General features: G+C 36.9%; 9 protein-coding genes and 3 pseudogenes across 13 annotated transcripts in view; 9 read left to right on the top strand and 3 right to left on the bottom strand.

The window, feature by feature from the left end:
- The window catches only part of LOC145553567 (carboxy-terminal kinesin 2-like), a 2,054-nt gene extending 447 nt beyond the window's left edge, over window positions 1-1,607 (top strand). The window contains exons 2-5 of the mRNA XM_081612152.1: window positions 720-859; window positions 939-1,012; window positions 1,167-1,242; window positions 1,464-1,607. Coding sequence (XP_081468278.1) covers window positions 797-859; window positions 939-1,012; window positions 1,167-1,242; window positions 1,464-1,520 — 270 coding nt within the window. The 5' untranslated portion in view covers window positions 720-796 and the 3' untranslated portion in view covers window positions 1,521-1,607. The remainder of the gene's footprint in view (window positions 1-719; window positions 860-938; window positions 1,013-1,166; window positions 1,243-1,463) is intronic.
- A 460-nt stretch (window positions 1,608-2,067) lies between these two features.
- Window positions 2,068-11,815, top strand: LOC145553566 (zinc finger and BTB domain-containing protein 22-like). Its single transcript, XM_081612151.1, is given in 6 exon segments — window positions 2,068-2,786; window positions 3,885-4,100; window positions 5,395-5,841; window positions 5,844-6,095; window positions 6,424-6,702; window positions 7,577-11,815. Coding segments are annotated over 5 exon segments (2,217 nt in total). The 5' UTR covers window positions 2,068-2,786; the 3' UTR covers window positions 8,600-11,815.
- An 850-nt stretch (window positions 11,816-12,665) lies between these two features.
- LOC103472936 (uncharacterized) lies at window positions 12,666-31,068 on the bottom strand. The gene is made up of 19 exons (XM_081612864.1): window positions 30,716-31,068; window positions 29,344-29,535; window positions 28,391-28,639; window positions 27,335-27,694; window positions 26,487-26,810; window positions 25,712-25,813; window positions 25,562-25,590; window positions 25,449-25,456; window positions 23,945-23,958; window positions 22,522-22,769; window positions 21,050-21,493; window positions 20,808-20,939; window positions 19,974-20,090; window positions 19,634-19,865; window positions 18,660-18,808; window positions 18,285-18,429; window positions 17,008-17,524; window positions 16,722-16,857; window positions 12,666-15,014 (listed from the first exon to the last, which is right to left on the bottom strand). The coding sequence occupies exons 1-19, from the start codon at window positions 30,774-30,776 to the stop codon at window positions 14,955-14,957; spliced, it is 3,519 nt and encodes a 1,172-aa protein (XP_081468990.1). The 5' UTR covers window positions 30,777-31,068; the 3' UTR covers window positions 12,666-14,954.
- Window positions 31,069-35,141: 4,073 nt separating this feature from the next.
- On the top strand, window positions 35,142-43,216 carry LOC103472922 (major histocompatibility complex class I-related protein 1-like). Of its 2 annotated transcripts, none has more exons than XM_008422794.3 (7): window positions 35,142-35,300; window positions 36,216-36,482; window positions 37,705-37,983; window positions 38,121-38,429; window positions 39,013-39,107; window positions 39,445-39,485; window positions 42,731-43,216. In XM_008422794.3, the coding sequence occupies exons 1-5, from the start codon at window positions 35,237-35,239 to the stop codon at window positions 39,054-39,056; spliced, it is 963 nt and encodes a 320-aa protein (XP_008421016.2). In that variant the 5' UTR covers window positions 35,142-35,236; the 3' UTR covers window positions 39,057-39,107; window positions 39,445-39,485; window positions 42,731-43,216. The 2 variants fall into 2 exon arrangements, with proteins under 2 accessions (XP_008421016.2, XP_008421017.2); XM_008422795.2 differs by having other exon boundaries at window positions 35,159-35,319.
- Window positions 43,217-52,603: 9,387 nt separating this feature from the next.
- Window positions 52,604-58,825, top strand: LOC103472938 (BOLA class I histocompatibility antigen, alpha chain BL3-7-like; annotated as a pseudogene). Its single transcript, XR_014089885.1, has 8 exons — window positions 52,604-52,655; window positions 55,373-55,524; window positions 56,142-56,453; window positions 56,648-56,963; window positions 57,566-57,661; window positions 57,847-57,864; window positions 57,956-58,002; window positions 58,169-58,825. The product of XR_014089885.1 is annotated as a BOLA class I histocompatibility antigen, alpha chain BL3-7-like (transcript).
- Window positions 58,826-66,274: 7,449 nt separating this feature from the next.
- On the top strand, window positions 66,275-71,743 carry LOC103472924 (class I histocompatibility antigen, F10 alpha chain-like). Of its 3 annotated transcripts, none has more exons than XM_081612253.1 (5): window positions 66,275-66,346; window positions 66,836-67,114; window positions 67,412-67,711; window positions 68,161-68,280; window positions 70,724-71,740. In XM_081612253.1, the coding sequence occupies exons 2-5, from the start codon at window positions 66,856-66,858 to the stop codon at window positions 70,780-70,782; spliced, it is 738 nt and encodes a 245-aa protein (XP_081468379.1). In that variant the 5' UTR covers window positions 66,275-66,346; window positions 66,836-66,855; the 3' UTR covers window positions 70,783-71,740. The 3 variants fall into 3 exon arrangements, with proteins under 3 accessions (XP_081468379.1, XP_081468380.1, XP_081468378.1); XM_081612254.1 differs by lacking the exon at window positions 66,275-66,346 and adding an exon at window positions 66,356-66,451 and having other exon boundaries at window positions 68,164-68,280; window positions 70,724-71,743; XM_081612252.1 differs by lacking the exon at window positions 66,275-66,346 and adding an exon at window positions 66,357-66,451.
- A 2,847-nt stretch (window positions 71,744-74,590) lies between these two features.
- LOC103472939 (class I histocompatibility antigen, F10 alpha chain-like) lies at window positions 74,591-81,335 on the top strand (annotated as a pseudogene).
- A 7,339-nt stretch (window positions 81,336-88,674) lies between these two features.
- Window positions 88,675-96,082, top strand: LOC103472940 (major histocompatibility complex class I-related protein 1-like; annotated as a pseudogene).
- Window positions 96,083-101,954: 5,872 nt separating this feature from the next.
- LOC103472941 (major histocompatibility complex class I-related protein 1) lies at window positions 101,955-110,906 on the top strand. Its single transcript, XM_081612990.1, has 7 exons — window positions 101,955-102,212; window positions 104,723-104,983; window positions 106,842-107,120; window positions 107,926-108,228; window positions 108,618-108,719; window positions 108,987-109,007; window positions 109,146-110,906. The coding sequence occupies exons 1-7, from the start codon at window positions 102,161-102,163 to the stop codon at window positions 109,217-109,219; spliced, it is 1,092 nt and encodes a 363-aa protein (XP_081469116.1). The 5' UTR covers window positions 101,955-102,160; the 3' UTR covers window positions 109,220-110,906.
- A 9,565-nt stretch (window positions 110,907-120,471) lies between these two features.
- LOC103472945 (class I histocompatibility antigen, F10 alpha chain) lies at window positions 120,472-134,097 on the top strand. Its single transcript, XM_081612991.1, has 8 exons — window positions 120,472-120,610; window positions 121,878-122,138; window positions 129,532-129,810; window positions 130,013-130,315; window positions 130,801-130,896; window positions 131,928-131,945; window positions 132,090-132,162; window positions 133,361-134,097. The coding sequence occupies exons 1-7, from the start codon at window positions 120,520-120,522 to the stop codon at window positions 132,140-132,142; spliced, it is 1,101 nt and encodes a 366-aa protein (XP_081469117.1). The 5' UTR covers window positions 120,472-120,519; the 3' UTR covers window positions 132,143-132,162; window positions 133,361-134,097.
- A 4,693-nt stretch (window positions 134,098-138,790) lies between these two features.
- On the bottom strand, window positions 138,791-143,305 carry psmb8a (proteasome 20S subunit beta 8A). Its single transcript, XM_008422798.3, has 6 exons — window positions 142,910-143,305; window positions 142,499-142,640; window positions 141,596-141,707; window positions 140,286-140,415; window positions 139,249-139,453; window positions 138,791-138,889 (listed from the first exon to the last, which is right to left on the bottom strand). Exons 1-6 carry the CDS (start codon window positions 143,057-143,059, stop codon window positions 138,801-138,803), a joined length of 828 nt encoding a protein of 275 aa, XP_008421020.2. The 5' UTR covers window positions 143,060-143,305; the 3' UTR covers window positions 138,791-138,800.
- A 294-nt stretch (window positions 143,306-143,599) lies between these two features.
- Window positions 143,600-143,678, bottom strand: part of psmb13a (proteasome 20S subunit beta 13a) — a 2,384-nt gene continuing 2,305 nt past the window's right edge. The window contains exon 7 of the mRNA XM_081612397.1: window positions 143,600-143,678. This exon is cut by the window's right edge and continues 150 nt beyond it. The gene's annotated coding sequence lies outside the window, so the exon portion shown is untranslated.

Here is a 143,678-nt window from a genome sequence, read left to right as displayed (position 1 = left end):
GCTCATACCACTTCCCATGCTGGAGATTTTTAGTTTAATAGTAATAATAATAAATTACACAGGGGACATCAAGACCCAACAGTAGAGTCAGACGGTAATAAATTAATCTGGTTGTGTGTGTTATTGTCCTGCAAACTTTGCTTTAATTCTACTTTTTCTATTTAATCATAAAAATCATAGTCAGGCAGAAAGAGAGTCATGAAACGGGAAGAGCTGGTTTCCTGAAGAAAGGGGAAGTTTCTATCTTGCATCAGTATAAAAATAGTTATCAGACGTCCTTCATTTGGAAAAGCTGGAATCCTTTTGGAGATGTTGGAGTTTAGACATTTTAAATGATTATTGTTTTGTACTTGGACCAGAAAATGTATCCATACTCAATAAATATATTGAGTATGGGAAGATTGATTTGGTTATGCTAGCCACCATGCCAATGACTATTACTGCTAAATGATGATAAAAGATGATTAAGTTTTAACTTTAAAGCTTTTCTCTCCTTTGATTTCTACTCCTGATATAAATACCATAAAAAGAGAAATCATTTAAAAAGTTTATACGTTTCTGTATTAATCCTAAACAGAAATGTTGATATTGACAAATTAAAACTTTACAAAAACAGAGACTATAAATCGGCTCCTGAATTTAGCTGCTGCTCCTGTTCTGATGTTTTGAACCAAATAGTTTCCTGACTGATCCTCCTCGCGTTGTTTCCATGGTTACAGCCACTCTTTGCCTGGTGGACCTGGCCGGCAGCGAGCGACTGGTGAACAGTCAGTCTCAGGGAGAGCGCTTCAAGGAGATGACGTCCATCAACAGCTCCCTGTCCAACCTGGGCATCGTCATCACTTCTCTGGCCAACAAGGTGTGTGAGACCCGAAGTCATTTATTCACAACATGAGCCAGTTTCATTCTGCTTCTAAAACAAAAACTAACCGTTTCAGGAGAGCCACGTCCCATACAGGAACTCCAAGCTGACCTACCTGCTGCAGAACTGCCTGGGAGGAAACAGCAAAACGTGAGTTCTTCATCATCGACCCTGCAAAAGTCACTCATCTGTTTAAAAAAGGATTTATTTAAAAGATATTAATCAGATTAACTGTAGGAACATCGGTCGTGTTGTTGTGACTTTGAAAGCAGGTTTCTGATCACTTTTATTGTTTCGGCTCCAGGTTGATGTTCGTGAACATTTCTCCAGAGTCGGACAGCTTTGGAGAAACACTCAACTCTCTGAGGTTTGCCAGCAAGGTCAGTCAGTTTGGTCTGAATTATTTACCACAGACGTTATTTCACTAAAACATTAGTCAGTTTGTTGACACATGGCTGATATTGGGGCTTTTATTATTCAGTGATTCATAGTTGGATGAATCATGTTCATCACCATCCTGATGAGTTTCTGTTTAAATAGAGCTTCATGTTCAGTTCTGCCATAAAAGCTTTTTTTAATTTTTGTTTTGCTGTTTTTCCAGGTGAACGATTGCGTCATTGGGACAGCGAGTTCCAACAAGATCAAAGTTTTTACATAAACATGTCATTTCTTCTATTACTATAATCAATCTGTAAGATGTTTGCACTCCGTTTCTCTTTGTTGTTTTGAGTTTAATCTGGTGCCAAATTCATAAGAAATTAAAGCTTTGGTAAATTCTCAGGGCCTCTCAATAATCACTAACAGGTTTTAATGTTGTTTTTTCTCACCAATCTGTAAATTGTGCCTCATGTAAATATTTGTCTGTTTTTAACTGCTTGCATTAAATATCCATCACTGATGTTTTTAGGAAACGGGTCCATTTTATTTATTTCTGATCTTTTAAGTACAAATAAATGTATTGATGTCTTTACTCTTATCGTTCAATTTCTATAACTAATAGTCTGGTTCAACCTGCAGCAACAATAGATATTTATTACTAAACTAGATTTAAACTGTTGTAAAGTTTTTACTATTTGTGTTTTTCCATTTATAGTATGTTTGCTGTTATAAGAACTTTTTTTTTAATCAAATTCTGACTTATGTGCATCAAAAAATTGTCATTAAAATGTCCCACTTTGACTGGTTTTGAGTAAGACTTATTTTAACTAGAACATATTTAAAATATGTCATAACTCGTATGATCCCAATAACTGCTATATAACATGATTTTGCTCAGTTGTGGTTTAAACTGGAGCCATTTTTTTGACAAAGTATGAGATCTACATAACTCAAGAATTTTTAAATATAAATTGCAACATTAAAGGTTTTTACTTTCAAGAATAAAGTGGCTTTAACGGATTTCAAAACAAAAGTAAATTGAGGATTTATGTCGGATTTTAAAATATTTCACAACAAACTCAATGGTACAGATAAATAGTTGCAATATTTGATTTACAGGTGTAAAATAGAAGAGGGATGAATTTCTTTTTTTTTTTTTTTAATTCTGCAGCGGAAATCCGTACTTCTTTACCCAGCTGTAATTTTACTCTGGACATTTGTCAGTGGGAAGATCTGACTAGTTCCTTTAAAAATATGTGAAAATAAAATTCTTGGTGATAGTTTTATGTATTTCCATATTCTTTCTGATTATCAGGGTCTTTATTAAAGCTTACTTTAAATATGTGATTTTCTGTCGGCCAAAGTCTGGCCCGCCTGTCTGGAGTGGCCTTAAAGGCGTAGAGTTGCTGTCTGCAGCCGCAGGGATCCGACGGGCAGCGGGTTCGGTGAAAATGCGCCAGGAAGTTCTGGTTCTGGGTGACCTGGCAGCGGTTTCTGCCCTCGGCTCAACCACACCGGACCTCTGAGGGCTGCAGGGACTGAAACGGTGAGCCGAACCTGCTGCTTTTACCTCAGCCTGGTGAGCTAACTGCGGCTAGCAGGCTAACCTCACAGCTGTAGTGATGGAGTCTGACGCTGTTCCAGATGTTTCACAGATGTCTGTCTCTCTGTCAGACTGGAGCTGACAGTCTCACTCAGGACATGATAACAGCTCAGTCTGGGACGTGCAGCTCTCTAAGTGCCACTTGACTCTGGTTTTAGGCTGGTTTTCTCATGCACTCTGCAGTAAAGTGTTATTATCAGTGGAGAACCTGCAGAGATGTGCAGCTTTCTGTAAAGTCAACCTGTTCAACTAGAACAACACTGTGCTGTCAGTAAGTATGATCTGCTGCTTTGTGTCTGATGGGTGATGCATGACATGCAATAGAAATGAACATATTTGGCTGCAGGACATGAAACTCCTGATTATAAAGGAATGAGTCTGTTGATGAGTGATCATCTGCAGAATATTTCAGTTAAATGTTGATCATATTTAATATTAAGAACAGTTTGATTCTGTATATTTTGGTTAATGCAACCACAGAATGCATGCACTGGTTGGCGTTAAAAATTCTTCAGCTGAACTGAAGGAAACAATACTTTAGCTTCAAAGCAGCAATTATTTGTTTTGAAGCTTAATTTTCTAGTGGAAGAGACTGGCAGCTGAATAGGGATGGGAATGTAACTGAACAAATTCTGCATAAAGATTGCATGCTCTCCTTGTGCATGCATGGGTTCTCTCCAGGTACTCTAACGTCCTCTGTCGTCCGTAAACATGTCTCTTTCTTTAACTGGTTTCTTACAATTTATCTTAGAGATGAGTGTGAGTGGTGACCATTGCAAAGTGTAGCTGGCGTTTCGTACGATGACAAAGCTCAGGATCCCTTGTGATGAGATTGAAATGCAAACACAGGAGAAAAAACATGATGTGACACAAAGTAGAAGGAAAAACAAAAGGTGTATCAGAACAAAGCCTTGTGGTACGCCCCATGAGAGGTCAGGAGAAGAGAAAATAAAATCATTAATGCTGACTCATTAAAACTTCCAAGATTTTGAAGCTTGATGGTTTCAGACTCCAGGATCCTGACAGTTCTTCCTCCTGCAGATGCAGTCGGTTCCCATGGAGGTGGGGAGCAGCAGCAGCTCAGGCGGGTCACTGGTGGAGGTCAGCTTCCCCGGCGCTCAGACCTCGGTGCTGGACAGCCTCAACCGGCAGAGAGAGGACGGCAGTCTCTGCGATCTGTCCATCCACGTTCAGGGACACGTCTTCAAGGCGCACCGCTGCGTCCTGGCCGCGTCCTCGCCCTACTTCCATGATCAGGTGGGCGAGTTTGACCCAAATGGTTCTGAGACGTATCTCAGAACCATGTGGGAGCAAATAATAAAGGAAGATATGAATGCTAATAAGCAAATTAGTTGATTTTCTGCGAATCATAAATAAATGATAAGTTTTTATTCTTCTGGTGGTAATAAACTATGATCTGCTTTATTTTTCAACCATATTTACTTAAAATGAACATTTTTTAGGGCTGCACAGTGGCGCAGTTGGTAGAGCTGTTGCCTTGCAGCAAGAAGGTTCTGGGTTCGATTCCCGGCCCCGGTCTTTCTGCATGGAGTTTGCATGTTCTCCCTGTGCATGGTGGGTTTTCTCCGGGTACTCCGGTTTCCTCCCACAGTCCAAAAACATGACTGTTAGATTAATTGGCCTCTCCAAGTTGTCCCTAGGTGTGTGTGTGTGTGCATGGTTGTGTGTCCTGTGGGTCTCTGTGTTGCCCTGCAACAGACTGGTGACCTGTCCAGGGTGACCCCGCCTCTCGGAACGTTAGTCGGAGAGGCACCAGCAACCCTCCCGACCCCACTGAGGGACAAGGGTGCAAGAAAATGGATGGATGAACATTTTTTAAATAGGGCTGGAAGATATAAACCTAATTCTTTATCACAATATTTTATAGTAATATTGTGATGATACAAATTACAGTAAAAACTATTTATTGCTTATTTTATGTAACTATAGTTGAGACTGCATGATATAGCCTCACAATTACAAAGTTTTTTAAGACACCAGTCACATTAAGAAGTGTGATTTGTTTAAATAAAATCCACACATTTAATCATATTTTCATATTTATTGATACCCCTTCATAGAACAAACAGTATAAATAGTAAAACTAACTATATGACCAGTTTTGGGGGATTCTTAATATAATTAATTGGAATTTGTTGTGACAATGATAAATCAAACTATTCCAATAAATAATAAATGACATGATAAATTCCTACCTATAGTTGCCCCTTGTATGTTTTATCCTATTGATTTCATGCTAAACTTTTGTACATTCACAGAATATTTATCTAAATTATTTTTGCTATTTTCTAAATTTTTTTATTTCCAACCTTCGACTTTCCAATAAATGCTTTACAAATTTGGCGCCCTCTAGTGACGATAAAAATACTGACGTGGTTTTGGGGGAATGTAAACATCATTTATTGGAATTTATTGGGACAATAATAAATCAAATTCTTATCATGATAAATGTATTATAAATGATGAATACCCTCTCCTACCTTGAAGCAGCCTAACCCTGACCTTCTGACGACCTTCTGACCTTTTCCAGGTGCTGCTGAAGAACATGTCGACGGTCTCCATCCCCGCGGTGATGGACCCGCTGGCGTTCGAGAGCGTCCTGAGCTGCGCCTACACCGGCCAGCTGCGGATGCTGCGTGACGACATCGTTAACTACCTCACGGTGGGCAGCGTGCTGCAGATGTGGCACATCGTGGACAAATGCACCGAGCTGCTGAAGGAGGGCCGCGCCGCGGCGGCAGGAGGAGGAGGAGGAGCAGCGCAGGACGCAGCAGGTGGAGGCAGCAGCTCGGCCAATCCCGGCTGCAGCAGCAGCAACAGTGAAGCTGGTGGAACTGGGAGCACAGATGGCGTCCCGGTTGTAGAGCCCAACGACCCCCAGAGGGTCCCCCAACCATCCAGCCGGCCCTCGGTGAGCGAGAGCCAGTCGCCCAGCAGCACCAACTACTTCAGCCCCCGAGACGGGAGCAGCTTTCTGGGGGAGGAGCAGCGGCTGGGGGGGCCTCTGTGGATGGAGGCAGGGCCAGTAACACCCCCAGCTACTGCACCCCATCAGGGGGAGAGGAGGCCCTGCTCATAGAGGAGGAGGAGGAGGAGGAGGAAGAGGAGGAGGTCATGTACCACCACAGGAAGAGAGGAAGAGGAGGAGGCAGTGGGAGGAGGAAGAAAGTGAGCTCAGTGTTGGAGCAGGAGGTCGGAGTCAGCGACAGCTTCGGCGTTTCCTCCTATCAGGTCAAGTTTGAGTGAGACGCAGTAATTATGATTAATGAAATAATCTTTAACTAGTCAGTGCAGTAATTAAGAAATGTACCAAAAACACTAAAAGAATGCTGTTATTGCATTTTAGGCAATAAAATGTTCATTTTTCTTATTTAAAAGAGGAATTATTTGTTTATTGGCTTCTTTTAATGTATTTTTAATATTGTGTAAAAAGACTTAATTGAAAAATTTGCAGAATGTGGCAATTTATTTTGTCCCACTGATCATCAGAATAATCGATAACTAAAATAATCTTTACTTTAATAATAACTAACAGGCCGTATTTTCCGTCCCTCTGCAGGACGGGGAGGACTCTGAGGCGGCGCTGCAGAAGCGTCCCGCCTACAGCCAGCCCAGCATCATGCCACGCAAGCAGTGGGTGGTGGTGAAGACGGAGCGGACGGAGGACGACGACCTGATCGTCGTGTCCGGAGAGGAGGGCGGTGAGGATGAGGAGGACGAAGACGAGAGGGACATGGAGCTGGTTAGAGAGCGGGAGAGAGCGAACTTCAACATCTCCAACATCAGGAGCCTTTCAGCGGAGCTGGCGGTCCGAGCGGAGAGCGACATGGACTCACAGGTCAGCCGGTACCAGAGTCCGGTTCCTCCTGTAATCTGAAACTAATTGTAGATTATAATTTTGTGTTTACAAAAAACTATCTGAAAAGTGTGGCATTCTTTTTTATTCGGCCTCCTTTATTCTGATACCCCTGAAGTAAACAGAGACCATGTTTAGTTCTACACCATATTTTTTATTTTAGTTTGTGTAAGATAATCAAAACCTGGGAATTTAGTTAAATATTTTGAGGATGTACAAGATAATAATATCTTGCAATATGTAACTTTTATTTTAAAAAAGATTTTTACATATTTGTTAAAACTCTCCATGTTGTTACAGTTTGTTATGAGACAGATAATCTGTGAAAGATCGATTTCCTCCTTGAGCTACTGCCTGAAGCAAGGCACCGATCCCTACCAAAAACAACCAATCAGAGCCAGGAGGCGGGTCTTAGCGCCGTCAATCAATCTCGTGTACTCACTGCTCAACATGTTAATGGGAGAGAAACAATTTACCGTTACAAGAAAACTCCTCATCATTGGTGGCCATGCTAACTAGCCTGAGCATTCACAATAGGCTATGCTAGCAGTGACAAAGGGAGGGTGATTGACAGCGATAAGACCCGCCTCCTGGCTCTGATTGGTTGATTCTAGTTGGTGCTGGAAGAGTTAATATTTTTTCACAGATTATCTGTCTCATTCAACACTGACACAGCATGATGACAATTTCAACAAATATGTAAAAAACAATTTGTAGAAGTTACAGACTACAGCTTTAACGTGCCATCAGTATGGTGAAGCATGGCAGTGGCAGCATGATGCTGTGGGCCTGCTTTTCTAGAATCAGTTTTATAATTTCATTTGTAACAGATCTGACCTCTGACCTTTGCCTGCAGGTGGATTACTGCCAGTCATCAGAGGACTACCTAAAGTTTGAGGGCAGCCTGATCGAGCAGACGTTAGCCCAGCACCTCCATGACAGCGCTGTGGGTCAGAACCAGAGCGCCAACCGGGCCGTGTCGGCCCTGCTGGGTCAGGTCCAGTCCGCAGCCTCGGCCCGGGCACAGCTCTTCCCTCTGGACATGCAGGGGAACCAGATCCTGCTGTACAGCCAGGCGTCCGGCCTCGCTCTGGACCCGGCCGCGCCGCCGCTTGGCGTGGCCTCCGGCATGATGGGCGGAGCCTCTTTCAAAACGCCCGGCCTGGAGCACGGCGCCGTCCAGCTGCAGACCGGATTGGGTCCGGACGGTTCTGACAGTGGCGGGGTCGGAGGCGGAGCCGGCGGCGGCTCCGGGGGAACCACAAAGGTGTTCATGTGTCACTGTGGGAAAACCTTCACCCACAAGAGCATGCGGGACCGGCACATCAACATGCACCTGGACCTGCGGCCGTTCCACTGCCCCGTCTGCGCCAAGAAGTTCAAGATGAAGCACCACCTGACGGAGCACATGAAGACCCACACCGGCCTCAAGCCCTACGACTGCCTGGGCTGCGGCAAGAAGTTCATGTGGCGCGACAGCTTCATGAGGCACCGCTCGCACTGCGAGAGGCGCGGCGCCGACGGCGACACAGCAGGGGGTGGGGACGGAGGGAGGCGAGGTGGAGGAGGAGGAGAGGAGGGCCCGGACTTCAGCGCCTCCACCCACCTGCTGCTGTCTGCCATTGACGGAGGTCAGGGAGGAGCAGCCAGAGGAGGAGGAGCGTCTGCAGCTGCTGCTGGACAACATGGCGGCTCCTCCGGAGGAAGCAGTCACCATGGCAACAACATGGCCGCTGCTGCAGGGGCGATGCTGGGGGTCGTCTCCCAGAGTCTGGATCCGGATCACGGATCGGGAATGTTCGGAGGGCTGGGATTGGCTCGAGGTGTGTGTGAGGAAGACGTGTGTGAGGTCAGCGCAGACGGAAGCAGCGTGACTTAAACCGAAGCTGAGGGAGCCAATGGGAGCCCGGTTCTGATGGTTCTGATGGTTCCTGCTGGTTCTGAAGGTTCTGATGGTTCCTGCTGGTTCTGATGGTTCTGAAGGTTCTGATAGTTCTGAAGGTTCTGATGGTTCTGGTGGTTCTGATGGTTCCTGCTGGTTTTTAAACCTGAAAAAAGAGAAGAAGAGAAGAGAAAATGCACTTTGTTGAATCTCCTGTTGGAGAAACAATCTGAAGGACCAGAAGAACCTGGAGATTCGGATCGGCGGCCATCATGGTGGTTCAGTTTCAGTTACTTTTGATTTAATGACCCGGTTCTTTTGCACAAGCAGATTTGAAAAGTGGCCTCATCAGGACGGACCGTCGCCTCAGAATAAGCTGTTAGTTTCAAATATTCTAAGATGTTCTGAAAGTTTATTTTCTCTCTGTTGTTGAGGGGAAACCAGAACGCTGCTGGTTCCTGTGGGAAAACGTTCCAGATTGCTGTGATTCCTCTGCAGCTCCGTATTGTGACCTGTTGCTGTGCTCAGATAAAAACCTGAAAAACTCATTAGAAATAGAAACATTTACATTACATTCATGTTTTTATTATAAATCACGAAGCAGCAGGATTTTTCCTCTGCAGCCTCACTGCTCTCTGATTAAACTGATACTCATAATTCATCCAGATTCATCGCAGTTATGCCTTTTAATAGATTATTCTAAGATATTTTCCACAAAGGTTTGTGATTTTGTAAAGCATAAATTTTGATGATAAAACTGGAACAAAAAAAATCAAAACTATCCAACTTTACATGAATATAAATTGCTGCAGTTCCTAATTTTAACCTGTAGAGGGCGACAAAGCAACAGTTTTAACTTTCTTAATTTGTTCTTTCAGTTTTTGCACCTTTAAAATGATAATATTATTATTTCTATACATATTTGAATATATGTACTATACGCAGTTCATAGTTCAGTTTAATTCTGGTGTTTTTAACAAATGAACTGATTCCTTAATGTCAGCTGAATGTTCAGGAATTTTCAGTAAAGGAAAAAGAACTGTTCATTTAGAAGCATAAATTATTATTATTATTATTATTATTATTATTATTATTATTATTATTATTATTATTATTATTATTTACAACATGTTTCATAGTTTTTCTTGCTATATGTTCTAGACCAGACGTTTTTGACCTTCCAGTTGATTTTCAGGTCGTGTTTTAGTTCTGATTTGTTTACATCACCTGCACTGTATGTAAGCATATTCATTCTTTTAAAACATAGTATATATTCATTGGAAGTATATGGAAAACATAAGAAGAATAGATTTTTGTTTTTTTACATGCATAAATCTGCTTGTTTAAAAATAAATGTAATAAACTAGAATAATTATAATCACAAAACAGCCTACAGTATTTATAGTTTGCAGGCTGTTTGTTTCGATATTTGGCCTAATTAGAGAATCTAAGTAGATTCTTGTACCTTGTTTCAAATACATAATATACATAGTTATAATATAAACAAGATTTTATAAATTCTTTTGTGTTTTATTGTTCTTGTTTCGGTCATAATGACTGAATATCTGTTTATCTAAGTGCATTTTGATGGAAAAAGCTGTGATTTGGTTCCTTTTGAGTTCAAGTACGGATTCTGGTATGAAGAAATAATTTAATAATATATTTGAAGTCTAAAAGGTCACTTAAGCATCATTAAACTCAAAATTTAAAGGGTTTAATTAAAGAAAAAATGTGTCAGCTCTTAGGGAATGTTTAAAAATATTTTATCTCGTGTGTTTAGACACAAAGATAAAAACAAATCTGTTTTTTTTTTAAACACGTAACGAAACTAATCTGATTAAAATGTGATCTTATCGCTTCCCCAGCTCCGTTCTGGTAAGTTTATCATCCCTGTGCTGCATATTCAAGGAAACTGTGTTAAATTATAACTGGTGACATCAGACATTATTATAGTTATTGTGAGTTTTCTGTATCCGTTTCCATTACAAAATCAGTAATTAATTATCTTTATCACATTAATTAATCAGACACTGTTACATTAATTTTATTCATACATTGAATAATATCCATTCAAGTGCATAATTTAAGCACTATCATATTTAATAATTAGCATGCTAACCACGTCAAGACGTCAAAAGGAATGAATCTTTTCACCAGATTTAGTTTTGTACTTGTAGAGCCATAAGTCGTCCACCAGATGGCGCTGTTTAGTTATATTCACACAGATTCAGTCGGAGGAATCCGCTACATATAAAGACAGAAACGCGCTAATATATTAGCACATATCACACACATATCAACACTATTCGCATATTTAAAAAGCCGTTTTTCCTTTTTGTGTTTTATATTTTTCTTTGCAGAAGTCTGCCCCTTGTGGCCGTCGCTGGTACTGTTACTACCTGGAAATAGAAATGTGAAAATCATCTTTGAAAAATGTGATTTTTTTTCTTTTTTTATTAACACTAAGCAGAAACCAATTTCATGGTGTGGATGAAATATTATTTTTATTTTATAAATGACCTCTGAACACTTCTGAAGACTTTGAAGATGCTGTAAGTTTGTGTTTTACCTTCTGTGAAGGTTTAGTTTGGTTTACAGGTTTTGGTCGGAGCCTCAGTGTAACACCTGATGCTTGATTGGTGTGTTGGTGAATCTGATGTTCATCAGAGAGGAAACTGAATGTCTGAAATGTTTCTGATGAGTGCAGTGAACCTGTCATGTTGCACCAACACTGTTAACATTTGCATAAAGAGATTAATGTGAGTCATGATGCAAGCACAACATAATTTGTATATTTGGGTAAGAAGCGAAGTCAGATTAGTCAAAGTAAAACTGATATTTCTACACCATATGGAGTGTTTTAAATGCAGTAACAAAAATATATATTTAAAATCATAAAGATAAAACACCCTGAACCAAAGATAATTTGATCAGTTTAAGGTTAAAGGAACAATCTGAGAATATTTGTGCAGCTTGTTGTTTCAAAGATGTTCTAATGCAGACAGAGCACTCACTTCATAAAGCTAAAATCTGCCACTGAAAATCATAATAAATCATTTCATGTTTTTGTAAATTAATTCCTTCATTTGACCAGCTGATTGTTGTACAGAAAATCACAGAGTGGAACTAATCATGTGAAATATCCCAGTGCATCAATATTAAACCTCTTCCATGTACTGATATTATGGACTAATAAATTATTTTAAAAAATGATCTTTGATCTGCATTGATTTAATCGTTTTGACCTGGTAAAATCTGCTTTCTAACAGAAAATCCTACAGGAACGAATTCAAAAATCATGAAGCCCATTTGGTGCTAAATAATTATTTAAAGTTCATCTCTGAAGGGCTCAAAATATCCAAAATGAAGGTTTTAGAGTCTAATTGAAATGTTCTGTTAGACTAAACTGAACATTTCTGCGTTCTAAAATATCAGTGAATTACAGCAATTCTTCAAAGCAGAGCAAGTTAAAATTCCTCCAGACATATTTTGAATTAATGAGTTATAACATTTAATTTCCCGTTTGGATCAATAAAGTATTTTTCAATTTGAATAAAAAAAACTCATTACCAGTTATGGGCTGCACAGTGGCGCAGATGGTAGAGCTGTTGCCTTGCAGCAAGAAGGTTCTGGGTTTGATTCCCAGCCCCGGTCTTTCTGCATGTTCTCCCTGTGCATGGTGGGTTTTCTCCAGGTACTCTGGTTTCCTCCCACTGTCCAAAAACATGACTGTCAGGTTAAATGGCCTCTCCAAGTTGCCCCTAGGTGTGAGTGTGTGTGTGCATGGTTGTGTGTCTCTGTGTTGCCCTGCGACAGACTGGCGACCTGTCCAGGGTGACCCCGCCTCTCGCCCAGTAGACTGATATAATCTTAAGTTTTCAAAGTAGAAACATTGAAATGGGACAAAAAATGGGAAAAACAGCAGAAATCCACCACAGGGGTGAATATTTACATTTCCATTATTTAAGATGCTCCATCACTAATCAATTTGTAAATTTTCTTCAAACACCTCAATTGATTAATAAAATCTACCACACATTATTTAAGAATGAAAGACACAAAGTGTTTTATAGCATTTTTTATTATTTATCTTCATATCAAAGTAAAAAAAAGGAAAATATTTCACAGTGAATGAAAGAAAATTCCTCTGGACAGATGGAGAGTCTGTAGCAGAAACACTACGGTTCACATCTTCATCCTGACACTCTGAGAAGAGCTTTTACCCCCAAAAGGAGAAATTCACCTGCAAGGTGAAATCTAGTCAATAAAGAAAAAAAAAACAAGAATTACTGGGATAAAAACCCTGAAGACATTCAAACCCACCAGCAGACGCACAACAGCAGATCCAAAAATGACACTTTATTCATCGGGTTCTGAAAATGAAAATGCAAAAGTTTCAAAAATATTCCAGGGATAAAACAAAAACAAACACACAAACCAGAAAGTTCAGGTCTTTCAGCAGGACAGAATAAAAACACTTAAATATAAACAATAAAGGGATTTCTGATGATGGGGAAGAAATGTTTAACGTTTGGTAAAATAACAGTAATTAATATTTTTATTCCATCTGAGATCTTTAATAATCATTTAAGCTTCATTTAGATAAATAAACCATCATTTAGTGTCTGTATGAAATCTAAAATGTGATTTCTGCTGCCTTCCTTCAGCAAATGAATGTTTTCAAACTGTTTCTCTGTTTGAACTGCTGGATAAAAAAAATCCTGCATTTTGTATTAATGTGGCTGAAGAAGGTTTTTATTTTAAGCCCCCAAAAAGAAACTGATCCTCTGGAGATTTAACGTCTAATTTCTAATTTGCATAGAGATAAAGGATCATGAGGGATCAACATAATAGGTAAATTACTTTCCATCTGTTAACCAGATTTTAAGGAATATTTAATGCAAAGCATCCAGGAATAATTATTTTCTTACATTTAGTGTGAAAACATTCAGCTGCAAACATCCGTCAGCAGGTGGCAGTGTTGGCTACTTTTATGCTCTGAGTATCGGGGGCAGAAGGGAAAAGTACCACAAGTACCACGTTGTGTTCGGGTCATTGTTGATAGAAACAAAAGTCTACATTACCCAGAAAACATTTTATACATTTTTAGATTAAACCCAAAAATTTTCTTGAAAAACTTTGGAAATGTCTGAAAATTTCCCAAAAAACAAAGAAATCAGATTAATCTGAGATTAATCCCAGACATTTTCAAGTTTATTTCTAGAAAATTACTGGGTTTCAAAAGAAAAAGTCAGAAATTTTTAGATGAATCTCAGAAATTTTCTAGAAAAAAAAAAAAACACGAGAAAATTTTCCTAGAAAATTTCCCACATCTAAAGTTTTCGACTTTTGAAACTCCAAAAGTCCATTTCCAAGTTTTTTCTAGAAATTAGAGATTCATCTCAAGATTCCAGATTTTTTTCTGGAAAATTTTAAACTTTTCAAACTCAGAAATGTCTTGTTTTCCCCAGAAAATGTCTGAGATTGATCTCAAACTTTCTGAGTTTTTTGGCAAAAATATACTCCTTTTTCAATCTGCCTGATGCATCATCATCTCAGACAAGACATAAAAACAAGCTGAAAAAACAATTTGACAATATCCCTTCCTGTTAGTAAATACATTTTATTAATCAGATGCTTCCACAGACTGTTTTACATCAATAAACCTGATTTTTTTAATGTGCTTCAACGTATTTTTAAAAGAAGAACCAACAGAGGGAGAAAAAAGTCTGAAATCTACAGCAATTTAAAAATGTAAATGAAATATTTGATGAAAAAAGTTGAAATCTGATTGTTTTGGCCATCTTTCTGGAAGCCGTTTATGTGGCAAAATCTGCTTTCATGAGCCGAAAGGAAAGGAAAAAATGAAACTGTAGCGTATTTCTGCTGCCGTGTCAAACATCTGACCAATCACCTCGCAGTTTGTCGCCTCCAGCAGCACAAACAGGAAATCAGGAAAATGAAAATCAGAAATCCTTTTTATACAAACCCAAACCCGCCTGCTGAGGAAAATCAGAGTTGATGTAGAAAATGTAAACAGACGAGCTGCTCTGTGAACTGAGCTCCTTCCAGGAGGAAAACTCAACATGTCCGACCGTTCAGCTCACATCCTCGTCCTCCTCTTCATCACCGTCAGATGAAGAGTTCCTACCTGCAGAAACTGAAACTCGCATCATAAAATCCTCTCCACCAAAGTGTCAGCTGGTCTGCAGTGAAAACCAATCAGAGAGCGCCCCCTGCTGGCAGAAAACAGAGACTGCACCCTGATCATCATCCAGCTCCAGCTCCCCAGGGTCAGCAGAGGTCATCCCATTTTCAGGAGAGCCGATGGAAAATCGACGTGTTCCTGTTTTCACTCCGAGTCCGACAGGACGATGATCTCATCTGGGTCGCACTGAGTGGCAACGTTAACCTGAAAACAGAAAAAAGATTTATAATAAACAGATTGAGAAGGTGATGAAAGATGAAAACACGCCCCGTTTTTAAACAGAAAATCTGGAATTATTTACATTTGCTTTGTAGAAGAAAGAAAAACCAGGTTTGTTCCTTCGTTCTTTCTCTGATTTCATTTCAAATCTCACTGAAGTGTTGCTGTTAGAGCTGTGAGGTGTTCACTGACCTAAAAGAAAAAGGGTTTTTCCAGCTCCTAACCATTTGATCCCAGACTGCAGGTTTACAAACCGATTATTCGATACTTCTCTACTTTTGTCTCTTTTTGTTCACTTTAAATTGTAAAAACTGAAACACTAAGACCTGAATCTATAAAATCAAAGCTACAACCTTCATTTTTAGGGATGAGGAATTTGAAATAAAAGCAGGAATCTATAAACCTTCCAGTAAAATACAGTCATTTTATTGCTTTCTATTGAAAATATTTGCCGTTTTCTCTCTTATAACATGAGACAAGAACATTTAAGAATGGGAGCAAATTTATCTGAATTGGGTCAAATGAAGAATTAGAGCAGAAATGGAGACAAACAAACATCTAAAGCTGTAAAAATAATTTGATAAATATGATTTGATTGAATGTTTTAATCTGAGAAACTCCAGCATGTGTCAGTGAAACAGACAAAGATGCAGCTCAGGCTGATCCCCGTCTACAGACTATTAGCCGTCATCGGGGGTAAATTTGGCAGCTATTGCCTCCTTCAGTGACTCTGCAGAATCAGCAGCTGTTTATCAGCAGCAACACAAACACAGTCTGGGTCGATAAGATGATTCTGGGAGGTTCTGGACTCAGATGGTGGTTTCTCTTTTATCAGCAGAGCCAAACATGAAGGCAGTGAAGCTGGAAGACAGACAGACAGACAGACAGACAGACAGACAGACAGACAGACAGAGTCCTGGACAGTTTTCACATCTACAGTTTCTCCAGTGGTTCTGCTTCAAGTGAACCAGAACCGATCTAGTCTGTTTACTGGTCCAGAAGAACCAGATGTAAATATAAACACAGATGCTGCGATGATCTAAACCAATAAAACACAGAGAATATAATCCTGTTACTATTTCAGGCACTGAGAGGATTTTAAAAATATGTCTTAAAGGTTGCATGGAGTTTTACGCTTTAAGAAAGAGACGTGCAGCCTTTGCTTACGCTATCGCGTCCCACAATGCAACACGGCTACAGGAAGCCGTTTGACTCAAGCTGGAAGGAAACACCTGGCAGCTGAGTCGGATCACGTTTAAACGTAAACCAAACGCTCTGGAGTTCGACTGGTACCAGAAAGAGACGACGACCTCCAAACGGTCCAGACTAGAGCTGGACGATTCGGCTGGAAAACGTATCACCATGTAAACATTTTGTATCAGCTGATATCAATAATTACTGATCAGTTTTTTGCTTTAAATACTGTGAAACTGGCAGCGTGACTTTTCCTGTTTAGTCCAGTTTTCATGCCTTGTTCCTCTGATTTCAGCTCAAATCAAAACCAATAAAAATATGATGAATACAATTATTTTTGACAGATTTTCTTAAATATACTTTATTAAAAGTAATAAATAAAAAATATCTCCCGACTCAGTGAGTTACTGTGTAAAATAATCATGATTTCTACATTGACCAGGCTCTATGTGAGTATTTGTTTTCCTGTTTTTTTCATTTTGTCGGCCGTTTCTGCACCTTGTTCTTCTTGGGCGGCGGCGTCGACTGAACGCTGACCGTCGGGTTCTTGGCGGGAGAGTCGAATGCAGACGATTCCTCCTTCAGTGGAGAACTGCAGCAAATGACGCCCATGTCCAGAGGGATGTCTGCATCGCTGAGGAGGAGGAGGATGAGGATGAAGAACAAAACATAGAGAATCAGAAAACAAAGTGTCGATCAAGTTATGGAACATTTTCCTGACAGTTTATTCTGAAAGTTTCCAAAGATTTAAATATTTCTGGTCCATCTTCATCCTGCGTCCTACCTGTCGTAACTCATCTTCTGCTTTGTGCTTCTGGAGTTTGATGACATCATTTCCTCCCTCTTCCTCTTCTGGCTCCTCGTGGTTCTCGGGCCGGGGACCGGAGACGTGCCGTTGGTCGTCTGCGTGTCGCTTTGTTCCACTGTGACGGTTTTTTGCTCCGGCGAAGGATTCCCATTGGTTACTGCTGCTGCAGGGGATGATGGGAGATCTGTGGGGTCATCCTTTACAGGAACGCCTGACGCCTGATTGGACGAGTCTTCAGACTGCTGCAGAGCCGCTGGGCTCCCATTGGACGACGGCTGCTGTTCGTCGGTCTGCATGGACTCTGATTGGCTGGGGCTGTCTCTGAGCGACTGGACGTCGGACATCGGGGAGATCTGAGTTTCATCGGACGTCAGATCGTCTTCATCCTTTGCGCTTCCTGTCTCGTCTAAGGTTTGATCCTCCTTGTTGTCAGCGTCGTCGCCGGCTTCGTTTGCCTCGTTATCGTTGTCTTCCTCATTATCATCATCATCCTCTACAGAGAGAAGAGTTTTAAAGAGATTAAAGGGAACCTCACTAAATCATTCTGTGATGTATTTCGAACCCCTTTCAGAATGAACTGTTTTTTAATCCAATGGCTGAAAACAGATAAACATTTAGTTCAGAGTTCTGCTGATATGCTGCAAGTAAAAAAGATATTGAACAAGATATTCATCTTCTACATGGATCTATGATCTCCAACTATGTTTTAGAAATCCACAAAAATTCCCTTTTCTACATGTTACAGTAAAAAATGGGGAAGTGTAACAGCAACGCTGCTGTTTAATGAGTAGCTTAGAGAAAAACTTGAATCAAAAACAAGGGAATTAATGGAAACTGAAAAAGAAAAACAAAGATAGAACCTCACTGTGAAAATATGAATCAATTTGCCTCAAGAAACAATCTGTTCCTAAAGTTGACAGAATTAATAACCGATCTAGAACCTTCATGCAGATTCCTGCAGGATGAAAACTTCAACCTGTGGACTGGATGCTTACAGAGGTTCAAATAATCAAATCAATCTTTCATGACGAAAAAAAGTTTGATTCAGTGCAAAATGATTCATCTTAAGTCAAAATGATGCTTTGAAAAGAACGAATTAAAAAGTGAAATTGCCCATGACATCATGCATGTTTGTGGATTTACTGATACTAAATATGTCTTATTGTCTCTTCATGCAGGAAAACGTGCATCAGGTCATTACAGATCTAATCTAAAGCTCCAGGTGTGAAATCAGAATAAAGTTTGACTCTGACCTGCTCCGTGCTGCTGAGTGCTGGCCTCGATCTCGTCCTCTATGTCCGGGTCTGACGATTCATCCTCATCCTCCTCTTCATCCTCCTCATCCTGAGCCACACCGTTTGTCTGCTTGGTCTTTGATTTCTCTCCTACTTTTTCATTCTACAAATAGAGTAGATTCAGTTTTCTGCTGGATTTAAATTTGTTTTTGAACTAGTTCATGTTTTTCTATCTTTTTGTGACGTCATCTAATCCATCATCAGACAAAAACAAACACTACTCTTGATTTTAGAGTTATTACAGCAGCTTTGTCATAAATTCAAACTTTATGACGTTTGTTCCAATTAAAAAGGCCCAAACTAATTTGTAGATGTTCATGTTTCCTCCTTCACCTCCTTGTCCATCCTGAGCTTCTCCTTATCCTCTGTGTCCTGTTGCACGGCGTATTTATTGATGACTTCCTCCAGACGGGATAAAGCAACGATCCTGTTGGTGCGCAGCTTCTTCAACAGAGACGAGTCCATCAGAGCCGGGTCGGTCGCTACGGAGGGAGAGAGAGGGAAGAAAGAGATGATGAAGGGGAAAGCAAAACAGCAACAATAATACAAATAATAATACAAATGCTTTCATTAGAGGAAGCTGCATGTAGCTACCTCATGCTGGTAGCTGGATGAGCAGTAGCTGCATCCAGGGGTCATTTTTCGTTTTGCACATAGAGTCACTGGATTTCATATATTGTGCAATCAGTTCAAGAGTATCGTGACATAAAAGTGTCAGCATGACTCTTATTGCTGTCACTCTGCTCACTTGTTGCAACACAAGTCTGAGATAGAATCATTTCAGTTGAGGAAGTCGGATAAAGATTAAAATTCTCCTGCAGAACCTGCATTTGACCAAAGTATTTATAAATCAAATAAGTAGAAAATCATCTGAAAATATAAGAAAATTTAATCTTTGATGGATTAATTAGCTTTGAATCAAAACTGTTCAATCAGAGAAAAACTTTTTCTTTTGTTGGTATTTCATTATTTGCCGGTTGAGATGATTTTCCAAATGATTTAGACATTCAGTGAACTCCTGCTGTAAGGGTTAATAATTATATCAGATCCTTTTATCGTGGACATAAATATTCCAAGTGATTCCTCACAGACAAATAATTTGCTCTGACATCGCACTAATAACACAACCCTAATTCTGAAACAGCCACTGTTGCTAATTAAGGGATTTCTGGCCATAACTGTGACTCATTTCTTCATGGAAATCGTGATTTAAACTCAGTTTCTCTCCGTTGTGCTGATATGAAAAAGAAACACCAACGCTGCTGCTTCTTCTTCTTCTGCTCTATCAGACATCAGGATTAACTCACCAGGCTTGTAGGTGTCTGTGAGGCGCGAGCCGAAGTTGTAGACCAGGTCCAGGTGGCGCCGCTCCTGCACGCGTTTCCCCGTCTCCGTGAACGCCTCGCGGGCGACCTCTTCCCGCTGCTCCGCGGTCAGACAAAGGCCGTGGCGCTTGTTTGCTCGCACCACCTGATGCAGGATGTCTGAGTAATTTGGAGGGCCGTTGTGGGTCCCTGGGCTGTTGATGAAGCGCTCAATCTGTGCAGAACAAACAGGACCGTTACTAATGGAACTGGGATTATAATCCAGGGTATCAGTGAGGTTCTGTAGGATTTCTACTGGATGAAATGATTTCAGTCAGCTCACCCTCTTGTTGATTTCTGGGTAGCGGGTTCCAGCGTATCTGATCCTCTGTTCGATCACTCGGCCTGTTAGCGAGCTGCAGCCCTTCAGTTCACACAGCTTTTCATAAATCTTCATCATCTGCAGGAGAAACAAAGATGTAGTTAGATGATTTAAAACACCTGCTTAAGGTTCAGACAAACCAAACCCAGTTTTTTGGCCCAGATGCGACTCGTCACGGCAGTCTGACGGCCCAGTTATAAACTTTTCAGCCCCCAAAGAAAAATCCTATTTGTGCCACTTCTGATTGTTTTTATGTCACTGATGTGAGACAAACTTCTGCACCAGAAGAATCCAGACAATCTGGACGTAAACAATGGCTGAAAATTATGATCACAAACTTATGAAAGAAGTTTGTTTTACTATCAGGCCACTCTTGGTTCTGACTGCACATTCAAGTTACAGTAAATGCTCCACGAAAAGCTGCTGCTATTAGTTGGGCTTCATGTTTATTAGATTCCTTTGTCTTGTTATGATCTTGTGACGATACTGTTGGCTCTCATTGCTCAACAACTTTCAAATCAATCCATAAACAACTCCATACACTGTTGCTTCCATAAACAATGAGCTGGTGTGATGTAAACATGTTTTTTACATCACACCAGCTCTGCTCATGCGGGTCGCTTTAAAACCGTTCACACAGAAGCCAGATTCCAGATTGTGGTTGGATTTAATTAGCAGTATGAACGGCCATACAAAAAAAATCTGACTTTAGCGAAACACTGGAACTGAGCATCAGGATCTGCTGTGTGACTGTGGCAGGTCCTGATGAGTGAATCTATCTAAATGTCTGCAGACCTTCCGTTTGAGTTTGTGCTCCTGGATGTAGGTGGAGTCCTCCGTCTCCATGTCGTCTAAGCTGAGCTCCACCTGCTGCAGACGGTAGATCTCATCGTTGTAGAGCTTCAGCAGGTTTTCCAGGTACGCAATCTGAAATTCAAAACACACACAAAAACAATCCTTTTTGTTTTCATTCTTTTTATTCATTTTTCTGAAATAAAAAGTTACTTCATGCAGCCATGTTTAGGAGCAGATCTAACCTGTTTCCTTAGCGCCCTCCTGGCTTTCCTCTCAGCTTCTGGGTTTTCCTCTCTGGTTTCTCCCGGCTCTCCTGAGGTGGAAGGCTGCTCCTCTTCCTCTGACTGAACTCCATCTTCCTCCTCCCCCGTCCTGCCTTTCCTCTTGTCTTTGCTTTTGAGCGATGCAGAGGTAGACTGGTAACATCCTGACTCAGAAGCAGAGGGCTCCGCCTTGCTGAGGGTCTGCCTCTTCTTCACAGAGTGCTGCTTCAGCACGGTGCACAGTTCGTTAATGTAGACAAATGTTTTGCCGACGTTGCCCTGAGCTTGAGTCAGACATTGACCCAGAGCGTTCCTGAACTCCACGGAGCAGAGGTAGTCCGGACAGGCCTTGCTGTGTTTGGTTTGGAGGAAGGTCAGGACCTCTGGGCAGTCGTTGGTGTGAGGAGTGCAGTGCTGCACAAACTGGAGCAAACAGGAGAACTTTAATTAAAGAAATGTTTAAAATTCAATAAATTCAAACTCATTTTCACTTTGGGCCTCATCAAGATCATGAATTTCCTTAAAGAGACGATGGTGGGAAAAAAATATTAATAAAACTATTAAAACATTTAAAATATTCTCTGTATTCAATGAGTACTTCCTAAACTGAGTTATATGTAACATTTTTTCACATTAATGTATTTTGGCATCAATGTAAAAAACTGATTTGATTTGACTAATACAACTGTCATCTTGAATTTCTAGACATAATGGTCACATAAAGCTATGGTTGGCCAGAAAAAAGAATCACCAGTAATATTATTTTTCTATTTTTTTTTTTGTTTAATGTGAAGTCATTAAAGAAACTACAAGTAATGTGTTTTTTTTTCTAAAACATCAGATGTAGCAGGAAGCAGCTCCTTCAGTCAATCGTGTCGTTGAGATGAAAATAATGAGTTTGTTAGGAATTGACTTAAAGCTGAATTTTGTTTATCACGAATAAATAATCACTGCAACATCTTTGCATCCTGGATGTTGTCCTAATATCCTGCAGGCCAAATATGGAAAGTACTATTTAATTTACAGGAAGTCCAACCAGACAGATGAGGTGAGACGAAGTCAGTTTTTGTTTGCATTCACAGTAAAAACCATGTGAAACTAACATGCACACATTCTTGCAGAAACAGCTTTACAAACAATGAAACTCTTTACACACACAATTATATATTAACATGTTAAATAGTGATGTCTTATTAAAGAGTCGGTTAGAAAAACAAACAGCTTGAAGACTTTTGCTCCAAACTGCTGGCCCACCAGAACCTCTTACTAAAAACTTGACCTCATAATACAAACACCTTCCTCTAATGAATTCTGTTATTCTTTTTTAATATTTACAAGCGTAGTTCAGAGGCAGCTGTTCTATTTTTGTTATGCGCCTGTATGATGACAATAAAGAAAAAATTAAACCTCCATGGTGAATAAAAACTTAAGTATTTTAACGTTTTTCTCACCTCGTCGAACAGCTTCTGGTTCTCCACCTGCAGAGCTTTTGTACTCTTCTTCGCTGAGCTGAAAGGTGACTGCGCGATGTGGGTCTGTACCAGATGCTGATTTGTAGGTGGTGACACATTTCTGGCCCGATGCTCAGATGATGAAGGTTGAGGTCGCTGCTCTACGTCATGATCATCGTCATCATCAAGGACTATGATCTTATCGGCCATGGAGGCGGGAGCCACCGCCATCGAAGTACTGAATGGTTCTGCATCCAGGAAATGAAAGAGCCAGAAATGTATCAATGCAACAGTAAATGCAAGATGCCAAGCAAGCATCATATTATTGAATTCAATAATAACAGTCTGAAAATAGCTTTCTGAGATGGTGGACATATAACCTCCGTAATTAGGAAAAGATAACAATGATGGGACAGATTGTCCATCCTAGAGTGTAATTATTTCAGATTGTGAGTAATGAACTAAACAGAGTTTTGTAAATAGAGTTCATATGGTCAATTATTAAACAAAATCTTTAAGAACTCACATTACTAAATAACTCAATGAGAGAAAAAAACCCCCATAAAATCTTAAAATGTTATAGTTTAAAGGCAGACTATTCTGTGCTGCTTTATTGTATAACTGTTTTGGGTCATTTAAATAACATTTAAACTGACCATACAAAGGCAGATAATTCATGACAGATCTGTTGTTACACATTATAAAGCATCATCTAAGAGCTTATTGAAAGAAATCTAAATTTTGTGCCATATTTTTTTAGTTTCCAGTGCAGATTGAGACACATAATCCCTAGCATTTAAGCTCTTAAGACAAAAATGTGATTTTGTTACTGAATTTCTTAATTTGGACAAAAATAGACACAAAAAAATCTGTATACTTTGTAATTCCATTTTTTCCGACTGGATTTAAACTACCAACTCTATGAAGAAACATGCAGCCTGGTTGGTGCATCTCCTAAAATATTTATTTCATCAAAACAGCAGCAAAAAGAATTTAAACAAAAATATTGTCTTAGCTCAAATAAGTACAGGAAGTTAAAAAGAGTAAATATAATAGATTGATGTAAAACAAGATACATCTTGTGTGAATCTCTAAGCAGTTTCAATTTCAACAATGTGCAAATTCAATGTGCTGCAGAACATTTTTGTTTGTTTTTATGGAGACATCAAAAGTTAATTTGATTATGGAGATTTAAAAAAGGTTTATATAGCTGTTTACTCTGGGAGCTATAACTAATTCTGCATTTCTGTCAGAACGACAGTAAGGTCAATAATAATAATAATAACCCCAGAGACTTACAGATACAATAAGAAACAGAAACTTTGCTAAAAAGTGAAACTGGTGGAAGACTTAAAGACAACCTTTAATTATATAAAATGTACCGCTGATAAAGTTCGTTTGGGACACATTATAATGTACTCACCTGTTATTTGGGAGCTGTTTGAGATGACGATAAACGCAGAAACCGCTTCCCAGCATAGAATAAAAAGCTCCTAGTTAGCTCATATTAGCATTAGCAGCTAGTTAGCATTTTAACATACTCTGGCATAGAGGCGGTACTAAACTACAAAAACCGTGTTGATATTTGTGAATTGTAGAGTTAACTAATAAAATAAATACACAATATAATATTTAAATCCCATCAGAATTGCTACACTTACACACACTACTTGTAAACTTGGCTATGTTGTCAAGTCGAGACCCGCTAAACTACGGCAAACATCCAAGGCTCTGATTGGTGGATACATCAAACACAATGAGTAAAATAGCCCGTTATTGGACGGATGAGTAGAAGGGGTTGTTATTCTGAGTTCTATTTGGGGGTTCATTTCGCTCTAAACGTGCTTTACTGACACCTGCTGGAGAATATAAGGAACAGCACACCAGCTGGTAAAAGTAAATTAACTATATTTCGGCTAAGAAAAGTTTTAATTCAGAACCAAAAATATCCAATTTACTTTTTAGCGTTGTTTTTGATGTTTCATATCTTCTTAAAGGATTTTTCTGTTGATTGGAAGTCAAATGAGTCACTTTTAGTCACTTTAACACGCAAAAACCTGTAGCGTTTGAGAAATTTTAGATTTTTATTTTATCTGAACATTGGTGTCTTAAATGTTTCCCATTTTACCATACTTGTTCTATGTAGAATGATGGATTTGTAATATACCTCTATACCTCATTATTTGCAGAATGACAAGTTTTTCATTTTATATTTGAAATTTCTCTTTGTTTAAAACATGATTGTCATTGTGTCTCAAATAAAATGTTGCAAATTCATGACAACATTATCATACACTTTTTCTGCATTTAATCTTAAAAGGCTCAACCATGAAAGACTGGAAATTAGACAAGTGGTTGTTTCAAAAAACTTTTATTTCAGAGAAAATGCAGAATTCAAAAACAGCAAAAGTTTCCCTGAATTAAAATGATGAACTCTGTTTGTACAGTATTCTTCATATTTCTTCAATCACATCATGATGCTGCACTCAGCCGGTCAGAGCGTCAGTAAGGACCAATAAATTCAACATTATGTTATAAACTGAAGATAACCTTCAGTGAGTGGCCTTAAATTCACTAAATAAAGCTGAAAACATCAATCTAAATTATATTTTTTCCTTTGTGGCCAATTTCCAGTGTTTGTAACAAACTCAAAAAATAAAGGAGCAATTTTGCCAAATATATACATTTCAGTACAAATGTTAAAATATGAGGAATTTCCTCATTTCCCCTCACACAGGAAATTCTTACCACAAAACATTAGAAATATACAAGCATTAAATTCTGCACAGATGAAACACCAGACTGCAGGTTGTGAAAAAGTGAAAGAGAATCTGCATGAAGACGTGGAGCTGCTGCTAAAATCCCATCAAAGGGATGAAAAGTTTCACCAGTTTAACAAATTTCTAGTCGACTTCAGTCATCTTTACTTTGCTTTCTGTATGGAGAAGAAAAAACATGGTCACACCATGTAGCATAAAAAAGATGCACAGGCATATGGAAAAAAATATATTTTATAAAAACATGTTTTAAATTTTATTACCTTATCTTCTCCATCAGCTTTATTTGACCCTAAAAGCACAAAAAGAAAACATTAAAATAACCAAAGATTCAGAAAATGTAAATTAAGACCAAATAAAAAAAGTAAAACTGCTTTTTATTTTATTCAAGTAGCAGAAAACTGTTTTCCTACCGGATCCAGTAAAACTCCATGACACAAACTTGATGAGTCCGTAGAGAACCAGCGCCACGCCGACCATCGCCATGGAGTCCTCGATGGAGGGGCTGCTGAACCCTGAGAAGAAGAAAAACACAACATTTATTTAAATCCAAACTGATTTTAATGTTAATTAAGTTTATAAACAGTTTTATTTACTTAGAGACTTGTCTAATTTAGCTATAATGCAACTGATAATTACAATAGTGAATGTTAGTAGTTAGTAGTAATATTTAATAAACTGTTCTCTGTTCCCAAAACCAAACAAAAGACCTCAAACTATGAAGCCAAAGAGAAAAAGTGTGTATAAATTAGAAAGAATCACCTTTAACTCTGAATCGATTGATTCTATCAGTTTCTAAAGAGATTTTCAGCCTTTTTTTAAAATAAGTTTTTAGTTTATTGATATTTTCAGTCATGTTGCACAATAACTATTTTTATCTGATCAAATAGTTCAGCACTGCAAGAACACAAAGTACATTTGGTCGAGTTTCTAGTGGACATAAAACAAGTTGAAATAAAACAAACTAACTTACATGGAAAAATGTCTTGTTATAAGTGAAATAATCTGCCAATGAAGCTCCTACTTTTTATCAATATTATGGAATTATTGTCATAAAACAAGCTCATATTTCTTGCTAAAAAGTTATTTGTTTCATTTAAAGTGTGCTAAGATATTTGCACTAGAAGTTGGACAAAAATACTTGGTAAGATGTTTTATTTTAATGTAGGTGTTTCTATAAGTTTTTACCGATAACGTTGAGGGTCACGCTGGCCTGTCGAGTTCCTCCTGCGTGAACCGCCACACAGGTGACCTCTCCTCCTCGGCCCAGGTCCAGTTTGGACGTGTCCAGATCCAGCCGGCTGCTCTGGCTGAAGGTGCCGTCCCAGGCCTGCCGGTGTCCCGACATCCTGCCTGATCCCAGAGATCTGGACTTCCCGTCGGCTCCTTTAAACTCCCAGCTCAGCTCCAGAGGGAGGGGAGCGAAACCCGAAGCTTCACACTGGAGGTTCAGGGTTTGACCCGGAACAGCGAGGGGCAGCGGGGAAGGATGGATGGAGAGAGACGGAGGCTCTGGGAGGAGAGGAGAGGAAAGAGGGGGGAGTTATTTAAATGTTTTAAGAATATTTCAGTTAATTAATCATCAATTAACTAAAAAAAATAATCACATCATATTCTAGCACTGTGTGATTAATCATAATTAATCACTTTCCTTAACTTTGAAAGTTTAAAACGTAAAAATAAAAGTTTTCAAAAAATGTAAGAAAATCTTAAATTTTTGCCAAAAAAACATGGAAATTTCTGATTCTGAAAAATAAAAAATTTGCAAGAAAAACATCTGAAAATTTTAGATTAATCTCAGAAATTTTCTTTAAAAAAAGGCCCTAATACGCTGTGGCATGTTTGTGACTCTGCATTGTTGAGCAGAGTACAGGACCGTGTAACATGTTGTTTTTAACTAGGTGACCCTCTGTGGGCTTTTAGGTCAAAATGCAATTAATCTGCATTATGTAACATTAACTCATTAAACTTTTCAGATTAATCACATTAATGTTAACAGGTCTAATCTCTACTCATTGTCCAGGTGTTTCCCTCACCTACGATCTCCAGCTCCATCGCCACCTGAGCCAGCAGGTAGGGCAGGTAAATGGTGCAGATGTACGTCCCAGAGTGTCGGACTTTGGCCTCCTCCAGAACCAGGGAGGCGTTTCCTCTCTCATGCAGAGCCTCAAAGTCCAGAAACGCTCCAGTCTCATGAGTATCAGCCAGGCGGTCCAACTTCCCGTCGTAAGCCAGAACCAGCCGGCCGTCCCCTCTGGTCTGGTAGCGCCACTCCACCGCAAAACCCGACGCAGACAGAGGAGTGGACGGGTCGACCCAGAAGCTGCAGTCCAGAGTGACCGGTTCCCCGAGTCTGGACTTGGCTGACATGGTTCTGCTGGTGATGCTCAGGATGACTGAGGAAACAAGAAGCTCAAATGAATCAGAACTAAGTTGTGAACCATTAATTCTTGCATAATGATGAGAGGGGAATGTGGCCACAGGGGGAATTTATTATTTATTTTTTATTTAACTGTTTGTTGCAAGTTTATTTTTTAAAAATGGGACATTACATATTAATTAACAATTACATGCAAATACATGAGAACATAGTCAAGTGGCTAATTTCCATCTTTGGTCCCATTGGCAGATTGACATGATGTTTAATAAGGATAAGAAAAAGCTGCTTCAGACGACAGCACAAACACTTCATAATGGAGAAAAAAGGATAATTAAACAGTCGTTTACAAATTGTAGTCTATAGTAATTCAATAATATTCACTTTAAGTTGATAAATAAGTTGAATAAAGTTAGCATAAAGGTGCTAAAAATAGTTGTATACAGTTAAGCTATGCAAAACTAAACAAGCTAATTGTGTGACTGGAAAAATTAGCCCATATTCTATTGCACATTTTTTACATGCTAAGCAGATCCATGTGTTTTGTTTGGGTAAATAAATAGTTTTGTTATTGAAGTTTTTACCTACTGCTGGTTATAATCTAAAACTGCAGTGTATTTAGATAATATCACCATTTTACTGTTCCCCCTTCTACAGTTGTTTCCCCCCTAAGAATAAAAACCTAGACGTCCCTGGTGAGGAGGAAACTCGTTACCGTCGTGTTCTTTAGTTCCTGTTGCAGCTCTGGAGATGGTGGAGACGCCGAGCTGCTGGTTCAGGCCCTGGAAGGAGGATGAGAACCAGTCGGCCTGCAGGTAGACGGGGCTGAGGGCCGACTCTGTCAGGGAGGCGACCCATTTGAGGCTGGACGGCTGCGGCAGGAACGGGTTGATCTCACACTGCGGCTTCTGGATGGAGCCTCTGGGGGGGTTGAGAGAGGCGTGGCAGAGGTTGGCAGACGGGTCTGAGGGGAAAAGACTCAGGGTTAATGAAAAGGAACAGGAAATCTGCTCAGAACACTCTGGTTTGATCTCAGTGAGAAGATATTCTGTTTAGTTTTTGAAAACTAAATAAATAAATCGAAAATATTTCATTAGGATCCTTTTTGACAAGTGTAACTTATAGTACAGGATAATGGCAAAGTGGAACAAAACTGACATGATGTGGAATGAAATTTGTAATCAGAACCTCAGAAATGTTTTTCTTTGCAAAGCAACTCCATGATATAATCATTTGGATTTAGATCTGGGCTTTGACTAGGCTACATTAATATGCTTTAATGTAAACCATTTATTGTCGCTCTGGTTTCCTGCTAGAAAGCAAACATAAAACCTCCAACTCAAGTCTTTTCCAGTAATTAGCAGGTTTTCCTCTTGGATTTAGCAGAACAAACTTCAGATTTTTGCAGAAATATGGAGAATAAATATTAAATCAATGTTGCAGGCAGTGATGCTCAGGATGGTATGTAGCCATTTAATGACTCTCGGGAATAATTATAATCATGGAGAATAACAGCACATCTCTCAGAAATATATTAACCTTTCTCTAAGGTTTATGCAATTTTGTAATTTCAGAACATTTGTTATTTATGCACAAAACATAATCAGGGAGACAATGGAACCAAACAGACATTTGTTCTCAATAACTTTGGATTCATGTTGAACTGACCTGTTATAACATAAACTCTGCTGGGGTCGATGTCAGACGCATCACGCTGACTTCCTGTGACATCACTCTGTGTGTCGGTCCTGATGTGAAGCAGAGATTTCTCCTGTGTTGTGGCTCCTGTCAGTCCTCCTCCTCTGCCTGGTTTCTCCTGAACGAACCAGCACTCCATCACTGGACAGGAGCAGCTGCAGCCTTCACACAATTAGATTCAACAACGTTACTCTCAATGAGTTAAGACACTGTAAATATTAATCACCAAAAATATTCAGGAGTCTTCAAAAAGGGGGTCAATTTTATCAAAATCTTCATATTTAAATCAAGAAAAGAATGACTACACAAGAAAAAAAAAACTTTCGGATTGGCCTTTGGAGAGTTCATTGTAGATCTGATGTTGGCTTAAGATGGCTGCGGACATTAGATCAGCTCACAGTTCTGATGGAGTTCTGCCAGGTAGACTATGTAAATATTGACAAGTCAAGATGCTAAATGCTGAAATTAAGTCAAAAGAAGCACCAATAAAGGATTATTGGTGCATATAAACTTAAGCAACTCAGCTTTAAAAATACATATATATTTTATATCAAGGTCTTGAAAATGCAAATCTTTGTTTACATTTTATTAGTTGGTTGATAAATAAAATCTTTGGTAGACCAGTCAACCAGTCAATAGATGAACTGGAGATTAATAGCTGTTACAGGCAGTTCCTGGGGTAAAACTGTAATAAAATATATTGTCAGTTATAAATTTATCCCCAGCAATAAAAGCTGATCTTCAAAGAGAAAAGTAAAAGTGTAATTCTCTCCAGGCCAAAACCGTTTGATTTATTCCTTTCTGTTTTTACACTTTCCAAGTCCAGCTAGATTATCCTGCTTTTCCTGTTGAATATGTAATATAATATTTTATGTTTATTCTAATGTTTCTTTATAAATCTACAAAATAATTCTAATGACTTTAGAACAGATAAGGGGATATTTTTGGCACTAATAGACGCAGCTAACCAGACGTCATTCATAAGTACCCAATTTTACATATTAGTTACATTTAAAGCAAAAAAGCGAACTCCAGAGTAAGTCATTTTAGGTTTGTACAATTTTTGGGAGTGTTAGGCTTAATTCGGCAAACATATGGATCTTTGATATTAAACATTAATGCGTTGGTGCTTTTATTAATTTTGGGATGCTTTGCATTTCATGCAAACTGAGCGGTTCTGCATTACTTAGAATAAAGTGAAGTCAACCTAAGCTCGGTTTTTAATGGAATCAATATGTTTACCATGACATAGTGTCCAGTTACTGCATCCACAGACGTACTGACATGTTTCCTGAAATTCATCAGGTCAGTAAACCAGAAGAAAATACATTGTTTAGCTTACCTTGGATAAAGCCGATGAAGGCAATAATAGACAGTTTATAAATTGTAAAAAAGTCCGTCATGATTGACCCGTCTTTCTTTGCTCTCTGGTCTCCTTATTTACAACCAACACACGGAGAAAAGTACATTAAATGGCTGGTTTTCCCCCTGAAAACCCAGTAGCAGCATTTTTTACTTTCGCTTTCACTGCCAACGTCAGCTAGCTTCTAAGAAATGTTACATTATTAAAATGAATTGCTTACAATTAAAATTTAAACACGATTTATATAAAAAAAATAAGAGATTAAGAGAAAAATAAAATGCAGTAACACCAACTTTTAAGTTGATAATTCCATAATGACATGAAGTAGTTTTAAAACGCCACCAGTAGAGGGCGACGTTCCCCCACTATAAGTTTGTGGCAGACTCAGCTTTGGTCGCGTTCCGTACTTTCTTCCTTAATAACTCTTTAATTCCTTAGCTTGCTGTTGTGCTAATTAGCCTGGGAAAAATCAAATTTTATTTCAATTAATTTTCGTCTACATGTGTACAAATGCTTTGTATACTGCTACGCATTTTATTTAGAAGCGCGATATTAGGATGATGAGAAACGAGAGGGAACAAGGCATCCGGAGTGGAATCCGGCCTGAGCGAAATGAGGTGAAATAAGGACAAGAGAAACAGAAACAATGGGAAATTCTTAATTATTTCTGAGAACCAGGAAGAAAATACGATAATCACTTCGTTTAACTTTTAAATACAATACAACAAATTTCTACATGCGGATTTGTGTTTCTGCTATGGGGTGTTTTTGTTTATTTTCATATTTCATTGTATGTTATAGGGTTGTCGCATTCTAATTTTCAAGAAATACCTGTAAAACGTAAAAGTACATATTAATCCAGAAAATGTACATTAAAAATGATAAGGGAAGTATAACGTGCAATACTTTATATTGCAATAATTTTAGTAAATTTTAAGCAGGTTGGTGTTTTATTTATCAGTTTCCATTGAAGCTGGAGTTTATATTTTCTGTGCTTTGTTTCTGTCATTACTAGGGAAATGTGGCTTAACAAGACAGACAACAACCTTCTCTGTCCTGGCAAAGGTTAATCAGATAGTTACCAAGGTGACGAATACTTCCTCTTTTGTGTGCCAATATTTGCATGAATCATTTTGCCTTCATAGAAAAACAAAACCTAACAGAGATCATCTGGTTTCCCAGAATGAAGCCTAGAGGATGTTCCCAGGTAGCCCAGATGGTGGCGCTCTAACACAACCAGTAACAATAAGTTGATGTGCCAAGTACGTTTTTATAACCGTAGCTTTTGCTGAAGTCATGTCAGGTCAGTTGTTCTGCTGCATACCAGAGAAGCTGAATCAATATTTTCAAAGAAGAAAGGTTTCAATTTTGTTTCGTTAGAATTGAAGCAGCTTCATTGTGGCTCACTGATCTGAGAAATACAGCTTCTGTTTTTATTTGAAAAAATAAAGCCTTAAAGTTTTATTTTCAAGATTATAATATTAATATTTTTCCTTATACTACAAATGCTGTTGGTCTTTTACAAGTACAGAAATGTCACATGAGTCACAGTTGTTGTCTGTACGCCATTTTAGCGAGGCACAAAATGGCTGCATGGCTGCAGCGCCTTGATCACCTGTTACATCATATTTCCTTGTCTGAATCGCACCATGGCAATCTGTGTTTAGGAGCAAAATACCATAAAACTTCATTATGAACTACGTTTTTTTAAAAAAATGTTTTATCTGATTAAATTTAAATTTACTTTAAGAAACATTCTTAAGAAACAAAATGTTTATAATAAACATGTGTCACATGCTTTGTTTTGGAAACAAGTCTTTATAGTGACAGTAATTTAATAAATCTCTAATTTTGTCAGGGTGAAATTTGAGCAGCTCCATAAAACAAACAAAATCCTGAATGTGTCTTTATGAATTAACACATGGTGTTAGAACTGAATGAAATAAGAAATTAATAAAAATGGTATTGTTACTAGGGCTGCATAGTGGCGCAGCTGGTAGAGCTGTTGCCTTGCAGCAAGAAGGTTCTGGGTTCGATTCCCGGCCGGGGGTCTTTCTGCATGGAGTTTGCATGTTCTCCCTGTGCATGGTGGGTTTTCTCTGGGTACTCCGGTTTCCTCCCACAGTCCAAAAACATGACTGTCAGGTTAATTGGCCTCTCCAAATTGCCCCTAGGTGTGAGTGTGTGTGTGCCTGCCTGTGTGTCTCTGTGTTGCCCTGCGACAGACTGGCAACCTGTCCAGGGTGAACCCCGCCTCTCGCCCAGTTCGCTAGCTGGAGATGGGCACCAGCACCCCCCCCCCTGACCTCACCAAGAGACGAGGGTGCAAGAAAATGGATGGATGGTATTGTTGCTTTACATAGCATAGTTCACAGTGGAAGCTGCTTGGGATTGACTGTCATCTTTGTTCTGGTTTTAGTTTGTAGATAGGGAATAATTAGTGTCTAAGTTTGCTTGTATCTTGTGCTGATTTTAGTTAACAGACCTTGTGGTAGTTATTGTCATTCTTATTTAGTGGTTTAACATAGTTTAAGTTGTTAATTGTGAATGATTTTAAAACTTCAGCTTCTTTGTTGGAGCCAGTTCCTACCAGAATATTTCAGGACGTGTTTCCTTTAAAAAGTGCCCAGAATCTAGATATGATTATGATGATTACATGGATGGATATCACAGTCTTTTGAGCTTCTGTAAATAAACCTTTATATTTGTCTGACAGAGGGCAGCAATGTAAGGTATCTGACTATTCTGTCTGTATAGTTGGAATGAATTAACAATATGATTTTCAATATATGGTAAATTGTGTATTTTTGTGTAGTAAGGGGCCTTGAGATGACGCTTATTATCAATTGGCACTTACTAAACAAATTGGTTTAAAAACCAAACAATCCCCGGCAGAGTGAGAAAATAAGATAAGAGCTTAAACAGACAGAAAACCAGCTCAGACTCAGCTGTGCAACATTAACTTTGTCTAGAATAACCTGCACACAAGGTAAATACACAAACTGGTGTTGAATGGAAGATCAGGGCAGGTAAATGGTAAGGAACGTTTAGAGAGGAGTCTGGTCCAACTTTTGGACTTTTATAACAAGAAACTGGTGAGAAAGGCAGTGATGATTCTAATTAATAAAGCTATTGATACTTGATGAAAGTTTATAATGTAGATATAATTTCTCTTAAAACATCAGCCAGGAAGTTGAGGCGCAAATGGGTCTTCCAATTGGACAGTGACCAGAAGCAAGCAGCTAAACTGCTTACAAAATGGCTCAAAGATAACAAAGTTAGTGTTTTGGTGTGATCATTACAAAGTCCTGGTCTCAATCCTATCAGAAATGTATGGGTAAAACTGAAAAGGCGTGTACGAGCCAGACAGCCTACAAACATGACTCAGCTCCACCAGGTCTGTCAGGAGGAATGGGCCAAACTTCCTGAGAAGCTTGTGGAAGAAAATCAAAACATTTGATCCAAGATCCAAGTGATATAGTTTAAGGGTAACGGTACCAGATATTAATGAGCTATATTTAAACTTTTGAGTTTGAAGAATGTAATAAAAATTGCCTTAAAAAATTTGCTCACTCATTATTCTGGCATTTAGCAAATAGAAAAAAATTCTGAAGTCCTAAATGACCTAAAATGGAAAAAGTTTATTCTGATTTCATGTCAGACAGTGTGAAAAATGCATATGTCTTGTTATATATCAATCAATCTTTATTCCAGACACAAAAAGGTCCAGAGTGAAAAAAGGTTAAAAAAACACAAACAAAATAAGAGAAAAATAAAACTTTTCTCTTATATAGTGTATGTAAACATCTGATTTCAACTGTAACCCCAAAAAAACAAATGCTAAATGAATGTGAATGAACGAATAAGTGCTTATTTCTTCTGAAAAGTATGGATATAATTATAGCATTATATTTCAGATGTCAAACTGTGTGCACATTGTTTCACAGGAAACACTGTCCTGTGTGTATTTTTAAGGGGGCTTAATTATCATTGTCTTTAAAAGTCAGAACTGAATTAAGGAACATTCAGATGTCCATCCATCCATTTTCTTACATACTTATCCGATTGGGGTCTGGTGGGGGGTGTCTGTCTCCAGCTGTCAATGGGCAGGAGACGAGGTCATCCTGGCCGCAAAAAGATTTTTAATCTACATTTTCAATCATTCTTATTTAACGGGGGGTTGGTGGGGCTGCGGAAGGGCGTTATATTGAAACCACGCAAGTAATTTGCGTTTGATACGTTCTCAAAAAAAATCTGAATCACCAGAACAGAAAAAAGTCAGGTTCCAAATCCGTGTAACGTCAACTCAATTTACTTTCACTTTCGTTACCAAACCTCTCTAACACTGTTTTCCCCAGTTACAAGTGACGCTTACGCCCTGACGATCCCCTTGGCTCCAGTGAATGCGACGTCCGGGTGCATAGTGCTACTTCCTTGTTTTCAGAGTCTCTTCTCGGAAGAAGAATCAAGTTGTTTTTAAGTGGATGTACAAAACTTGACATGGCCGGTGAAAAACCGACCTTAATTTTTCTGATCCTTGTAGGAATACAAGGGTCTGCGGCAAGTGAGTTCAGAAACTAAAGGTCTAAAGATCTGCATTATTTTAACAACTTTGTGTTATTTTGAGGTTTAATCGATGACAGATCCTGATAATGTATCCTGACTTTTAAACATTTTACATATGCATTTAATAGAGAGTTGTCTAAAATTAAACAAAGTCCCTGCCAGCATAGGTGGGCCCCATGTGGGGGGAAAGGAGGGCAAACCATATGGGTCCCATATGGGTTTGTCCGCGGGTTCCACGATGGCCCCACATGGGTGTGCCCAAATGGGTTTGCCCATGTGGGAGTTTTTAAAAGCCTCAGGAATCTTTTGCAGGTGCTTAGAGTTACTTTGTTGATTCAGATGATGAGGTTAACTGCTCGTTCAGAGAAACTTTTCATGATATGCTAATTTTTTGAGACAGTGATTTTGGGTTTTCATGAGCTGTTTGCCAAAATCATCAGTATTAAAACAATAAAAGACCTGAAATATTTCAGTTGGTGTGCAATGAATCTAAAATATATGACAGTTTAATTTTTATCAATACATTATGGAAAATAACGAACGTTATCACAATATGCACATTTTTTTAGAAGGACCTGTATTATGATCTTTTCTATTTGGAAAAAGCACTTTTAGCTCATCTTAGTATAAGAACACCATATTATCCCACCGGTCACAGTTGTGACCGATCATAAAACACACTTTTTCGCATATTTTTCCACAATTTTTAAAATTATTTCCCCTTGATTAGTTCAAAGGGCTATCAATGACATCTGATTTTAATATTTTCATGTCTGGGAAAAATTTGGGATTAAATGGGTTAAAGCTAGAGTAAGTAAAAATTATTTTAAAATACTTTGGCTACATGGCTTTAAGAATATATGTTTTTATATTTCCTAAAACTAATCAAGTGCTTTTGTTTTTCTTTGCCTAGTTACTCACTCGCTGAAGTATTTCTACACTGCATCCTCTGGGATTCCAAATTTCCCAACGTACGTGTCTGTCGGGTTGGTGGATGATGTTCAGATTAGCCACTGTGACAGCATCACCAATAGAAACGAACCCAAACAGAACTGGATGAACAAAGCAGAAGAGGAGGATCCAGGGTACTGGGAGAGACAGACTCAGATATGTTTGGGGAATCAACCGAGCTTCAAAGCCGACATTGACATAGCAAACAGACGCTTCAACCAAACTGGAGGTTAGTTTATGTTTTAATGTATATTTGTACCTTTATGTTTATCTTATTTTTCTTTATTCAACTGCGTTTTTCATACTAAAATAAGAATTTATAACGAGGCTGTTTTGACTGGACACTAAGATATTTTGAGACTGCTTTATATTGAAAACTAAAAACCCCCAGAAATTATTGTCTTGAAATACAGATATGTAAATTAATTATGATCTTGTCTGTTACAACTTTAGTTTGTAAGTATTTTCTCAACATCCCTTGATTGAGGAATGCTATTTTTAATGTAATGGTGTTGCATTGCTATCAAAGATATTGCTGTCTGTTCTACTGAAAGAATGAGAGAAAAGTGGCAGCATGTTGAAGACCAAACTCATTAAAGGGGACTGAAAATTTCATCTTCATATTCTTATTTAACACAGACTTACAATACTGTTTGAAGAAATATTGTGGAAAAAAACTCAGCTTGGATTAGTTTTTAATGTAAATCTGTAAAAACAATTTAAAGTATCTGGATAATTATTTATTGAAAACAAACATTTGGCTGTAAGATGGTCTATTAATATTAGGACGAAACACAAGTTAGTTATTCTTTCATATCTTTATAAATTTAAAAAACTAAGGACATTGTTATGATTATATTATGAACATTGTGTCATATTCTGTCAAAAGTATTTATCCATTTATTGGGACATTCTACAATTGAAAAAAGAAACAGAAAAAAATTGGTAGAATATTGATTATAGCTTTTGTTGAGATTTACTAGTTTACAACTAAAGTGATTACAAATCACTGTGTATAGGTTTCATAACATAAAATAATTTCTTTAACCCTTGTGCGTGCGAGAAGTGAGGCAAACGTAGAGGACCGTGGCAAATGATACAAGTTTTATGTGGTTGGGGTCGGTTGGACTCCATTTCTAAACACAAGGGTTAAAGTGTTTAAGCACATTCTTGTGTGCCATATAAGCACACAAGAATGTGCTTAAACACTTTAACCCTTCTTGTTTATCCAGTATGGAGTCTGCTTTACAGTTTGGTTCTTCTTCCTACTACTTGCATTCTGTAATGCAAAACTAATTACACTATGTTTGTAGTAAAAGGCAAATAGGAACTGAAATGGGATTTTTGTTTGAATGAGAGACAGAAATCTGAACTTACTATCTGCACTTGTGGCCACTATTTGTGTTTATGCTTCAATACAGCTTACTGTACAATCACCTTTTGACTTTCAGGTGTGCATATAGTCCAGTTGATGTATGGCGTTGAGTGGGACGATGAGACAGAGAAGATTACTGGATTTCATCATTATGGTTATGATGGGGAAGACTTCATAGCATTGGACCTTGATACAAAGACATGGATTACTCCTATCTTTCAAGCTATCATCACCAAGTTCAAGTGGGACAGCAACAGGGCTAATACTGATTACTGGATCAATTACCATGCACAGATTGCTCCTGAATGGTTGAAGAAGTATCTGGACTATGGAAAGGACTCTCTGATGAGAACAGGTAGAATCGCGTAATCTGTTTTTGTGTGATAGACTTAATGTTGAATTGCCACGCTGTCAGTTTTCAACCAAATTAGCTGTCTTTTTTACACTAAATATTTGATAAAACCTCAACTGCTGCTTCTATCTGCTCTTCAGAGCTTCCCTCAGTGTCTCTCCTCCGCAAGTCTTCCTCCTCTCCAGTCAGCTGCTTCGCTACAGGTTTCTATCCTAACAGAGCTGAGATGTTTTGGAGGAAAGATGGAGAAGAGATCCATGAGGGGGTGGACAAAGGAGAGATCCTCCCCAACAATGATGGGACCTTCCAGATGAGTGCTGACCTGAAGCTTTCATCAGAAAACCCTGAGGAATGGGCAAAATACGAATGTGTGTTTCAGCTGTCTGGAGTCAAAGATGACGTCGTCACCAGACTGGAGAAAACAAAAACAAACATCAGGACTGAGCAAGGTGAGAATGAAATATTATGATATTAAAGTATGTTTGTTTTTCTCCCTGGTTTTGCTTATTTAACTAATTATATTCTTACCTTGATTAGACAAATTTGATTTTAAGTAATCTTTGTTTTATTATTTAATTTGTGTTAAACTGTGGAAAAGCCAACAGCTCTAATGAGTCCATTAAAGGAAGTTTTTAAGGAATGTTTTTTTTTGCTAATTTTATAAGTACTCTGAAACACTCAGAATTACTTTTGATTATTTTTTTCCCAGCCTAAAACCCTATCAGTACCAAGTAGTTTTGTCTTATATTTAACATCTTTTTTGTTTTTGCAACACCTTTCCAATTACATCTCCGTTCACTATAATAGGATAACATTCATTTAACCAAATTCAGTGTATTACCTCATACACAGATGTTTGGTTAAATGTCTACCTCTCATTAAAAATTCAGAGCTTAACTCAAAATTTGTTGCTGAATTTTACATCTAATTTTAGTATTATTCACTTAAAGACATTTTCTTTTCCTCTTTTATGTTTTCGCTAAATGTTCCGATGAATAAAATGTCTCAACAGTGTGAATTATTTTGTTTCAGGTTGCCTATTGAGGCTGTTATTGGAATTGTTGTGGGGCTGGTAATTCAGGTTGGCATCACTCCTGGAGTCGTCTGGTGGAAAAGAAAAAACAATGGTGAGCAACCAAAAAATAGTTTTCATTGCAAAACCTACCTTATTTACATAATGTTTGTTTTCATGTTACAACTATTTTTTATTGGTTTGTGCTCTTTATCAAACATGACATCTTGTGATTTTATGCTATGTGTCATTTAAATGCAAAGAATTATCCTTTTTAAAAAACAAAATTAAAAATATGCTGTTTTTGTGTTGCAGGGTTTCAAAAGACAAATAGTGATTATTCTTTTGCCTCTGGCTGGTTTAATAATATTAAATTGTTTATAGTTTCCTTGTAATACTCTAAGAGCCAAAAGGAGCCATTTCACATTATTATTTTTTATTTTATTTTGTAGCTTCTGAGACTTCGTCTTCTTCCACAGGAGATCCTAAGAATGTGAGTGAATTTATTATAAAACAGTCTTTCAAACGGTTACATGTTTAGGTTTAGTCTAACCTAGTTATGTGCTGTTGAGATTGAGATATTTCTACCTATTGCTTGTTGTCATCTCGTCTCCTCAGGTCCATTAATGTAAAAGTGTAGAAGTGAAAACACCAAGACAACAATGACAGTTTAGCTTCACAATCAACCAGAATTTATTCAAACAATCAAATGCATAAAAATCACACCAACAGCTCAACATGACCATCAAATCCCAAAACCACAAAGAAAACATTAGTTACTTTAGAAAAATGCAAAATACAAAGATGCAACTCCAAAGACGGCCGCGCGAGACAGAAAAAACAAGGCAGTCTCACTCCAGTGATCTGAATAGCTGTTTTAGCTCAATTACTTTAATATCAAAGTGCATCAATGCACTCGGACGTTATTTGTTTTAAAGGTGGACTCATAGAGGTGTGGACTGTGGCTGTGTGGGTAGAGTAGTCATGCGATCAGAAGGTTGTAGGTTAGATTCCAGCTTCCTCCTGCCATATGTCGATGTGGCCTGGGCAAGGCACTTCACCCTTCTAGACCAGAACGTGTCGCCGATGACACGGCCAAATTTTCAGTACCGTAATTCCGCCACACTTGGCACTACCTGAAAAATTCCACCGGTTTCTGAAAGGGGAGACGTTGTACTTTCCAGCCAATATCGGGTTATTACGGTAATTTCACAGCTGCAGCTGCAGAGAGTGTAAATTAATCCGGGGGGCACTCGTTTAATAGATGGTAAATTGAGAAAATAACTTGCTGGATATTGAAAGTTCCAGTTGTTATGGATACATGGGTAAATATATCATCTCATAGGTCTAGTGTAAAGCGCTTTGAGTGGTCAAAATGATTGGATACAGCGCTACATAAGTTCAGTCCATTTACCATTTATCTATTGCTGCAGGTGGCAAAGTATGAGACTTTTCTGTCCAAAAACAACGCAGGTGTTATGCTGCATAAAAACAACTCTACTGAAGGTCATGGAACCCAGAAAATTTGCTGTCTAAGCCATCCTCCCCTTGCAGTTTCCTAAGCTAAGAATAATCAATGTACTATTTCATGGGAAAACATATTTATCGGTTATCTGCACCTGCATCCTTTCAAATTGATTCAAACTGGTTTTTGGATCCGGAAGGAAGCCGATCAGACCTGGCAGGCCCAAACGTGTAGTGAGGGTCTGCTGGGAACATCTGGCGAAGTCCCCTGTGAGATGGAGCTTTAATTCTCATCTCCGGCAGAACATCGAACCCGTTCCGGGGGATGTGGGGGACATTGAGCCTGAGTGGACCATGTTCCATGCCTCCATTGCAGAGGCGGCTTATCGGAGCTGCGGCCACAAGGTTGTCGGTTGGTAGGGTAGGTTGCCTGTCACGGCGCCAACCCTCGAAAACCGTTGGAGGACACCTTCGGTGAGGGATGCTGTCAGGCTGAAGGAGTCCTATCGGGCCTTTTTGGCCTGTGGGACTCCAGAAGCAGCCAATGGGTACCGGTGGGCGAAGCAGCCTGCGGCTCGGGTGGTCGCTGAGGCAAAAACTCGGGCGTGAGAGGAGTTTGGAGAGGTCATGGAGAAAGACTTCCGTACAGCTTCGAGGCGATTCTGATCCACCATCGGCCGTCTCAGGAGGGGGAAACAGTACCGCACCAACACTGTTTATAGTGTGATGGTGCGGTGCTGACCTTGACTTAGGACGTTGTGGGTCGGTAGGCAGAATACTTCGAGTACCTCCTCAATCCCACCAACATGCCTTCTGTTGAGGAAGCTGAGCCTGGGGACACTGGGTTGGGCTCTCCAATCTCTGCAGACGAGGTCGCCGAGGTGGTTAAAAATCTCCTCGGTAGCAGGGCCCCGGGGGTGGATGAGATCCGCCCGGAGTTTCTTAAGGCTATGGATGTTGCAGGGTTGTGTTGGCAACTCTGCAATATCGCATGGACATCCGAGGCAGTTCCCTTGGATTGGCAGACGTGGGTGGTGGTCCCCCTGTTTAAAAAGGGGGACCGGAGGGTGTGCTCCAATTACAGGGGGATCACACTCTTAAGCCTCCCTGGTAAGGTCTATTCAGGGGTCCTGGAGAGGAGGGTCCGTTGGATAGTCGAACCTCGGATTCAGGAAGAGCAGTGTGGTTTTTGTCCTGGTCGTGGAACACTGGACCAGCTCTACACCCTCAGCAGGGTCCTGGAGGGTGCATGGGAGTTCGCCCAACCAGTCTACATGTGTTTTGTGGACTTGGAGAAGGCGTTCGACCGTGTCCCTTGGGGGGCCCTGTGGGGGGTACTCCGGGAGTATGGGGTACCGGGCCCTTTGATACGAGCTGTCCGGTCCCTGTATGACTGGTGTCAGAGTCTGGTCCGCCTTGCCGGCAGTAAGTCGGGCTCGTTTCTGGTGAGAGTTGGACTCCGCCAAGGCTGCCCTTTGTCACCGATTCTGTTCATTACCTTCATGGATAAAATTTCTAGGCGCAGCCGAGGTGTTGAGGGGATCCGTTTTGGTGGCCTTAGGATGGCATCTCTGCTTTTTGCGGATGATTTGGTCCTGTTGGCTTCATCGGAACGTGATCTGCAGCTCTCACTGGAGCGGTTCACAGCCGAGTGTGAAAACGGCCCTTTAAACCATTCAGGCTATGAACACAACAGAGACACAATCAAAACTGTCAGATGACTGATTACCCCGTGATAATAACTCAGAAATAGTCGAAATAGTTTGGATGTGTTTTTATTTCTTTCCTACTTACTGACATTTTCTGTTTATATCATAGGTTTGTGGTGAATTTCTATAATAAAAGGAAAACAATATAAAACTTCAGATATTCCACAATAACATATTACATGGAGAAACTTTACATAACCTTTTATTAAAGCAGAGAGTACGGCAGGCACCGTGAGAAAGGTGTACAGTGTTCAACTATGCCGCAGTACAGTATTGTGAAGGAACCGAATAAAAAATTTCCCCCGTGTTCCCTTAGGGCTCCGTAATATGTAGATTAAACCATGACTCTAAAGCTATACAAACTTCAGCTAAAAACAAACATAATCAATCTAATATTTCAACATTAGCTAAAATTAAACATAATTAAAAACTAGCATAATTAAACTAATGTTTACATTTGATTGTTGACTCTGATGAAGTCTGTTTGGAAATATTGAGTAAACTTTGGAAGCTGCCCTGAATTTTAAAATAATACAGCCTGTATGTTTATCAACTTTCTCAACAGGTGAACAGCGAACAGGAGAAGATGATGAAGACAATAAGTTGAATACAAAAACAGTCTGGCAACGTCTATTCATAAATTACGACATCAAGGCAAATTAAGATAACTGGGTGGAAACCAATCTTTCAATATGTATTGAAAGATTGGAATATGTATATATGTATTTCAATATGTATTGAAAAGTCACTTCAGAGACTTTTCTGTTTTACCTTTCATTATGATTTAATTTTTTAAAATATTTTTTATATTGCACTCCTGCTTTAGTGCATTAATTTGGGGTTTGATACAGCAGTTAAATAATATAATAAAAGTCAAGTTAAGCTTAGATTACATACTTGATGCAATAGTTAACACACTATAATGTATATTTTGATGCAGGTGTGGTAAATAATCATCAGTCTTCATTAATCTTGGCATTGTTTGTTTTCCATCTCATAGGTGTACAATAAAAATATTATAAATAAAGCTTATTTTTTGTTTGATTACAAAGGTTTGTTTTTACTGTTTCTTTGAATCCCTCTTCTTCAACATTCTGCCAATGGACCTTACCAGAAACGCCCCTTGAAAGTCCCGCGTGACTTCATGTCTGACATTAACCTCCTCGCAGAGCTAATAGCTTCTATGGGATTTTTCATTTCGACTGACTCTGCAGAGTATTTCTGAGTCGATTAGTTTAGCATTTCTGCCGGATTTTCACAAAATATCAGCCACGACAATGGACAAGGGAACCAACAAGTTCATGTCATCTTTTTTGGACGACATCAAGATGTTTTAGCCACGCGATGCCTCTAACATTGTGCGAGTTGCAGCAAAATGCTACCAGTCGATGAGGAAAACAGCAGATCCTCAGACTGTGGACAAGATCACTGATGCCTATTGTTCTTGCAAGGCTGGGTAAGTCGGGCATTGATGGTTTAGTGGGTTTGAATGTGCCTAGGACTTATACACGGTACTCTGTGCTAGCGTGGCTAACACGATTACAGTTTAGTAAAAAGCCTTTTCAGGTGAAATAAAATCTTTAATGTATGTCAGATATGGTACACATTGCATATTGATCTGTTCAGCTAACGTAAGACTGTAACAGACAGGCTTAAGGATGTAGAAGTTGTATCGGTACTGCCATTATACTGTACTTGGCTAAAAAGTTTTCATAGTGGATGTGTTTATTATTGACTTTCTTTTTTTTCATTCACTAAACACAAAGAAAGCAAAGCAATGATACTTACGCCAGCAGACAATCCTTTGGTCTTATTGATCCTACGACGGTTGAGCTGCAAATGCGGTCGTGCACAAGCTTTGATCCAAGCAAGGCTTTCCGTTAAAGATTTTTGAAATCTAGGGGTGCTTGAGCATCTGCCCTTTTTGCCCCTTGGCCCCCAGTGCCCTTTTGGGCCATTTTTATTTTTTTTGTATTATTATTTTCTAAGCCCTCTTCTGACACATAACATACTAAAATTATTATTATTATTATTTTTTTTTGTACAACATAATAAGCCCTCCGGTCACCTTGTTACCTTTGACCTTTTGCCCATGACGCAGTTGCCTCTCGCGCAGCGAGATAAGGCGGCTAACTGGAGCTCAATGTAGCGAACGTTCCAGATTACAGAACAGTTTTTGGTGAATAAAAAAAACCGTTTTTGGTGAATAAAGTGGAGTAGACTTGCTACTTGTCAGATGACGGAAAACGTTGAAGTATCGTTTCTGCTTCAGCTCGGAGTCGCGGTTTAAGCAGAGAGGTAATGAAATACAACAGACACTGACAGGCCTCTGCGTCTGCCTTTCTCTGAAGAACTACTGAGCGGGAGGAGACAGCCAGGTGAGGAAAAACTGTTCTTATCTATCTCAGTATTTCTATCATATAGACATTAGGTTGTTGTTGTGCTATAAGCTAGCTGCTAGCTAACGATTTTGCTAGCAAAGCAAGATAACTAAAAGCTTCTTCCTTGTATTGTTAATGATATCAGTCATTCTTCAGTATTTATTATGCAATAAGGGCTCATCGCCCGTCCAAAACCGATCATCTCCATAATGGATATATGTCCGATCTTCTAATTTCCTTTGTAATGTACATTTCATTTATTCTGGCGTGAGGTAAATGTATCTTGAAGGAAAATAACACTTAAATAAAGGTCCAACAAGGACATTCATTTAGAATTAAAAATAACTCACCCTGAATTACCATGATGGATATAATGAATGTAATAAAAGTGTGTAATTAATGAAGGGGAAAAAAACTCAACCGAGACTTTAAGTAAGTTTAGGGTCTGGTTCGCAGAGTATGAAGTTAATTTTTTTCCCAATTATTCAATGGGGGGAAAAAAAACTAACCTCAGTTAAGTAATATAAAATTGTAATCAAAATTTTTGGAATTGTAATGATTTAAAAAAAAAACAAATCGTTTTGTTTAAAAAAACTTTTTAACTAAATAACTATTTTTTGTCTTGTGAACATAAAAAGTTATTTGCCAAGCAAACTTTTATTTGCGCACATCAGAAATCTTTTATTGTGATTTTGGGTCCTGCCCACAACTCATGTGAGAATCACAAGCAAAACTTGCCATAGCAACGGCTGTGCTTAAATGACAGACAGAGAGTAAAAAGGTGCGAGTGGTTTAGAGTTGATCACCTGTTCAGGTTGTTTTTACCTTTTTTTTACTTTTGCAATGGCGCATCGCTGTAGTTTCTGAACGTTCAATAAACGACAAACTTGGCCTAATTACCTCGTTCTGTGTGAGTATAAGTCATTTACAACAAACATCAAACAGGGTAAATATGTTTCATTAAGTATTTAACAAACAAATGGCTTCTACCGCGATAATTATGTGAAATTAAATTAATTGTCTAATATAAAAAAATAATTTGGTGCTTTGAGCTCAGAGTCTGAGAGGCTTTTCCTTTATATCAAACAAATTTGTTTTGCCTCTTATTTAGTGGAAATATTGATGTTGATGAGATTTTCTCCAAAATAATAACCTTTTTCAACCTTTATAGCTCCACTGTTGAAAATGAGGCTCTAACATTCACAAATGACATTGAAATAAAATCCAGTCCAACATCTGGTTTGAGGTGATTCCTCTGGAACCTGTTGGAGGAAAAATATCCCAACTTCAGAAGATGAGCTTTTAACTTAACAGAGCTCTGTGGTTCCTCCTGTCAGTCTGAGAGTCACGGTGAGGAGCTGCAGGATTTTCAGAACAAACAGGTCATGATGCTGGGCTACTGATTATTCCTCTGTCTGGACACAGGATCAATTGAACCAGTTTAAAAGCTAAAATGAATGGTTATATGCCAGACATGAAAAACTGGGATGCTCTCCATGCCATGATGTCCAGAATTTAGGTCTTATGGTATCTCAAGGTGTGAACATTGCAGCCAGTGGGCTGAGGGAGGAAATACAGCTTTATTTTGTAGCAATTCAAGAGCTACCAGCTTTTATTGCTTCGCAAAAAAATAATCGGCACAGAAACTCCAAAGCACACAAAGCTTTAGTTTGGGGACCACCTAACCCAGGGGTCCCCAAACTACGGCCCGCAGGCCGGATCTGGCCTTCTCCACATTTGGTCCGGCCCCCTGAACACACACACACATATATATATATTTGTCATAGAACCCCCAAGAATTTAAAACTACTTTCATCCCTGCATATAATGTAAATAAAGTAGTTTTTTGTGGATGTATAACTTGTTCACCTTAGTTTGCCTGTTTTTGGTCAACATGTGCCTCAACATTTGGTTACTGGACCCACAATTTATCCTCCAGGACTAACAGTAGCACTTCAACATGTTTTTACTCAACGTAAAAAGTAGCTGAATAAGAAATTACACAAGAGTAAAGAAGCATTTGGTAAAAAGTTTATCAGTACTGAGTAACTGATCAAGTTATCAATTATTTCATATCTAAAAACAATTGCACAATTGAATATAACTGAAATATAAAGTTCAGTGGAAATTTTGGTATTTTAAAGACAAAATTAAAAATGTGTTTAAATAATAGTGATGCTTCATAAAATGACTTGAGTAAAAGTAAAAAGTTCAACATAGTAAGAGTATTCCTAAAAGTTCATTTGAGTTTTAAAAAGTTACTCAACTATATTTAAGTAAATGTAATTAGTCACTCCTAAACTCTGCCCTTCTGAGGAACAGGAGAAGGAACTGTTAAGGAAATAAATTAATCTTAAATTGATATTAAACATTGTTTCAATTAAGAAGTGAATCATAACACCCAGAACATATTCTGTTATGTTTATTCAAGGGTGAAGGAACAGAATGACTGTGGAGATTCTGGCTGAGAGGGACCAGGGCTGATACGGCGAACAGTGAGAAGAACCGTCTGCACTGTGAGCAGCACCAGAACTCCTGATGGGTCTCCTTCAGGAAGAAGCAGAGAGACGGCTGACCTCCACAGAGAAGAGTTCACCCAAACATCAGAGGAAAAATAAATGTGGCCCTGATTAAAAATGCCCCCGTCCGACCCCAAGGACATTAGCAGTATTCTACAACGACTTCAGTTTTTAGAAACGAAGATTCAATGGCTGGAGGTGAACTTTGAGATCAACGCTACCTGTGGATATGAAACAACTCTTCCTCAAATCAGCGGAGAGGTTGTACACCCCGCACCAAGCAGCTCACCCTGGATCACTCAGGGCGCCAAGCCAAAACAAAAGTCTCACACTGCAGATCCGATGAGACGACTAACGGGGAGAACCCCTCACCTGGACGAATCAGCGTGGCCGGCTCTGAGCCGAAAACCTCAACACCTGCTCCGCCAAAGAATAGCAAACAAGCAGCTGGAACCAAAACGGCACCACCGACCCCGCTCCCAAGGACAAAGCGACCAGCCCGAGCCTCAAAACATCCTGACTCCGTGGGAATCCCACTGAAAAACAGATTTTCTGCACTCCAGCCTGAGCCTCTGAGTGAAAACCCACCTTCAAACATCAGCAATGAGGCTAAACCAACGCATCCACCGCACAAAGCTCCGAAGGACAAAGTGACCACCAGGAAAACAAAAGGTTTTCCCCCCTCCCTCTCTGCTCCTACACTCAGTCACAAGAACAGAGTTTCTCAGGAAGTCAATTAATAGAGAGAGGCAGGCTGCACCTGAGCGGCCTGAAGATGCTGGTGGAGGATCCGGGTCAGAGAGGAAGACGGACGGACTCCTCTTCCTCCCAGCAGGATGGAATGGATGAACAGTTTTGCCTCGGCATGACTCTCCGCTGCTCTAACATAGCAGGCCTCACTTCATCTAAGCCACCTGCCTCTGACCTCCCTGAAGATCCAGCACTCTGCGTTTCTGAGGTCTGAGACCGGGGTCCAGATATTATCCTTACACCCGTCTTCCTCCAGAATGTGTCTGGCCCCCCAACATTGCATAGCAGGACATTACCTGTCCGGATCACTACAAGAACAGTTACAAAAAACAGGAATACAAAAAGCAGTGGTCTTAATTCAAATTTCATAATGATCACCTGCCTAAAGGAACCTCAGACTGAAGAACTTTCAGCCTCAAACTCACTTAAACTGGCTCTTTTAAATACCAGATCTCTCTGTGCTAAAGCTCTATTAATTAACAATTTCATCACTGAGCATAATATTGATGTTTTATTTCTGACAGAAACATGGCTGAATGACAATAATGAAGCAATCGTACTAATTGAATCAGCGCCTCCTTTTTTAAAGTGAGAATAGAAAACATAAAAAAGGAGGAGGCGTGGCTTCAATATTTAAGAATACCATAAACTGTAGTAAAATCTCTTTGGGTAATTTTATGTCTTTTGAATATTTTGGAATTGAGGTAAAAGGCCACAAACGAACTTTGACACTAACTCTATACAAAACACCAACATATGTGGAAAATTTCTTTGTGGACTTGAATGAGCTTCTATCTCTCATATGTATTGATTACGATTGTTTGATAATTGTCTGTGATTTCAACATTCATGTTGACAACCCCAAGACCGAGGGGCTAAAAAGCTCTGTAATATATTAGAGAGTTTTGGTTTAACACAACATGTCAAACAAGCAACACACACTCAGGGACACACACTGGACCTGGTTATCAGTAAGGGTGTGAATATTTCCAATGTCTCTGTAACTGATGTCGCCCTGTCGGATCACTTTGCTGTTTTCTTTGACAGTTCTTTATCCGTTAACCCACTTGGACAAAAAGCTACTATCACAAAACGTACTTTCACAGAAAACACAGCAGAAACATTTAATCAAATCTACTCTTCTTCCTCGTCCTTAAGCTATAATGATGTAGATAAGTTGGTGGATGATTTTCAGTGCAAACTTTCAAATATCATTGATTAAATTGCCCCCATTAAAGTGAAGGTTGTGACTGGTAGGAAGAAATCTCCATGGAGAAATGCACAAACAGTTCAATCTGCAAGACAACTCTGCTGTAGGGCCGAATGGACATGGCATAAAACTCAACTGCACGTTTATTGTGACATCTACAAGGAAAGACTACATAACTATCACACAACACTAAAACATGCAAGAGAGGCTTTCTTTGCAGATGTCATAAACAAAAACACTAACAATGCTCGAGGTTTATTTGCCACTGTTGACAGGCTCACAAATCCTCCGATGAAGTTGCCACCTGAACTTCAATCTATTGCCGCCTGCAACAAGTTCTCCAGTTTATTTTAAGAGAAATTAAAAAGATCAGAGGGACTTATTTAGGGACTTATAACACATTTTAGGATGTTAACTGTGAATAATGTTAAAGCTTCAACTTATTTGTTGGACTCATTTTCAATCAAATAATTTCAGGAAGTGTTCTCTTTAATTAGACACAGATTTTAGAACATTCTTTGAAAATGGATGCATATCGCAGTATTTTGGGTAACTGTAAATAAACCTTAATATTTGTCTGACGCATTCCAGTTTTTCATGTAAATGAAACATCTTATTTAAGCTCCAGGGTTATTTATGCAGTGCACGGTGCACCTGGTTCAGTACTTGGGTCAATTCTCTTTACTGTATTTCTGCTTGGTGTGGAATGGAATGTCAGACACAAACATGTTATTTAACTTCCATATTTTACAGAGTTCTAGGATTTCCTTTGTCTATCTCCAGAATATTGGCCAAATTAGAAATATCCTGTCTAGGAGTGATGCTGAAAAACTAGTCCATGCATTTGTTACTTCAAGGCTGGACTATTAACTTTTCACTATCAGAAAATCCACAAAATGCCGTTAAAAGCCTTGAGTTGATCTAAAACGCTGCAGTAAGAACTCTGATGAAAATGAAAAAGACAGATAATATTTCTCCTGTTTTAGCTTCCCTTCATTGGCTTCTTGTTAAATTTAAAATTGAATTTAAGATTCTCATTCTGATATGCCCGCTCCACCATCCATCTGAGCTCTGATTGTTCGTTCTCAGACTGTAGGATTACTTCTGATTCCTACAGTTACCTAAAGTAGAATGGGAGGCAGGTCGTTTAGTTATGAGGCTCTTCTCCTCTGGAACCAGCTCACAGTCTTAGTCCGTGAGGCAGACACCTGGTATACTTTGAAGACAATAGACTTAAAACTTTCCTTTTTGATAAAGCTTATAGTTAGAATGGTTAGCTTATCCTAAGATATTTCTCTATCTATTCTGCTATAGGCTTTGGTTGCTGAAGGACAACCTGACCATCTGTTTTTGCATTTTCTTTAATAAAAGTGCTCTTGGATCAGTGCGTCTGCAATTTTTGACCTTCTCAAACTTCCTGCAGGTTACAGCAGATGACTAAAAATGGGTCAAGTTCTGCTAAAAGTTTACTTTTCACTTTTAACGCATGCATGCTCAGCATTAGGGATAGCTGAAAATTTAATGACTCGAACCAAACCTCTTTTTTTGCGACTGCCTACTTTTCAGAATGAGGGCTGCGTTGAATTGTATCTCCATTTCTCTGTATGGTTGCATCTTCAATATTAATTTTTGTCTGTCTTGTAAAGTGCGGTGTCACACATTTGTTGTGAATTGGTGCTTTATAAATAAAAAATTAATTAAAAGCCAAACAATTCCCATGACACTGAGTGGGACAGAAAGATGAGAGTTTAAACAGAGAAAACAAACCCAGATAAAAAATGATAGTTGTCTAGAATCAGATCTGAGTGGTATGAAGTAAACATGGAAGATCCCCTTCCACCAGCTGAGTGGAAAATCAGAGCAGGTAAGTGGATAGGAGTGTTGTAGAAGGGACTCAGGTCCAACAGGTGGTGAGAAAGGAATGCTACGTGTTTAAAAATGTTCATCCTCTTCCCTGATGTCAGTGCCTGCAAAGAAGAGCAAGATATGCAGTTGTTTATTGTGTGCTGCCATTACTGTGCATAAATTCATTTCTACTGCCTTTACTCCACTGCCTTCACATTGAACATGATTTGATGCCCACTAATCAAACCTGGGCATCTGCTTTTCTCTATTACGTTATAATTTCTGTATCATTCTTACTAATAATGATAAAAGAATGCCTAAATAACTAGCCTGAGAACTATTCACCTTACCGGTGCTGCGGTGGTGTGCATGACAAAAGGCCTAGTTCAAGTCAGGGGTCTGATGACGTTTGCCTCTTGTCTTCCCTCTTTCACAACCTGCTTTCCTGTCTGGTCACTCTCACATAAAGGTCACTAGAGCCAATTAAAAATACTTAAACATTTAAAAAAAATATTAACCTTAGCAAAAATGACATTCTTTCTAATTTATTTTTAAAAAATTAAGATACGGAAATTATGAATAAACATTTTTGTTTTATGCGATTTATCTGTAAACATATTAGAAATGACACAACTCTATGAATTGAAAAACTAGTTGAAGCAGCAATCATTTTTCTGTTTTCTGTTGACAGTTTGGGAGGTGGAAATCTTAGTGAATGGCTTATTTTATATAAAAGACAAGATTAGACTGACAACAAATCAAAACTCATATTATGTTGTGTTCACACTTATATCACAAATAAATAAAAAATCTAAGCATTTGAGGGGGGAGGAGGGCTTCGCTCCCAGTCCTGAGTAAATTATGACTAGCTTTCTTTGTAGCAAATAATAAATACTATTGTTAGATGTTTTGTTATGCCTTCTGGTAAAGGGATGATTCTTCAACAACCTTTGTCCTGCATGATAAACTAAGGATTGTTTTAAGCAACACTATTTTTCTATTTACAGAGATAGGGCGATATTGTCTACTACTGATTCAAAACTAGCTAAGTTGGGTTATTTAACACAAGAAGAAGGAATTTTCAACTTCCCAGGCATCCTTTTGGGTCCATGAGACCATCTGCAGACTCCTCAGACACATTCCTGAGAGAGGCACTGGTACCATGAGACATACATTAAGTATGACTTTAAACAATAAAAGTCACAGGTTAATTAAAGAATCCATCCATCCATTATTTTACAAGCTTCGCATTTTATTTCTAAAATACTAAAATATTGTCTTTTTTTAAACCATTGTTTTTAATATTAATATGTCCAAAGTGCCAAAGCAAATGCAAGAATTGAAATTAGGGGGAAAAATTAAAAGATTGAAATACAAAAATATATTTTTTCCATCTACATCTCAACTAATTCTCTGTTTTCCTTAATTGACAGTAAAAACAGTTTAGAAATTTTTTTACTGGACTTTTTTTCTTCTTTACATTTAAACCACTCAAAAACGTTGTGTTTGCTTTTACTTTCTGTTTTTTTCAGACTTAATTCCATCATTCAATCTGTTCATTAAGATCAATCTAACAGCTGATGATAAACTGAATTAGCTTTCTCTTTCGCTACAAAACCTCTCTAACACGATTTAACCCAGTTATAAGTGACGCACACACCCAGAACGTTCTCATTGGCTCAGATGAAAGCAAAAGTCCGGTACAAATTTCTCCAGTATTCTGAAAAGCCGAAATGACGCCTTTAATGGCTCTGATTCTAGTGGGAATACGAGGATCTATGGCAGGTGAGTTAGCAAACTTAAAGATCTAGAGATATGTGTTAGAACAAGCTCTTTTGAGCTGAATGAAGAACTTGTTTTAATACTGCGCCTAACTTTTTTTTATAGAGTAGCGCTAAAGTTAGACATGCCCAAATTTCCGACCAGATCGCATGATTTCACATTTCACGGTTTACACTTTACTTTTTAAAAATCACAGTCAAATTAAGGTAATATTGACCCGTAAATGATTAATTAATAATCTAACAACATGTAGACACTTCCCCTGTGTTAACTTCGACCACTGGAGCAAATTCAGGGCAGGAGAAGGAGGAAGAACTGTCAATTCAGGGAAATTGTTGAAAGAAGATAATGAGACACGAGGTCAATCTGTTTCTCCAGTAAGTTGAAAATGTTCATGAAGAAGGAGCCTTTATGCAGGGATGAGGGTGTGTGTAAGTGAGTATGCAAGTAAATGAGAGGCCTGTGGAATTAGCAATGAACTTGCTTTGGGATTTGTGTAATAATAATAATACTTGTGAATTGGAACACAAAAACTAGAAAATGAAAAACAGAACAGTTAGAAAACGGTTATAATTTGTACAATTGAAAAATGTAAAAAAAAATGTTTAGAGATACATTTCCACTAAATACTATAAGGAGAAATTGTAGCCAAAATATTGAAAATACTAAATAATTATGGATAAATATGGAACAGGAGTCTGGGTTACTGTCAACAACCTTACAGTGAAAAAAATTAATGTAGAGCCCTGTGTTACTTTTTAAGTTTGCAGAGAAATACTTCTAAATGTTCATTTATGGAGATGTGGTTTGGGAACTTTGTGAAGTTAGATATATTGCATATATGGTCAGATTGTGGAGTAGGTTTATCAGTATGCCAGACCATAGATTAGGATATTTTTCTTTGGATCGGTATACTTGGGCCAGACAAATGGAGAAGGTATTTGAGGAGGCAGATTTTCAATACATTTATAGGAATAAATTAAGATATAATATTCAACAGCTTAGACAGGTTAATTTTGAAGTTTATAAACGTAAGTGGGCAGTCTATACCTTATATAAACCAAAATTTCACACTACACTAAAGGATGCCTTTGGTCTTGAGCCATATGTATCATGGAACTTGTCTAAAAAACAAAGGTCCATGTGCCCAGTTTAGATCAGGCACTTTACCTTCGCCTTTGGAGTCTGGACATTTTGTTCAGTCCCAGAGGACGACTGAAGATGTTGTGTGATTTGGGGGAAATTGAGAGTGAAGTGCACTTTCTGTTACTGTCCTTTGTACTTCACATTGATGTTTATCCAGATTTCTTTTATTTAGTTGATGAGGATAAAATTTGTTATTTATTTAAGTATTTAGTGTTTCAGTTGGCACAGTTTATTTTGAAGGCCTGGGTCCTTAGAAAGAGGACACATTTGTTTAAATAATATTTATGTCTTTCTGCTTGTGTGTATATGTTTTTATTGTGTCTTGTAATGTGGGCTTACAAGACACAAGGGTGTAAGGGTGAATGACACATATAAAAATAAAAACTGCTACTAAATGATTACTTGACTTGTTTTAATCAGTCAGACTTAAAACTTTGTCAATAATATTAAGTTATGGAGTTATAATAATAATAATTTGCAAGAATACAGTTTTGTGCATAAACTGTGTGTAAACTATAAGATTTGATGAAGAGCTCTTTATTTTACATGGATATATTGTCTCACTATAATTATTTAAATATTTTGCATAAACAGCATATTCCATAAAACATTAAAAAGACATATCTTGCAGAGTTTCACTGATATTCACTTTCACTTTAAGATGGGAACTGTGACAGTGGCTCTCTCTCCCAAGATAAAAAAGAATAATGAAATAATTTTCTACCATGGTTACTCTCCTCCTCGTAGGTTGCACTTTATTTTAACATTTGAAACAACACAATTAGGCCTGTCATGATAACAAATTTTCCTGGACAATAAATTATCCCAGAATTTATTGCAATAAATAATAATATTGTTGTTTTGAGACCATTTTCAAGTAATATAATAGTAATACTGGCATAATAATGCAAGAGTTTCTATTGCCGTTCTATCAGCTTGAACAAGTCTGGCCATTCTCCTCTGACTGCTGGCATCAACAAGGCATTTGCACCCACAGAACTGTCGCTCACTGGATATTTTCTCTTTTTCTCTGTAAACCCTTGTTCGTGAAAATCCCAGTAGATCAGCAGCTTCTGAAATACTCAGACCAGCCCGTCTGGCACCAACAACCATGCCACGTTCAAAGTCACTTAAATCATCTTTCTTCCCCGTTCTGATGCTACGTTTGAACTGCAGCAGATCATCTTGGCCATGTCTAACCCTAAATGCATTGAGTTGCTGCCATGTGACTGCCTGATATCACATTTGCGTTAATGAACTATTGGACAGGTGAACCTAATAAAGTGGCAGGGGAGTGTATACTGATACTAAATTGATCCCTATTTAATACCCGTTTAATGACTAATGCCTATTCAACATTTTGAAACGTTAGATACAAGTGACCTATGTTGCTGCCAGATCAGTCTGTTTAATCAAAATATTTGGACATATGAATAATCAAAAATCTAAAAACTATATATATGTTTGATATTTTTTCATCTTTCAGAACAAAACCTGATATATATAAATGTTATGTTGGTTTCAGTAAAAGTTTTCTGATTCTAAGATATTTAGGAATGTGCTTTTTCTTACAGTGATCCACTCTCTGAAGTATTTCTACACGGCATCTTCAGGAATACCAAACTTCCCATCATACGTGTCTGTTGGGTTTGTGGATGATGTTCAGATAAGTTACTGTGACAGCAACATCAACAAAAACATCCCTAAACAGGAATGGATGAATGAAGTGAGTTCAGATCATCCAAACTACTGGGAGGAGGAAACACAGACATGTCGGGTTAAACAGCAAATCGTCAAAGCCAACCTAGAAATTGCAAAACAACGCTTCAACCAGACTGGAGGTTTGGTTATATTTCACTTCGTACATATCATATTCTTCAGCCATTGGTTTTTGTAAAGTTTCCCACATTGTATATTTTGCACTTTTTTATGTTAATGATTATTTCACACATGATTGCAAGTTATGGTGCATCTGAAGGTATTTACTGCTGTTTTTAATCCATAACATTAAGTCCAATAAATAGTGTTTTTGTTTGTTCCTCTGTAATCTGAAAATGGATCATTGAAAACTGTTTCTATTCCTAGTCATGCCTTAAAAAACATTGGAACATATAGCAGTGAATATTTTGATTATTTGTTTCTAAGGTCCCATTAAAAGTTATGAACAAATTGCAAACTAAACTTACTATCCTTTGGGGAGGAGGATATAAATGCAAAGTTAGCATTTTATGCAAAGCTTTTATTTGTTTAGTTTATTTGTTCAAAGGTTTGGGAGTTTATTTTTGATAGAGCAGTCTTACACAGAAAAACACAAATTAAAGGATTGTATTTTAAATTCACTGATGTTTCTTTGTCACAGAAGCGCACATATATCAGCAGATGTATGGCTGTGAGTGGGATGATGAGACTGGAGAGGTCAGAGGTTATGATCAGTTTGGTTATGATGGAGAAGATTTAATCACACTGGACTCAAAGACACATCAATGGATCGCTCCAAAACCACAAGCTGTCATCACCAAAAACAGATGGAATCATGATAGAGCTATTAAAGAACATGAGAAGTTCTACTTAACTCAGACATGCGCTGAGTGGCTGAAGAAATATGTGAACTATGGGAGAAGCTCACTGATGAGAACAGGTATTACAAAATGCAATGTAGTTTAAAGCACAGAGTTACATTTATGTGTTATATTTGTTTCATATAAACTTAATCAGTTTCCATGGTTTTATTGTCCTTTTTAACCTGCTTTAATGGATTATTCAGAAATCAACCTACCAGGTTTTCTCTGTGTTAATATAAATTGGTTAGCAATAAATGATGTTTACACTTATAAAAGAACTAAAAATGCTCAATATACTCTGCAGAACGTCCCTCGGTGTCTCTCCTCCAGAAGTCATCATCCTCTCCAGTCAGCTGCTTCGCTACAGGTTTCTACCCCAACAGAGCTGAAATGTTCTGGAGGAAAGATGGAGAGGAGATTCATGATGGTGTGGAGAAAGGAGAGATCCTCCCCAACAATGATGGGACCTTCCAGATGAGCGTTGACATTTAGCTGTCATCTGTTCCAACTGAAGACTGGCACAAGTATGAATGTGTGTTTCAGCTCTCTGGAATCAATGACATCACCATTAGACTGGAGAAAACAAGAATCTTGACCAATGAACGTAAGTAATTATATAAATATATTTATTTATAGATCAATATCTACTAATTACAAAATTCTATAGATTTACTTTCTGTTTTAGGACTCAGAATCAAGCAGATTTTTGTTTTAGGTTTGTTAGGTTAGATGAATGTACTATAAGATAAATGTTAAAACAAGTGATTTGTTGCTAATACAATCTGCTCCAGTTGTTTGTGTCTTTTAAACGTTACCAAATTCAACCAACCTTTCAAGCTAATTAATGTTCAGATTTAAGTTATAATAAATATTAGAACAACTTTATGACATTTAAAAATAACTGTAAATTATTCATTATTAAATAACAACTTACAATTACAGTTAATGAAAGAAAATACATTGAGGGCCAGAAACCAGAACAAACAAGATGAACAAAACAAAAACCTGTTCATGGTGTTTAAATGAACTGGGATGAAAGATATGATAAAACCAAAGGTGCTGCAAAATGAAAAGCTTTTACATCTTTATTGCGTTTGCAGCACCTTCTCTGTCACATCTCTGAAGACTTATTTCCCCCTATTTCATGTTTTCCATAGATCTTCTCATGATTAAGTTAGTCTCAACAGCATGAATTTTTTGTTTCAGATTCTTCAGGATTCCCCATTGGAGCTGTTGTTGGGGGTGTTGCAGTTCTGATTGGCATCATTGTTGGAGTCCTGTGTTGGAAAAAACCCCCCAGTGGTGAGCAGCCCAAAACATTTTTTTATTGTAAAGCCTGCTTATTTTTAATACCATTTGTGTCATTGTGAATGGTTTTATTGTTGGTCAGGCATGACATTTTGTGATATTATAGTGCCAGTTGTTCAGATGCAAAAATAGTATTGCCTTTCATAACAAAATACTAACAATGCCGTTTTTTCTTCCAGGGTTTAAAAAGGCAAATTGTAAGTATTTAAATATTTTGTTTGTAGTTCCCATGTAATACTGTGAGAGCCAAAGAAAACTATTTAACATTGTTTTTTCTTTATTTTGTAGCTTCTGATACTTCATCTTCCTCCTCCGGAGATTCAAATCCTAAGAATGTGAGTGAATTTATTTTGAAACAGTCTTTCAAACTGTTTCTTCTTCAGATTTAATTTCACTTAATTACGTACTTTTCATCATTCAGAAAATGTATTTGTAAATATGGAATAAACTCTGGATGCTGTACTGCATTTTAAATTAACACGGTATATTTATTCTCCACAGGGGAACAGCGAAGAGGAGAAGATGATGAAGGCAATAAGTTGAATGCACAAAGACTAAAAGATTGGCAAAGATTGTTCATAAATTACATCAAGAAAATTGTAATCAACTATGTGAAAATCAATCCTTCAATATGTATGAAAACTGTCTTTGGGAATTTTTCTGTTTTATCTACAGTTATAATTTAAGTTGTCTTTTTTCTTCTTTTTAATTTGGATTAATGTTTTAGTTCTTTAATTTGAGGTTTGATTATATTGGCTAAATGACCAAAATTTGTTGTGTAAATGCCTGAGTTGATTTTGAAGTTAAGTGATTGTTAAACTTGGATCACACAGTTAGTATAGCATGTCATTATGTATATTTTAATCCAATTGTGGTAAATAATCAGCAATCATCATTAACATTGGGTTTTCTGTGTGTTTTACATGAGGTAGATGTACAACAAAACCTTTAAGTAAAGCTTTTTGGGAACTTGTTTGATTACAATACTTTGTTTTAAGTGGTGTTTTACTGTTTCTTCGAATCTCTATTTTCAAAAAGGTTTGGTATGTGGTTGTATAAGTTTATCAGTGAGATTTTATATATGAAATTCCATCAGATCTTTTTCTTTAACTTGTATTTACAATTTGTTTTAAGTGAATAAAACACTTTTAAAAATAAGTGATCTTGTTTCTATCAGAAAAATTACTGTTGCTGGTTGGAGGAAAAAGTGCCAACCAGTTATTCTGGGGCTTGTAGGGGTTCTGGTTGGCATCATTACTGGAGCCCTGTGGGGAGAAGAAGAAACAATGATGAGCAACCAAAACATTTTCAATAACTGCACAAGCTGGATTTGTCAAAAATGCCAGCATAATCTATAAAAGTAATCTCTTTGAGGCTCAATCCTTTTAACATTTGATGAAAGTTGTTGCAGGTTTTTATGAATTTGTGGTAGCCTGTGCCATCACACTTCTTGTATCAGAAAATTTTGAAGAGTTAGTATTGTGTAAAATCAACTTTTTCAGCTATCATTTTATAATAGTCCCCTCATCAAAAACATACCTTGAGTTTGAATGATCCTTCAATCTCCTGTGGCCAACTTTCCACTGTGCACAACACCTGAGGGGATCTTTCACCACCTTCAAGGTGCAACTCCCAGTTTCCAAGTTTCTGTCTCAACTGCCCCACTCAGCCTCTTCAGACTAGCCAGAAGCAATTAGCAAACACCTGGTAGAACAGGTCTATCTGCTGAGCTCATTAAATGGGCTATTTCTCAGTAGCTCATTATAAAGTCATTGATAAAGGGTTAAAAGAGGAGCAATGTTAGGATGACTTCATGAGGGCAGTTTCAGAAACAGCTGGAGATATTAAAGAGACACAAGTCTAATTTCAAGGTGTTAAATTACAAAGTGACATTTCTTTTAAGTCATATTTGATATACAGTATGCAGCAGTTTTATAACAACTTGTGCTATAAAATTATACTATGTTGCTGGAGAACCCATAATTCTACCCCATCTGGGAAGTGGTGGGGTTGGGAGGTGCTGGTGCCCCTCTCCAGGTCGCCAGTCTGATCCAGGGCAACACAGAGACAACCAGGACAAACAACCATGCCTAGGGAGAATCTAGAGATCAACTAACCTGACTGTCATGTTTTTGGACTGTGGGAAGAAGCCAGAAAACTCACAGAGAACCCACCATGCACAGGGAGAACATGCAAACTCCATGCAGAAACACCCCAGGCCGGGAATTGAACCCAGAACCTTCTTGCTGCAAGGCAACAGCTCGATCAACTGCCCCACCACTCACTAATCAGCTAATTTCATTACAAAAGGTGATTGCTGAAGAAACTGGTTATTCACATATTCATGGTAAGTTCAGTGGAAGGAAAAATGTTGGTTGGAAAAGGTGCACTCAGAACAGGAATAAACACAACCTTAAAAGCATAGTGTCATTGTCATTAAGTGCTGTGTTGGAGGAGAGGCAGAGATGCTGAGGACCCAGGTTGAAGTGGAAAATTAAGTTTTAATGGTGAAAACAGCTCAACCGTCCAGACGAGTAGGCAGCAAAGAGATTCAAGGCTAGAGCTAACACTGGTACCTGCATACAAGAGCTGAAGCCAACACAGGACTTCTCAGTTCATCTGAGAGGACTACAAAAAAATGACATATGAGACAGACATGACAAATGACCAGGACTTGACAAGAGACACCGACAACAGGTGGACTTAACTACACAGAGGGTAATCACAGAAAATGAGACACACCTGGGAAACAATCAAGGGGAGAGAGACAGGACATCACAGAGACTCACAGGGAACAGAACAGAAAATAAACATAGAACATTTAAGAAACACACAGGCAAAAACCCCAATCTCGTCAGTCATGAAAATGTATTAAAAAATTTCGGAGGGCTTCAAAAGGAGTGGACTGAGACTGGAGTCTGGGCATCAAGAGCCATTATGCACAGATGAATCCTACACATGGGCTACAGGCTACTTACCTGGGCTAAGGTGAAAAAGAATTGGTCAGTGAGTCAGTGGTCTAAAGTCCTCTCTTGAGATGAAAGTAAACTTTACATTTCATTTGGAAATCAAGGACCCAGAATCTGAAGAAGAAGCTCTTAATCCATAGCTTTATGTTCAGATTGAAGTTGAAAAGATGCTGATTTCATTTTTCAACAGGACATGATACTGAACTATACTGCCAAAGGTACCAAAAGTTGGTTTAATGTCCATGGTGATACTGTGCTTGATTGACCAGCAAAGTCACCTGACCTAAACCCCAAACCTGAGATTGAAAAGCCATTTTGTAGTCAGCTTTTAGATACCTCACTGCCTATGTCTGCTTAAACGCTGCTAATTTCACCCACGATGCTTTTTGTTTTATTGGCATTTTTGGTTTGTTTTCAAAATAAAATACAGTTTCAAGAAAAGCAACATATTTCTCAAATTTCAATTTGGATTCACAAATAGTAATATTTTTTGTAAGTTCTCGCAATCCTGGTGTGTGGGTGTAAGTTTTGCATGAGACTCGTTCCTGAAAAGAGGATTTTGATATAGAAAATATAGAAAGCAGTAACTGCAATTACTTTCTGTTGTGGGTTTAAGGAGCTGTTACGTGATCATTCTGCTCCTGATGATCAGCCTTTGTGGTTGAAGTTAAATTGGGTTCAACACCAACACAGGACCCTTCAATAAGTCACATTCTGGACAATCCTCTCCTGGTTCACTCTACGGTTGTCCACAGCAGCTCCTTTATCTCCAGTCATCGCCTGCCTCTTCTCCTTCCTTAGCTCCTTCTTTCAACCCCAGAGCAATAATCCACATTCTTCTCACCTCTTAAAATTCACTTTCACCAGAGAAAATTTTGAAGCTTCAGTAAATTTGATAATTACAATTTGAGAAAAGAAACGAAATGAGTAATAACTGTAAATTTTTGACTGTGATGAAATTTTGACTGACTCCAGACTCTGACCATTTGTTTGTTGTCTGTTTCATGTTGGAATGAAAGTCAGTGAGTGTTGTGTTTTGATAAAAATGTTTGCTAGACTAAAATTAGTTAGTGTTTGATTAAGCAACTTAAGAATTTTAAAGGAATATTGCATGAGATGATTTGGGATCTTAGTTTTGTCTTTAAGATGGTAATTTTTATCTTTGATACTTTGACAACCAAATTCATAGTTTGATCTGCTAATTCTGTGTAAGGATGAAATAGGACTGCCTACAGTCCACATATCAACCATCTGAGACTAACAACTCCATGTTCCTCCCACCTACTGGATTTGTTCCTACCTTTAGTTTCCAATATATGCTCAACGTTGTCACCCCTCCTCTACAGTGTCCCAGAGAGTTTATAAAGGTTTATAAAGAAAAAAAAACCTTACCTTACTTACAAGAATTAATAGATATTTATAAAATAATTGGGCAGACTAAATTATGAAAATATCTATTGTTAGTATTTACATTGAAGGTTAATAAAACTATCTAAATGCTTTTTGAAGGCTTTCTTTAGTTCCCCAATGTCACATAATACATTTCAGAATATTTTAAATTGATCAAATTAATTAAGAACAGGTTTGCTTCAAAGACTGAGCTTATTTGAATTACTAACTATAAGTACTGATCTGGTAAAAGAGGTGAAATCCACTTACTTTTTAAAACTATTCTTAAAATTGGACTTTACAGTTCAACTCGATGTACCACAATCAACGCACAGCTTCAGTTATTAAAACTAAAAACCAGCGATCAGGCCCGAAACCTGGGAGTAGTGATGGACTCTGACCTGAACCTTCAGAGCCACATTAAGACAGTCACAAAGTCGGCCTTCTATCACCTGAAGAACATCTCCAGGATTAGAGGACTTATGTCTCAGCACGATCTAGAGAAACTCATCCATGTGTTTATCTTTAGCCGCATTGATTACTGCAACAGCGTCTTCACAGGTCTGACTAATAAATCAATCAAACAGCTGCAGCTGATCCAGAAGCTGCTGCTCGTGTTCTGACTAAAACCAGGAAGATAGAGCACATAACACCAGGTTTAAAGTCCCTAAACTGGCTCCCTGTAGCTCAGAGAATAGACTTTAAAATACTGATGTTAGTTTATAAATCACTGAACGGTTTAGCACCACAATACCTTAAAGATCTGTTATTACTGTACCAACCGTCTAGACCAGTGGTTCTTAACCTGTTTTGAGGTTCCAAACTCCCCAGTTTCATATGTGCATTCACCGAACCCTTCTTATTCCTCCTCCTCCTTGACCCCCCCGCACGCAACATACTTTGCGGTATTCTGATTTAGTAATGTAATTATGCTACCACCCCCACGCCACTACAGGCAGTAGCAACCCCAAAAAGATTCGACTAAGGAGCAGATTTAGACTATAGAATTTGGTAAAAAAGAGTGGAGCTCCTTCAATCAGTGCTCCTCCGCAGCTAAGCAATTGGCTCAGCAATGTAACGTGATCTTCTGCAGCAAGTGATAGCAGAGCGGGGCGTCATCACGACTTTACGCAAGTGTGTCTTTACCTCCGTGGCAGTGGCGCCGCCGAACCCCGGAGACCGACTCACCGAACCCCTGGGGTTCGATCGAACCCAGGTTAAGCACCACTGTGCTAGACCCCTCAGATCTTATGGTGCTGGTTCTGCTCTGCATCGCCAGAACCAAACGAGGAGAAGCGGCATTCAGCTTCTACGCACCAAAGATCTGGAACAAACTTCCAGAAAACTGTAAAACAGCTGAAACACTGGGTGCCTTTAAAAATCAACTTAAAACCCACCTGTTTAGAGTTGCTTATGGCTAAATTAGGGTTAGAGTGCGGGTTTTGATGTCTTCCATGTTTTTATGTCTTTAATGTTTTTAATTTCTTTCCATTTCTTTTCTCACTATGTTTTTAATGCTTTTTAATCTTATGTAAAGGTTTGAGTCCTTGTCAAATGGCGGTTGGACTAAAGAAGTTTTAAATGTTAAAGTTTTTATTTTTACTTTTTAATTTCTTTTTATTTCTCTCTCACTGTTTCTTTTTTTTAAAATCTCTTTCTCACTGTTTATTCAATGTCACATGCTGTTTTTATTTTAATTATGTAAAGCACTTTGAAATGCCTTGCTGCTGAAATGTGCTATACAAATAAAATGTGATTGAAAAAATTTGATTGATAAAGAGTAAATGAATTGAACAGGATTTTTTGACTACTAAATAATGTAGACAAAATATGTTTGCATAAAATTACCATGAAATAAATAAACTGTACAAAAGTTGTTCATCTTTTCTCATCAATTTTCCAAAAGAAGAACTAAATTCTGAATTGGCCTCTCAATAATTGAAGGTTTAGAAGAAGAATTTGTCTTTCTTTCACGGACCAATCCATCACTGCCTTGAACAGTGTCAACCACTCGTCCTAATTGCCATTGGTTTCTTGGAAGGTTATCGTCTTTGATAATGACAATGTCCTCCTTCTTGAGATTGCATTGAGCTGAGTGCCATTTCTGTCTCATGGAAATGTTCATCAGATATTCCTTTTTCCAGCGACTCCAGAATTGTTCAATGAGATACTGCACTCTCTTCCACCTCTTTGTGGCATATACAGTGGGGCAAAAAAGTATTTAGTCAGCCACCAATTGTGCAAGTTCTCCCACTTAAAAAGATGAGAGAGGCCTGTAATTTTCATCATAGATGTACCTCAACTATTAGAGACAAAAGGAGAAAAAAAATCCAGAAAATCACATTTTCTGATTTTTAAAGAATTTATTGGCAATATATGGTGGAAAATAAGTATTTGGTCAGCTACAAACAAGCAAGATTTCAGGCTCTCACAGCCGTGTAACTTCTTCTGTAAGAGGCTCCTATGTCCTCCACTTGTTACCTGTATTAATGGCACCTATTTGAACCCGTTATCAGTATAAAACACACCTGTCCACAACCTCAAACAGTCACACTCTAAACTCCACCATGGCCAAAACTAGAGAGCTGTCAAAGGACACCCGAAACAAAATTATAAACCTGCACCAGGCTGGGAAGAATGAATCTGCAATAGGTAAACAGCTTGGTGTAAAGAAATCAACTGTGGGATAAATTTTTAGAAAATGGAACACTTACAAGACCACTGATAATCTCCCTTGATCTGGGACTCCACGCAAGATCACACCCCGTGGGGTCAAAATGATCACAAGAACGGTGAGCAAAAATCCAGAACCACACGGGGGAACCTAGTGAATGACCTGCAGAGAGCTGGGACCAAAGTAACAAAGGCTACCATCACTAACACACTACGCCGCCAGGGACTCAAACCTGCAGTGCCAGACGTGTCCCCCTGCTTAAGCCAGTACATGTCAAGGCCCGTCTCAAGTTTGCTAGAGAGCATTTGGATGATCCAGAAGATGACTGGGAGAATATCATATGGTCAGATGAAACCAAAGTAGAACTTTTTGGTCAAAACTCTACTCGTCGTGTTTGGAGGAGAATGAATGGTGAGTTGCATCCAAAGAACACCATACCTACTGTGAAGCATGGGGGTGGAAACATCATGCTTTAGGGCTGTTTTTCTGCCAAGGGACCAGGACGACTGATCCGTGTAAAGGAAAGAATGAATGGGGCCATGTATCGTCACATTTTGAGTGAAAACCTCCTTCCATCAACAAGGGCATTGAAGGTGAAACGTGGCTGGGTCTTTCAGCAGGACGATGATCCCAAACACACCACCCGGGTAACGAAGGAGTGGCTTCGTAAGAAGCATTTCAAGGTCCTGGAGTGGCCTAGCCAGTCTCCAGATGTCAACCCCATAGAAAATCTGTGGAGGGAGTTGAAAGTCCGTGTTGTCCAGCGACAGCCCCAGAACATCACAGCTCTAGAGAAGATCTGCATGGAGGAATGGGCCAAAATACCAGCAACAGTGTGTGAGAACCTTGTGAAGACTTACAGAAAACGTTTGATCTCTGTCATTGCCAACAAAGGGTATATAGCAAAGTATTGAGATGAACTTTTGTTATTGACCAAATACTTATTTTCCACCATATATTGCCAATAAATTCTTTAAAAATCAGAAAATGTGATTTTCTGGATTTTTTTTCTCCCTTTGTCTCATAGTTGAGGTACATCTATGATGTCAATTACAGGCCTCTCTCATCTTTTTAAGTGGGAGAACATGCACAATTGGTGGCTGACTAAATACTTTTTTGCCCCACTGTAGGTAGGTAGGTAGATAGATAGATAGATAGATAGATAGATAGATAGATAGATAGATAGATAGATAGATAGATAGATAGATAGATAGATAGATAGATAGATAGATAGATAGATAGATAGATAGATAGATAGATAGATAGATAGATAGATAGATAGATAGATAGATAGATAGATAGATAGATAGATAGATAGATAGATAGATAGATAGATGGATAGATGGATAGATAGATAGATAGATAGATAGATAGATAGATAGATAGATAGATAGATAGATGGATAGATAGATAAATAGATAGATAGATAATCCAGTGGGCGGCGCAGGTTGCTACAATCGATAGTAACCACACAGGCACACTCACTAAAAGGAAACAAACGTATAACACACTATAACACTTTCATTCTATTGATTGAGAGGTTGCCAGGCAACGGTACTGTTCTGTTCCAGTGTGACCAGTAAGCAGAGAGGTTTGCAAGCAGAGACTTGATCCGAGCAGAAACAAGTTTTGAGCACAAGGAGAAAGGTTTGAGAAAGCTCAGTGAATATTTGGAAGAGAGCAGAAGTTTTGAGTACAAGCAATACAAGTTTAAAGAAGAAAGACATGAAGTTCTGCTCTCAAACTGGAAATGTAAGCACAAGTATTAGAAGTTTTGAGAACAAAAAACATGTAACATTCAGACAGAAAACGTATTCTCCAAAATTCCCCCATTCTTCTCCATGTTTGGTTCTGGGGATAAAAACAAGAGGAAATGACTCAAAAGATAATCTTAGCAAATAAATTATTATTAATATTACACGCTGAAAATGCAAAGACAATATATTTGTGACATATAGTCCTGTCAACTAATTACAACTAAAGGTAGATGTAAAAAAAAACTCAGTGTTATAGAGATATTAACACAAACTCATGGTTTAAATTTCATGTATTTTTTGTTGCTTGTGTTTATTGCACTAGATTAGCAGCAACTGCTTGTGTTGTAAATTCACTGGTGTTTCTGTCTCTTTGTCTCAGGAGTTCACATTGTTCAGCACATGTACGGCTGTGAGTGGGATGATGAGACTGGAGAGGTCAAAGGTTATGATCAGATTGGTTATGATGGAGAAGATTTCATAACACTGAGCCTGGAGACAAAATCCTGGGTCGCGCCAACCCGACAAGCTGTCATCACCAAACAGAAATGGGATAGTAATGTAGCTTTTGAAAGGAATGAGGAGTCCTACTTAACTGAGATTTGTCCTGAGTGGCTGCAGAAATATGTGAACTATGGGAGGAGCTCACTGATGAAAACAGGTATTGCAAAAATGTTTGTACTTTAAAATACACAACTTGTTTTATGTGTGAACCTTGTTTTTTATGAACACACCTCCATCACTTTTTTTCAAGCAGTTATTGGACTTTGCAACATGTTTTTACTACGTTGTCGTATCATTATCATTTTCCTTCTACATTAGACAACCTTGTTCAGAAATCAACTTACCAACCTTTCACTGTATTTTGAAATGTAATTGGTATAAATAAATCAGCTAGAAACAAATAATGTTTTTATTTATAAAGGATTTAAAAATGTTTGCTCTATTTACTCTGCAGAGCTTCCCTCAGTTTCTTTCCTCCAGAGGACTCCATCCTCTCCAATCAGCTGCCACGCTACAGGTTTCTATCCTGACACAGCAGAAATGTTCTGGAGGAAAGATGGAGAGGAGATTCATGATGGTGTGGAAAAAGGAGAAATCCTCTCCAACCACGATGGGACCTTCCAGATGAGTATCAACATTTATCTGGAATCTGTTCCACCTGAAGACTGGATCAAGTACGAATGTGTGTTTCTGCTTTCTGGAGTCGAGAGAGACGTCATCAGACTGGAGAAAACAAGAATCAGGACCAATGAATGTAAGTAATTTGTATAAATTGCCTCATGTATATATAGACAAATACATGCTGATTATAATATTCTGTCTGCTTTACTTGTGTTTTTAGATTTACATTCAGTTTTAGTGATATTCTACTCTTACAATCTACTTCAGTTGTTTGAGCTTCTTTTTATTGTTAATCAAAACCCATTTTTAACAAAAACTTTCTGTTTTATTAATTTAGAGGTTTTGGGTTTTAGGTTTTGTTAGACTTTCTGTAACCATTCACTGCATTATTTAATTACCATCTTTATAAAATCTCTGTGTATTATAATTTACTTAGCATCTAACAATTATAGTAACTGAAAGTAAAACTGAACAAGCAAAAGATGAACAAAGCTAAAACCTGGTTTTAGTGTTTAGACAAAATGTGATGAAAAGGATTAACAAAACTTTTCCTCTGCATGAATGTGACCTGGTTTTTCTTAGCAGTGAAAAACGTCTCAACAGAGAATTGCAACACTATAAACATCCTTGTTGCTGTTGCCGTGGTTTTCCTTTGTCTCATTGGTGGAATTATTGGATTCATTATTTACAAGACGTATACAGGTGAGAAACGGATATGGTGTTTTCCTTTCTTATGTATTGATTGTTGTTCTTTACCCAGTGAGAATTAGACTTGATTAAACATTAAAGTTTTATATAAACCTCATTTAGAAATGAGTCAATGCCATGGTATGTGTAGCTTTGATTTAGACCTATATACTTCATCTAGGCTTAGACCACAAAAACTGCAAATTATAAAAAAAAGCTAGAAACCCTCAACTCAGACAGATTAATTTGATTCAAAATGAATAAACTTTATCCTTTTTACAGTTGTGATATAGTGAAAAAAATTAGAGAATAGTGCTAAATATGATGAGATATTAATTGTCCTGTACTGGAAGGTGAAAACATGCATTTCAATCTAAACATGTAACATTTGAGCAGAGAAAGTTCAGTTTGTTCTTCTAAAAGTAAAAATATCAGGGGATCAGCATTAATTGTAATTTCCAAACCAAACTTCAGTTTCACACATGCACAGAATAAAACAACACATGTGCATTTATTCTCATTGTTAGAAGTTAAATCAGACCAAACCTCTCTTGCTTAGTTACAAAAAAAATTATTTCCAGTTGCTAAATGCCAGAATAATGAGAGACAGAATATGTCAGATATTTAGTTATTCATCTCTGGGACACAGAACTTGTCTCCTTATGGGACGATTTAACGGTTGGACAATCCCTTCATGTCTTTATTTGCATAATTGAACAGATTAATGAGGCATTTCAAGCATCAGAACCAGAACCATAACTCTCTTCCTGAAATCTTGACTGATTTCTTTTGACCTTATCATGTCAAACAAATCAGTGGGTTTCAGGTGCAGCTTTGAAATGAATAAAAACATCCACAGATGTGACTCCAATGAACTCAAATGTATCAGATAACCTATCAGAAGTTTCTGAAGCCATAGTACCATCATATGATGTTTCCCTAATTGATTAAAGAGACGGTGCTCATTCTCTGTGTAAACTGTTTACACACATTAATAGATTAATCTCTGACATGTTTTGTCTCTCAATATTGTGATATTTAGGAAATTGAAATAATTTAGGCAGTTCTGACCTGAAACAAGATAAATTGGGTTTGCTATAACTAGACAGTGAGGGGAAAAAGGACTTGTCTTTTTATTTGGTGTCTGTAAGATTTTTGGCTTCAACTATTGGATAGTAAGATGTGTTTTGAGCTGGACATTTGATGAATATATGTGAAATAGAATATAAGTTCCAAGTCAGAATAATTCATGTTAGATTTTAATTGTTTTCAATATTAGTAAATAATTTATATTGAACTTTGTCTGGAGGAACAACTACAAGTTGTTCTCAAATATCAGATAATCTAAATGTAATAATAGTAATAATAATGTAATAATAGTAGGTTTTTATACTGATATTATGTGGTTGTGTCATAAAGCGGTTGGTTATGGTGAAGATGAGGACGCAGGCAGACCCAGGATGTAAGATGATAAATGATGAGTTTAATGATGAACCCAGGGTACAGAACAACGGTGAACAACTCGAGGAATGAACGATGCACAATGAACACATGACAAGGATCTGACAAGAGACAAAGACAACAGGTGGACTTAAATACAGGAGAAGGGTGATCAGGAAACTAGACACAGCTGGGATCAATCAACAGGGAGGACAGGATAGAGCCTCACAGGGAAACGGGACTAAACACAGAAAATCTCAAAATAACTACACAGAAAAACACAGATCACAACAGGTGGTCAAATATAATTAATAACTCAATACCTTATTTGTAGAGTTAGTGAACAGATTTAAGCTAATTATATTAAACATATAATTATTTAATCTGTTGCGGTCAGTATTTAAAATGTTTGATCACATTTTCTTCTTCTTTGTCTAATTTTGTAGATTCCTCTGGTCTTTGTGATGTTTGGCATTTATTGTGTATTTTCAAAAATTATGTCAGACTAATCACATTCTAACTCCTGTAACTCTGTGCAATAGGAGTCACAGGACTGTTGTGGTTTGACTGCAGCCAAACCACAACAGAAACATTTAACCAAACTCGTCTGTGATGAAAGAGTTTGTTATAAATGTTTGCAATCTCATTACTTGAGTCAGAAAATAAAAAGGGAGAGACAAAGGTAAATGCAGGGAGACAGTGTTGGAAGTACGAATGCCTGGCCAAGAATTAGATGTGTGTAGAAATAACAACCACATTACACAAAGTTTTCAAAGTTTGGTATTTAACGGTCATATTTTTTATGTGGTTTGTTTTTTGGGAGAGAAATAAATCTGTGTTGTGTTCATGTGTCTCTGCTGAACAACCGCAGACCACTATGCTCAGGACCAGAGATTCAGATTCAGATTCAGATTCACTGAAGTTTTTTAGTGAAACTAAGCAATAACAATGTGAACTTTGTCAAAGAACCTGAAAAAACAATAAAATGTACTTTAAACACAAAATATTTATTTCCTAGGCTCTCAAGACACCAGGACGTCACCATCATCCCCAGAGGTTTCACCTTTAACTAGATAAAGTTCAGACAACAGCTGAGATGGAACCCCATCAGACAAACCACTGCTATAGCAAAAAGGACCCATAGCTATAATGTTTTTCTCTTTCGCTGTATTGTATGCAAACATTGCATGAACATATGTAGATAGAAACATTGTATAAATAATATTTCTGCTCATCTGTCTCAAAAAAAAAAAAGAAACAAATGTGGACTTTGGACACTAAGGCACCAAAACCTGAGTCTCTGCATCCAAATAAAACATCAGATGTAAATCTTCAGTGATCTATTTTATATTGTTTAGCACTTCTTTTCAAATATTCTTGCTATTTAGTTTCACATTGCTGAATACAACAAAAGTTTAATATTTAAAAATATATTTGGCTGTAATTATGGCAGGAGGGATTTGACGCTGTTTTCTGCTGTACAAGAATTTTAGTTTTAAAAAGGTTAAAGCTTTAAAAAAAAAAAGATAATTTACAATATGCGTTGTTGGCAAATGCTTCTTTATTTGATAAACAAAAAAAAAATTCAATTTATGATATTAGGTTTGTATTTTTCCAATAGTGTATCTTCTGCCATTATGTTTTTAAAAATATTTTTATTCTTGAAAAGTAATTAGTTTTTGATGAGGTGGTACATTTTTTCAAATACTAAATTTTATTTTATTTAATTAGAAAGTAGAAGATAATGGGGAACATACTGGACAGAGTTTTTGCCTCTAAACAGCAGAATGTACAGAATTATCCAAAGAAAGTAAATCTGAATTATCTGTGTACATAAAAGTTCTAAAACTTTATTTAATTGATTTTCTTTAAAATGGAAAATATAAAAATATTGGACTTTCTGCCCTCAAGCAATGTTTTTTTAACTGTCTTTGTTCAGACTGATTTCATCTAGTTTTACACTGTTTGCTGTTATCTATATGCTGTTTTTATGTCTTATATTTTTATCTTGTATGTTTTTCTTTTTCACTGCGAAGCACCTTGTGTATAATAAAATGTAGATGGTGATTTAATTTTCAATCAGCTCTTACTCTTATTGAACTTCTCTGTCCTGTGGAAACTGATCTGTAATTGATCTGTAATTGTCTGAAAGATATGTTTCTTATTAAGAACCAAAAAAGGAAGCAAATTAATGTATTGATCTTACTCAATATTGTCTCAGATCTGTAGAGATCCCAGGTCTTTATGCTGATAATGAGGTTTTTTCCGATCACTTACTGGCCATTATAATGGCGACGGTGGTTGTGTGTAAAGAAGGGAAATTTTAGGATTCGACTCCATCATCCTCCAGTAACATGTTGATCTGTTCCTGGACAAGGCACTTAAGCCACAGTTGCCTGCCAATCTACACATCTGTGTTTGAACTTCCACTTTTGTGTTAGTGACTGGGTGAATGCAGCTATGGTGAAATGCTCCATCAGACCATTCCCATTATCTTATGCCCTACTCCACATGTATAACTGAAAACAGAAATGTAACTCTGAGTAGCTGAGTTTAACCGATCTGAGCCATAAATACTTCAGTTTAAGCCTTATTCTGTTACTTAAACCCAATTATGATGGATCATAATTACATGAAAAAACCATGAATGCCGTAGTAGTTTGAGGAGAAAGGCTCTTGAGGCAATCAAAATAAAAAGAGTTTTCTGGTTTCAAAAAAGATCGTTTTCTTGTAAAAAAAACAACAGAAAAATCTCTTGAGTTGACTTCATACATACATTCAAATATTAATGTTTTGTGGTAGAAAAACAGTTTCACTCCTTCACCAAACAATCAGATCAACCACAGCAGCTGCTTCTGCTTGTTAATCACAGCAGGAGGCTGACCTGACAAGGATGAGGGCCTAAAACAAATAAAAAATAAAAATAGATCATAACTTTATACCATTAGCATAATTTTGGCTGAAGGACAATCATTTAGCAAATAATAAATTAGACTAATTCTTAATTGGGGGCCAGTACCAGCTGTAGACACTGTAGTTCATTATCAAATAGCAAAAACGTCCAGTAATTCTACACAATGTCTGGAATTTAAATGTTCTGTTTGGCATCCAGTATGAGTCAAGTATAGTTGATTAAATTGTAAATCTTATTTGAAAACCACCCTATCTTCCTTTAGAACAGCTTTAAATTTCAGCTTTTTCCAATATTTCTTAATGTGTTGCCATGATGACATTCATTGCTTGTTCTCCAAAACTGTCCCTTTCAATTAAATTCAGATTTGTTGTAGGAACATCTGTCAGAAATTGTTCTGTTTCACAGGAAAATGAGTCTCAAACACATAAGACTCAACACCGACTCAGTGAGAGAAGAAATTAAATCTGGCTTTGGGTGAGTGGAGCAGCTCAAAATACATTAATCCTTTCTTTATGAACTCACATATGACATAAAGCCCCCATAAATTAAATAAAAAGTTAGAAATATGAACATTAACTCATATTTCACAGGTATTCATTTCTGCCATGCAGAATCCCCTAATTAGATTCTGGATTACAAGAGAAAACCTGCTGTTATGCACTTCTACAACAATTATACTTTGTAAATAAAGATGCTGGGGTGTTGAAGATGAAGATGACTGCAGGATAAAACTGGATAAGAAAAAACACAAACTGTCAAATTTAACAGCAAAACAACACTAGCAACAGTATTAGTTCTAGAAAGTAAATGATCTGATCTCTGAAACTAGAGGCAGATTTATAACAAAGTGGAAAACATAAAAACAGGAAGCAGAGCAGAGTGAAGGTAGAGAAACAAAACAATCCTCTTGAGACAGAGGAAGGCAGAAACATGAGAGCTGCTGAAACAGACAGGAAAAATAGTTCAGACTGATCTTTACAAACCTGCAAACAAACAGAGACTGGTGATCAGTGGAAGATCAGGTGTCGTTAAGAAATATATCAGGGAGAAATACACATTCTCATGAGATACAGAGAAAAACAAATCACTTTCTTCCTACATAGTAACGTAAAATTCCTGCAATGAAAATAGAGACTGTTTCTGCTGTATCTGCTGTTTTTATGCACAAAACCAGGATCTCCACTGTCTCCACTCATCTGTATGTGTTTTACTGGGTGTTTAATACTTACGTGTCAACAGAATGACCTTTGGTTATTGCTATTCAATTTATAGTCCAAAGGTTTGAGCAGATCTCAGCTACAGTTCATCCAGTAACTCATAAAACTCGCATTGATAAACTGAAAACAAATATCAGGGGCTGACAAGTTAAAACAGGAAAGTAAAGAATAACTGCAGGAAAACAGAGACATGCTAATAATAAAGTGCTAAAGGAAGAACTATAGCACTATATGTTCACATGTTCTGCTTATACTTTCTTACATTACTGTTAATAACTTTTAGTAATTATAATGTGTAAAGCATAAATTAATTTCTTAGAAAGCTTTCTTAGCAGGCAATAAGTTATAAAGGTATGCAGAGTCAATATGTGGGCCTTATTTTCCACTCCAAATTATAAATGTTTTCTAACTAGTAATATTATGTTCAAGCAAAACAAATAAAACAAAAATAACTCTTCCTCCAACATTTATGATAAAACCAAAAAGAAAGTTCCCCATATTTATAAAAATATCATCTTCTTCTTACTCTTGTCCAATCAACAGAGTAAAGTCAGGATTTATTGTCACCTTCATTAAAAACGTTATCATGTTGTGTAATCCAGGTGAGTGACGCTGACGACCCGGATTCTCTCATTGGTTCCTCTGAAAGGTGAACTTTACATTCCCAAATGTTCTTCCTTCTTTATCCAGAGTCTCTTCGGAAAGGAAGAGGAGGAAAAATGGTTTAAACTCATTATAAAAATGTTGATGTGAAATGGCTAAAATGAGCATCTGGTATATTTTCCTGATTTTACAGGGAATACAAAGGACAATATCAGGTGAGTCAGAAATATATAAATATATTTAGCATCACAACTTGTGTAGTTTTAACAGAGGTTTCTGATGTGTGTCCAATATTTAACTCTTTTTTAGAAAAGTGATTGTTTATAAACAAAAACATTTCTTTAAAAATCTAATTAATTTTCTTCAAATCTAATATTTTTTGTTTCTTTATTTAGAATTAGAGAATGCATCTGTGAAGGATTTCAAAAAATAGAAGCATATTGCTTTGCTGCACCGTGTACATTATGAGTAATGGGCTCTAATGAGTCAACCAGTTTACAGTGTAGAGCAGTTTCAATAGCAATATTTATTCTCACCGGTTCTATTCTGGTGTGATTCTACATTTACGGTCCAGGGAGATAAACTCGTGTCGCTTTCAAGTACACCTTGAACCAAAGGTTAAAGGTTTATGAAGCCAAGGTTCTAACAAATACTTCCTGAATAACACCTGATAATGTTCAAGTTATTTTACTAAACAAAACTTAAGTGGTTCTGTGAAAGAACCAAGGATGTTTTGGAAGCAATAAGTGGTCAGACTGATTTAGTTTAGATTTATTTTTAGCTCAGTTTGTTTCTGTGCATTGGTAACCATTCTGAAATATCCACAAAGTTCTGCAGAGTGGTACCTTTCTAAAAGTACTGACTTTAAATCATAACTGTTAGCTTTTTATTGGCTGCCACTAATAGTTTGCTGCGATAGGAATAAGAATGATTTAGACATGATTCTAATATTCAAGTCGTTCAGAAAATGGAAATTGTAGTTAACAAAGACTGACTTACACTGGTCATGCAGCTGCCAGTTACAGATATCTTTATTTTTATTATCTCAGTCATAAAGTATAATTTATAATCTTCATACTAAAATAAAAAGCATGTCATCATTGTGAAGGCAGGCATATTTCCTTTCTCAAAAAAGGAGTACAATATTCCACTACCCACCATTTAAACACTTTTTAATAAAAAAAAGATATATATTCTGCTGAAAATATTTTGCCTGTAAAAACTGATTGCAATGCTAGAGGACAATATCACAAAATTGACTTTAAAATACACAGAGTTATTAATAAAAAAAAGCCAGTCACTAATACATATCTGCTCGTTATTAAAGATTTCATTTTGCAATTCTTGTTCACTATAATTCAGTCAACTTTAAATTTTTAAATTGCATCTGAGCTACTGGAGATGCAAAAAGAAGGGAAGCAGTACTGATGTCAAAGGTAACATAGTGCTGTGTTACTCTGAATTTGATAACTGCTACAAACTGCAGTTAAGATTAAAAAGAAAAGGCTTATTTAAAAACAAGAGCAAAAACTTAATAATAAACAAAAAGCTCAGATCTTTTAATTCAAGCTCATTTTAAAGCAAGATTAAAATATTGCTTCTGCTTTTGTTTCTTGTATTTGATGTCCAAAAAAGCTACAGTAGAAACCTGAGCAGGATTTATTTGTAAAGGTTAAAAAATTTCACACTGACTTCACATAATATTTGTTGTAAAATTCATGTTTTACAACCAGTTATTATGTAATGAACAAAAATGTCAAATTTTACTTGAAACCAAACTGAAGTTTAGATCTTTGATATTACCTTTTTTTTACATACAGGATAAGAATCATAAAGTATGTGTTAAATAAACATGATTCTAAGCACATGTATCTGTTTATTTTTCTGTTTACTGTTTTTCTGAATAGATTAGTAAATTTAGTTTTACCGTTACTCATATACTGCGACAGACTGGCGACCTGTCGAGGGTGTGCCCTGCCTCTCGTCCGAAATGTCTCGCTGCAGATAGGCACCAGCCATCCTTGAGACTCAGCTAGGGACAAGGGTGTAAAGAAAATGGATGGATGGAAGGATGTTACTCATATATATGAATATTTATTTTCACTGTGTGCATATTGCTTATTTGTTTTTTAATTTGTAAATTCTGAAAACAGAAATCACAATATTATTTTATTTTACAGTTCATCATTCTCTGCAGTATATTTACACGGCATCATCTGGAATCAAAAGCTTTCCAGAGTTTGTGGCTGTTGGTCTGGTTGATGGAACTGAGGTAATGTACTATGACAGCAACATTAAGAAAGCAATCCCCAAACAGGACTGGATGAGGAGGGTCACAGAGGCTGAGCCAAAATACTGGGACTTTCAAACACATGAGTTATCTAGAACCCAAATGTCCTTCATAAACAGCATTGAAGTTGCAAAACAATGATTCAACCAAACTGGAGGTTTGTCAATTCACCTCGCTACTATTACAAAATAGGTTTAACATATTAATAAGAACAGTGTTTCATTGATTGTTGCAGATGTTTTTCCAGATGAGTGAGATTAAAACCACTTGACTGTAATATGCCAGATAGTTACACCTGAAGTGTGCTACATCAAAATCATACAGCTGTCGAAAATCTCTTTGTGGTTTCTGTTTCTCAGGTGTTCACATCTTCCAGAATATGTATGGCTGTGAAATGGATGATGAATATAGAGAAGCTGAAGGCTGGGAAAGCTTTGGTTATGATGGAGAGGACTTCATAGCATTTGACCTGATAACAGAGAGATGGTCTGCTCCAGTATCTCAGGCTTTAATCACCAAAAACAAATGGGACAATGATAAAATGAAGGTGGCAGAGATAAAGTACTACATCACCCAGACTTGTCCTGATTGGCTGAAAAAGTATTTGAAGTATGGGAAGATCTCTCTGCTGAGAACAGGTAGAACAATGTATGATTATATTTATAATGTATAATGTTACATTATTATATATATATATATATATATATATATATATATATATATATATATATATATATATATATATATATATATATATATACCCTTACCCTGGCATAAACCGGTTTGACTGGACTGCTATGGCGTCTCGGGTTGAGGATGATGGAGATGATGAGATGGATTTAGGTTAATGGACTCCACTGGTACTATAGGATTTGCAAGAGACACAAAGTAGTAAACGGAGTCTAGAAGAGAATAGTTTGGATGAAAATAGTGTAGTTTGTAAGAGGATTGTTAGGGAGAAATCTAAACTAATCGAAGGAAAATGAAGGTATTCAACAAAGTCCGTTAGCTCTGTTGGGAGAATTTAAAAATAAGTTTGGAGAGCTGACACTAAGATTCTTATAGATGGGAATCTGTTGATTACAGTGGGAAATGAAGAACAGAAAAACAAAGTGATGAGCACCCAGGATATTTGTAAAACGATTGCTGAATTGAAGATTTTGGAAGAGGCTAAAGTAGTAAGAGGGGTGATCACGGGTATTCCAGTGGGTGAAGATCTAGAAAAGTTGAGTATTTATGGAGGTGATGCAAGTAAAATTAAAAGATTGATGAGACCAGTTGAAGGTGAAAGAATGGAAAGTCTCAGTAATGTTGGAGTTTCAAACACAAGGATGTTGTTGTCTATGTTCAGCTACGTACATTCATTTTGCCCCCCAAAAAAGTCAATTCCCCAGAGGTACAACGGACCCAGTTTTATGTTTAGAGCATGAAATTAGAAAGGCTCAAGTGAATAAAGAGAGTGTTGTGGCAGTATTTTTTGATAATGAGAGAGCATATGATATGATGTGGAGGGAAGGGTTATTATTTAAAATTAGAAGAATGGGTATAAATGGTCATATGTTTGGATGGATTAAAAAAGTTCTAGAAGGAAGAAAAATACAAGTGTGGATAGGAGTTTGAAAATGGGACACCACATGGAAGTAGAGTAAGTCCGAAATTATTTTCAGTGGTAGTTAATGATATGTTTAAGGAAGTAGAGGATGGAATGGGATTTTCACTTTTTCTGATGATGGAGCAATGTGGAAAAGAGGAAGAAATTTAGACTTTATTATAAAAAAGAGGGATCAATTTCAATTGTAGAAAATTTTTTCATACAAATGGGGTTTTAAACTTTCTGTAGAGAAAACTAAAATGGTTTTTTACAAGAAAAGAGTTGAAGATAAAATTAAGCTAGAATTATATGGTCAGCATTTGAATTGGAGTCTTTCTGAATAGTAATATTAAAAAGTAGTCTAAAAAGTATCACATTGGTCCAAATAGTGAGTACTCCACAATTTCCTAAAAATAAACAAGAAAGCTAAAGAGTGATCTAAAATAATGAGTATTCCACAATTTCTAAAAATACTGATTAACTAGGCTACCATAATTTTTGTCCAGTCTTATTTCAGGAGTTTATTCTTTTTAATAATTCTGTTCAAGCATGATTGAAAAGTAATGTCTGACTTTCATTTGTACATTTTCATAGAATATATATATATATATATATATACGCACGCACACGCGCGCACACGCACGCACACGCACACACACGCACACACACACACACACACACACACACACACACACACACACACACACACACACACACACACACACACACACACACACACACACACACACACACATGTTTGCGTGGCTATCTTTGTGGGGACTTTCCATCGACTTCCATTCATTTCTACAGCCTAAACCTTACCTTTACCCTTTTCCTAACCCTAACCATCACATACCTAACCCTACCCAAAACTCAATTCACACCGTAGTCCTAACTCTGACCCCTGACCTAAAAACAGACTTCGGTCCCAAGACACAACGTAGTATGTGTCAGGAAAAGGGTCCCCACAAGGTATTACAAACAAATGCACACCCACACACTCACCGGCCACTTTATTAGGTACACATTGCTGGTACCGGGTTGGACCCCCTTTTGCTTTCAGAACGGCATTAATCCTTTGCGGCAGAGATTCAACAAGGTAATAGAAACATTCTTCAGAGATTCTGGTCCATATTGATATAACATCAGGCAGTTGCTGCAGATTTGTCGGCTGCACATCCATGATGCAAATCTCCAGTTCCACCACATCCCAAATTTGCTCTATTGGATTGAGATCTGGTGACTGTGGAGGCCATTCGAATTCAGGGAACTCATTGTCATGTTCAAGAAACTAGTCTGAGATGATTGTCGCTTTATGACATGGCGCATTATCCTGCTAGAAGTAGCCATCAGAAGATGGTACACCAGGGGTGGGCAATCCTGGTCCTCGAGGGCCAGGATCCTGTAACTCTTAGATGTCTCTCTGGTCCAACAGCTGAATCACCTCCCAAGTGCAGTCTAGTTCTACAGAGTCCTGCTAATGACCTCATTATTTGACACAGGTGTGTTTAAGCAGAGGTGCATCTAAAAGTTGCAGGAGACCGGCCCTCAAGACCTGGAGTTGCCCACCCCTGTGGTACACTGTGGACATAAAGGGATGGACATGGTCGCCAACAATACTCAGGTAGGCTGTGGCCTTGACACGATGCTCAATTGATACTAATGGGCCCAAATGTGCCAGGAAAATATCCCCACCCCATTACGCCACCACCACCAGCCTGAACCGTTGATACCAGGCAGGATTAATCTTAGCTTTCATCTTGTTAATGCCAAATTCTGACCCTACCATCCAAATTTTGCAGTAGAAATCAAGACTCATCAGACCAGGCAACATTTTTCTAATCTTCTATTGTCCAGTTTTGGTGAGCCTGTGTGAATTGTAGCCTTAGTTTCCCGTTCTTAGCTGAACGGGAAACTAAGGCTACAATTAGTTTCCCACAAAAGGTATGGCCTTTTGCCATACTGGGTATGGCAAAAGGCCATACCCAGTATGGCCTTTTGCTGCTCTAACCCATTCACCTCAAGGTTCGACGTGTTGTGAGAGTATTCTCTTCTGCAGACCTCAGTTGTATCGAATGGTTATTTCAGTTAATGTTGCTGTTCAATCAGCTCCAACCAGTCTGAAAATTCTCCTTTGACATCTGGCATCAACAAGGCTTTTGCGCCCACAGAAGTACCACTCACTGCATATTTTCTGTTTTTCAGACCATTCTCTGTAAACTCTAGAGATTGTTGTGCTATCTCAGTAGATCAGCAGTTTCTGAAATACTCAGACCAGCCCATTTGGCACCAACAAACATACTACATTCAGAGTCACTTAAATCACCTTTCTTCCCCGTTCTGATGCTATGTTTGAAATGCAGCAGATAGTCTTGGCCATGTCTACAGGATTAAATGCATTAAGTTGCTGCCATGTGACTGGCTTATTTGACATTTGTGTTCATAAGTGGTTGGTGAGTGTATATATATTCTTGCATTTTTAGCTCTAAAATGAAGGATACTATATAGTTCGTTTTTAAGTCCAGGATTTGAAGCACTTTCTTTTTTACCAAGTTGGATTTTTTATGTCTCTTACTTTTCCCTTTTGTCTGTTTTCACTTGTTGTACTACCACCTATTTGCCAACACCATGTTTTGAATAGTATCAACTGAACTACTCAAAATGGGTAGTGGAGTCATTGAAATATCCCTATTGTTCTCCTCAGATGTTCCCTTGTTGTTCCTCCTCCAGAAGTCTTCCTCCTCTCCAATCAGTTGCCTCGCTACTGGTTTCTATCCCAACAGAGCTGAGATATTTTGGAGGAAAGATGGAGTGGAAATTCATGAGGATGTGAACAAAGGAGAAATCCTCCCCAACAATGATGGGACCTTTCAGATGAGTGTCAACTTAGATCTTTCATCCATTTCATCTGATGACTGGATGAAGTATGAATGTGTATTTCAGCTTTCTGGTCTCAAAGAGGATCTTGTCACTAAACTGGAGACAGAAAAAATCAGGACCAACAGAGGTAAATGAGATATTGAAAACATTTTTGGGAAATACAGTACATTGTTAGATGTGCTGAAGTTTGTGTATTTTTATATATGGATTCAAAAATGTGCATTTTGTGTTTATTTTACTTTACTATAATATTTGTTTTGACTTCTACAGTATCATTGCATGTCCCTGTGTGATCCAAAGCAAATGCAAACTCAAAACCCAATTGCATACTTTACACTTTTACATGTTTTAATAGAATACATGTCAACAATGTAGCAACATACTGTATATAGACTATGAACATTATTGCTCATTGTAACTGGTAATTTTATCAATCAACCAATCAATGTTATTTATAAAGCATCCTTCATACTAAAAGCATCTCAAAGTCCTGTACAGATACTGTAAATAAAACCAACCAAAAAACAACAACAAAAATACCCACCACTACTTCACATGGAAAAACCCACAACTGCATGGAAAATGCACGGACTAAGCAGAAATTATCCAATTCAGGAAATAAAGTTTAAAAAGATGGGTCTTGAGCCTGCTTTTAAAGACAGCAATATTTTCTGCACATGAATGTGCAGATTTTTATTTGTTTTGTTTTTTTCTCCACAGAAAATTCAACATTTTTAATCTTCATCTTAACTGGTGTTGCAATGATAGTTGTTCCTGTTTGTGCTGCATGTTTTTACTGCTGGATAAAGAAAGGTGAGAAATCACTAAATTATCTTTTTTGTTAGTTTGAATTTAAAAATTAAGGTTGAGCAGAAAAAATGCCAAGCTTAAATTAACTTAACATAATAAAAGACTAAAAGACAGTTTGTTAAACATGTAAAACTGTTAGTATAATGATGAAAGGCATACCTGAAAACTGTTTTTACTGTAACACCTCAAACTATCTTTTTTTCAGTTAGAAACAGTCATCATGTAAACGGTGAGTTATGTCTAAAATACCCCGATCTTTTTATTTGCTAAGTAGTTTCTGTTACTTGAGTTTAGGAACGTTTTCCATAAGTTTTCTGTTGTGGCATTCAGTATAAAGCAGAACTTTCCTAACAATTTGTTGTTTGACTTATAGTTTTTCAAAATCGAGAGCTTCAAGAGTTGTATCAGGAATGATTGGGGGAAATTTGGTTGGTAATAACCAACAATAACATGAAACTACACAAATGGTGAGTTGTTTCATAAAGCAAACAAAGTCACTTTAAAACTGAAAAAAAAAACATGTATTTTTTTTTTAAGTAAAAAAAATCATTCTCATAAGAAATGATTTCCAGGTACTTTCTCTTAGATCAAGAGAAAATGCTGGATGGGTAATTTTGTGAAATAAGTGCAGAAACACTATTAGAAATATTAACATCTGTGGATTACTACTGACCTACAATTAGTAAAATAGTTGAGTCAAAGTGATGTCAGAAAACATCCCGATGACTGAAAATATTTGAATCATTCAGAAAGTGCTATGAAAATACTAATTGCTTATCTTTTTTTTTCAGGTTGGCAAATTAAGCAACTTATTATTGAAAAGAAAGTATCCCTGGGATTTTACTTAACTGGAATTGATAAAAAAAAAGTTTATGTGAACATTCTTAGGAAAATGTTTAAATTTAAGTAAATCAACCCTCTGAAATCTGAACTCTACATTACAAACAAATTAAGTCACTACGTTTGAAGTAGTTGTATATCTGAATTTTTTGTTTTTCTTATATGTCAAATACTTACAGATATTGGTAAAACAAAATTACCTTGAAAGGCATTAATACTTACACAGATAGATTTATCATGTCAAAAACAAATACGGAGGTCCGTCTTTCTTGAGACATATTTTTGTTTGTTTTAACTCTTGTGCATTTTTGCTGTTTTTAAATAGTGTTTCATATCACAAGATCATTATATATTCATGCAAATCTGATTAGATGGACATGTTTTTTTTTTGAGAAAATGTCTGATTAAATGGGTGTGGCAATGGCGAGCAACTCATATGGAGTAATCTACATGGATCATTGAACTTTGCCATGTCTTCCCCCTCCCTCACAAGCTGCCTTCTTTAAAATAAAGATGACTGTGTGTTTTTGTGTTTGTTATGATGTAAAGCACTTTGAAATAAAATTTGATTGATTGATTTTGATAAAGGCCACTAGAGCTGAAGAAAACCTTAAAAAGAAACCCTGATTTAACTGTTTTTTGTGTATTTAAAATATTAGCTGTAGTTGGAGAAAATACTTGCTGTTGTGTCCAGGGCTGGACTGAGGAGGATGTGGGCCCCTGGGGTTGAGCCAATGTGTGGGTCCTACTTAATCATGGTTATACAGTAGCGCAAAACACGCACACACACACACACACACACACACACACACACACACACACACACACACACACACACACACGCACACACCACACGCACACACGCACACACACACCCACACACACACACACACACACACACACACACACACACACACACACGCACACACCCCCACACACACACACACACACACACACACACACACACACACACGCACACACACACACACCGGGATACTCCGCCGTCTTTGACTTCGCAAGTCAGACGCAGATCCAGGTTCTGGCGGACCGTAGAGCCGCTGTTAACAAGGCTAACGTTTTGAGAAGCAAAGAAGAACTATGGTTTTGTTCCATGTCCAATATGAGGTTCAAAAATCCTGGTAGCTTGGATATTTTTTTCTTAACCTCTCTGTTGTGCTCTTCTTTTTTTTACTGCTTCATTTTGTGTGTCGGTTTTCAAAATAAAAGCGCAATGAGCCATGCTGCTTCATGGGTTGTTGTAGGTAATTTGGCTTCAGCAGTGGCCAAAATAAAAGGAACACGACTAACAGAGAATTTATGATTTTGATGATGACCCTCATCAAAATGTAATGTGTTTTTATGATATAAGGCACTTCTTTTAATTGCATTATTGTTTAAATGTACTACACAAATAAACTTGATTGATTCTCTGAAATGGAGCCAGCAAGAGGAAAGTTTCCTGACATCTGGGAATACTTTGAGATGATCACTCACAATAAGACTCTTAAATAAAATAATTAACCGCTTTACCTACAAAATTCTCACCTTCTAGAGATTTTCACTATAATTTGTAATTTGATCAGCAAAGATATTTCAGTCTTGCACAGCAGAAACAGACTTAAAATTCTGTGTGTAGCTAAATATAAGGGATCAGAGTCAACTGGACATCTGCTAAAAAGATCATTTTTTGTGAAATTTTAGTTTTTCAAGAAAGAAGTCAAAACACAAAGAATATTGTCAAATCAGTCTGTGACAAATGGAAACATACTGATAGCCAAAATTAGTTTGGCTACAAATAATTTTAATAAGTAAAAAATATGACAATCAAATAAGATTTAAATAACTCTCCTGTTACTAAACATGAGTTTGACAAAATCTTTGTGACAATTTTGTATTTACACATTTTTTAAATCATGATCTATTTGAGTTACAATACTGTTCAGCAGCAGATGTCATTAATGAGTAATGAATGAAACATGGAATAATTAACCTTTGGGCAAGCTGGAAAGCTTCATTGCTTCATGAAGCTTCATTTGGTCATCACTAGATTTAAACGCAGAGAGGACCAGGATGAAGTGGACAATGTATTTAATGATGTCCAAACAGAACTCGATGCCAGGAACAACAGGTGAGGAATGGGAACAAACTCAGGAAGACAACAATGACAATGACAAGGATCCAGTGGGGAAACAGACACAGGTGAGTAGAAATACACAGCAGAAATAATCAAGGGAACAAGAGACAGGTGGGACTAATCAGGACTTGACAAGACAATACAGGGATTACATTAATTAATAATCACACAAAAACCCAGATCCTAAGAGTACACCCCCCACCCCACCCTTCAAGGGGCGGCTACCAGACACCCAAAAAGTCCTAAGAACAAGAAATAACTCAAAAAGGGTGGGAGAAAGGATGTAGGTTGGAGGGCCAGAGTCCAAGAAAACGCACATAAAAATAAACTCAAAATGGCGCAGGAGGCAAACCCATCATGATGGATCCATCTTGGTGGCCCGGAGGCCGCACAGATTCACAAAGAGGCGCTGGAAGGCGGCCGGCAAGTGGACCTGGAAGGTCGGCTGACCGCACAGGTAAGAGCACGATAGCTTCTGGCTCAGGGAGACCAGGCTCTGTCTCGGGTCACCGGGAAGCTGCAGAGCGGGCATATGTTGAGCTCTGGGAAGCCGACAAAGCTGAAGTTAGTTTCCAATTCCAGCTTCTGATTTGGGAAATGGCTAAAGGGCAATTCCACCAAATCTTTCACTACCTTCAGGATATTTAATCTACTTTAGTTAAAAAACAACACCTATAGACTTCCAATGTGGACTAAATTATTCTGCTCTGTTAGAAGAATATTTAAAACCATGTTTGGGATTTGTGAAACATTTTTCAGATTTGTTAAACTTTTTTCTGATTTACGAAACTTCAACAAAGGTTGATTTCACCACTTCTTGGCCACCTTGGCCACACTAGAATTGCTGCAGTTCCAATACCACAACACCCTTCAAACCTGGACTGGTTATTCTTCTCTAATAGCAGAAAATATAAACAATGTTTTATGATTTGTGTAACTTTTTTCTGATTTGTGAAAATTCAAGTAAAGGGCAATTTAATTATTTTATTTTATCTTTACCCAGATAAAGGTTTCACAAATCACAAACATGGTTCTAAATATTCTACTATTAGAGCAGAAGGTCCAGGTTTGAAGAGTCTAGACTCTAAATGATTTTCATGTTAACTCCCTCAACTTACAGCGATGGCACCAAATGAGCCATGTCAGCATGGTGTGCTGTCCGGTGTGCCTTCTACTGCACGAGATCCATTTGAGACACGAGTCAGCAGAGGCCTGGGTAAGACATAAATGTTTGTATCAAACCATCACTGCTACTTGTTACCTTCCCAATGAAAACTGAAAATTAATTGTAATAAAAAATGTAGGCCTCATTTGGGCAAGGCTGAATTCTATTTTTGATTATAAATATTTTTAAACATGCATGTTTTCTTTCTACTCAGGACATTAATTTATGAATCAAAATGTCTGGCACCTCTAATTACGTATGCTCTTTCAAGAAGTCAGACATTGCAGCAGACCCAGAGGAAGGAATCATCTGTCATCATAACTCAAAATGTTCACATATTTCCTTCTACTTTTCAACAAAAGTTGATTTGTTTTACACATATGCTAAACAAAACATTTTTAAGATGTTAACCCATGGCCTAGTGAGATTCCTTGACATCACATGAGTACCATACCAAACCACACCAACTTTATTTATAAAGCACTTTAAAATAACCACAGCTGATACAAAGTGCTGTACATTAAAACACAACATAACAATAAAAAATTAAAAACTCTTACAGTTTAAAAACAAAACATACAATTTAAAACTAGATCCCACTGGAGTTGAAAGCTAAGTAAAATAGATGGGTTTTAAGAAGAGCTTTAAAAGTGGACAGTGAAGGGGCCTCTCTGACCTGTAAAGGCAAGTCGTTCCATAACTTTGGGCCAATGACAGAGAAGCCCTGTCCCCTCTGAGCTTCCTTCTGGATCTTGGTACCTCCAAGAGCAGCTGATCTGCTGACCTGAGTGACCAATAGGGTATGTAGGGATGAAGAAGCTCAGAGAGGTAAGCCGGGGCAAGATTATGCAGTGATTTAAAAACAAACATAAGAATTTTAAAATGAATCCTAAAACATACAGGCAGCCAGTTAAGTGAGGCCAGGTCAGGGGTCACATGTTCCCTCTTTCGAGTTCCTGTTAAAAGTCGTGCAGCAGCATCTGAACCAGCTGCAGACGTGAGAGCAGCGACTGACCGACTCCCAGATAAAGAGAGTTGCAGTAATCCAACCGAGTCGAAATAAAAGCCTGTTTATTTTAAAACCCTTTGACTATTCACAACAAATATTTATAAGCAAACAGGAAGCATTAAAAATTTAAAAGCACACACTGAAGAGCCCAGCCACCCTGCCAGGCTCAGTGCCTCCAAATCCGAGGCCATGGTCTTGAGCCGGAAAAGGGTAGAGTGCCCACTTCGGGTAAGGGGGGTCGTCCTGCCTCAAGTGGAGGAGTTTAAGTATCTGGGGATCTTGTTCACGAATGAGGGAAGAAGGGAACGGGAGATCGACAGGCGGATTGGGGCAGCGTCTACTGTGAAGCGGGCGCTGTACCGGTCCGTCGTGGTGAAGAGAGAGCTGAGCCAAAAAGCGAAGCTCTCGATTTACCGGTCGATCTACGTTCCCACCCTCATCTATGGTCATGAGCTTTGGGTCATGACCGAAAGAACGAGATCACGGGTACAAGCGGCCGAAATGAGTTTCCTCCGCAGGGTGGCTGGGCTCTCCCTTAGAGATAGGGTGAGAAGCTCGGTCATCCGGGAGGGACTCAGAGTAGAGCCGCTGCTCCTCCACGTCGAGAGGAGCCAGTTGAGGTGGCTCGGGCATCTGGTAAGGATGCCTCCTGGACGCCTCCCTGGTGAGGTGTTCCGGGCACGTCCCACCGGGAGGAGGCCTCGGGGAAGACCCAGGACACGCTGGAGGGACTATGTCTCTCGGCTGGCCTGGGAACGCCTTGGGATTCCCCCGGAGGAGCTGGAAGAAGTGGCTGGGGAGAGGGAAGTCTGGGCCTCCCTTCTGAAGCTGCTGCCCCCGCGACCCGACCCCGGATAAGCGGAAGAAAATGGATGGATGGATGGATGGATGGACACTGAAGTTATTAGGGTTCCGAGCCCATGGAAGCGAGCGGACGGCCAATGCAAGGCATGGCCGTAAGCCTGTTCCTAGCAGAGCAGGAAACCCTATTGTTTTTATTCTGTTTTTCCATTATTCTTATTATGTTCTCTTCTCTGCTGAAAGTCCTACTACGACCTACCCCCCGTAACTTATTACAACTTTTATTTGGTATCTGGTATCCAGGGGTAGAAATGAAAGATTTTCTCTACCAGCCACTATGGCAGGTAGAGAAAATCTTTTGCTGGCCACTCAAACATTTCACCAGCCACTGTTTTTTCTCTTTCGATTACAAACCCCACCAGTACAAGCAAATTATATAAAATATAATTTATTTTTCTTCTGCTTCCCAAATGTGTGTTATCTTATAACTGAACAGTAGGCATTCTTTCACGGATACAAGACTTACTTTCACCTTCATTGACAATGTCATCATGCTGTATAACCCAGGTGAGTGACGCTGATGACCTGGATTCTCTCATTGGTTCCTTCGAAAGGTGAACTTTCATTCCCAACTGTTCTTCCTCATTTTTTCAAGAATCTCTTGTGAAGGAAAGAGGACACATGTTTTCAACTTGTTAAAAAATGTAGATGTGAAATGGCTAAAAGGAGCATTTGGTCTGTTTTTCTGGTTTTACAGGGGATACAAAGCACAATGTCAGGTAAGTCAGAAATATCTAAATATATTTAATCTTAAAAACTTGTGTCCTTTTTATTGCAGTTTTTGATGGCAAATATTTAAGTCATTTTTAGATAAGGGATCATTTAAATATGAAATATTGACTTAATTGTTTCTGTTAAGTCAAATTTCTATCCAATTTAATATTTATTTTATGATCTGCCTATTTTTGTGTGTTTTATCCAAAATAGAGGCATATAACTCTGCTACATGTAGATTTTATGTGAAATGGGCTTTAATTAGTTTATCAAGTGTACAATGTTGTGCAGAGCAGAGTTGCACTCTTTCTTACACCCTTTTCCCCACTGTACTTCCAGTAAGCATTTATGGTCCAAGGAGATAAGCTTATGGTGCTTACACCTTGTACTTAAGATGAAAGGTTCATTAACCCACAGTCTAAATAAATGCCTCCTGAGTAATATCTGATCATTTTCAAGGGATTTTACTAAACAAATTTTACTCTAATAAAAAACAAAGGTTGTTTTGGAAGTAGTAAGTGGTCAGGCTAAGATCTCATTTACATTTCTTAGCTCAGTTTTCATTCCACATGTTGATAAAAGTATCCAATCTGAATTGCTAATTACCCATAAAGTCAGTGCTACTGAGCTAATTTTTGTTTTTTTTTGGAGTTAGGAGGATCATTCAGACATGACCCATACTTTCAAGTAGTTCAGTTCACAAAAGTTTGACTTTCTTTTTTATATATATAAATATTTACAAATATGTGCAAATAACATAAAACTACATTATTTAGAAAAGGGAGCAAGGACTGGATTACATTAATCATCAAGCTGCCATTTTCAGATTTCTTACTTTTGTAATCTCAGTTCTGACATAGTTTCTAATCTTGTTAAATTAAAAACGTCCAGAACAAACCTTAAATGTCCTAACAGCTGTGTTTACTTTCCTCAACTTAGGACAGTATCCCTCATCATAAATCAGGCCCCTCCTGAAAATGAGATCTAGATCTCAACGGGATATACCTGATTAAATAAATAAAAATGTAGAAATAAATTTCAGTTATTTCCTAGAATACTTTATTAACCTGAAGGCTTGGAACTTCAGTCACATTCTGCGTTTTATTGCAGCGAGAATGGAAATATATTTGAGGCAGTTAATTTTAATGTCATGAGTCTTGTCTTTTGTTGCATTTTGTTCTAATAACTATTTAAACCATAGTTATCAAAAATATGATAAAGATTTGAATGCTTTGCTGATGCAAAATATTTTTGTTCTTAGAAAACCTTATTGCAATAATTCAGTACAAATTCAGAATATCAACTTAAAATTAAGATAAATTCCCAACGTTCCTACTTTGCTCTGAAATATTTTTTTACTTGTTCTTATTTTGTATTATTCATTCAGCAGCAATTATCTTCAAAACTTCACATGATCTGCTGAAAATTATGGAAACATAATGAAAGCAGCAATAAGATTGAAGGTCAAAAAGTGCTATGTTACCCTGTCATTGGTGAACATAAGTAAAAAAAAAAGGTTTATTTAACAAATATTCTCTTTTTTGATGAACAAAAGCTTTGAATTAAATGTAGTAGAAAGACGGGCTGCACAGTGGCGCAGTTGGTAGAGCTGTTGCCTTGCAGCAAGAAGGTTCTGGGTTCGATTCCCGGCCTGGGGTCTTTCTGCATGGAGTTTGCATGTTCTCCCTGTGCATGGTGGGTTTTCTCCAGGTACTCCGGTTTCCTCCCACAGTCCAAAACATGACTGTCAGGTTAATTGGTCTGTCTAAATTGCCCCTAGGTGTGCGTGTGTGTGTGCATGGTTGTGTGTCCTGTGTGTCTCTGTGTTGCTCTGCGACAGACAGGCGACCTGTCCAGGGTGACCCCGCCTCTCGCCCGGAACGCTAGCTGGAGATGGGCACCAGCAACCCTCCCTCCCTCCTTGTGGGGTTGTGAGAGGTGCTGGTTCCTACCTCCAGTGAGAGGTGAGGTCACCCTGGACAGGTCACCAGTCAATTGCATGGCAACATAGAGACAGACTGCATGCACACATTCACACTTGATGAGAGTTTAGAGAGACCAATCAACCTAACAGTCACAGTTTTTGGACATACTTGAGTCCAGGAGAAGACTCACAATGTCCAGGGAGAACATGCAAACTCCAAGCAGAAAGACCCCATTCTGGGAGGAATATTTATTAAAAGCTTTTGTGTAAAAAGAATGAAAGCACAGTGGTTCATCTTTTTAAGTCATGTAAGTACTTTTATTGTGTCAGTTTCACTTCAAACACTACATACCTCATGAAATATTTAATTTGTAAGTTATGTCTTAATAATGGGTGGAAGGGCAAAGACGAGTGGGCCAAACTTGCCTCATAAATCGAATACATTTTCACAATAGGTCAAATAAGGAATGATCAGTGAATTGTTTAATATCAACACTTTGTCATTCAATGAGTCTTTCATTTTCTATATTAACACAATTGTCTTTTATTACTGATGTGTTGTTTCCAGTTTATTTTCATCAAGAGAATCACCCACAAATTTAATCTCTCTCACACACTTAATCACAACCACATCAACACCCATTAACACATTAGTAGGAATCTCTCTATTGCTAAATATGACAGTTTATTTTTCCACCATTCAATAATTTATTTTCATTCAATCATGTTTTTATGCTTATCAAATCCTTTTTAATAGCATCCAACCAATTTGTCAAATTTTCACCTGAATAGAAAAAAGTGGTGTTTTCTACTGTTGCTTTGATTCTTCCATGCATGAAAAATCCTGAAATCAGCATGGTAATCATTCTGCTTGGAGGGATCAAGCACCACCATCAAAGCACAGCTCCTCCTTGGAGCTGCAGTTTCCAAACTTCAGAGCAGCAATACCCCATGTCTCCTCCACTCAGCACCTTCAGATTATCCAGCAGCAATTAGCAAACACCTGGTGAGACTGCACATCTGCTGAGCTCATTATATAAGCTATTTCTCAGAGCAATGTTGGTAAAAATGTTGTTAAAGGGAAAGTGGTGTGATGACTTCGTGAAGGCAGAGTTTCAGCAAGAGCAGGAGTTTTTAAAAAGGCTCAATTTCGAGGTGTTGAATGACTTGCTCATGGCTTTGTTGTGGACAGTCGCATTTACAGACAGAATCACCTTTATCATTAGGATGAACAATAAGTGAGTTAAGAGACTAATAATTTCATTTCAGGTTGCATATGTGATATTCCGGGGCAATTTTGAGCTAGGTGGTCCATGAGTATTTGTTAAATAGGTTAAGTGGTCCTCTGCCTGAAATTTTTTTTTTTGAAAAACATTGGCTTAGAGGTAAGTTTTTGGGAAAAAAAACAAGACAAAACAAAATGTAAAATGTAAACAGTATCCAGATATCTTCTTCACTTCTAAACAGAGCACAGACGTTTCTACAAACTGAAAGTTGAATGACGTTTTTATATGAAACAATGACAACCCAGAAAATTCTTTGGAATTGTGGATTTTCAGGATTTTTAAGACCTGGCTGCATTGTTTTTTTAATGTGGTTATGTCGCCATGATTTCCCGAAATGCCAATGTAAGTATTGGCACACTTTACAAATTCGAGCAGCATATTTTGAAAATGGTAACAGAAGAAAAATAATAATAAAAAACACTTATTAGATTTAGAACAATAGGTGCATTGTATGGGAGGCAGTGTATTGCCCTGCACATTTCTAATATACATTCTATTGGCAGAACCCAATAAAATGCCATGTTTTGCAACCAAAAATTATGTTTTTCAGTTTTTTAATAATGTAGCAATAGAAACAAAAGCATTAATCAATGTATTTTCCTATTTATTGTTTTTTCCCCCTGTATTTACTGTTGCTCAAATTTTTATTTTTGCTGCGTGAAAATTGAATTGGTTATTTGTATTTTGTGTGTAAATTCTGAAAACTGAAATTCTAATAATTTTATTTTACAGTGCATCATTCTCTGCAGTATATTTACACGGCATCAACTGGAATTAATAGCTTTCCAGACTTTGTGGCTGTTGGTCTGGTTGATGGAACTGAGGTCATGTACTATGACAGCGACATCAGGAAAGCAATCCCCAAACAAGACTGGATGAGGAAAGTCACAGAGGATGATCCACAGTACTGGGACTTTCAAAGTCAAGGTTTATATGAAACCCAGATGTCATTCATAAACAGCATTGAAGTTGCAAAGAAACGATTGAACCAAAGTAGAGGTTTGTCAGTTCATTTCATTACTGCTACACAATAGGCTTCACAAGCTTCATGTATTGACAAGATTTTTTTCTTTCATGTCGGAGATGGGCTTCCAGAGATTCCTTGCAGTCAATGAACAATTTTGTCCCTACTCTGATCTGACTTTTGTTAGCCTGTGACCTGCACCAAGCACTTTATAATTAACTGACTTGCGACTCTAACCTAGTCTGTCTGCTCCTTCAAGAGTTTGTATGTATTTTCTGAGAAAACTAGCGCATTGACCTTATTGGTCACAATCCATTTACTTTGATATATTGCAGCATATTATTTTTACAAATATGTTACATGTGTATCACATGGAAATTACATTACATGGGTATACATATGTGAATCACATGTAATTCACACATTTCCACGTGATTCACATGTAAATCACATGTGATTTCACCATGAAACATTCCAAAATCACACATATACGTGTGCATTCACATGTGATTCACATCATTCACATGTCAAAATTTATGTGATCACATGTGACTTTCACATGTGATTTTCATGGGATTTTCCTGTAAGGGCCACCTCACACCCCTCCTCTTAACTGTGGAGCTGAACACTCCCAAGGACATTCCTCAATAACAACACCTTTATCAGACTTTTGCCAGGAGGCTGAGCAACATCGTTTCATGGCCCTGTGACATCATCGTCTTCACTCATGTCTTTGTTTTGCCCTTTGTTTTGACTGAATGTTGCCATTTGCCCTAACGTGTCCTTTCATCTTTTTATTTTATTTTGTTAGAAACGGTGGAGTACTCCCTATTTAACCCAGAAAAGGATTATTTTAGTTTATTAGTAATATTAGAAATTGTGGAGTACTCTTTCTGTTTTATAGCTACATTAACACAGTTGCTGAAAATCTTAGGATGGTTTCTGTTTCTCAGGTGTTCACATCTTCCAGAATATGTATGGCTGTGAAATTGATGACGAATATGAAAGAGTTGAAGGCTGGGAAAGCTTTGGTTATGATGGAGAGGACTTCATAGCATTTGACCTGAAAACAGAGAGATGGTCTGCTCCAGTACATCAGGCTTTCATCACCAAAAACAAATGGGATTATGATAAAATGAAGGTGGCAGAGACAAAGAACTACATCACCCAGACGTGTCCTGCTTGGCTGAAAAAGTATTTGAAGTATGGGAAGAACTCCTTGGTGAGAACAGGTAGAATAACAAACTGTTTAGTATTCTGCACTCTGTGTTCATATTTAGATTTCTTAAATGATACTATAATATTAGTATATGTATGTATATACAGACAAACACAAACATATATAATTTTATAGTTGCAATTACCTGCAATTACCTTTTTTGTCATATTTATTCCTTCAACAATGGTTACTCTCTTTTATTTTCTACATATTGCATTGAAGTCTGTTTTTTTCATTTCTAAATCCCCAATACTTTAAAATAGGTTTGTAAGTCCAGGGATTGGAGTGCTTTCTTTTTCACCAAGTTGGATTTTTTGTGCCTCTTACTTTCACCTTTCTTCTTATCTGTTTTCACATTGTAGTATATGTTTTACATATTAACTCAAAATAGGTGGTTGAGTCATTGAAATATCTCTATTGTTCTCAGATCATCCCTCAGTGTATTTTCTCCAGAAGTCTTCCTCCTCTCCAGTCAGCTGCCATGCTACAGGTTTCTTTCCTAACAGAGCTGAGATGTTTTGGAGGAAAGATGGAGAGGAGATTCATGAGCACATGTACAAAGGAGAGATTCTCTCCAACCACGATGGGACCTTCCAGATGAGAGTCGACTTAGATCTTTCATCCATTTCATCTGATGACTGGATGAGATATGAATGTGTGTTTCAGCTTTCTGGTCTCAAAGAGGATCTTGTCACTAAACTGGAGAAAGAAAAAATCAGGACCAACAAAAGTAAATGAGATATGGAAAACATTTTTGACAATTGTCTTTATTAATGCAGAAATGTACAGTTTGTGTTTATTTTACTTTACGTTAAACTTTTGACTTCAATAGGAGCATCACCTTTCTATGTGACCGAAAGCAAATGCAAACTCAGAAACCAAATAGTTACATAAATTGTAGTAATAGTATAAAATTGAACAACATGTCCACATACATGGACTATGAAGCGTCTTGATACTCATTGTAACAGGTAATTTTAGCATATGGACGCTTAATCTGCGCATTCTTTTGTTTCTTTTTTCTCCACAGAAAAATCTCTTTTTTTCATCTTCACCATAACAGGTGTAACAATAGGTGGAGCAATAGGTCTTGGTATATACCATTTTTTCCTTTGGAAAGTGCGTGGTAAGAAATCAACAAATTGTTTTTTTTTTTGTTATTTTAATTGTACAAATTTAGATTGAACTGAAAAAATGCCAAAGTTAAATAAATAACATTTAATGAAAGTCTAAAACATTTTAAGATGTAAAATTGATACTATACTGATAAAAAGAAAATCTGGAGCTGTCCAACAGTTTTTACTCTAACACCTCAAACTATCTTTTTTCAGTTAGACGTGAGAGGCGTCTCATTAGTGAGTAAACGTGTCTAAAATACCCTGATCTAATTTTCTAAATGGTTGCTGTCATTTGACTTTAATAACTTTTTTCAGTAGTTTTCTGTTGTGGCATTCAATATAAAACAGAACTTTCCTAACAGTTTGTTTGGCTGTTGTTTAATTCCCTAAGGGATGAAACTTCAGAAGGAACTACGGAATCGACCAATTTATGGGAAGATTAGACTTTAGTTGGTGATAACAAACAGTAACATGAAACTACACAAATGGTGAGTTGTTTCAATAAGCAAACAAAGTCACTTTCCAAGTACCTTCTCTCAGATCAAGAGGAGATGCTGGATGGGTAATTTTGAACTGCCAAATTTACCCATTGCAATTTTGTGTAATAAGTGCAGAAATGCTTTTAGAAATCTTAACATTTGCTGATTATCACTGAACTAAAGTTAATAAAATAGTTGAGGCAAAGTGATGTCAGAAAATCCCCAGATGACTGAAAATATTTGGCTCATTCGAAAACGTTATAAAATAAACAACATTGCTACTTGTGTATCTTTTCTTTTTTCAGGTTGGCATTTTAACCACTAAGAAGAGGATCAGCATCGCCACGTTCACCAACTGAACATTGAAAAGAAAGTATCAATGATTTTACTTAACTGGAATTGATAAAACGTTTAAATGAACATTCCTAGGAAAATGTTTGCCATCTGAATATTATTGCTGAGTCTTTCTCATATGTAATCAAACAATTATAAATATTGGTAAAACTGTCCGGACTTGGGTTTCTGTGTTTTGTTGGTCTCTGCGTTGTCCGGTGGACCCTTTGATTAGTTACAGCTGTTCCTTGTTTCCCCTGATTGTCTCCCCGGTTTATTTAAACCCACCCGTGTTTCTTGTTGTTTGTCAGGTCCTTGTCTTGTCAGCCGTCAAGTCTGTCGTTAGATGTCTGTTGTTGTGCTACCAGTTATGAGCTCTTAGCCTTCCACTCATTCTGTGCTGCCTGGACTTTGGATTATTGTGTTTATCATTAAATTCATCATCAATCACTCTTCAACCATAACCTTGGTCTGCCGTGTCTTCCTTACCACCTCATCACCACCGCAATTCATGACAAAAACAAATTACCTTCACGGGTATTAACACATGTGTAAGTATGTATCTGCAGACACATTTCTCATGCCAAAAACAAATATTGAAGTCAAGGCCAGTTTAAGTATCTTTTGTTTGTTGGTTTTATCTGTTGTGTATTTTTATTGTTTTTAAATAAAGTGTTCATTCAAATCTAATATAATTACAACATATGTAATTATTCTCGCCCGAAACGTTGGCTGGAGATGGGCACCAGCACCCCTCCCGACCCCACTGAGGGAAAAAGGGTGCAAGAAAATGGATGGATGGATATGTAATTATGACAGAGCAATGTAATTGCTCTGTTCTTTTAAGTAGGTTTCTGTAAAGTGCAGTGAATGGAAATGTTCTGTTGTTGATCCTCACTGTTCTTAGGAAGGAGAAATGTCAGTTTGTCTGCAGTAAAACTAATACTGACATTGAACTAAAACAATACTCTGACCTTGGTGAAATATTTTTCAGATTTCCTCTAAAGTGTATCTATTGCTTTATTGTACTAATTTTCTTGCACAATAACCCTAGTAAAAAAGTATACTTTAGTATATTTCAAACATACTTACATTTGTGAAAGTACATTTTAAATATACTAAGTATTAAGTGTACTACATATAAATATATATGAAGTATACTAAAAGTATGCTTGTACCAATTTAAAAATTATAACTTTAAACGCACTTAAAGATAATTGTACCAAAATACACTTTTAAGAAATATATTAAATAAAACTATACTTTAAGTGACCAAAATATGTATTGCTCAAGTGTAAATATACACTTGCTCATGTGTATATTTAAAATATGTCAAAAGATATTTTCTGTGAATTTTAAAATATATGTTCAAAATAGAATTTTTAAAAATTCACTTAATGCATACTTTTAATTATTAATTTCAGTATGTTTTAAATTACATCTCAGTGTATACTTTAGGCTAATAAAGTACGCCTTTTTAAGTGCTTTAATAATATTTTACTACTTTTGTTAAAATGGCAAAGAATAAAAAATTATAATCTTGATGTAATGTTTAACAAAGTAACTAATGTGTTCATGCCTCAAAATATCAAACATTGACACTTTAGTGACAGAGGTGATACAACAAAACAATACCTGTCCTTAACAATAAATGTAGCAGGTATCTTCAGTTTTACATCTCTCCGAATATGATCTGTTGTTTTCAGTTTTGAATATTTGGTTAGTTTTTAAGCCCTCTTTCATTTGACATGTTATAATTAACACCTTTGACTGGCGCACATGGAGACATGATATGCAAAGATCATCGCAGAGGAAACTAAAATCAATCAAATTAAAGATCCTTTCTGAATATCATCTCATGGACACTGAACTAAATGCGTCTTTCTGACCGGGAGCTGACAGCGTGTTGAAGAGTTATGGACACCTTGGTTAGGAAGCTCTGATTGGACAGGTAATTTGACGGGTAACAATATTTCGGGTCGCACCAGAATTATTTGCCTGATGGTGGTTCGGGCTTCTGATGAGTTTACATTTAATGAGTTTGGAGCACACAGAGAAAACCTAAAGAGAATGTGATCTACTTATTGTAGTTTATGTAGAGGAATAACAGCTGACTGTTGAGAGAGGAAAGAAATTAAAGTGCAGATCCGTTAGGCAGAAACAAGCGCAGAGCGCTGGGCAATAAATGCGCTTAAATGCTCCAATTAATCCCACATGAGATGACAAACGCCAAATATACAATATATAGTTACACTGCTTACGTTAATGGTGTTTTAAAAACAAAAGCAGTAAACACTTAACCTAGTTAATATGTCAGATTCCCTCCTGACCTCATCTTGATGAGAACAGAGAGCAGTTCGCTGGTTTCTGTCCAGACTGTGATCAGCTGACCACTTGGTGCGCAGACAGTTTCAACTTTACGCACAGAGAACATCGTGGAGCTCATTATTAATCAGACTAAGAACAACATCAGTCAGAGGATCATCTCTGATCTGGACGATTTAACGGACCAGAGACTTTGGAGCTCCTAGCGCAGCTGATCCGCTTCTGCTGGTTTTTCTCCCGCAGAGGGAAGTGATGCGGGATCAGGAACCGATCAGAGTTCTGCCGTCTTCTAATCACGTCATTTCGTGAAATGTTACCTGATTTCAAAAACGTTCTAGCAGAGAAATAATAAATGTTTCGTTTGATGACTACAAATTGGAAATAAAATTATTTTTTTCTTTGACGGACAACGAAAAAACTGTAGCGCCACCTCTGCTCCAAACTAGGAACATTGTCGGCCCCTCTTCGGTTTTTTCTCTTTTTTGTGGAGGATCAATAAATAACTTATTGGTGTTTTACAACCACCAGGTATGAAGCGCTTTAGCCTTTGAGTTGCACCACAGCGCAGCATAACTGAAACATCCAGGAGAAGAATATCAGCTTGTTGTTATGAGTATAAAGGAGGCTGGTATCGCGCCTGATAAAAATCTATTTATTTATGTCACATGGACTTATATAAAGTTTATACATTTTCTTTTGATATATTTATTATTGTTTTTCTTCTTTAGATATTAGGTTGGCTTAGAATGATTCCAAATAATGTGCAGGAATAACCTGGTGCTGTTACATGTCAATCATCTGGGGGGCCACTAGGGGGGCCAATCAGATGACAAGGGGGGCACTGGCCCACTGGCCCCCTGGCCCCCCTCTGGCTCCGCCACTGCAAGTCACCAGGACGTCATCATTGCCAGAGGCAACAGTGGGAGAACAAAGACGCACGCACCCTGCAGCGGCCCGCCCAACTATAAAGGGGTTCGCCCCGCCCACCAATCAACGGCGCCCTGTGCACAGAGTGAGGGAGCGTGGAACACCATCCCACCACACATAGTAACGTTATATGACGTTTCCCTAATTGTTAAAAGAGACAGTGCTCATTATGTGTGTAAACATTTTTACTTTGAAGATGTTAATAGATTAATCTCTGACATGTTTGGTCTCTCAATATTGTGATATTTAGCAAATTGAAATAATTTTGGCAGTACTGACCTGAAACAAGTTAAATGGGGTTTGCTATAACTCTAGACAGTGAGGGAACAAATGTCTTTTTATTTCATGTCTGTGAGCTTTTTGGCTTCAACTGTTGGATAGTAAGATATGTTTTGAGCTGGACATTTGATGAATATATGTGAAATAGAACATAAATTCCAAGTCAGAATAATTCATATTAGATTTTAATTGTTTTCAATATTAGTAAATAACTTATCATTTACTAATAATTTATTTACTAATATAATTAATTAGTAAATAAATTTGTCTGGAGGAACAACTACAAGTTGTTCTCAAATATCAGATAATCTAAAGGTACAGAGGTAATAGTAGGTATTTATACTTATATTGTGTGGTTGTCAAGTGTAATTAATTACTTAATAGCTTATTTAGTTAGTGAACAGATTTGAGCTAATTATATTAAAGATATAATTATTTAATATGTTGCTGTCAGTAAGTATTTAAGATATTTGATCACATTTTCTTCCTCTTTGTCTAATTTTGTAGTTTCCTCTGGTCTTTGTGTGATGTTTGACATTTATTGTATATTTTCAAAGTTATGTCAGACTAATAATATTGTCTCTCACACAGAACCTTAAAAAAGGTTAAAGCTTTTAAAAAAGATTATGTACAACATGTGTTGTGTTGCACCAGCACCTCCAGACTTCACTAAGGACATGGGTTTAAGAAAATGGATGATCACGTTGTCCAAAATGGAAAAAATAAAATCCTATTAACTTGGATTATTAGGCTGAACTTACATAGCCCTTTCCCAGTTATTTTGACCAATCAAAACGATTTTACACTAGAGTCACATTCACCCATTTGCACTCACAAACGCTCACACATTTATACACCAATACGCTGATCGGTAGGCAATTTGGGGTTAAGTGCCTTGCCCAGGGGCACATTGACATGAAGCAGGAGGAAGCTGGAATTACAGGACTGTCTGAATTGCAGCTGCAGCCAAATCACGACAAAAAAAAAAGATCAAGCTTGTCTGATTAAAGAGTTTGTTATAAATGTTTGGAATTTCATTACTTGAGTCAGAAAAAAAAGGGAGAGAGGAGAGTAAATGAAGAGACAGTGTGGGAAGTATGAATCCCTGGGCAATAACTAGATGTGCGTAGAAACAGCAATCACACTGCACAAAGTTTTAAAAGTTTGATATTTAGCACTAATATTTTTAATTGGTTTGTTTTTCGGGAGATAAATAACTCTATGTTGTGTTCATTTGTCTCTGCTGAACAACCAAAGACCACTAAGCTCAGGACCAGATATTTAATTTCAATAAAGTTTTTTTTAGTGAAACTAAGCAATAACAATGTGAACTTTGCATAAGAACCTGAAAAACAATAAAATGTACGTTAAACACAAAATATTTATTTCCTAGGTTCTCAAGACACCAAGACGTCACCATCTTTCCCGGAGGTTTCACCTTTAACTAGTAAAAGTTCAGACGACAGCTGAGATGGAACCCCATCAGACAAACCAATGATCCTATTGTAACGTATGAGAGGCACCATAGGCCAAAACTCTCAGTGCATTATATACAAATACTGTATGAACTTAAGTGCATAGGGACATTGTAAATAAATAATAATGGTTCTCCCTATGTATCTGTCTCAATAGAAAAAAGAAACAAATGTGGACTTTGAACACTAAAAGGCACCAAAACCAGAGATTTCTTGAGTCTTTGCAGTCAAATAAAACATCAGATCTACATTTTCTGTGTTCTATTGTATATTGTTTAGTCTTTTTCTTCAAATATTCTTGCTTAATATCTTTAAAATGATGGCGGCACAAACAAAACAGTTTGCTGCACAAACCAGCACAAATGTTTGACATAACTTTTATCTGTTTGTACAGCTAGCATAGTTAGTCAGGGCTTGCACAATCGCTGACTGCGTCCAAGCATTTGAATGAGAAGTTGCAAAACTTAAGCGATTTGAAGAAAAACTCATAAAAATTGGTGAAACTGAATGGAAAAATAATTTGTTGTAATGGGTAAATATAGCAATTGAAATTATCAATATACTTTATTTTTCCACTATCTAGTCATAATCCAATTTCATATTTCTGGAATTTAAAATCATTCAATATGTCTTTATTTAGAATTATGAGTGGTCAGAACAAATTAATTGTAGATATGTTGAATTGAAGTCAAACAACTCAATGGTAAATCTCAATGGCAAGTCTTTTATATCAGTTAGAATGTAATAAAAATATTTCAAATAAGTATTTTGTCTTGTCAAAACATAATAAAAGATAATTTAATTTACTGACTAGTATGTCAAGTAATAAAACTATTTAAAATATCTGACTTTTACCAATTCTATGTTAGGACGGCCTGCCATACAGCACGCCTCCAGGAAGTAGTCGTTTCCCAATCGTCTTTATTTATTGAAAAATTGTAAGCTTTACAAATACCCGTACGGAGACAAAAATCTGACAGGTGATACAAAAACATGGGAAAACAGAATATGTTTCTGCCGAGAATCCAGACCCTTTAGCGTAGGACTATCGCGATTAGCTGGTTTTTACCAAGCGACGGCAATGCTGCTGAACGAAAGATGGGAAACTTTGTGTTTTTGCTTCTCCTGGGAATCCGCAACACTGCAGCTGGTAAGTTAGCAGTACACTTTTATTTTTACTTTGTTCGATGTGGATCCTATAAATAATTTTAAAAGGGAGAATTTTAAAAGAGTTACGAAAACTTTGTAAAGCAGAAGTTTACTACTAGGCATTTACTACTACTTCTGATTTACAATAGCCCATAACCAGTCAGTTCAATTTACGTTTTCCAAACACATATTTAACATGTAAGCATTTGAAAAAGCTGATATTTAACATTTGTTGTTATTTTCAATTTGGTAGTCAATTTCTGCAGTATGATGCAGGAAGTTAGAGCACAAAGAAACAATGAAAGAGGAAGAAAACTCAGAAATATGGTAAAGTAAATAAAAAGACAATGGGCCATAAATAGAAGTTACATTTAGGTAGATTATTTTGGAAAGGAATAACGGGTACTTAAGGCAATTTTGTTGTAAAATTCTACATATGTCATATAATACCCATATCAGCGTATTATTCATAAAATATAGTTTACAAAATCATAGCAGAAAGTGGCCTTTGTAACAGAACTCCTAATTTTAGAAAAATATTTAGATCAGACTGAAGATAATTCTGTTAAGATGTTCAGTTAAGTGTATTTTCATAAAATTAAGCCAAACTGTATCTCATATAAAAATAATGCAGATGTTTGAGGTGATTCTTTTTAAATAGAGCAAAATTACTTTAGAAACTATCGAAACTTATTAAATCTAGAAAAGTATTTAGCTGTTTTTTTATTTATTTATTTTTTCTTGTTTTGGGGAAGTTTTGGTCTGACTCCCCATATGAAAAATAGACTGATTTATTTTTTCTAAACTTGAATCTAACGTAGTTCTTGGTAAACTTAAATTGAAGCTTTCTGTAAAGGTAAAATAAAAATCCCTAAACATTTTGCATTTGAAATGTAAAACCTTCAAAAACAGGTAATAGGTCTTTCTCTGAATTCGGTGCCTTTTGTAGGTGCATCTCAAAGATTTTAATATAATGCAAGCTGCAATTTTTGAGAAAATCAAGAAATGGAAATATCCATGTGTCTTGGTAATATACAATGCAAATATATTTTAAAAATCATGTTTTGAAAAATTTTATGGGTTGTTGAAGTGTAGAAGTCAGTCAAATGAGCTTGTCCCCACTGACCAATGTTAATTTTTCACAGGATATAAAACAAATAAAAACGGCCAGTAACTGCAAGTAATTTGTACCATTATCAACATTTTAGGTATACTTTAACCCAAATAAAATAAATATAAGAAAAATACATGAATTATATACAAAATAGCACTTTTTAATCCTTTCCCTCAAGTTTTGTTCAACCCCGTAACAGCATACCAATCCCTCCTTTTTGTAAATAATGGTTTAGTCCCATTTCCTCTGTGCCCTGGAAGTGACACCACTGAAGTCTCTTCCTGTTCATACTGTAAAGAGATTTAAGTGAAAGTTTATTACCTATATTTGGTTATTTTTTATCCAAATATTGTCATCGTCAAGCTCAACCTTTCAACCCTGTTACGCAGGTAAATTATATTTATTGTTGTTTGGGAAAAAGTAAAGAATGGTCTTTGAAAAGTATTTTAATTTCTTGTTTTCATCATATCATATGTTGCTCAAGACCAGCCAGAGAGTTCAACCCCATTAGAGTCTGATCAACTTTTACAATAGGTTCAAACCTGTAACGTGATACACTGTATTGATTTTTTTTATAGTAGCAGCAAAACTAATACTTGTTGGACTGTATGTAAAGTTTAAAGAATGATTCAAAAACATAAAAAAGCCTGATTTAATTTTTAATTTTAAGTGTATTTTTAAACGCTTTTACATCAAGTTGCAGTATTCTACTTATCAGTCTAATTATTGTAATTCAGAATCAAATAAAATATACTTACAATTAGTTATTTTAATCAAGGGACAGGTGATCTCAAAGGAACTGGAAGAATTTGTTTAATTATGTTATATAGTTATTACTCATAGAGGAATGAAATTGTCCCGTTACGGGGTTGAATTTGAAGCAACCTATGTAACAAAGAAATAGGTAATAATGTTTGGTATTTTATGCATAAGGTGTGGAGAGATATTTTCTTGGAGGTTCAAAGAGTCCTTCAATAGATGCAGTGTTCAAAAATAAAAAAAATTTTGTGGTATATTTTTTAATAATCTGAGACCCCAAAATGCACCGAATTCAGAGAATCACCCTAATATCTGCTGATTACTACTTAGAGCACTATAATTAACATAAAGAAATACTAAATAAAGCTAGCAGTTTAAAAATAAAATTGTTTACGTGTATGTATTAAATACTTCACTCATGAAATGTTATTTGTTTTTTAAATACACCATTCAAAAATCACCAACTTTGAATGGTCTTTTAATGTAAAGGTTAGTTATTATTATTATTATTATTATTATTATTATTATTATTATTATTACTATAGATGTAGTTGTTGTTGCTTGGTTTGTCTAAGTTTCAGAAAATGTTTAATTATGTTATTGTTTTACAAATTCTCAAATCATTGTCTTTTTTTCAGAGTCTCACTCTATGAAGTATTTCCACACTGCGTCCTCTCAAGTGCCAAACTTCCCAGAGTTTGTGGCTGTTGCTTTAGTTGATGATGTCCAGATGGTTTACTATGACAGTGACAGCGGGAAAGCAGAGCCCAAACAGGACTGGATGAGGGAGAAGATGGATCAGCTGTACTGGGAAAGAGAAGCTGAAAAATTTCAGCGTCACCAACAAACCTACAAAGTCAGCATTGAAATCTTGAAGCAGCGCTTTAACCAAACAGGAGGTTTGTGATAATTTGATTAATTGCTGATAATTATTGTTGCTTGTGGGAAGTAGGACACACCATTATACACACACAGACACAGATAGCAACCCAATATGTAGAGACTGTACTGATCAGGGGACTGATTAGCCGATACAATCACCTGTTAAACCATTTCACCACTGAGATATTAACCAGTAATTGTTAAATGATGAATACAATTATTTAGTAGCAAGACATAAACCTAGAAATTGGGATTTTAAAACACCAGCTATATCAATATCACAATAGTTATCAGTGATACTGAACATTATATGTATTGAGAAGCTACCATTCTCAGCATTATGTTCTATATTTTCACCAGTTCTTTTTAATTCTATTTACTGCTTAATAATACCTAAATCTGAGTTACCCAGATTCCAGACTCCCCTGTTGAAAAAGGAAAGAAACCAGCTCTATTTTTGAGGACATCACAAGGTTTGACAAATGATGGGGACCTAAGAAAGACTGAAAGAGGCCGTGCACACAAGGTGTTCAGGCATCCTTAAAATTCATGTGTATAAAAATAAAGACTTGGAGTGTCTTAAAGTTGTCACAGAATTCAAGTTGGTCTTCAACACATTAATTGTAGGTCTTCAGTTTATTGGTTTATTGTGGCAGGACTGTTTAATCTCATATATTCTACGGAGCAGCAGTTGGTGCGACACAAACTCTGAAGTCTGAGGTTTACTGGATTTTAAACATGGTGGTCTTACAAAGGAAAAATTGTATTTCACAAAATTTTTCTATGGGGGAAATTACTGCTGACTAATGAAAAAGGAGTAGAAGATGGAGCTAAATGGGAAGCAAGAATCGCCACAGATGCAGCAATAATGGCAAATATGGAAAAAGATTAGAAGGAACAGTAACTAATGTTTTCAGCTGAAGTAAGAATGGGACAATATTTTAATCTCAAAAGTAGTACCATTTCTTCTTTAATAATTTTTTATTCTATATATATTCAACAGTTTTCTGCCATTCAGGTAGAACCCAACAGGATGCGATAGGAACATCAGTGACAAAAGCTGAACAATTTTCAGCTTCCTTGTGTCTCGTCGCTATCCTGTGTGTACACATCTACGAGTTGGAAATTTCACAAGCACTGATTTCACCTGTCACCTAGTTCTGGTAGGGCAAGCGCCTGTTGCCTCATCACACGTTCCATAGGAAATGAATGGAGAAGTTGAGAATACAACTATCTCTCGACATTGAGTTACTAGTGGACATTTTCTTCATTGAGAAAAATATCATCATAGAGACTAATAACTTAAAGTATAATACCAAATTCAATCACACTGACTCAAATCATTCAGATCTGTTTCTTTGTGAATAACAGGTAAACTTAGAATGAAAGACTCAGGCCCTAAAACAATCCGCCTCCTGCCTTTGTTTATCTGGGGAAAAGTGATTCACGCATGAAATTCAATGTGGATTAAAAAAATCCCAGTGTATTTGAACCCTGCAAAAGGAAGCAGCTTAACAAAACTTATTCTACCCTGGGCCCTGATAAAATATCTACACTATAAATCTTCAAAGTTTATTTTATATCAAAACAGTGGGAAACTCTTAATATCCATTGGTCATAATGGGAAGCAAACTGTATTTAATATTCTTAATATCTATCTTGAATTTGGACTTCTGGTACCTCCATCAGTGTTGTCTTGATGGTCAGAGTTACTGCGTCTTTAAATGTTGGCTTAAATTTGTCTGCAAATGTCTTGTTTGTGGACAATAAATGAAATCTGCTGTATGAGTCCTTTTTTAACTTTCTGCAGTCATTGCTTTCATTTGAAACATTTTGTTACTTTTTAATGACTTCTGTATCACCCTGTGTCCCCAGGTATTCATGTTTACCAATGGATGTATGGCTGTGAGTGGGATGAGGAGACTAAAGTGAAAAAAGGCTTTATGCAGTACGGGTATGATGGGGAGGACTTCATAGCCTTTGACCTGAGCACGAAGAAATGGATCGCTCCAACGCCTCAAGCTGTCATCACCAAAAACAAGTGGGACAATGACAGAGGTTGGATTACACAGGCAGACACCTACCTCAACCAGAGGTGTCCTGAATGGATAAATACATATATGATCTATGGCAGGACTTCTCTCATGAGAACAGGTAGAACCAGGTTGATACGTATTTTTCTAGAACCTACATAAAAGAACCACAGACAACGTATATGAATTTTATGTCCAAGCTTTTGCAAAAGGAGAAATCTCTGTCAACTGCTCCTCCGAGCCGTTCACAGAGCGTTCTGAAGATCTTTGGGTACAGCTTGTCTTTTATTATCAAGCAACAAAGAGGGAGGATAGGCAAGATAGACAGCAGAGGAAAAACAGCAAAGGTTGTAAAACAATTTACCTAAACAACTAGCAACCCAGTTCCAGATGTGATATCTGACATACGATCTGACCCCGGTTCAAATCTCGGTCAAACTGTTTCACATGAAGATGAACAGGCAGCTGTGACCCCCAGGTTAGTTCATACACACACTAAAGAAGAGAACACTTTAAACTGACTAACATTAGACTGAATATGAACTAAAGTAACAACAAAATGAAAATACCAAAACATTTCTATCACAGGTGACATATTAGTTCACTGAAAAAGTATTTACTTATCTGTAATTTTAATGTTTTGGGAAACATATTTCTTCATTTAGTTGTTATTTATTCTTTCTCAATTGACAACTTTAATTTCTTATTTTTTATTTGGCTCATTTATAAGAGATTCCTTCATCTTTAGTCTCAACATTACATTTGAAAGATTTGACAAGTATCATGAGCGTTTCTAAACAGCTTACCTAACTTGGTAATAAAAGTAAAACTAGAGTGTTAAAATCAAAGTGTCTGAAAGAGAAACTCCATTGGATCAGAAACCATAACATTTCTGAACTCTTAAGCTTTGCTTTTTCCCACCATAGAGAAACCTTCAGTGTCTCTCCTCCAGAAGTCTTCCTCCTCTCCAGTCTGCTGCCACGCTACAGGTTTCTATCCTAACAAGGCTGAGATGCTCTGGAGGAAAGATGGAGAAGAGATCCATGATGGTGTGGTCAAAAGAGAAATCCTCCCTAACAACGATGGGACCTTCCAGATGAGTGTTGATCTGGATCTGTCATCCGTTTCATCTGAAGACTGGAGCAACTATGAATGTGTGTTTCAGCTGTCAGGTGTCAATGAAGACTTCGTCACCAAACTGGAGAAATCCAAAATCCTGACCAATGAAAGTAAGACCTTCTTCAAAATTGTTGATGATTACTGAAAATTACTGAAGTACTTTAGTTGACTTTACAAGATTTTTGCAGACAAATTAATTGGTTAAAAATATATACTGTTTAATCTATTATGTCATTTTAAGAATTGGTTTTGTTGCTAAAACCATAAAATATCTGAAGTATTTTAACCTGTCATGAGTGTTTCATAAAAAAATTCTCTTCAAGAAAAAAAGGAAAGTGAAATAATTACCAATTATAGGTTCAAACTTCTGTAACAGCAGAATAGCAGACTTGAGCATTTTATACAGACTATAAACAAATTGAGGTAGCATGGTACATGTTTGCTGTTTGGTTAAGAAAAAAAAGTCCAGCAATGTTTTGGTTTGTGATTTATTTCATAGGGAATTGGATCACGGTAATCACCACTGGAGCAGTGATTATTGCTGCCGTTGTCGCTGTGGTTGGAGTCATTTTCAGAAATACAATCAGTGAGAAACTATTCAGTGAGTTTTTTTTGTAATTTAATCCTAAATCCATGTAATTATGCAGATTACATTTTGGACACTGGTATAAAAATCATTATAATACAAATTAAAATTTAAGGTCAATGTGGAACTATAAACTTTTACTGCTTTTAACCTAAATGAACAGTTGATTACTGCATGTCAAGTTTAAGGATAAAAGCAGTTAAGAAACAATACTGTCTGGGTTAAATGTGGGAACTGAAGTTGGTTACTCTACAAATTAAAAATATATTTTTCATTTTACAGAAGCCAAGCGACCTCCAACTTGTAAGTAAAACGCATTACATAATTTTCTCCAAAATTTAAAATGCATGATGCAGTCTAAAAATTTATTAATAATGTAATAATGTTTATTATGTTGTGTAAGACAAAATATCAGCTAACACTTTATTTCTCCTTTCACAGATATCAATAACCATGAAGTCCAAGAGATAATGATTCCAAAACAAAATGTAACATATGCGCCATGCACACACTGAGTTGTTTCATGTAAAATAATGTATGTGATGGTTTTTCTTTACATTGCTGACAGTGTTTGTCTTAAAGTACTAGACATATTCAATATTTCACATCAGTTTAATTTATAGGTGAAGTGGTTTGGATGTGACAACATTTTACGCAACATACAGAAGTGTCATAAATCTTTACATATGCAGACAAATAATATTAACTTCACTGGAAGAAACGGTGGACGAAAGTGAACAAAATATTGTGACTCAGGAGTATTATAGATACTTTAATGAATCTTTATTTTTTACTTGTTTCCGGAAAACAGAATTTTTATGTCTTACTTTCTGTTTGTTTAATATTTTATTTTCATCTCTTTGGGTCAGTGGATAAAGTTTGCATTAAAACAATGAGCATCACTATATTGTCTTCTGCAAACAGGGAGATTATGTGATCAATCTTCTTGTTTAAATCAGATTTTTTTAAAACAAGGATCAAACATTGACAAACTGAAGAGCAAGTTGAGTTTCATAGTTTGAGGTTTAATTTCGTCTGATAAATTGTTGAAAGTTTGTCTACTAAACAAAAATCTCATAAAAATGGAGGTTTTTGGAAATCTTTCCATTACTTTTTAGAAAGCAAGTTCTTTTTGTTGCCTGTAAATACTTGAATAATAATTATTGATGAGACAAATTAAAATAATAAAATACAGTGACATATCACTTTGTCTTGTAAAGAGTAATTTTCTTTGGAATCTGATGAGTTAAACATGTTGTAGTTATATCTTTAGGTCATTTGGTGATACAGTGCTGACCATTCATGATGTTTAAATTTATGATTAAAATTCAAATTACATGTCATGTCCATGGTGTTGCTTGCTGCCCACTGTTAGAAATGGGCACCTGCATAAGAATAAGGAGGTAACAAAAAGTTAATAACTCATTATTATTAGAGAGTTATTACTACTAATACTACTAATAACTATCAGTAGAGAGGAGTCACTCGATTGTTGTTGGAGTGATTCTGTGTTGGTCTAGTTTGTCTGGTAAGTTAGCATTAGCATCAGTCATTAAACCGTCTGAATGTTATTTTTCTTTTTGTATAACTTCCAGGTCATACTGCACTGTACATGCCAATAATGTTCTTCATACTAATGTGCTAATTTATGTTTACAGTGTTTTAAATCAGAATAAAGTGGCGTAATCAATGAATCCATTATGCTTAAGAACACAAAAAAGCAGTTACATTATTTGTTCATCATGTAGATATTTTGCTTGTTTTTGTTACATTGTGAGTTTTTTATCTATTCATTTTATTTAATGTGTCTCTCTAATTGTGATCCTCAAAGCATTTCTTTTGCTGTATGTTCTTCAGTATATTTGTTATTAAACTTGTGTTTTGAAAAGTTTTGTTTTTATCTCATGCTGACTTTTAAATGTTGTATTTAGTTGTGATTAATGAAACAGTGGTCAAGGTAACATTGCTTTATTTTGCATTTGAACGATAAATTAAAGTTCTGTTTTTTCTAAAGCCAATGACTATGCAATATGGAAACTTTACAATTTTGTTTGAGACCAAAATCGTACTATTTACTTCTTCAGAGGGTTCAATCCATAATGTCCTTCAATATTATGACTTCTGTTTCAAAGTAAATAATTCTGGCTTCTGGTGTTCAGTGCGAACTTGTAGGCGTATTAAATCACCTGTCAAAATGTTAAATATTTTGTGTTTATCTATCCAAATGTTTTTAGTACCAGTGTTTTCTTAATCTAAACACAAAAAGCACCACCTGATAATCAGCATGAATGATGAGTGGGGGGGGGGGGAGTAAAAAAACAATCTCCAAATAAATTTATATCAAACTTTGGAAAAACAAGTAAAGAAAAAACAACAGCAATTTAGCACTCTTTATGAGTGAAATTAAATTCAGCTGAAATCAATTTAAAAATACTTGAAAAAGGTTGAAAAATTTGCTAAATTGATTAGCGACAAGATTGCAATTACATCTAATTCCACTAATTTCTTCAAATGTGGACTTAGTGCTTGTTAAAAAATAACATTGTGCTTCGGCTCATGACACCAATATTCATAGCTGTGACCAGTAGGATAAAGTGGATCAAATTTACTGGAGGGTGAAAGACCAAAAGTAAATAAACACGTCCGCGTCCGCCTTCTCGTAAGTAAAGCCTCTCACTTTTTAATCTGTTTTTATCCTCAGCTCTGTAATTTCCCAAAGTTTTTCTATTTTCTATTGCATCCTCAGAATATTTTCTGTACATTTTACATGGATTTATAGCAGAACATTTATTCACATGCTCTCTGACGTTGCAGCTGTGGTGAACGGTCAGCCTCCAGAGGAAACCCAGTTTCTTCCACAAGCATGAAAAAGCAGAAACAGACCAATGCAAACAAATGAGTTTCTGAACTCACTTGTCCAGCAATAAGTCTTATTAAATATAATACCTGTATGTAAAAACCTTTTAATACCTGTAAAAGTTGGAGGAATGTTTGAAAAAAGAAAAAGCATTGACAGTTTTACATTGGACATTTTTAAATGTAAAGCTCTAGATTCTCTTAAATTTCCACTTTTAGAGTTTTACTCCTTGGAAAAGATTATGTATGTGACCAAACTATCTATTTACTAACTGAACATTCTGCCTTTGTAATACATACATAAAAAAGACACTTATTGATTGATAAAAACGGATTGGTAATTTCCATTTCAAAGGGAAACTATTTAGTAGTGTAATTACAAAAATGATTCTTCAGTTAAAAGAGAGAAGTTGCCTTTCTTAAACTATTACAGTTGGGAAAATGAAGCGCAAAATGAGCAACTATAAATATGTGTAAAATAGTTTAGAAGATTCGAAAACTGAACAAAGAAGCTTTAGCATGGAGCTTCAAAAGATGTGGTTGGATTTCAATTAACTTGGAAAACTCAAAGCAATCTCCTTACAGCAGGAAAAGCAAAACAAAATAAATGAAAATGAACAGAAACAGAAGTAACGATTTAATTTTTCAGACTCTCCAAAATTCATCATTATGGCCAATAAGATCATCAGGACAGAGCAGAACATGATAGGAGAACAAGAGACTCAACAAATCATGTGTGACTTAAATCAACCACTATTTGGGAAGTGTGCCTCTGCATGGCAGGACAGAGCAGTAGGAGCAACTAACAACATTTATAAATAAGAACTAATTTATACCAAATGGAATAATGTTAGTGGGCTGCACAGTGGCGCAGTTGGTAGAGCTGTTGCCTTGCAGCAAGAAGGTTCTGGGTTCGATTCCCGGCCTGGGGTCTTTCTGCATGGAGTTTGCATGTTCTCCCTGTGCATGCGTGGGTTTTCTCCGGGTACTCCGGTTTCCTCCCACAGTCCAAAAACATGACTGTCAGGTTAATTGGCCTCTCCAAATTGTCCCTAGGTGTGAATGTGTGCATGGTTGTTTGTCCTGTGGGTCTCTGTGTTGCCCTGTGACAGACTGGCGACCTGTCCAGGGTGAACCCGCCTCTCGCCCGGCACGCCAGCTGGAGAGGAACCAGCAACCCTCCTGACCCCACTGAGGGACAAGGGTGTTAGAAAATGGATGGATGGAATAATGTTACTTATTTGTTTACCATTATTTAGATTTGAAGTTGAGTCTATTGTTGGTGTAAATGTTTGTTATTCTGTTGTTCTTTTTGTTATGTATTGTGTTTTTAGCCACTATGAGAAGCTGAAGGCAAATTTCCACATGCATTTGTGGACAATAAAGATCATTATTATTGTTCAATTGTGTCTTTGAATTTATTTTTATCATTGGTAATTTACTCTTAAAGAGAAGCTTTAAATTTATTACAGCTTTTGGGTTTTGTTGGTTTCAAAGGGGGGCTGCACAGTGGCGCAGTTGGTAGAGCTGTTGCCTTGCAGCAAGAAGGTTCTGGGTTCGATTCCCAGCCCCGGTCTTTCTGCATGGAGTTTGCATGTTCTCCCTGTGCATGGTGGGTTTTCTCCGGGTACTCCGGTTTCCTCCCACAGTCCAAAAACATGACTGTCAGGTTAATTGGTCTCTCCAAATTGTCCCTAGGTGTGTGTGTGTGTGCATGGTTGTGTGTCTCTGTGTTGCCCTGCAACAGACTGGTGACCTGTCCAGGGTGACCCCGCCTCCCACCCGGCACGCCAGGCAGAGATGGGCACCAGCAACCCTCCCGACCCCACTGACGGACAAGGGTGCAAGAAAATGGATGGATGTTTTAGTTACTGAAGTAAAAAGAAATAAGTGTATTTGATTGATAAAACTTACTGGTGGTTACATTTTTTTCCAAGAGCTCACCATTCATTTACTTTCTTTTTTATTAAGTATTGTGTTTGTTGTAAATTCAATTATTAAATATTTCAAAAGTGAAAGATAAATAGAACTAATATTATGTTTTAATAACATTAAAACACATCTGAAAAGTATTCACAGCGCTTTATTTTTCACATTTTTTTACAGCATTATCCACATATCCAATTATGACAATGTGGAAAATAGTTAGAAATTTCTGCACATTTATTCAAAATAGAAAACTGACAAATCACACTTAGGTATTCACAACTTTTGCATAATACTTTAAGTCAACTTTGGGAGAATTTCAACAAGAGGTCTAATTGAATCTGATGCCACCAGCTTGGTTTACCTTTCTTTAGGCAGTTTCTCTCATTCTTCCTTGCAAAATTTCTCAGGTCAATCAAGTTGGATAGAAGTCTGGCAGCCATTTTCAAATCTCCGGGACAAGTTCCACTTTCCAGGCCAAGCACAGACTGAAGAGCAAACAAAAATCCAAGAGTATCTAATTCTCTCATAAGTACATATAGATAACAACTGATTAAGATCAGTTTCAGTGACTCGGGGAAAAGAAACAAAAGAAAAGAATAAAATATATCTCCTACTATACCTGCAGAGGGAGTTGTTGCATCGATTATGACAGTGACGAGCACGATACTGGACATAAAATACCTTGTTTTAAATAAACTGGTTAAAACGATCGTTTTTGGGAAATTTTCAGAAATGTGAGTCATACATTTATTTGGCTCATTTAATGAAATGTATTAGTTTGTTGCCAACAGCGACACAGCCCCCCCTGCCCCCCCCCCGCCCCCCCAAAAAAAAAATCTACTAATTTACTGGTTGACAAATAAAATGAACAAATAGCACAAAAGTAAGAATAAAATCGGAAGAAAAAGTATTACCACAATGACTTTTTTTTTGCAGGTAAGCTTTTTATTGCACATAAATCTATTTTAGGTGAGGAGCGTTTTAATTATATGGACTTAATCTCCTGGGTTGCACCAAGATATCAATGAATTCAGTAACTATGCTTTTTTGTTGGCTGCCTTTAATTTATCTTTCAGTTGATAAAGTGATTTTTTTTAAAAAAAGTCTTATTGTACAAATCAAAAGAGAACTTTTAGGCCTAACAGATTTTCTAAGGATTATTTAGAAAATGTGATAGATTTATACAACTGCATTTATAAAGTCATTCAGCTGAATCAAAATGATATTACAGCCACTATGGGGGGAGATAACACATCCCTTGTGCTCATCGTTCATATGCATGTAAGCTTTGGATTTAAAAACTTCTCCTTCTCTCTCCATTTATAGATGAAAGATTATCTTTTACTTTCACTTTTGTTATTAACTCCGAAATGTCAGATCTGCTCGGTTACAGGTGATGTCATAGCGAAGTATGAGAATAATAAAGTACACAACTATGTGATAAGTTTTATTTGTAAGTGCACTTGGTATCAAGGTCTTTTCATTTTTAACTATATTTATAGGCCAAATAATTTATAAACATCAATTTGGTTTCACAGATATCATTTTCTCATTGCTCTTTGTGTGATGAAGCTTTTCAGGGAAACTAATCTTGTGAGCTTCCTCGTCTTATTTGTGTTGTGGGAAATGTCTTTAGGAAAAACTGTTTCAAAAACCAGGAAACTAGAGAAACAATATATATTATTAATCAGTATTTATTTGAAGGCTTCACAGCATTTGAAGACTCTGTTCACCGAACAGTCAGGAGGAAAAGAGCCTCAACCAGAAAACAGCCTACAGTTTTATAGGAAAAGTTTCATTCAGTGATCTGCAGCTCTCACTGGAGCGGTTCGCAGCCGAGTGTGAAGCGGCCGGGATGAGGCTCAGTGCCTCCAAATCCGAGGCCATGGTCTTGAGCCGGAAAAGGGTAGAGTGTCTTCTCCGGGTCAGGGGGGTCGTCCTGCCTCAAGTGGAGGAGTTTAAGTATCTGGGGATCTTGTTCACGAATGAGGGAAGAAGGGAGCGGGAGATCGACAGGCGGATTGGGGCAGCGTCTACTGTGAAGCGGGCGCTGTACCGGTCCGTCGTGGTGAAGAGAGAGCTGAGCCAAAAAGCGAAGCTCTCGATTTACCGGTCGATCTACGTTCCCACCCTCATCTATGGTCATGAGCTTTGGGTCATGACCGAAAGAACGAGATCACGGGTACAAGCGGCCGAAATGGGTTTCCTCCGCAGGGTGGCTGGGCTCTCCCTTAGAGAGAGAAGCTCGGTCATCCGGGAGGGACTCAGAGTAGAGCCGCTGCTCCTCCACGTCGAGAGGAGCCAGTTGAGGCTCGGGCATCTGGTCAGGATGCCTCCTGGACGCCTCCCTGGTGAGGAGTTCAGGTCCCACCGGGAGGAGGGGAGACCCAGGACACGCTGGAGGGATTATGTCTCTCGGCTGGCCTGGGAACGCCTTGGGATTCCCCCGGAGGAGCTGGAAGAAGTGGCTGGGGAGGGAAGTCTGGGCCTCCCTTCTGAAGCTGCTGCCCCCGCGACCCGACCCCGGATAAGCGGAAGAAAATGGATGGATGGATGGATGGATGGATGGATGGATGGATGGATGGATGGATGGATGGATGGATGGATGGATGGATGGATGGATGGATGGATGGATGGATGGATGGATGGATGGATGGATGGATGGGTTTCATTCAGTTCCCATAATGTGACAAACTACTTAGTTACAAAACAGATTACAAGGATTTGCATCGTTTTGCAGAAGGGAAATTAATATTCAAGGACGTCATGAGGGTTCAAACAATTAAATAACTTTGTTGTAATACAGAGTTCAGAAGATTTTTATGAGTATGTGCATTACACAAGAACCATGACACTGTTACATATTGATTTACTCATAATCATAGTAACCTTAAACATTTCTGCCATATTTGGTATTCAGTGGTAAATCCATCTCCCAAAAGTGAAAAAATCTTCTGGACACAGAAATGATATAGCTTTAAATCAGCCAAAGATAAAGTTACAGCAGAGAAACATCTCTGGCTGACAAGGATTTGAGAATCCTCTCCTTTTTTTATTTCCTTTATTTAACCAGGTGAACCCCACTGAGGTCCAGATCTCATTTTCAAGGTGGACCTGGGCAGAAGTCTGCAGTGCACAGCAACCTGGTTACGAAACAAAATCGATTAATACATGTACACAAGTATAAAACAATTTAAAAACAGTAACACTGTTTAAAAGCTTGTGATTTACTGTGTCAAATGCCTTTGATAGATCAATAAACGATGCTTTTTGTTATCAGGAGCCTGAATAAGATCATTAATAACCTTTAAAGTGGCAGTAACAGTACTATGTTTTTTTCCTAAAACCAGACTGGACATTTTGTAAAACACAATTGGAATCTAAAAAAATCTTCAATTGATCTGCAACTAATTTTTCAAATTTTTTTTTGCTAGGATACATAGTTTAAAAATTGGTCTGTAATTATTTACTTGTGACGATTCTCCACTCTTGAATAGAGGCAAAACAAATGCTGACTTCCAGACACTAGGAATTTTATTGGAGATTAAACTTAGATTAAAAATAGGTGGCTAGCGAGCGCAGACGATGGTGGCTAGCGAGCGCAGACGATGGTGGCTAGCGAGCGCAGACGATGGTGGCTAGCGCAGACGATGGTGGCTAGCGAGCGCAGACGATGGTGGCTAGCGCAGACGATGGTGGCTAGCAAGCGGAGACGATGGTGGCTAGCGAGCGGAGACGATGGTGGCTAGCGAGCGGAGACGATGGTGGCTAGCGAGCGGAGACGATGGTGGCTAGCGAGCGGAGACGATGGTGGCTAGCGAGCGGAGACGATGGTGGCTAGCGAGCGCAGACGATGGTGGCTAGCGCAGACGATGGTGGCTAGCGCAGACGATGGTGGCTAGCAAGCGGAGACGATGGTGGCTAGCGAGCGGAGACGATGGTGGCTAGCGAGCGGAGACGATGGTGGCTAGCGAGCGCAGACGATGGTGGCTAGCGCAGACGATGGTGGCTAGCACAGACGATGGTGGCTAGCGAGCGCAGACGATGGTGGCTAGCGCAGACAATGGTGTCTAGCGCAGACGATGGTGGCTAGCGCAGACGATGGTGGCTAGCGCAGACGATGGTGGCTAGCAAGCGGAGACGATGGTGGCTAGCGAGCGGAGATGATGGTGACTAGCGAGCGGAGACGATGGTGGCTAGCGAGCGGAGACGATGGTGGCTAGCGAGCGGAGACGATGGTGGCTAGCGAGCGGAGACGATGGTGGCTAGCGAGCGGAGACGATGGTGGCTAGCGAGCGCAGACGATGGTGACTAGCGAGCGGAGACGATGGTGGCTAGCGAGCGGAGACGATGGTGGCTAGCGAGCGGAGACGATGGTGGCTAGCGAGCGGAGACGATGGTGGCTAGCGAGCGCAGACGATGGTGGCTAGCGCAGACGATGGTGGCTAGCGCAGACGATGGTGGCTAGCGATCGCAGACGATGGTGGCTAGCGCAGACGATGGTGGCTAGCAAGCGGAGACGATGGTGGCTAGCGAGCGAGCCCAGTCCAGAACAGTTGATCCGCAGCTAGCCCTGGATCTTTAAGCTATGGTCGGGTCAGTCTCGTTAGTTCTAAGGAGCTATCCTTTAGCTTGTTCAGGTTCTTTGTCGTTTTTGATTCAGACTCGTTCCAATGGTGACTGTTCCTGTCGCAGTTTGGCAAACTCCTTATTTACTTTCAGAGTGGAACCGCCTTTCATTTCTTTCTCTTCTGACAACAACCCTCAGGGTCACCAACAGGTCACCCAGCATTAAGCTGACCACACATTGTAGAGCATTTGCACGGATTTCATAATCATGGTTAATGAAAGGAAGAAATATCAGATTTATATACCACTTTTCAACCCTCCAATGATTCTCAGAGATGTTTCACAATAAAATCAGTCATTCAAGCATGGTTTAAAAAAAAAGTTAACAGATTTACATATTCATTCAAATGCATCCTCATAAGTTTCCATGTAAAAATCTCTACAAAGCAAAAGAACCCTGTCTCTCAAAATAACGATTCAATTTATACACATAGTGAGAAAAAACATGAAAGCTAAATGTTTTAAAGAAATAAATGATTTACCACTTTTTCAAAAAATGACTCAGACTTAGACAAACACTGATCGTTCCAATGTTTTCTACGGAGCCTCAAACTTCACAAAATGCAGTACAGAAAAAATGGTACAGTTTTTATGTTTAGGTGTTTTAGTTAAATCATTTTTGTTTTGTTTTATTCTGTCACCTGTGGTCAGCATTTCTTCCTAATTCCAAATAAAAATATAGTCAGTTTGAGAATTTATTCATATAAATGTGTTTATATTTCATGTTAATATTTTAACATAGTGAGAGTTTATAAATCAGTAAGCATTTATAATTTTCAGCATTAGCTTGCATGTGTCTTGGCTGCTGGTTTGTTCAGAGGAACATCTAATCAGCTTCTCTTTAAGTAGGATGAGGAATAATTGGGTTGGATTAGGCAGAAACTGGAATAAAATGGCTGACACACATGTAGCAGATTAATGGTTATGAAAATTACAGTCGTAATGGAGAAGATTTTACCGTATTTGAGGTCAAACATGTGGGTCACTGTAAGGCCTCCAGCAAACATCACCAAACCCACGTGGAACAATGTCAGATCTCTGATTATTCAAAAGAAAAACTAGATCATCCAGACTTTACGTGGTAGAAGATGTGAACTATGGCAGGAGATCTTTGATGTACTGCTGATGTAATAACTAGCAAAAGCAATCAAAATACATAACGGCGGACAAAAACTGAATTATTATGCAAACGATGTGCACAAAAAATCTGCACACTGTTTCTTTTATGTACTTTGCCAGATCTTCTCTCAGCGTTTCTCCTCTAGAAAACTCCAACATGTCCCTCTTGTATCCTGGCAAAACTGGGGGAAATGTGTGCATTTCGACAATATAGAACATTATATGTGTTCAGTAAATTTTTAATAAAATGTCATCTTATTTGAATAACTGCAACTTGATAAAAATCTCACATTTTGCTTCTCCATTGTTTTGCTAGTAAGGATTTTCCAGCATCTAGTAGATTTAGTTTTATCTGTTCACGTTTACACAGAAGTTTATGTGAATCATGAATCAGGAAACCAATTTTACGTAAACATTATTACTTTGTAATAAAGTTGCATGATTCTTATTTCAAAGATTAAGCCACGCAAGTCTAAACGCGCACAGTGAAATTGCAAATGGCTCAAATGCTTCATTGTTTTATTTGGTGGTATAATTACACTGAAGTGAACGACTTTAATTCATATTTTATAAATTTTACTGTGAAATGTAAGGTTTTGTGAATGAATAAAAAATTAAATAATAGAAAAATGATAAAGTCAGTTAACTGAAGCCAAAGCATCCTTTATTCTGAAGGGTTTCCTCCAAATTAAGATTCAAACATTTATGATGTAAAACCAAACCTGTGTTTTTCTTAAGCGCTTTTATTGATAAACTCGTGAGGTCTGCCTATATTATTGACTTTGAACTCTAAAAACGAAGAAAAAAAAAGACTTTGAACGTTGTTAGTAGAAAAGCTCGAACCACTAGAGGGCGCACCTCACCACAGAAACCTGCTGTGCTCAAAAATGAAGGCGGTGATAATCACAGAGTATTTAATAGGCCAAATATTAAAATATTCTAATTCGTCAAATAAAACTAGAAATGAATTCTCTCTTGTTTTACCAGGAAACTGAGACTAAAATGCAACTGAATGTTCTGTCAGTGTTGGAACTAAATGGCAGTAAAATCCACAAATATCATGAGAGAACAGAACCATCAAAACGCGTCATTGTCTGACGTCACCCGACGCAAAACGCAGCAATAGCTTCAGTTTCGATGAGAACCCCAACAGGGAAATTTAACCTGGATATAGGTGACGTTGACAGACAGATGTTTTTTCTCATTGGTCCATATTCCCGTTGACGCCCCTTTTGGACTCTAGATGAGCGAAACGCCCTGGAACTGGAAGCTCAGTCTGTGAATGTGGAGAACCGAGTTGGACCGCAGCTCGATGGACAAGATGCTCAAGTTTGTGTTTTTGCTTCTTGTGGGAATCCACAGCACTGAAGCTGGTGAGTTAGAAACATATTTTTATTTTTGTCTTGTTTGACTTGAATGGGTTAAATTATTATGTATGTGACAGTGTATAAATGTAGTAAAGTTCTGGTTTAATTTGTAATAACCAAACAATAAGCTAAGTTTAAAAAAATGTCCCAAACACATATTTTTTCTAGTTGATTTAGAAAAAAGAAAGAAAAGATGTTTTCTCTTTACGTCCTTTACTATTTAGTAGACCGTCCATTTTGTCCAAAATGATGCAAGGAAGTCGGAAATACATTAACTTGGAGGGAAAAAAAAAATGTGATCATTGCACCTTATATGATGTCGTACAATTTGTATTTTATTTGCTTATTTATATCAACAGTGACAAAGATTTTCTTTCCGTTTCAAGATCAATCAATCTAATTTTATTTGTATAGTTTCAGCAGGAAGGCATTTCAAAGGGCTTCACATAATTAAAATAAAAACAGCAGGTGACATTAAATAAACAGTGAGAAAGAGATCAACTCAGAAAACATACTTAATAAAGTCCAAGTTGAATGTGACGCTAATTTGTAACAGTGTTATTGTTATTTTTAGAGAATTTTAGCGTTTGACTGAAGATCCACATGTTAATCAAACTCCAGTTTATTTAAAAATGCAATACAGACATTTGAGTTGCTTTAATTTAAACATGAGAGGCCAGAAAGGATTAGATATACAGAAAATATGTTGTAGATTTTGGTCTGACCTCTGTATAAATAATATAACTTTTAGTTTTTATTTTAGCATTTAAAATGTCTCAGTTTGCATCTAGATTATTCCAAATAAAAATACGATTTAGGATGTGCAAACTTAAATATTAGATGAAACACCAGCTTCAAAAAATAATAATAAAAGAAGCCAAAAAAATAAAAACCTCTGAAATAGATGTTTTTAAATTTTAAATTATAATTAAACAGTGGAACCATTTAGTGGTACACTTATATGCAACATATTTATTTATCCTAATTTAAATATCTTTTCTTTATTTTATGTAGGTCTATAATTATAATAAAGAAACACAAAGCAAAGCTGTTTAAAATAATAATGGTATAAAACTGGATGTTATAAATATTTGACTCAAAATGTTTTGTGTTTATTAAATATCTAAAATCTTTCTGAATATTTTTTTATATTAAGATTGTTTGTCATTATTATAATAGATAAAGTTTTTGTTTGATTTGTTTAACTTGTAGAAAATGTTTAATTATTTTGTTGATTCATAAATTCTTAAATCACATTGTTTTTGTTTTTCAGTGTCTCACTCTCTGAAGTATTTCTACACTGCATCCTCTCAAGTCCCAAACTTCCCAGAGTTTGTGATTGTTGGGTTGGTTGATGATGTTCAGATGTATTACTATGACAGCAACACACAGAAAGCAGAGCCAACACAGGACTGGGCGAAACTTGCAGCAGATCCACAGTACTCGGAGAGGAACACTCAAAGAGCTCAGGGTACCCAGCAGACCTTCAAAGCCAACATTGAAATTGCGAAGCAGCGCTTCAACCAAACTGGAGGTTTGTGTTGATTTCACAATTTATTGATCATTTTTGTTGTTGCTTATGGGAAGTAGGACACACACACACACACACACACACACACACACACACACACACACACACACACACACACACACACACACACACACACACACACACACACACACACACACACAAAAGAACCTGATATGTCGAGACTTTTTGAGAATATAAATTAAAATTAAATTAACTTTGATTGATGAAACATTTATTTTGCTAACTAATACAATCACTTATATTAACCTACATTAATTAACAAATAAGTAAAATAAATTATTTAGAAGATCCAAACTGAGAAATGGAGAGTTTAAAACAACAACAGTTATATCATTGTTATGGAAGTTACTAATGATAATGAACATTATGCATATTTTCAACCATTTTCAACATTATGTTGAACCAAAGCGTTTTCATTGTATTTACCTCTAATGAAGCTCTTCTTCTGAGTTACCAGGTTTAAAATGGTTAAAATGCCCTGAAAAACTAAACCAGGTTTCACCACATAGTGGGTTTTATGCTCCAGGGCTCCAGCTGTGTTCGCTGCACGATGAAACATCTTCACACAAAATGTCTCAGAAGTTATTTAAATTAATTTATACAACATTTATAAGAATCCCACCCAGTTTCTATTCTTCCTCTTTCTTGGGAAGATTTGTTGAGCCTTTTCTTTCCTTCATTTTTAAAACGTTTATGGTCAAAACAACGTCAGGAGTTTTATCCATAAATGAATGGAAATCAAAGATATAAATGGATATAAAAAGTCATGATATAAAAGAATGTGTGAACATTTGGTTCTATAAATTTTAGTTCTAGGAAAACAAATCGTTTCACTGACATGAAATGTTCAGAATCTGATGCTGTAGTGAAGTTTGATGTTTTCTTCCGTTTTAACTGATAAAAACAGGAAACAGTAACAATGTTCTCAGCATTTAGACTCTGTGGGATGTTTTAAAAAATGTTTTTAAAACGAATGCCGTTAGTTTTTTATGAAAACCTCCATACAGAGAGACATGAATGAGGAACAGAGGAGGAATCCTGAGTAAAGAGATGTGGATCCAACCAGAACAGATCAGTGGTTTTAAAAAAATAAAAATAAGATTTAAAAAAAAGCAGAGAAACTTCAGAGAAAATTTGATGTTTCCTTCATTTAATTTAAACTCTGATAAAAACAAAAACAGTTTTTCCAGCTTTTAGACAGTTTGGGTTGTTTAAATATTTACTGAATAAAAGAATCTGAGACAGTTTTTGTTGAAGACCTCGCAGCGTCTCCATACACACCAACATGAACGAGAAAGAAACCCTGAAGAAGGAAACACCTGGGTCCAGTCAGAACCAGAACCGATCAGATCAGCGGTTTTATCCTCTCTGGTTCCTCCAGACGCTGCACCGTCAGCTCTGTGTCCTCAGAGGAAACGAGTTTAAATCAGTTAACAGACAGAACTTCAGTAAAAACGACCCAATCGGACCGAGCAGAACTTTACTGAACAGAACCCGGTTTGTTTGGTCCATAAATAAAAAGTGAAACTACAGATTAGATTAAATCAGGTTAAAATGACTGATGGCTGTCAGGAATATCAATTATCTGATTATTGGTGAATTATTGATCATTAAATATCTATTTATAGTTAAATGACATCAGATAGAAATATAATCTTTACTCTAATTAATAAAACATCCTGAATTGTTTAAATATTTGTTTAGAAGAATAAAACAACGATCAGATAAATCCATTAATGATCCAAATAAAACCTAAAATCTGATATTTATTGATTTTCTGTTTCCTGAAAACCTTCAGACTTCACAAAGTTTCCCTTCAGGAAAAAGTTCTGCTGCTCTTAATGTGAGCAGCGCTAACGGACCTGCTGGTTCCTGCTGCGGCCGCTCCGACCCGGAAACGCTGCCGACCCTCATGGGTTTCCATGGCAACCTTTAACCAAACTGGAGAAAAACCTCATTGGTGGAAAGAAAGGTCCAAATCTGTTCTGGTTCTGTTTCAGTTCAGAGATGTAGAAACTGCAGCCGAGAGGCAACACGACCCGGTTAAAGCCCGGTTCAGTCTCAGCTTTCAGAGGGAAGCAGAACTTTGAGCCGCTGGAACCAGATTCTGCTCCAGAACCAGATTCTGCTCCAGAACCAGCAGATCAGATGAAACTCTGGTAGAATCAGTCAAACTGACTTTATTTGGACATTTTTCACTGTAAAATGCAACAACTAAATTTTATTAGCTGTAATGTTAAAGGTTCTGGTTCATATAAAAAAGGTGAAAATATTTGAACATCTATCTGATCTACATCTATCTGATCTACATCTATCTGATCTACATCTATCTGATCTACATCTATCTGATCTACATCTATCTGATCTACATCTATCTGATCTACATCTATCTGATCTACATCTATCTGATCTACATCTATCTGATCTACATCTATCTGATCTACATCTATCTGATCTACATCTATCTGCTCTACATCTATCTGATCTACATCTATCTGATCTACATCTATCTGATCTACATCTATCTGATCTACATCTATCTGATCTACATCTATCTGATCTACATCTATCTGATCTACATCTATCTGATCTACATCTATCTGCTCTACATCTATCTGATCTACATCTATCTGATCTACATCTATCTGCTCTACATCTATCTGATCTACATCTATCTGATCTACATCTATCTGATCTACATCTATCTGATCTACATCTATCTGATCTACATCTATCTGATCTACATCTATCTGATCTACATCTATCTGATCTACATCTATCTGATCTACATCTATCTGATCTACATCTATCTGCTCGTATTTGTCTCCTTCAGGAAACATTTAGCTAAAACTAATCATGTTGATCTAAAAACAACCCAGTAAACCAGGTATTTTATTCAAACTATAATTCAAGACAAAGAGGACTTTGCATTTTGATTGATAAAAATATACAAGTAACACAACATAAAACTATTGTGGATCCTGAAGGTCCGTTTTTAATAATCAATATATTTATGTCCAATCAGACACTAACAATAGTCAATGTTTATGGTCCAAACACAGATTTTCCATTATTTTTTCAAAATTTCTTTACAATTCTTTCTGAATTGTCAGATTCTCACATAATAATAGGTTTGGACTTTAATACAGTATTAAACCATCTCTTGAAAAGAAAACAAAATCTAATTATACAGAAATCTAATCATCAGAAATAATGAAACAATATGTGTGTGAATTTGGCCTCAGTGATGATTACATCCCGTCTCCAAAGAATTTACCTTTTTCTCTCCTTATCATTCATATTCACAGATGGATCTGTTTCTAATAAGCAATTCCCTAATGGGAAACACAACAAAAACTAAAATACACTGGATTGTGATCACTGATCATGTTCCAATATCCATCTCTCTGATTGTAGAAAAACAATCCCAGGTCTTTTAGTAAATGGCTCCTAATCTATCACTATTGGAAAACCAAGGATTTGACAAGTATCTGAAACAGGAATGGGCGTCGAGATAAAAGAGTCAGGAAATACTGCGACGTCATTTATATGGGAAAACAGGGAAAAACTGCATGAAGAGGCAGAATCACAGCATCTGGAGTCCATAAGAAAAGAGAAGAGAGAGAAAAACAAACTCAGCTGGAGACAGAAATCAGGAATTTAGAGGAAATAAACATTTTAACAGAACAAACTGAAGACAAAATACGTCTAAGCTGAGATATGAACTAAATACGCTTGTAAACAAGGGAGCAAATTTTTTATTACGGAAACTTAAACAAGATAATTTTCAGTGTCGTAATAAATCTGGTAAATATTTGGCCAATCAGCTGAAGTAGAACAAAGAGACAAATATTATTTCTGTTATTAAAGATTCAGCAGGGAAAGCGACCAGCTGCTACAAGAAATAAATGATGTTTCTCCAGATTTTCATACCAAATTGTATTCTGGAGAAAATAATCCTTCCCAAGAAGAAATTAACTCTTTTTTTAAACAATATCAATCTACCGCATTCGACAGATGAACAGATTGTTCTGCTTGAAGCTCCATTGACAGGAAAAGAATCAACCAATGCAACACACTTTCTGCCAAACAATGAAGCACCAGGACCGGACGGCTTTCCAGCTGATTCCCATTAACATTTTAGGGATATGCTTAATCCAGCATATCTAAAATTAATACAAGAAATAAAAGAAAATGGTATTATTCCTCAAAAAATGTAAATACAGCTGCTGTTCCAGTTCTTCTTAAACCTGGCAAAGATCCTACGTCACGTCTAGCTGTCGCCTGCTCTCATCAATAAATACATGAAAATGATCACTGAGGCATTAAAAAGTCATTTCACCCTTAATTCATCCAGATCCAGCTGGTTTTATTAAAAATAGACACTCCTCACATAATATACGGAGATTGCTGAACTTAACGGCTTCAACACATAAACAGGACTCGGCCGTTGTAGCTTTAGATGCTGAAAATCTAAAGCTACCACCGTACCTTAATATGAGACTGGAAAGACAGGGTGCTGTCAAGGATGACACCCAGACTCTTTACCTGAGGGGAGGGAGAAACGGGACAGTTATCAATTACAAGACTGAAGCTTTTGATTTTGGCCAGAGTAGATTTGGTACCATTTCACTGTCCCCTCTGCCCGTCTCACCACCATGGGGAGCAGAGCTTTCAGTCGCTCTGCTCCCCAACTATGGAACTCATTACCACCATACCTTAGAAACATAAAGTCATTATCAAATTTTAAAACCGAACTCAAAACACACCTTTTTAGATCTGCCTTTTCCACATGACACAATTGGTTTGCCTGATTTTACATAGTTTTTATATAGATACATTGTTTTGTTTTATTTATTTTTGTCTACTTTTTAATTGTTACATTTTATTTGTTTCTGTCACAGTTTTTTACTATTGTACGGTGTCCTTGAGTGCCAGAAATGCGCCTTTGAAATAAAATGTACACACACAAAAAAAAGGGTTTTTGATAAAGAGAATTGGTTATTTTTGTTTTCAATATTAAGAATTTGGAGATTCTTTTATTAGCTGGATTAAGTGATTCTATAACATCACCAGCAGCGGCTGCCGCTACCAACAATATCATTTCAACGAACTTCATCTTGCAAAGAGGCACAAAGCAGGTTGTCCACTTTCTCCATCCTTGTTTTCCATTTTCATTGCAGCAGCAATTCGTCAAAATTCTCACATTAAAGGTTTTCCAATTAACCGCAACAGAACATGAAATTTGTTTAAATGCTGGCGATATCTTATTGCTATTGCAGGATCCGTATTCTTCATTGACTGAAACAATCAGAATGATTAATCGCTTCTCAAAAATATCTAATTGCTCAATAAATTGGAATAAATCTGCAGTTCTTCCTTTAAATAGTTTAAAATGGGATGAGACGATCCAAACTGTACCGATTCCTTTATGCACAACTCATATTACGTACCTTGGGGTTAAATTATCTCCTAAATTGTCAGATTTGTTTAATCTTAATTTCATTCCACTTCAAGAATCGATACTTGAAACGATGGATGAATCTACCACTTTCACCTGCTGGTAGAATAACGACTATTAAAATGAAAATACTTCCCCAAATTAATATTTTCTATGTCACCCATCCAACCAGCTAAACAACGGTTTACATCTTTAGATAGTATAATCTCCACATTTTATTGGAAAAACAAGCCACCAAGAATAAAACTATCAACTTTACAAAACTCAAAACAAAATGGAGGCACCACATTTTTATTATTGTGATTTAGCCAATCAGCTACATAATTAAGTGGATCCAAAAGCAGCAACACAATGATTTAAATGAATTAAAATAATCATTTTGTGTGAAAATGCAGCTATGTGATTCACCATTCAGTAGCCAAGCGATTCAGAAACATGGTTGCTTTAAATCACCAGCTGCTAAAGCCGCTTTCTCATCTGGGTGGAAATTTAATATTATCAACTCAACATTTACCACCTCAGAATATCCTCCACTTTGGAACAATCCACATCTTACAATAAATAAATAAAAACAACCTCTTTTTTAGCTTGTGTGTCTCTAAAGGCATTACACAATTTATCTCAAATTTATTTTGAAATAAATTCCTTTCATTTTCAGAATTGACTAAACAATATAAACTCGACAAAACACAATTTTTAGAATATCTCCAATTAAAATCTCTTATGGAAAGTAAATATGACCTGGAAAAACTCATTATAGAGCCTAAAACACAAAACTGCATAAAATCACATCTAGAAAGAACTCAATCGATCTGCAGACTGTTAAACAGGATCGACTCTATAATTTCCATACCTGCTTTAAAATGGCAAACAGATCTGAATATAAACCCAGACGGTGAATTCTGGGTTAACATTTGCAGTAAAACATCATATATTACAAACGCTTCAGATCATTCAATATAAAATACTTCACAGGATTCACTACACAAAGAATGCAGAAAATGGGTTTGACTCTGAATTGTGCAGAAATTGTTCACAAAATACCCCTGATACAAACTTTATGTTTATTCAAACCTGTTCAACAATTTGGGATGAAAGTAATTAAATTAGTTTCCAGTAGGCGCGGCTGTCTGATGCCATCATCACCTCATCATTCATGACGTCCCAAACACTAAACAGCGTCTTGTAGCTTTAACCGTTGATAAGAAAACTATTATTTTGAATTGGAAAACAAGGACCATCAGTTTGACACATTGGAAAAATTTACTCATTGAACACATTTCAATGGAAAATAAAATAGATTATTTTATGACTTTTACATCTTTAAATGACGTCATCTATGTATTATGATCATTGTTTCCACCAGGCTTTGCTGTTTTCTCCCCTTTTCAGCATCATTTCTCCAGACAGAGAGGAACTGGACCATCTGCGGACTCTTTTCCCCATAGTCTGTAAATATTGAGTTACTGATGGAGTTAGTGTTTGTTTTTCACTTTCATGGTCTGGTTTTCCTCAGTGAAAAAACCCTTACCAGAAACCTCACAGGTGTCTGTAACGTCTTATACCAAAACTTTGTATATGACTGCCATCAGGCATATCAGCTCAGTGTCTGTGTGAAGATGCTCCTTATGTAAAAAATTAGATTAACTTATTGAAAAGTTCACAGTGCCTATGTACATCTTCATTGCATGGAGCTACACTACCTTGGTCAGTGTAGATAAACTGCTGACAGTAAATCTGTATGTGAAGGTTCTGTTCAGATAATATCTTTTCTAACTTTTTATCAGTAGTTTCTTTTTCTCTATTAAGATGTCTGTATTATATGGATGACTGTTGTTTTGTGTTATTTAAACTGTTATCAAATGAGGAATAAACCTAATCTATTCAGTTCTTCCTTCTCTCTCTGTCTTTCAGGTGCTCATGTTGTTCAGTACATGTACGGCTGTGAGTGGGATGATGAGAGTCAACAGGTTACTGGTTATCGACAGTTTGGCTATGATGGAGAAGACTTCCTAACATTGAACATGGAGACAAACACATGGATTGCTCCACAACAACAGGCTGATATTACTAAAAACAAATGGAACAATAACACAGCTCAGCTGGAGAATGACAAGAACTACCTCAACCAGATTTGTCCTGAATGGCTGAAGAAGTATGTTGGCTATGGGAGAAGCTCTCTGATGAGAACAGGTATAATCACATATCCTGACTTTTTATGTAAACTGATTGAGTACCTTGTTTTACTAGATTTTGTCTTTACATTTTGGCTCAATGACTGAAGTCTGTGTATCTGAGGCTCATCTCCAGTTCTGACACATTAATATAATATTATTTTCATTCGTCATGAATTATAAACTGTTTATATTTGAACGTTGTGTGTTTCTGTCTCCAGTGCGTCCCTCGGTGTCTCTCCTCCAGAAGTCATCCTCCTCTCCAGTCAGCTGCCACGCTACAGGTTTCTATCCCAACAGAGCTGAAATGTTCTGGAGGAAAGATGGAGAGGAGATTCATGATGGTGTGGAGAAAGGAGAGATCCTCCCCAACAATGATGGGACCTTCCAGATGAGCGCTCACATCGATCTGTCATCTGTTCCAACTGAAGACTGGAGCAAGTATGAATGTGTGTTTCAGCTCTCTGGAGACAAGGAAGACATGACCAACAGACTGGAGAAAACAAGAATCTTGACCAATGAATGTATGTATTTATATAAATGTATGTATTTATAGATAAATACATGCTAATTGTAAAAGTATATCTGACTTGTTTGTGTTGTTAGATTTACTTTCTGTTTTAGGGCTCAGAATTAGAAGCAGTTTTTTTTTTTCAGGATTTTTTTTAGATGAATTTACTGTAGGATAAATGTTAAAGCAAGTGATTTGCTGCTAATACAATCTGCTCCAGTTGTTTATGTGTATTTTAAACAATACCAAATTCAACCAACCTTTCAAGTTAATTAATGTTCAGGTTTAAAAACAACTTTATGACATTTAAAAATAACTGTTAATTATTAATGAAATAACTTACATTTATAGTTACTGAAAGAAAATACATTGGAGCCCTGAAACCTGAACAAACACGATGATCTAAACAAAAACTTGGTCATGGTGTTTAGATGAAATGGCATAAAGAAACGGCATGATGAAATGGCATGATTGTGACCTGGTTTGTTTTCTCAACAGCAAATACCCCCAGTTTGATCATCCCTGTTGTTGCTGCTGTGGCTGTTCTTGGTCTCATTGCTGTGATTGGATTCATTATTTACAAGAAGAAGAACGGTGAGTTGGTCATTTTCTTTCTTTGTTTTTCTGTATTTTGATTGTTGAGCTTTAACAAGTGAGAAACAGTTTTTCTCACTGCTTAAACATTGAAGCTATATATCAACTTTAGACAGTGTCACACTGATGTTTAGCCATGATTTAGACCTACTTATTTATTTAAACCAGGCAATGCTTTCTAGTCTAGAAGTAATCTAAATTTAGATTTTGGGCCATGCATAAAAAATATGGAAGTGACAGAAAACTTAATCAAAAGATCAGCTTCATTTGAGTTAGTATGAAAGAATTTGATCCTTTTCTCAGATCTGATATTATTGTAATCAGGTCAAGTTTGCATAAAAAAGATCAGCATTTTCTTTAAGAACCAAAAAATTGAAAGTATAGTGGTAAAGATGATTATATTTGTACTGTACTTGAAGACGGGAACATGCATTTTAATCTAAATCGTCCTTAAACATTTGAACTGCACATCATGCTGTTCGTTGAATATGACCAGATATGAAGTTCCATTAGTTTTCTTAAAAATGCAAATGTCAGTTAATCAGCATCATAATTTCCAAACAGAGCTCCTCTGTGTCTGAGTTTGTTTGTAACACAGATTATTCAGAGCTCATAGTATATCTGAGGCAGATCAGAAACTGATTATTTCTAATTGTAAAAAACTGTTCTCAATTCACACACAACAAGAATAAAATCAGAGTAAATCTGCTAAACTAATAGATTAATAGTCAAATTAATGTCATTCTATAGTATTAGTGGTAGGAGACAGTAGTTGAGGAATAGTGAGTTTCACAGGTTATTTTTTGTCTTTAATTATAATAAAATCTGATGATGTCAGCTAAAACCAGTTCTGGATGTCAAAAATTTATCATATTAGAACAAAATGTCAACCAAATTTAGCCTAGAAGACTGAATTATTTGGATGCTTGTTCATCTAAAATGCTCGTTGGGTTGTTGTATCTGTAGAGAATGGCAGAATTGAAAGGACTTTTTAAGGCAAAATCTAAAGTTGTTTTTTCTATTCGTTTCAGCCAAGCGTCCACCATCTCGTAAGTAAAGCCTCTCACTATTTAATCTGTTTTTATCTTGAGCTCTGTAATTTCTTAAGAAAAAATCTATTTTATGGATATTTTCTGTACATTTTACATAGGTTTATAGCAGAACATTTATTGACATGCTTTCTGACATTGCAGCTGTGGTGAACGGTCAGCCTCCAGAGGAAACCCAATTTCTGCCACAAGCTTGAAAAAGCAGAAACAAACACAAGTGAGTGAGTCGCTGAATGTTGAATAAAGCTTATTTTATTAAACATAAGACCTTTATGTAAAAAAAACTTTTCTTCACCTGTAAAAGTCGGAGAAATATTTTAAAAAAGAAGAAAATATGGTTTGACAGTTTGCAATTGGACATTTATTATCATGCAACATTTGTTAAATGGTTATTATTAAAATATTCTCCAAATTTTCTTAAATCTCAACTTTTGGAGGATGGCTATGCAGTTTTACTTTGTGCAAAGGATCGTAAATATGACCAAACTATTTGCTAACTGGACATTTTGACTTTGTAAAACATACATAAAAAGACACTTATTGTTGTCAGTAGAATGTTTTTATGGATCATATGGAATAACTCAATGTTGATAAAAACTTATTTGAAATTTCTATTTCCAAAGCAAAACTATTCTGTAGTGTAATTATAGAAATTATTCATCAGTTAAAAGAGAGAAATTACCTTTCTTAAACTGTTGCAGTGGTGTAAATGGAAAAGGACACAACTATAACTATGTCAGTTTAAACAATAGAGAGGATTATAAAACTGATCAAAGAAGCTTTAACATGGAGCTTCAAAAGGTGTGGTTGGATTTTAATTAACTTAAAACAGAAACTCAAAGCAATCCCCTTACAGCACAAAAAGCAGAATAAAAGGAAATGAATAGAAACAATTTAAATTTAAGACAAATTTTCAGATGGTCCAGAATTATCAGTATAAGATAATCAGCACAGAGCAAAGGATGCCAAGAGGTTTACATAAAAGGCAGACAAAACCAAAGACCCAACAAATTATAGGGGACTGAAGTCGGCACGTTTGGAAAATTTGTTAAGCTCACCTCTCCAGCAGTAAGGGCAACTAAGAATATTTATAAGAATTCATTTATCACCAAATGGAATAATATTAATTGTTTATCATTAATTAGATTTGAAGTTGAGTCTGTTGTTGGAGTGAAGGTTTGTAATTTTGTTGTATATTTTGTGTTTTTAGCCTCTATTATTTTTTCAATTCTGTCTTTGAATTTATTTTTTATATAATTAGCAATTTACTCTTAAACAGAGAAGTTTTGACTTCATCACAACTTTTGGTTTCTGTTCATTTCAAAGGATATAATTTGGTTTACCTTGTTTTATTAAATGTACAAAATTCCAGTACTTTCTTCTTGACTGAATCTTGTGTCTTTCTGTTTCTGTAGGTTCATCAGTTTTCACTGACCAAGAAATGGCACCACTTTCTCTTTTTTTGGTTAAATTGTATTTCATGTAATATTGGACATCTATACATGAACTCGTTCAAATGCTGTTAAATCAAATGGGAGTCATCATACTATTTTTATTATCTGGAAAAACATTGATAATCATTTTTTAAATAATTTCAACAAAGCTTAACTTTTCAGTCAACAGTTCTGACAATTGGAGTTTATATCTGCAAACATTTTATCTCTGGAGATGTTGGCTACTGTGCCAGGGAGTATAATATATTATGTTCATGTGTGTTAAACCTTTTCTTATCCAAAAAACTATCAACACATTAATCATTCTGGCTGTAATATAGTTACAGGGTTACATTTTGCCTAAGTGATGATTACAATTGATTTCTAGATGTGGCAAAATTCACCTGATTCTCATAAATATTTTGGTTTTGAGTAAATATTGTTTCTATAATCACTGTCAGCTTAGTTTCTATTGCTTATTTGATCTGTCTTAAGTTTTATTTTTATTTTAATTAAAACAACTTTAAAAGGGTTTTCTTCAGTTGTTTCTATCTAATGTAGACAGTAAAATATTCTGTAAAGATTTTTTTCTGGTTTATAGACATTATCTGGGGATGAATTTCTTATGTTGAGTTTGGTAAATTGGTGTTATGTTGAATCTGTCCTTGTAAATTTGGTTTGATTTTAAATAAATTTTCACTTAATCCAACATTTCTTTATATTAAGTTGCAACTTAACATCAGAGACAAGAGTTTCAAATGCTGTTCATCAATTATATAAACGACCCAGAGAACCTGATCTAAAGATACCTTTATGGCATTCTTTAACAGTATTCTTCAGTCAGCGTAGTATAATATCTTTTTATTTGACCTTTTCCTGTTAATTTTTGCTCACGTTAGAGGTGAATATTATGTTTCTCTCAGGCATACATTGTATTGCACAATTAAGTAAATATGTTATCTTCAGTTATAAAAATGCTGTATGTGTATCACGCAACTTAAAAGAAATTTGACTTCGTAATATAACACCTTGAAATTGGGCCTCTGTCTCTTTAAGAAGCTCCCACTCTTTCAGACACTATGCCTTCATCATGTCTTCTTGGCAGTGCTTTTCATTATGCCATTTACAACCATTCTTAGGAGCTTTGGACTGAGAAGTAGTTTGCATGATAAATTCAGCGAACGCATAGTTCCACCGGGTGTTTGCTTATTGCTGCTGCTACTCTGCTCTGTTGGGCAGAAGCTCACATATTGAAGCACACAGACCTGTGAGATTCATGTCCCATATGAAAGGTAGAGTAAACCTTTTGCATGTGGACTTTTCATGTCCACGTTTGTAACCCTACAAAGTAAACACTAACCAGAAGTTATTTTGCCATACATCTAGAGTGGAAAGCAGATGTACTTCCAAACTTGTGATGAGAATGGGGGGCTGCTGTCCGACAGGATCTCCTGAAGTTGAAAAACATGTTTAATAAGTAGTTGAGAAATCTGGGAAGTTTTCTGAAAGGAATGACATGGCAAGACTTATAAAAACGATCAATAGTAGTGAAGATGGCGGACATACCTCTCGAAACGGGACGTCCGGTAACAAAATCTATAGAAATGTGCAACCAGGGACTTTTGGGTATGGGTAAAAGTTGGAGATTGGAGAAAGCCGGCTGGTGGCTGATGAGATGGTTTGTTTCTGGCACAGATGGGTCAGACGAGTACATATTCTTTTACATCTTTGTGTAAAGAAGGCCACCGGAAGCAGAAGCACTGTAATCTCTTTACACTGTAAAGAGTCACAGTATTCTTTCAAAAGAATGGCTGTTGGTTTGTATCAGTTTGGTGGGTTTTCTATTAATATGCATCTATCATGATTGTTCCTATTCCTATATTGATATAGAATATACATATATCTCTCTATCTTGAGAGATACATACTCACATGTGCACACTTACTAGAAGGAAACAAACACACCCAGTATAACACTTGCATTTTTGTGTTCCAAGCACGAGCAGAAAATTATTTGCAAGCGAGCGGAGAGGATTGTAAGTGGAGATTTGATCCTATCCCGACCCCACTAAGAGACAAGGGTGTAAAGAAAATGGATGGATGGATGGATGGATGGATGGATGGATGGATGGATGGATGGATGGATGGATGGATGGATGGATGGATGGATGGATGGATGGATGGATGGATGGATGGATGGATGGATGGATGGATGGATGGATGGATGGATGGATGGATGGATTTGATCCGAGCAGAGACAAGTTTTGAGCGCTAGGAGAAAGGTTTGAAAAAGCAAAGAGAGTGTTTGAAAGAGAGCCAGGGCCTCATGCATAAAGCGTACGCACAGAAAATGTGCGCCGCCATATTTTACGCCAAGTCAGCATGTATATAAATTAACTTTGCTTCAATATATGCATACTTTTTTGTTGCCGTGAAAATGGGCTGCAGCCACTCTGTGAACATTACAAAGCATTAACACTCGACTAAATATACTGAAATCTGACTACATTCAGTGTTATTTGGACCAGGAAGGAAGCATCAAACCGGATGTTTTTTTCATGATTTTTATTGTTTAAATGTAAACAATGAAACGGAATCACATTTATCCTCAGACAATAACATAACATGCAGACAAATTTTAAAAAATAAAAAGTTGTAAAAACCTCACTCGAATGTAAATGGTAGTATTACCCAGTTTTTGTCTCAAAGATGTAACGCATCAGTCTGTGCGCCAAAGCGCATGAAATGCATCGACACTGTAAACCCTAACAAGTTCACAGAACCCCACAATATGGAACCTCATAATTTTTGATACAAATGGAGCCCCATAATAAATGACTGATTCAGTCTTGATTCTTGGATTGGTAACTGGTTAAACTGAACTGGACTATTATTACTGGTGTGGGATCTTTATCAGCACGTGGACATTTTTGTAATGAATTTAATAAACTTATTTGGAAATATTTATAGTTGATTGAAGATTAAACCAGCTATTTGATGGTAGTTTATTCTGTATAAATAATTTTTCCAACTACAGTATCTTTCGCTCTACTTTTCTGTCTCTACTGTGTTAAATAAACCCTGATCCTCCCCGAGTTTTATCGTTAGGTTTTCTGATAAACAGCCCTTTATTTTAAATATTAATTCCTCATTTTAATATGAGTGCAGCATCATAAATCCTACACTAGACTGCACCTTCATAGGTAAATGTAATTCCATATGTCAACTAACATTGAGATAAATATGAATAAATGTTCTTTAGTGTGTCCTTATTAATTTAACAATGAGTGTACATGGGGAACTTTGTTTTTGTTCTCAGGCCTGTAACCAGTACATTGTTTAAATATTTCAATGTCTTTCAGAACTTTTCACATGTTTATCATCTTTCTAACCGGCACCTTCCTCACTTTTATTTTTGTGTTTTTCAGCCGTTGCTCTGCAGTTTGACCAAAAGCTGACTCTTGAGGACTGCAGTAAAACTGTCAAAGTGGCTTCATTACACGCCAGAATGAGAGGAAAACATCACAAGGAATCAAAGTGACGCCAACCAGAGTGAAACTGGGGTTACCACAACTTGTACTGTTTCTCTGGTTCATTCAGTACAAAGCTTAACCTCATGGACTCTGTTCTTCTGTGGACAATAGATTGTTGTTCTGACAGTCAAAAAGGAGTTAAATGTGCTTAAAGATCTGTCCCTCTTTTCTTAAATAAAATGTTATATCAATGCCATCTTGTCATTTTTAACTTTTGTACACACAGTTTTGGTAATATGTGACTGTAAGATATGTTTAGATGTCACATACCCATGATATTCATCATCTGCCAATAAAATAGTGTTTAACACCAGTGAAGCAACTTCTACTGATCCAGTCCTATCAGACCAAAAAATTGACATAAATCTCAAGCTTTTATTCAATATAAAATTAACCCAAATCTGCATGTAGATCCACATTCAGTTCATGGTTGAATCAACATTGATATAGTGTCAGTTATGGATGAAACCCGAGCATTGATTCAACATGTAAGTCACCAACCACTTTCAATTTAGTTTCAATGTTAGCGTTCAACGTAGATTCAATGTCTCTGCCTGACATTGTTTTAATGTTGTTTGTTTCACTCATATTGGGCTATCTGGGGAGCATCTTTCTTTCCCTCCATTGCTTACGTTTGTGTCCCTGGTGTTAAACATGAGACATAACTCCCCAAGAAAAAAGAGGAAAGCAACAATATATGTTTTACAACATAAAATGACAAATGTATAGTAACACACAGTGACTTGGATAAGTAACTAATCTTATTATTGGGTTTTAAATAGTAACATATTTAGTCATTACTGAAACAAGGGGTCAGATTAGAGTAACACTTTATGACCCCATTGTTTCTGCTCAAGCTATTTACGGATCTGTCAATTTCCGATATGTGTCCCCCCCAATGATAAACTTGTTTCTACACCGTTGCAAGACTTTTAAGCTCGAAACACACAGTACCCAAGGAAAGTAAATATTTATTTTTTTCTTTTGGAAAGTCATGGAAAAAAATAATTATGACCTTGAGTGAAATAAAATCTATGATGTTCTGGCTTCCTTGTAGAGATTTAATTTTAATATCTAAGTTTTAAATATTTGAATAAAGACTCATTCCACATGATTTAACTTGGCTGCCTTTGGATAGATCCAGAGATCCAGGCATTTTCTAAGCAGTAAAATAGAAAAGGATCCATACACAAAAAAGTGGGACTTACAAATTCTTCTCTCAAAATCTTCCATATATTCATGCAGTTTTTCTGTCCAGCAGGCAACCTGCACCTCTGAGCTACTTCTCTCTGGAACCACAAGACTCACCCCCCAGGAGAACAGCTTGTCCTGTTATGGGCCAACATTCACAAAAACTCCTTAGACTAAAAGTAGTTCCTAGTTACGTAATTTTAGGAAATTTCTTAGAATGTGTTAAATTCTAAGATTATTCTTACAATTTTCCTCAGTAACATTAGTTATTCACAAAACTACCTCAAGCCTTAAGATTGCTCCTAAAGTGATTTTTGGAATAGTGAGACAGATTTTTATGAAAAAACATTAAAATAAAACTCCTCTGCCTTCTCCAAGTGCTAACCACAGAAATACACAACTTGGTCAGAAACAATAAGAGCCAAATGGTCTTATCGTTGTCAATCTTCTGGTGTACACGCTGCTAACTCTTGCCCCCTTGCTTTCTGCCATATATATAAATAATTCATGAATTTCAAACATTTAAGAGATATTGACTCCATATTGTCTTATGTAGCATTTTATTATCACTGACAAATTTTAATTATGTTCATTAGACACATCCTTTAGCAACTGGATATGAATAAAACACAGAGCACTTTAGTTTCTGAGACCACTCCATGTTCCGTGTTGATGATGTTTAGAATTTGATGAAGGAATTTAGAACATTCCTTCTTTGTAGCGATGAATCAACTCAGACACGTCATCCTGGCAGACCTTTATCCAGCCATCCTCTCGCATGTGGTACACTAGACAAACAACAAATAACAATTAGATTAGCAAATGCATTAGCATTTAGGCATAAATTGTATTCCTTGATTATATTTGGGGGTCTGTATCATTTCATGTTCTTTTGGTGGATAGGATTAAATGAGAACTGGATTTTTTAAAATTCTTTTGTATTTCACCTGTCTCTAAAGTTGCTTTTGCTATTTTTTAGCAATACTGGTTCTGTGTTTTTATTTTGTATGAAGCACCTCAGGTTACAGTTATAAGATGTGACGTGCTTCAAAATATGTTTCTCCAAAGTTATAAATTGATATGTAACCATTTCCCTTTCAATTTAAAACAATTAAACAACGAAAGTTCATTATTAATATGTACTCACTGTTGACTACCCCTCCAGAGTAAGCGTCTCTGTGTGTAGCGTGAGTAATGCCTCGGCGGCCGAGTTCATACGCCTCCTCCACTGTCATGTCCTCTCTGTAGCCACTGTCCACCACTCCATAAGCATAGCTGTTCCCACATCCAGTGGAGAACATGTGCCCAGAAAAACGAGTCCCATTGTTATCCACGTAGTACAGACCTGGGCCCTGGAGAACACAATGGTACTTGGTTTATAATCCTAGTTTCATCTTCATTACAAAAAATGACACAATACTGACTTTGACAAGTAAGTTACCTTTATAGGTAACAAATGTAGCCTTCTTCAATCATGACTAAATAGCATAATTTGATACTCATATGCCCACCCACTGAACATTTAAATAAACAGATTATTTGGTGTGAAGCCATTCACACAACCAAATTCCCAACCATGAGGTCTAGGTAATCAGACTGGGTGACAACTAAGACAGATTTTGACAGGACAAGACAGCACTTTGAATTGCCTTTTTGCATAAAATGTGATATATTCATAAACTTATCTTACCTTACCTTGTTTTTCTGATCATTTTAAGAGGACTGATTACTGTCTTGTTTAAAAATGTACATTTGAAAAAATTGCTAGTCTGTTGCAAACTGTCAGTTGACAGTTGTATTGTTTAAGATGAATTCTTGTTAGCAGTACAAATGTATTTCTCTATCACCATTAGTAAATTGACTTCCTCTGTTCAGACCCAATTTCGGTTATGTGCATCAGAATTGCTGGTAACATTTTGGAACTAATCATGCTAATCATGAAACAATTTTAAACTCTTACATTATTCTGTTTAGCAAATTTTTCCCAATAATTTTACTGTGAGTTTTGTAAAGCAAAACTTCCTGTACTGGAGCACATGCAATATTTTGCAATATAATCCTTAATTTATGCTACATTTGTTAGGACATTTCTGATATCATAGTAATGAAACAAAATCACTGTCTACCACCAAGATCCAAATACAAAAGAAAAGACTTCAACTTCTCCAAAAAACACAATCTCACCTGTTTGTCCCATCCACAGATCATGCTTCCCATGGAGAGGCCCATGCCTCTGTAGCCCAACATCATGTTTGACAGCAGCTTTGATGCAGCAGCCACAGAAATCCTGTGACCGTTTCTCAGCCTGTACAGTCTACAAAGTAAAATTGATCATTCAACAAGCATAGCAAGTAGGTTTATTGCACGACAACTGGTAATTAACAAATACAAAAAAAAAAATTGCCACGAGTGCCACAATCACTATGACTTACGGCAATGCTTATAATAGAACTACAGCACAACTACATTAAAATGCATTAAACCTTATGCACTTGTTTCAGTGCTTTTGATCATCAGGATGATCAAAAGTGTAAATCTATAAATTTATTAGTAATCAATCTAAATGTGTAGTTATAGCTTTGTAGTATCTGCCATATTAGTCCTGTTTGATTTCTTGTCATAGTTTAATGTTGTGTTCCCCTTGATATATATTTAGATTTGGTTTAGATTTTTTTAATGTCTCTCATCAGTGACTCTCTCTGCATTGGCTCTGTATCTTTGCCACAAAACCTGACACTTTACATTTTACAAGATTTTATTTATTTTAACAATACATATTAATATTTACCTATTAACATTGTTGCCTTTTAGTAGCACAGTTGTCATACGGTGTATATAGATTTTTTTGCAAATGTCTGGTGCTCTTTCCATTTTAATTTCACTAATAGTAAAGAATCTAAAAACAGTTTTGAGAATCTCTGAATCTGAAAAGATATTGACCATACAAATAAATTGATATTAATTATTCCATCAAAAAATAAATTCAAACGTCCCAAAAAATTGCTTGGTGCATAAAGTTAACTGTATTTAAAAGTATGGCATGATCAAATGTTGCTGTAAAACAAATATGAGTAAAGCTAGTCTTGTTTCATTTCATTAAACATATATGCAAAAATTGGGCCCTTAGCGCTGTGTGTGTCCTACCAAGGTATCCTTTGTTAAGAGTTAAAAACATATTTTTAATTGTTGAATAATTATAAATACACTAAAGCCTTATTAAATTCTTTCATAAGTACATAAATGCAGGATTTCTGAAATTCTCTTAAGCAGGAAAATTTCAGTTAATTTTAGTATTGCACTCAAAGGTTTGGTCTAGAGGTGTTTCCATAGCTTGAAGGTAAATTATTTTTAATTTGAATCAAATTGGATGGGATTGACCAATTTCTACTCAATGCCAGCAGTTCTTTTGATTTTTAAATTTATGCAAATGGTATGTAACTAAAGTGCCAAATTAAATCATTAAAGTTCTAAAACACAAAGAAAACTTGGTTTACCTGCATTCTTTGGCCAGTAGCCTTTCCCAGTACTGGCAGTCAGCAGCGCTACCAGACATGGTTCCCAGTAGGTATGAGTTGATCTCTATGACCTTGTTGGCATCCTTTGATGCTGCAGAATAAATATACACACAAGATTTAACCCCTCGTACTCAAAACATAAAGACAAACGTTCTGTTGTGATCGATTACATTTGATATCAACTGTTTCACAGTTGAAATAGCTTTTTTTTTTCAATGTTATTAAATGTGTTGTTTCTCTTTATTAGAGGATTAAGCAAAAGAAAAGCCTAGATTTTACATTGTGCACAACTTTTTTCTATATACACATTTTTATAGATTAAGTAAGACATATTTTCTATGTTTCTCACAAGTTTGGTCTTTTCTGCATCCAATTAATAGCAACAAAAATAAAATCCTTGTTGGTGAAACATTTAAATTGAAAATAAATATGTTTGATTGTCTAATCAGAACAAAATTAAGACAAATGGAAATTAAAGAAAACTAATTATCAGTTTGTTGTTTAGATAAAAGAATAAAAGATAGAGAATAGTGATGTGCAAAAGGTTATACTGATGATGAAGAATATTGAAAGTTTTAAAGGTAAATAAATTGAGACAAATGCTTTAATTTTGACACAATTTTGACAAGTTTCAGCACATCTTCATGAGCTAAAAGTTCATAAAAGGTGGAGTTATTTTGAATGAGATTCTAAAACAACCCACTTAATTCACAAATCCATATAGCATTTGCATTACCTTAAAGCCCAGACATTAAATATTTTAGGTATTGATGCCACAAGTAATTATAATTGCTTATTCTTTCTCTTGCATTTTATTTGTTCTCTTCCTGGTTGATTTTTTTTTAATTATTATTTCAATGTGAGAGCAGTCATTAATATTACCCAGGTAGTTCCCAGCTGAAGCTCTGGAGTCCACGGCCACGATGACTCCATGCCTGAACTTGAAAGCCAAAGTGGTGGTACCATGGTTCAGGTCAATGCAAACTCCTCCGTCATGGTTACAGGACTTCAGAAACCCTGAGGGCTGCAACAAGAAGGATCAAATCAACGAGATGCACGACGCGAAACAACGCAACTAAATAAGTCATACGATAATATGTAAAGAGTGTTGCTTTCATAACAAAGTATAATTTTACTTGCAATTAAGAAACATGTATTACATTTTCGTATACACGTAACTTCAAGTTAAAAACAAGAGAAGCATGAAATAACTCGGTTACCATCAAATCTGACGCTTTGCTTAGGTGTCGTGTAACTTTTTTTTCTTTTATAAATAGTTGAAGTTATACTCACGTCCTCACCCAGAGGGACAGCAAACTCCTGGGTTTTGGTGTTGAAGGTGTAGTGGTTCGGTCGGTCCACAAGCCGAGTCTGACCGAACGGAAGAATCTGCGCACGGACTTCAGAATAAGGCTTAAAACCGCTCACTTCAAAAAGTGCCATTGTGTCGTAAATATCAGACCTTATTTAATATGATAGCTGTCTGATATAATTCCTACAAACGCTCTAGAAACCAGAAAGCGTTTGGCGAAGCTGATCAATGATTTCCTTGTACGTGACAAAGAAACTGAAAGTGAAAGAATTTGAAAAAAGCTGTTTTTTTCTTTGCAGTCCCTTTTTCTAGCTTTTCTCATCAAAAACACCCCATTTACAAGCAACAAAAAGAGATCTTTACTCCCCGATTGAGTTTATTTAATAATATGTTGTGTCAATAATCACCGAAATAAAAAAATAGGCTTGGAAAATATCAGCCAATAGCAGAGCTTCATTTTATTTCACAATCAGTCACTATGAGGAAATGCAACACTGAGGTTTTGGGAAGAAACCTGGACTGAGATTCAGCAAGTGATTTATGTCAAAAATGTAAAAGCAGCAAATTATCTCACCATGCATCAAAATACTAACATATATACTGCTAAAGTGAAAATATGACTGTTAAGTAGTTTAGATCATAAAATTTAAATAGCAGGACAATAGTCAATGTTACTGTTTTAAAAACAATTTATTGAAAATGTTCAGCAGCAGAATGCAAACTAGAATGATATTGAAAATTATTATTTAT

This window comes from Poecilia reticulata, chromosome 11 (assembly GCF_904066995.2).
Source record: "Poecilia reticulata chromosome 11, P_reticulata-male-v2, whole genome shotgun sequence".
Taxonomy (NCBI): domain Eukaryota; kingdom Metazoa; phylum Chordata; class Actinopteri; order Cyprinodontiformes; family Poeciliidae; genus Poecilia; species Poecilia reticulata.
The sequence above is the reverse complement of the archived record's forward strand: the minus strand, read 5'-3'. Positions and strand labels throughout refer to the sequence as shown.

Excerpts from the sequence above, each read along its gene's own strand:
- LOC103472936 (XM_081612864.1), bottom strand. The coding sequence starts at position 30,776 with ATGACGGACTTTTTTACAATTTATAAACTGTCTATTATTGCCTTCATC. Across the intron at positions 21,494-22,521 it reads ACCAGAAGCTGTTCGACGAG|TTTGTGCAGCACTGCACTCC; the intron begins GTGAGAAAAACG and ends TGTTTGCTCCAG. Across the intron at positions 20,940-21,049 it reads GGAGGGCGCTAAGGAAACAG|ATTGCGTACCTGGAAAACCT; the intron begins GTTAGATCTGCT and ends TTTGAATTTCAG.
- LOC103472922 (XM_008422794.3), top strand. The coding sequence starts at position 35,237 with ATGGCCGGTGAAAAACCGACCTTAATTTTTCTGATCCTTGTAGGAATA. Across the intron at positions 37,984-38,120 it reads GGACTCTCTGATGAGAACAG|AGCTTCCCTCAGTGTCTCTC; the intron begins GTAGAATCGCGT and ends TCTGCTCTTCAG. Across the intron at positions 38,430-39,012 it reads AAACATCAGGACTGAGCAAG|GTTGCCTATTGAGGCTGTTA; the intron begins GTGAGAATGAAA and ends ATTTTGTTTCAG.
- LOC103472924 (XM_081612253.1), top strand. The coding sequence starts at position 66,856 with ATGTACGGCTGTGAGTGGGATGATGAGACTGGAGAGGTCAAAGGTTAT. Across the intron at positions 67,115-67,411 it reads GAGCTCACTGATGAAAACAG|AGCTTCCCTCAGTTTCTTTC; the intron begins GTATTGCAAAAA and ends TTTACTCTGCAG. Across the intron at positions 68,281-70,723 it reads TATTTACAAGACGTATACAG|GCTCTCAAGACACCAGGACG; the intron begins GTGAGAAACGGA and ends TTTATTTCCTAG.
- LOC103472941 (XM_081612990.1), top strand. The coding sequence starts at position 102,161 with ATGGGAAACTTTGTGTTTTTGCTTCTCCTGGGAATCCGCAACACTGCA. Across the intron at positions 108,229-108,617 it reads CAAAATCCTGACCAATGAAA|GGAATTGGATCACGGTAATC; the intron begins GTAAGACCTTCT and ends TTTATTTCATAG. Across the intron at positions 108,720-108,986 it reads AATCAGTGAGAAACTATTCA|AAGCCAAGCGACCTCCAACT; the intron begins GTGAGTTTTTTT and ends TTCATTTTACAG.
- LOC103472945 (XM_081612991.1), top strand. The coding sequence starts at position 120,520 with ATGTGGAGAACCGAGTTGGACCGCAGCTCGATGGACAAGATGCTCAAG. Across the intron at positions 120,611-121,877 it reads AATCCACAGCACTGAAGCTG|TGTCTCACTCTCTGAAGTAT; the intron begins GTGAGTTAGAAA and ends TTTGTTTTTCAG. Across the intron at positions 130,316-130,800 it reads AAGAATCTTGACCAATGAAT|CAAATACCCCCAGTTTGATC; the intron begins GTATGTATTTAT and ends TTTTCTCAACAG.
- psmb8a (XM_008422798.3), bottom strand. The coding sequence starts at position 143,059 with ATGGCACTTTTTGAAGTGAGCGGTTTTAAGCCTTATTCTGAAGTCCGT. Across the intron at positions 140,416-141,595 it reads CTACTGGCCAAAGAATGCAG|ACTGTACAGGCTGAGAAACG; the intron begins GTAAACCAAGTT and ends TTTACTTTGTAG. Across the intron at positions 138,890-139,248 it reads CTCTGGAGGGGTAGTCAACA|TGTACCACATGCGAGAGGAT; the intron begins GTGAGTACATAT and ends TTGTTTGTCTAG.